Here is a 137,592-nt window from a genome sequence, read left to right as displayed (position 1 = left end):
TGCAGAGTACATCATGAGACACGCTGGGCTGGAAGAAGCACAGCTGGAATCAAGATTGCCGGGAGAAATATCAATAACCTCAGATATGCAGATGACACCACCCTTATGGCAGAAAGTGAAGAAGAACTAAAGAGACTTTTGATGAAAATAAAAGAGGAGAGTGAAAAAGTTGGCTTAAAGCTCAACATTCAGAAAACAAAGATCATGGCATCTGGTCCCATTACTTCATGGGAAATAGATGGGGAAACAGTGGAAACAGTGGCAGACTTTATTTTTCTGGACTCCAAAGTCACTGCAGATGGTGACTGCAGCCATGAAATAAAAAGACACTTGATCCTTGGAAGAAAAGCTATGACCAACCTAGACAGCATATTAAAAAGCAGAGACATTGCCAACAAAGGTCCTTCTAGTCAAGGCTATGGTTTTTCCAGTAGTCATGTATGGATGTGAGAGTTGGACTACAAAGAAAGCCAAGCGCCGAAGAATGGATGCTTTTGAACTGTGATGTTGGAGAAGACTCTTGAGAGTCCCCTGGACTGCAAGGAGATCCAACCAGTCCATCCTAAAGGAAATCAGTCCTGAATATTCACTGGAAGGACTGATGCTAAAGCTGAAACTCCAATACTCTGGCCACCTGATGTGAAGAGCTGACTCATTGGAAAAGACCCTGATGCTGGGAAAGATTGAAGGCGGAAAGAGAAGGGGATGACAGAGGATGAGATGGCTGGATGGCATCACTGACTCAGTGGACATGAGTTTGAGCACGCTTCAGGAGTTGGTGATGGACAAGGAGGCCTGGCATGCTGCAGTCCATGGGGTCCCAAAGAGTTGGACACAACTGAGCAACTGAACTGAACTGAAGGTTTCACACAGAGAGCTACTCATGCCTGGGATCACAGTGGCTATTGGGTTCACTGAGGAGGCTGTTGCATTGGTCCAGGTAAAAAAAAACTTCGCCAAAATTGGTTGAGTTCATTCATCAGCCAGTGTATCAACAAATATTTAACAAACACTGGCTGTGTCAGAGCCAGCGGCATACAATGCAGGGCATAGAATAGGCAGTTCCTGCCTTCACTGATGCCAAAAGCTCAGCTCGTCTGTACACCAGTGCCAATCAGATCTTGGACACAGAGTTTTAGGTGAAGTAGAGGAGGATAACTTTATTATTTTGCCAGGTAAAGGGGGACATAGCAGATTTGATAAGGAGTTTTATGACAATATTTCCCAAAAGTGGGGTTGCTGACAAGATTAGGGTGGGTTCAGAGTCTCAGGGTCTCCACATCTTGATGGGCTTCTTTGGTCTGGTTAATCTTGTGGTTTCCTGGCTGCTGCTCATTTGATTAACAGATTCAACTATTCGAATCTGCTCTTTGGAAGTCAGGGAAGGATGTGGAGGCTGGAGTCTTGCCTATAAGAAACAGCAGGGAAAAGGGCCTCCAGGCCTGGAAGCCCCACAGGGCCCCGCTGGGTTTCATCTCAGAGCTCTCAGTCTAGCGGGGGAGACAAATGGGCAAGCAGTTTGTGACCATCATGGTCAGTGCTGTGATGTGGGGTGCACAGAGAAGGCACCCCTCTCAGGGGACAAGTTGGGGAAGGCTCTCCTCCTCCAAGTCTCAGTCTTGACCTCAAAAATGGGTCCTGGGGCAAGCGAGGAGTGGAAGGATGAAGGTGGTCAGGCTGAATGCTTCAGGCACGGTGTGGTGCCGCACTACACATATGGCTGGTGATAAGTGAGATCCAGACACACAGGGAGCCCCAGGTTCTCAGGCAGCTGAATTGTGAAGGCAGGAGAGACTGGAATGGCAGCCAGCGGTCCAATCATCAGGACTTCTCTTTCCAGGCTTTATCCTGGGGCCAGAGGGGAGCCACAGGGGGCTTTCGGCAGTGATTGTTCAGACCACTCTGGTCTTGTATTAGGGTTGGAGGGGCCAAGACTATGGTAGAGAGACTCGGTCCAAGACCTGAGCAGTATTCCAGGAGAGAGAAGATGGTGGCTTGAACTGGTGCAGAGGCAGCAGGAGGGAGGAAAGGAATCTGAGAGTTACTCTGGACGTGGAAACGGGCAGGATGAGCCGCTGTGACTGGGGAGATGGGGGTGCTACAGAGAAGGAACAGGTTGGGGTTAGATGATGAGGACTCCATTTTTCAATGCCAACCTGCTTGTTTCTTGCAGGACATTGTGTGTATTTTGTGTTATCATTAGTCATAAACACCAGTTACTGAGCTTTTGTCAGTTCAGTTCAGTCCAGTCGCTCAGTCATGTCCGACTCTTTGCGACCCCATGAATGGCAGCACGCCAGGCCTCCCTGTCCATCACCAACTCCCGGAGTTCACTCAGACTCACGTCCATCGAGTCAGTGATGCCATCCAGCCATCTCATCCGCTGTCGTCCCCTTCTCCTCCTGCCCCCAATCCCTCCCAGCATCAGAGTCTTTTCCAATGAGTCAACTCTTCGCATGAGGTGGCCAAAGTACTGGAGTTTCAGCTTTAGCATCATTCCTTCCAAAGAAATCCCAGGGCTGATCTCCTTCAGAATGGACTGGTTGGATCTCCTTGCAGTCCAAGGGACTCTCAAGAGTCTTCTCCAACACCACAGTTCAAAAGCATCCATTCTTCGGCGCTCAGCATTCTTCACAGTCCAACTCTCGCATCCATACATGACTACTGGAAAAACCATAGCCTTGACTAGACGGACCTTTGTTGGCAAAGGAATGTCTCTGCTTTTGAATATGCTATCTAGGTTGGTCATAACTTTTCTTCCATGGAGTAAGCGTCTTTTAATTTCATGGCTGCAGTCACCAGCTGCAGTGATTTTGGAGCCCAAAAACATAAAGTCTGACACTGTTTCCACTGTTTCCCCATCTATTTCCCATGAAGTGATGGGACCAGATGCCATGATCTTAATTTTCTGAATGTTGAGCTTTAAGCCAATTTTTTCACTCTCCACTTTCACTTTCATCAAGAGGCTTTTTAGTTCCTCTTCCCTTTCTGCCATAAGGGTGGTGTCATCTGCATATCTGAGGTTATTGATATTTCTCCTGGCAATCTTGATTCCAGCTTGTGCTTCTTCCAGCCCAGCGTTTCTCATGATGTACTCTGCATAGAAGTTAAATAAGCAGGGTGACAATACACAGCCTTGACGTAATTCCAGGCAAAACTGCCATTGATTGCTTCCAGCACCATACACAGTCCTTAAAGGCCACAAATGTTTCCTTTCAAACACTGAAAGTGAACATGTTAGTCATTCAGTTGTGTCTGACTTTTTGTGACCCCATGGACTGTAGCCCGTGTGGCTCCTCTGTTTATGGAATTCTCCAGGCAAGAATACTGGAGGGGGTTGCCATCTCCTTCTTCACGGGATCTTACTGACCCAGGGATCGAATCCGGATCTCTTGCATTGGAGGCAGATTTTTACGTCTGAGTCTCCAGGGAACCATGGTCTAAAAAGTCTTTCCTGACTTGTGATTTCAGTGTTGACCATCGGGTGGTGTCCATGTGTAGAGTCTTCTCTTGTGTTGTTGGAGGAGGGCGTTTGCTATGACAGCGCGTTCTCTTAACAATCCTCTATTAGTCTTTGCCCTGCTTCATTTTGTACTCCAAGGCCAAGGCCAAATTTGCCTGTTACTCCAGGTGTTTCTTGACTTCCTACTTTTGCATTCCAGTCCCCTATAATGAAAAGGACATCTGTTTTGGGTGTTAGTTCTAAAAGGTCTTGTAGGTCTTCATAGAACTGTTCAACTTCAGCTTCTTCAGCGTTACTGGTTGGGGCATAGACTTGGATTACTGTGATACTGAATGGTTTGCCTTGGAAACGAACAGAGATCATTCTGTCGTTTTTGAGATTGCATCCAAGTACTGCATTTCGGACTCTTTTGTTGACTGTGAGGGCTACTCCATTTCTTCTAAGGGATTCTTGCCCACAGTAGTAGATATAATGGTCATCTGAGTTAAATTCACCCATTCAGCTCCATTTTAGTTCACTGACTCCTAAAATGTTGGTGTTCACTCTTGCCATCTCCTGTTTGACCACTTCTAATTTGCCTTGATTCATGAAGCTAATATTCCAGGTTCCTACGCAATATTGTTCTTTACAGCATCGGACTCTACTTCCATCACCAGTCACATCCACAATTGGTCATTGTTTTCTCTTTGGCTCCATCCCTTCGTTCTTTCTGGTGTTATTTCTCCACTCTACTCCAGTAGCATATTTGGCACCTACCGACCCAGGGAGTTCATCTTTCAGTGTCATATCTTTTTGGCTTTTCATACTATTCATGGGGGTTCTCAAGGCAAGAATACTTTAGTGGTTTGCCATTGCCTTCTCCATGCAGCCGAAGATGGAGAAGGTCTATACAGTTGGCAAAAACAAGACTGGGAGCTGACTGTGTCTCAGATCATGAACTCCATATTGCAAAATTCAGACTTAAAATGAACAAAGTATGGAAAACCACTATGACTTAAATCAAATCCCTCGTAATTATACAGTGGAAGTGACAAATAGATTCAAGGGATTAGATCTGATAGAGTGCCTGAAGAACTATGGACAGAGGTTCATGACACTGTACAGGAGGCAGGGATCAAGACCATTCCCAAGAAAAAGAAATGCAAAAAGACAAAATGGTTGTCTGAGGATGCCTTAAAAATAGTTGAGAAAAGAAGAGAAGCAAAAGGCAAAGGAGAAAAGGAGATATATACCCATTTGAATACAAAGTTCCAAAGAATAGTAAGGAGACAGAATCACTTCTTCAGTGATCAATGCAAAGAAATAGAGGAAACAACAGAATGGGAAAGACTAGAGATCTCTTCAAGAAAATTAGAGATACCATGGGAACATTTCATGCAAAGATGGGCTCGATAAAGGACAAAAATGGTATGGACCTAACAGAAGCAGAAGATATTAAGAAGATGTGGCAAGAATATACAAAAGAGTTATACAAAAAAGATCTTCATGACCCAGATAACCACGATGGTATGATCACTCACCTAGAGTCAGACACCCTGAAATGCAAAGTCAAGTGGGCCTTAGGAAACGTCACTATGAACAGAGCTAGTGGATGTGATGGAATTCCGGTTGAGCTATTTCAAATCCTGAAAGATGATGTTGTTAAAATGCTGCACTCAATATGCCAGCAAAGCCAAAGAATGAATGCTTTTGAACTGTGGTGTTGGAGAAGATGCTTGAGAGTCCCTTGGACTGCAAGGAGATCCAACCAATCCATCCTAAAGGAAATCAGTCCTGAATACTCATTGGAAGGACTGTTGTTGAAGCTGAAACTCTAATATTTTGGCCACCTGATGCAAAGAACTGACTCATTGGAAAAACCCTGATGCTGGGAAAGGTTGAAAGTCGCCACAGGACTGGAAAAGGTCAGTTTTCATTCCAATTCCAAAAAAAAGGCAATGTCAAAGAATGTTCAAACTATTGCACAATTGCACTCATCTCACATGCTAGCAAAGTAATGCTCAAAATTCTCCAAGCCAGGCTTCAACAATACGTGAACCATGAAATTCCAGATGTTCAAGCTGGATTTAGAAAAGGCAGAGGAACCAGAGATCAAATTTCCAACATTTTCTGGATCATCAAAAAAGCAAGGGAGTTCCAGAAAAACATCTACTTCTGCTTTATTGATTACACCAAAGCCTTTGACTGTATGGATCACAATAAACTGTGGAAAATTCGGAAAGAGATCGGAATACCAGACCACCTGACCTGTCTCCTGAGAAATCTGTATACAGATCAAGAAGCAACACTTAGAACTGGATGTGGAACAACAGACTGGTTCCAAATCGGGAAAGGAGTAAAGCAAGGCTGTATATTGTCACCTGCTTGTTTAACTTATATGCAGAGTACATCATGCAAAATGCGAGGCTGGATGAAGCACAAGCTGGAATCAAGGTTTCTGGGAGAAATATCAATAACCTCAGATACGCAGATGACACCACCCTTATGGCAGAAGGCAAAGAAGAACTAAACAGCCTCTTGATAAAAGTAAAAGAGGAGAGTGAAAAAGTTGGCTTAAAGCTCAACATTCAGAAAACTAAGATCATGGTATCCAGTCCCATCATGTCATGACAAATAGATATGGAAACAATAGAAACAGTGACAGACTTTTATTTTCTTGGGCTCCAAAATCAATGCAGATGGTGACAGCAGCCATGAAATTAAAAGACGCTTGCTCCTTGGAAGAAAAGCCATGACCAACCTAGATAGCATGCTAAAAAGCAGAGACATTACTTTGCCAACAAAGGTCCGTCCAGTCAAAGCTATGGTTTTTCTAGTAGTCATGTATGGATGTGAGAGTTGGACTATAAAGAAAGCTGAGTGCCGAAGAATTGATGCTTTTGAACTGTGGTGTGGGAGAAGACTCTTGAGAGTCCCTTGGACTGCAAGGAGATCCAACCAATCCATCCTAAAGGAAATCAGTCCTGAATACTCATTGGAAGGACTGATGTTGAAGCTGAAACTCCAATACTTTGGCCATCTGATGCAAAAACCCTGATGCTGGGAAAGGTTGAAAGCAGAAGGGGACGACAGAAGATGAGATGTTTTGGATGACATCACCAATTCCATGGAACTTGAGTTTGAGCAAGCTCTGGGAGATGGTGAAGGACAGAGAAGCCTGTTGTGCTGCAGTCCATGGGATTGCAAAGAGTCGGACACAACTAAGCAACTAAACTGAACTGAACTGACTTGTGAGCCTCACGGGTTTGTTGAGAGGGTCAAAAAGAGGTGACAGTCACAGCAAAAGGTCTTTCTGACCTCTTACTATCTGCAGCAGTAAGGGCTGTATCTGTATCAGCTCACTGGTACCCAGACAACTTCAAAAAGAAGGACCACTGTGATCCCCAGTTTACAGATAGGGAAACAGAGGCCCAGAGAAGGGACATCCAGTGTCCAGAGCCACTCAGCCAGGAAGAGAGGGAATGAACCAAGTTCTGTGACCTTTGGAGTCCCAACCTCCTTCTCTCTGCACGGAGGCCCCCAGAGGCCACAGAGCTGCCCCTCCATCTCTTACAGCAGCACCCCAGGGAACACACTGGACTTGGCCAGCTGCATCCCTGAGTCAGCCACTGTACTCAGAGGCAGAAGGAGAACTGATTAGACTCAACGGATAGGGTCTGGCAGCCAATCCACCTATTCATACCAGCCCACCTGTTCATACCAGCCCTGGTGGAGAAAGCTTGTCAGGGGGTCCTAGGAGAGGTGCTTTGCGCACCCACCTTTGGGGGTAGGGTGGCAGCCCTTGCTAGGCTAGCCATATTGAGCCTGGGGTATGTGAGTCCCTGGAGGAATAACAGATGACTTATCAAGGTCATGTGGGATGGATCACTGTAAGGATGCAATACACCAGAAATTCAGCCACTTTCCTTTCTTCTTCTTCTTTTTTTTAAATTAAAATATAGCTGACTTACAGGCTTCCCAGGTGGAACAGTGGTAAAGAATCCGCCTGCCAATGCAGGAGATGTGGGTCTGATCTCTGGATCAGGAAGATCCCCTGCAGGAGGAAATGGCAACTCATTCCAGTATTGTTGCCTGGAGAATTCCATAGACAGAGGGGCCTGGCAGGCTACAGTCTATGGGGTTGCATAGACTTATATTATATATAATATTTAATATATAAATATAGAATATTATATAATTATTTAATTAAATATTATATATAATCATAATAATATAATATAATTATAATATATAACATAATTATATACCCATGAGTGTATGAAAAGGCAAAATGATAGGATACTGAAAGAGGAACTCCTCAGGTCAGTAGGTGCCCAATATGCTACTGGAGATCAGTGGAGAAATAACTCCAGAAAGAATGAAGGGATGGAGCCAAAGCAAAAACAATACCCAGCTGTGGATGTGACTGGTGATAGAAGCAAGGTCTGATGCTATAAAGAGCAATGTTGCATAGGAACCTGGAACATTAGGTCCATGAATCAAGGCAAATTGGAAGTGGTCAAACAGGAGATGGCAAGAGTGAACGTCGACATTCTAGGAATCAGCGAACTAAAATGGACTGGAATGGGTGAATTTAACTCAGATGACCATTATATCTACTACTGTGGGCAGGAATTCCTTAGAAGAAATGGAGTAGCCATCATGGTCAACAAAAGAGTCCGAAATGCAGTACTTGGATGCAATCTCAAAAACGACAGAATGATCTCTGTTTGTTTCCAAGGCAAACCATTCAATATCACAGTAATCCAAGTCTATGCCCCAACCAGTAACGCTGAAGAAGCTGAAGTTGAACAGTTCTATGAAGACCTACAAGACCTTTTAGAACTAACACCCAAAACAGATGTCCTTTTCATTATAGGGGACTGGAATGCAAAAGTAGGAAGTCAAGAAACACCTGGAGTAACAGGCAAATTTGGCCTTGGAATACGGAATTAAGCAGGGCAAAGGCTAATAGAGTTTTGCCAAGAGAACACACTGGTCATAGCAAACACCATCTTCCAACAACACAAGAGAAGACTCTACACGTGGACATCACCAGATGGTCAACACCAAAATCAGACTGATTATATTCTTTGCAGCCAAAGATGGAGACGCTCTATACAGTCAGCAAAACAAGACCGGGAGCTGACTATGGCTCAGATCATGAACTCCTTAATGCCAAATTCAGTCTTAAATTGAATAAAGTAGGGAAAAATACTAGACCATTCAGATATGACCTAAATCAAATCCCTTATGATTATACAGTGGAGGTGAGAAATAGATTTAAGGGACTAGATCTGATAGATAGAGTGCCTGATGAACTATGGACTGAGGTTCGTGACACTGTACAGGAGACAGGGATCAAGACCATCCCCATGGAAAAGAAATGCAAAAAAGCAAAATGGCTGTCTGGGGAGGCCTTACAAATAGCTGTGAAAAGAAGAGAAGTGAAAAGCAAAGGAGAAAAGGAAAGATATAAGCATCTGAATGCAGAGTTCCAAAGAATAGCAAGGAGAGATAAGAAAGCCTTCCTCAGCCATCAGTGCAAAGAAATAGAGGAAAACAACAGAATGGGAAAGACTAGAGATCTCTTCAAGAAAATTAGAGATACCATGGGAACATTTCATGCAAGGATGGGCTCGATAAAGGACAGAAACGGTATGGACCTAACAGAAGCAGAAGATATTAAGAAGACATGGCAAGAATACACAGAAGAAATGTACATAAAAGATCTTCATGACCAAGATAATCACGATGGTATGATCACTCACCTAGAGCCAGACATCCTGGAATGTGAAGTCAAGTGCGTCTTAGAAAGCATCACTACAAACAAAGCTAGCAGAGGTGATGGAATTCCAGTTAAGCTATTTCAAATCCTGAAAGATGATGCTGTGAAAGTGCTGCACTCAATATGCCAACAAATTTGGAAAACTCAGCAGTGGCCACAGGACTGGAAAAGATCAGTTTTCATTCCAATCCGAAAGAAAGGCAATGCCAAAGAATGCTCTAACTACTGCACAATTGCACTCATCTCACATGTTAATAAAGTAATGCTCAAAATCCTCCAAACCAGGCTTCAGCAATACATGAACCGTGAACGTCCAGATGTTCAAGCTGGTTTTAGAAAAGGCAGAGAAACCAGAGATCAAATTGCCAACATCTGCTGGATCATGGAAAAAGCAAGAGTTCCAGAAAAACATCTACTTCTGCTTTATTGACTATGCCAAAGCCTTTGACTGTGTGGATCACAATAAACTGTGGAAAATTCTGAAAGAGATGGGAATACCAGACCACCTGACCTGCCTCTTGAGAAACCTATATGCAGGTCAGGAAGCAACAGTTAGAACTGGACATGGAACAACAGACTGGTTCCAAATAGGAAAAGGAGCACATCAAGGCTGTATATTGTCACCCTGCTTATTTAACTTCTATGCATGAGAAACGCTGGGCTGGAAGAAGCACAGCTGGAATCAAGATTGCCGGGAGAAATATCAATAACCTCAGATATGCAGATGACACCACCCTTATGGCAGAAAGTGAAGAACTCAAAAGCCTCTTGATGAAAGTGAAAGAGGAGAATGAAAAAATTGGCTTAAAGCTCAACATTCAGAAAACGAAGATCATGGCATCTGGTCCCATCACTTCATGGGAAATAGATGGGGAAACAGTGGAAACAGTGTCAGACTTTATTTTTTTGGGCTCCAAAATCACTGCAGATGGTGACTGCAGCCATGAAATTAAAAGACGCTTACTCCTTGGAAGAAAAGTTATGACCAACCTAGATAGCATATTCAAAAGCAGAGACATTACTTTGCTAACTAAGGTCCGTCTAGTCAAGGCTATGGTTTTTCCAGTAGTCAGGTATGGATGTGAGAGTTGGACTGTGAGGAAAGCTGAGTGCCGAAGAATTGGTGCTTTTGAACTGTGGTGTTGGAGGAGACTCTTGAGAGTCTCTTGGACTGCAAGGAGATGTAACCAGTCCATCCTAAAGGAGATCAGTCTTGGGTGTTCTTTGGAAGGACTGATGCTAAAGCTGAAACTCCAGTACTTTGACCACCTGATGGGAAGAGTTGACTCATTGGAAAAGACTCTGATGCTGGGAGGGATTGGGGGCAGGAAGAGAAGGGGACCACAGAGGATGAGATGGCTGGATGGCATCACCGACTCGATGGACGTGAGTTTGAGTGAATTCCGGGAGTTGGTGATGGACAGGGAGGCCTGGCGTGCTGCCATTCATGGGGTCGCAAAGAGTCAGACACCACTGAGCGACTGAACTGAACTGAATATAATTATATATAAGTTATATTGTAAATATATATAATATTATATATACAATATATACCATATATTGTATATAGTATATATATAATATTATATTAAATATAATATACAATTATATAATTGTTCATTATATTTATATAATTATATATTATATGTATATAATTATATATTATATTATACAATGTATATAATATAATGATATATAATATAATTTATATATTGTATAATATAAATGATATGAATATATTTTATATTATATATATTTATATTTTATTATAAAATAATATATAATATTTTAACAGAAACTATTGATTGAATTTATTTAATAGTTATGTAATTTATAATTATGATATGATTGTATATAATTATTATATATTATATAATATAATTTTATATATAATATATATTTGTTATATAATATAATAATAAATATACATATAATGTATATATATTCTTGTTCAGATTTTTTCCATTATACATAATTATGATATATTGAGTATAGTTCTCTTCCATACAATAGAAACTCAGCCCCTTTCCTCTTTCCTTCCTGAGCAAGACTCCAGCAGCCCAGCTTGCTGCGGACTACTTTCTCACCTCCCCTTTCCTACCTCCAGCCCTTGGAAAAAAAAATCAGTCAGTAATTTCTCCCTGTGGAAACTCAAAGTAAATGGAAAAGAAAAAGAGAGTGAGAACCCTGTCCATCTCATTAAAAGATACACCTTCCATAAATATCTTACTTTTTGGTGTAATAATTTTTATTTTAAAATTTGTAACACATTTATGTTGCTTTGATCGATCATGTACTAAACACAGTATTTCCCAGATGGCAGTAGTGGTAAAGAACTCGCCAGCCGTTGCAGGAGACATAAGAGACACAGGTTCGATCCCTGGATCGGGAAGATGCCTTGGAGAAAGAAATGGCAACCTGCTCCAGTATTCTTGCCTGGAGAATCCCACAGACAGAGGTGCCTGGCGGGTGACGTCCATGGGGTTGCAAAGAGTCGTACACAACTGAAGTGACTTAGCACGCACGCACATACTAAAACATAGTCGTCCAAAAGAAATGTTTTAACACCTAGAGCTTTGCGGTCACCAGAAAAAGTTTCATGTTAAAGTTTAACTTGTAGTATATATGTGTGTGTGTATGTAAATATATATCTCGTTGCAGATAAATTAGACAGGATGATTAATAAACTACTTCATGCAGAAAGTACACTTCATTAGGATGACATTTCATGGGGTAACAGGATAGAAATGTGAATTCAAGTACAAAAAACTGATTGTAAATATCTGACTTGTTCCTGCATTTATAACTGGAGGAAGGCAGGTGAAACTGCCATGGAGTTCAGATTCCACTGAGCATACCTGCAAGAGCAAAGTAACTAGTGGTAAACAACTAGTGGTATCATTATTATTAGCAATAATAGATAATAGGATATTGAGTCTTTTGCAACCATTTAAACTTGGAGAAGGAAATGGCAACCCACTCCAGTATTCTTGCCTGGAGAATCCCATGGACAGAGGAGCCTGGTGGGCTACAGTCCATGGGGTCGCAAAGAGTCGGACACGACTGAGCGACTTAATTCAAACTTATATGACGGACTTCCTCGTTGTCAGTTTAAGTGGTCCAGTGGTTAAGAACCGCCTTTCAATGCAGGGGATTCAGGTGCTGTCCCTGGCCAGGGAACTAAGAACCCACAAGGAGAACAGCGGCTGCCCCCCCAAAAAAGAGGGGAGGGAGGGGCAATTAGGTGTGTGGGCTATATGGAAACTGTCTGTATCAACTTTGCAAATTATCTGTAAATCTAAAACTATTCTCAAATAAAAGGTTTCTTTGGTTAAAAAAGACAGCTTTGTATGTGCTACGGTCTGACCCTTGGTGATACTGTAAAAATCATAATCATATAAGTTTTGCTTCTTCTAAACTGAAATTGGTTTATGAGAGTGTATAAATTGCACTTGATGGGCAGAAAATGCTCAAATGGTTGACTGCAATGGATGTGAAATGGATAAATTATTCTGTATCCATGAAAATGAATCTTTAAAGTGATAAAACACTCTTTTTACTGATCAACTGTCATACATAGGGGGAACAAAAGTGGAAATATATACTAAAACTGTAAAGTGTATGAAAGTTCCTATGAACCCTATGCTAAGTGACATAAGCCAGTCACAAAAGACAAGTACTGTGTGACTCCACTCAGACGCGGTCCCTAGAACAGTTGAATTTGTAGAGACTGGACTGCAGAATGCTGGTCACCAGGGCTTGAGGGAGGGGCTGTGGAGGCTAGTGTTTATTGGGTGTTGAGTTTCACTTCTGCCAGATGAAGTGTTTTGGAAGTTGGAGACACAACAATGTGAATGTGCTTAACGATACTGAACTATACACTTAAAAATGGTTAATATGGCAAGTTTCATGTCTATTTCCACAGCTAAATTATGTTTTGAATTTTAATTTTATTGGCGTATGCTTGAGCTATAATGTTGTGTTAGTTTCAGGTGTGCAGCAAAGTGATTCAGTTATATATACACATATATTCATCCCTTTTAAGATTATTTTCTCATATAGGTTATCACAGAATACTGAGTAGAGTTCCTGTACTATACAGTATGTCCTGTTGATTATCTGTTTTATATATGTGGGAGAGTCCCCTGGACTCCAAAGAGATCAAACCAGTCCATCCTAAAGGAAATCAACCCTGAATATTCATTGGAAGGACTGATGCTGAAGCTCAAACTCCAATACTTTGGCTACCTGGTGCAAAGAGCTGACTCATGAGAAAAGACCCTGATGCTGGGAAAGATTGAAGGCAGGAGGAGAAGGGGACGACAGAGGATAAGATGGTTGAATGGCATCACTGACTTAATGGAAATAAGTTTGAGTAAACTCCAGGAGACGGTGAAGGACAGGGAAGCCTGGCGTGCTGCAGTCCATGGCGTTGCAAAGAGTCAGACACGACTCAGCGACTGAACAACAGATATGTGTGCATGCGTGCTGAGTTGCTTCGGTCGTGTCCAACTCTATGTGCCCCCATGGACTGTAGCCCGCTGTGCTTCTCTGTCCATGGGATTTTCCAGGCAAGAATACTGGGTTGGGTTTTGCCATGCCCTCCTCCAGGGGAGTCTTCTTGGAGTGTGTATATATTCATCCCAAGCTCCTGAATTATCCCCCCACCGTGTTTCCCCTTTCATAACCACAAGTTTGTTTTCCATATCTCTAAGACTGTTTCTGTTTTGTTCATTTTGTTCATTTGTATCATTTTAAAAAATTAGATTCCACTCATGAGTAACATCACATGATATGTCTTTCTTGACCACACTAAATATTTTTTTAACTTAAAAAAATGTTAAGTTCCTCTGATTATAACCCTCTGAATATGCAAATTTTCTTTCTGGATTGAGTCATCCTTATAATCGTCCTTTAGCCACAACGGCCAAAATAGCATGAATATGTTTTTAACCTTTTGGTAAGTAATGAATACATCGATCGTGGGGGCCATTGTTGAAGGAGACTTCGCTGGTACCCACAGCTTCAGTTTCTCTAATGGTGTCAGGGATGGGGTGGCTGAAAGCCAGCTCTTTCTTCTGTACCGTGAGAGAAGGGCAGGTTGAGAAAAGGAGATCAATTTTAGGAAGGAGTTCAGTGGAAGCTGAGGATCTAAAGATTGATTCCTTTTCCATTATTCATGCTGAGCTCTCCTTGGAAAGTCTGCGGTACCCAGGGGTATGCTTCCTGCAGTGTGAGGCTCCAGCCCTACTTATGGCCTTTTGATGTCACATGACAGGGTCTGTGTTTGGTCCGGGCTTGCATTAATCAGCCCGCAACACTGCCTGATCCCCAGTCACCTGGCCTGCTGAGCCAGTCCCCCCGTGCAGAGTCTCCTGTCTGTCCCGAGTTCTGCCAGCCCTCCTTGGTTGGATAACCTTCAAAATCTATAGCTCTCACACCCCGCACCCCCCTCCCCCAGATGGCCTGATTATGTGAAATAGCGGATTCTTGCAGTTCCTTCAGAGGTGGAGTTTCTTTTTTCTTTTCAGTGAATTAATTGGCTGCACTGGGTCTTTGTTGCCCCACATGGGCTTTCTCGCTTTGGCGAGCGGGGGCTACTCTCGGGTTGAAGTGTCTGGCTTTCTCTTTGCAGTGGCTTCTGTTGGTGTGGTTCGCAGGCTTAGTTGCTGCGCCCATTGTGGAATCTTCCAGGATAGGGATGGAACCTCTGTCCCCTCCACTGGCAGGTGAACTCTCAACCACTGGACCACCAGGGAAGTCCTTGGGGGCATTTCTGAGGGTCTGGAGCTCCAGCTCTCCCCAGTCCTCCAGACGGCCCATGGCGAAGTCCATTATGCAATTTTCCACACCCCACTTTTTCTCTAGCAAAGACCTGGAAAAATGGAATTTTAGACCACAATGTGGTTTAGCCCCCATAGAATCCATCTCTCAACTCTCCAGAGGTCCTGGCCCTTGGGATACAGTAGAAAATTTTTCCAGACAGTTCTTCACAGAAAGGCCTGGGGGCCTCTGAGGCAAGATGTTGGCATTTGCACGTGGCGTTCAACTGCTTCTGACTTTCCAGTTCTGTTAGCGCCCAGCCCTGTCCTGGTGGTGGTGGTAGTGGAGGGTGGTCTCGGTCTCAGCTTCTCAGTCTTGGACCCCTTCTCCTCGGCTGTCACATAGCCCCAGGGGAGCTGGGGTGACACCTGCTTTGCTTTTGGTCACTTTGAGCTCTGGGTCTCCCCTCTCCTGGAAGATGGAGGGTGGGGAAGGGGGTGCCTCCTGCAGTGTCTCCACACGGGTTCAGTAATCAAGTCCGAATCCCCGCATTTCCCTGAGCTCCCTGCCTCTGTTACCACCTGCGCCATCGGTGGAAGTTCTTGGCTTCCAAACGATAGATGCTAGTACTGACTGGCTGGGGCTTCTCCAGGGCTTCTTAGAAGAATCCAGGGTGGCCCGTGGAAATGTAAAAAACACTTGAGTGGCCCCCAACTTGGGAGAGAGGATCCCAGAAGTGGGGTGTGTAGGTCTCAGTGGTGGAGGCTCCAAGGCCCCATTGGCCTGGCACTGCCCTCATGGAGAGAGAAACCAAAGGACCCAACCCCAGTACCTTGACCTTGGGTCAGCCGGCCATGGGCAAGGCTGTTGTGGTACCTGGGCAACCCTCCCCATTTGTGCTAGTGTGCATTCTCAAGTGGCGTTTTGTTCCCTTGAAAATGTGAATATTTCCTGATTTGTCATTTGGCCACTTATCTAGAAGCTGGCCACTGGAATTTATGGAGGATGGGAAGATGGCCACAGGGCAGAGAGCCTCAAAACCTTCCACAAAGAGCTTTCTGGACAATCTGGCCATATCTGAGCCTCAGGAGGACATAACTGACCCCCCACGTGCCCCTCAACTACATAATGATCTTGACAAGGCCCCATTCCTCCTCTTTTAAGAAAGCTTTTTTTTTTTAAATGTAAAACAACTTATGTATTTCCAGTATCACTGAGTATCTTAAGATAAAAATTAGTTCATTTAGAACATCTTAAGAGAAATTGTAGGGACTTCTCTGGTGGTCCAGTGACTAAGACTCTGCGCTCCCAATGCAGGGGGCTCAGGTTCAATCCCAGGTCAGGGAACTAGATCCCACATACTGCAACTAAGACCCAGCGCAGCCAAAGAAAAATAAATATTTTTAAAACAAACAAACGAATATCTTAAGAAAAATTGTCTTTGAATGGGAGCTTCTAATACTCTGAGATCTGTGCAAGGTATACCTAGAAAACTTGCTGCTGTGTAAATGAAGCAATCAGGTTGGGGGGATGGTGGTGGAGAGCCTGTGGGTTTTGTTTTTTTTTAAATTATTTCCTATAATATTGTCCTTCAGGCGACTGAAGGAGTTGCATATTTTCTTCAGACAACATTAGGCACTGAAGCTCTCTGTGGACAAGTTTGATGCTACATGAATTCTTTCATTTTGCTAGCATGGATATGGCTCCTGGTGGCCATGCCATTAGAATTGTTAACTCCATTTCATATTTTAAAAATTGGTTTAATTATTTATTTTTGATTGCACTGGCTTCTCTTGTTGGGGAGTGTGGGCTTGAGGGTGTGAGGGCTCAGTAGTTGTGGTGCATGGGTTTAGTTGCTCTGAGACATGTGGAATTTTCCCCGACCAGGGATCGAACCCGTGTCCCCTGCATTGGCAGGCGGATTCTTATTCACCATACCACCAGGGAAGTCCTCCACTTCATATTAACTTTTGTTATAAATCTTACAGAGGGGAGTGCTTCTGGGTATTTCAATCCACATTCTGTCTTCATAAATTGTCCAAGTCCATGGTAGCTGCCATCCTGCATCACTGTCCCTGGAAGCCCGACCCCTTCACCCCTACTGTCCGCGGGTCCCTACATTGTTCCTTTCCCCCTTACACTTTCTATCACTTCTCTCTTGGAGCATCACCTACAATGTTTAAATTGATAATAAGAAACATTCAAAACCACCAGCTTGACTCCTTAAGGCCGTCATAACTCTAAAGAGCAACCAGGAAAGTCTTGGAAGGGCGCTTCTGCTGGGGATGGGGCTTCGCTGATGGCTCAGTTGGTAAAGAATCCGCCTGCAACGCAGGAGACACAGGGAACTCGGGTTCAATCCCTGGGTTGGGAAGATCCCTTGGAGGAGGAAAATGGCAACCCGCTCCAGTATTCTTGTCTGAAAAAAATCCCATGGACAAAGATGCCTGGGAGGCTACAGTCTGTGGGGTCGCAAAAAGGGCACATGACTGAGCAACTGACATTCGCACGGGCACCTCTGCTGCGGGTAGGGCACGGCCCTTGGGGTCGCAGCTGGAGGAGATTTTCAGGACCAGAGACAGCGCCCCCCTGGTCCACACCTGTTTCCCAGAGCGCTTCCGAGTTGACGGTAAGGCGAGGTCTCCCCAGGCTGGTAGAACGGGAAACTGCTCCAGGCTGGCGAGACCCGCTCGCCCCGAGGGAAGCACTAGAGGGTGCTGGTGAGCTGCTGATCTGAGGACTCAAGAGACCTGGGTTCAAATCCCACTCTCACTACCTCTGTGCCCTTCAGAAAAAATGACAACAGAAAAAGTTCAAACCCCTCAGATCAGATCAGATCAGTCGCTCAGTCGTGTCCGACTCTTTGCGACCCCATGAATCGCAGCACGCCAGGGCTCCCTGTCCATCACCAACTCCCGGAGTTCACTCAGACTCACGTCCATCGAGTCAGTGATGCCATCCAGCCATCTCATCCTCTGTCGTCCCCTTCTCCTCTTGCCCCCAATCCCTCCCAGCATCAGAGTCTTTTCCAATGAGTCAACTCTTCGCATGAGGTGGCCAAAGTACTGGAGTTTCAGCTTTAGCATCATTCCTTCCAAAGAAATCCCAGGGCTGATCTCCTTTAGAATGGACTGGTTGGATCTCCTTGCAGTCCAAGGGACTCTCAAGAGCCTTCTCCAACACCACAGTTCAAAAGCATCAATTCTTCGGCACTCAGCCTTCTTTACAGTCCAACTCTCACATCCATACATGACCACAGGAAAAACCATAGCCTTGACTAGACGAAACTTTGTTGGCAAAGTAATGTCTCTGCTTTTGAATATGCTATCTAGGTTGGTCATAACTTTCCTTCCAAGGAGTAAGCGTCTTTTAATTTCATGGCTGCAGTCACCATCTGCAGTGATTTTGGAGTCCAGAAAAATAAAGTCTGACACTGTTTCCACTGTTTCCCCATCTATTTCCCATGAAGTGATGGGACTGGATGCCATGATCTTCATTTTCTGAATGTTGAGCTTTAAGCCAACTTTTTCACTCTCCACTTTCACCTTCATCAAGAGGCTTTTTAGTTCCTCTTCCCTTTCTGCCATAAGGGTGGTGTCATCTGCATATCTGAGGTTATTGATATTTCTCCCTGCACTCTTGATTCCAGCTTGTGTTTCTTCCAGTCCAGCGTTTCTCATGATGTACTCTGCATATAAGTTACCCCTAGATTATATAAAAAGCCAGCTGTCCACCCTAAACGCTGTTTTCAACTTAGTCTCATCCATATCTATTTCATACGGAGGGGCTCTCCTGGGGCACGTGGCATTTGGTGTTCTTTTCTTGTTATCTTTTACAGTGATACCCATTTTATTTCTATAAAATCTTAATGGCTATGGAGTATTAAAAACAACATTTTGTTGTTGTTTAGTTGCTCAGCCGTGTCCGACTCTTTGTGGACTTCATGGACTGAAGACTTCATGTCCGACTTCATGGACTGTAGCCTGCTGGGCTCCTCTGTCCCTGGGATTTCTCAGGCAAAGACTACTGGAGTGGGTTGCCATTTCCTTCCTTTTACAGAGGATCTTCCCAACCCAGGAATCAAACCTGAGTCTCCTGCTTTGGCAGGCAGATTCTTTACCATGGAGCCACCAGAGAAGATCCAAAGTTGACATACAACAAATCAAACCAAGTTTAGACACATTTATATGCCCATCACCCCCAGAATAGTCCCCTTGCCATTTTGTAATTCTCATCTCTCCCCTTCTGCCTCCTCCCCTGTCAATCAATCACTGATTTATTTTCAATCACTGTAGATTTAGACACTTTTATAGACTATCATATGTTTTACAAATAACATTATTTTATGTTGTTTTATTTAAGAGCTTGCTAAGGGCTAGGTTCTGGGTGCATTAGAGTCATTATCTCATTTAATTCTCAGCCTGCCCTATGAAGTGAAATCTTTACTTTACAGGTGGAATATTTATTCCAAGAGGCTGAATGACGTGCCCAAGGAACTCGTCACATGAGTAGACAGTGGTGGAGTCAGGATGGGTACTCAGACCCTGGGAGGCCCCCTGAGCCCTCCTCACCCACTGCCCTGCCTCTCTCTCTCCTCCAACCCGCAGGAAACAAACAGCCTGGGTTCAAATTCTGCCTCTGCTACGGCCACGCATAGGACCCTGGGCAGGTTAGTGTTGCTCTCTAGGCCCTGGTTCCTCCTTTGTAGAATGGCTGTAACCATCGTCCCTGCCTCACAGGTCAGCTGACAGGATGAGCGTGGGGCACCTTAGCAGAGGGCTCAGGGAAGATGAAGGGGTAGATGTGTGGTCATGGGACGTGAGTGCAGTGAGATGGACGTGTAGGACAGGGTGGGAACCTAGAAGGTAGGCAGGGAGCAGGTGGCGTGGAATGCAAGACTTCTGGAAAGTTCTTTCCTTGCACTCCTGGATGATTAAAAAAAAAAAAAATCAAGAGGGTACCCCCCCGAGGAGATTCTCTGATTTTCTCTTTTCTTGTGCATTTCTGCAATTGTGTTTCTGGTACACACTTTTACCAAAACCCTTCCTTTTTTAAAAAAAAATATGTATTTTTGGCGGTGGTGGGTCTTTGTTGCTGCACGTGGGCTTTCTCTAGTTGCAGTGAGCGAGGGCGACTCTTTGCTGTGGAGCACGGGCTCTAGAGTGCTCGGGCTTCAGTAGTTTTCGGCACACGGGCTCAGTAGTAGTGATGCACAGTTTTAGCTGCTCCAGGGCATGTGAGGTCTGCCTGGACTGGGGATCAAACCTGTGTCCCTGGCATCACCAGGGGCGTTCTTAGCCACCGCACCACCAGGGAAGTCCTTCTGGATGTCTTTTGTCCATTCTACTCCTTTACCTTCAAGCAGTCCAAGGCTTTCTCAGATCTATCCCCCTAGGGATCTGGATCTATCCCCTTAGGGATTTACAATGAATAAGAAAAACTCAGTGCTGCCCAACAGGGTGCCCTTCTGGTAGGGGTGGGGGTGGGGGTGGGGGGAGGTCCCAGCAATTACAATCCAGTGTCTTCAAGGCTGTGTGTGTTGGGGAGGGAGTATTCTTCCATCTCACTTTTATGATCCCTGCAAGTCCCACGAACATCACCGGAGACTGACCAGCTGCCCCATGGAGAATTCTTTATAAACACAATAATGCTGGAAAACACCCCAAGGCGTTGTTACTGCTGTTGTTGAAAAACTTCCGGAAGAAGTTTCTTGTTCTTTCTGCTTCTACACACCACTCAGGTCTCTCACCGTTGTTCCCTAAACAAGTGCCACCTCTGGTCCCCAAGTCAATCACAAATGCATGGCCAAGAGCCGGGTCCGGGAAAGACTGGTCTGGCTTCTCTATGGAATGTGTTTAGCTCAAAGCTGGCTTCTTCTCCCTCTGGGACCTAGTCAACCGCTTTGACCTCCCGACGGGTGTGGGCCCAGGGCTGCCCTCCCACTTAACAGGCAAAACACAAAGAGGACAGGGGATCTTCCTCCGGGTGGATACACACACCCAGGTGGCAAGTTGACACATTGATTTCATCCATAGAGACTGTGGGTTTCAACTAAAGAAAATACCAGAACTGGATTAAGTGGTAAAAGTAACTGGGTCATCAGGCCCAGAGGGGGTCTCGCAGTGCCCAAGTGCGAGTGCCCACGGGCCAAGGAAGGACTTGAGTCAGGTCCAGAGTGCCTGCCTCTCTCCTCCTCCTCTCCCATCAGCTCCCTGGTGTGGCCCCACTCCATTCTTCTCTGCATAGCGCCCTGTTTTATGTGCGCAGGTCCCAACACACACACACAAAAACCATGAATCACTCTCTTTCTCCCTGTTGACTCTCAGCCCCAGTTCCAAACTCACAGGGAAGCGATTTGATTGGCCCAGCCTGGATTAGGAGGCTCCTTGATCCAATCAGCTGTGGCCTGGGGTGGGAGCGGCATCTTCTGGTATGACCATGGCTGTCCCCAGTGTAACTGTGGAATGCGGAGAGGGCTGTTCCCACCAAAGGAACCTGGTACACATCCACCACTCCAGTGTTGGCTTTTGAGCACAGGATTCCCCTCCTGCCGCTAGTGAGGCAACTGAGCGATGGCTCCTTGCAGGGACGTCGTAAATGCTCAGAACCTGCAGATTACTTGCTTCCCACCCTCCTCCAGCACAACGTCTCCACGCCCACCACTGCCGTTCTCACTCTGCTCTGGTCCAGCGCCTACGTTTACTCATTCATTCACTCAGCCAGGATTCTCTGAGCATCGCCCATATGCCAGGCTCTCTGCAAGGGTGAAGAAGACAGACCAGGGACCTCCTTTCATGGGGTTGTGGTGGATGGAAAATAAGCAAAGGAACAAAAGCACTACTGGGATCACCTAATGGTAATAAATGCTATTAAGAAAACACAGGGTGTGGTGTGAAGTTCTTTCTTAACTGTGAGCCCCTTGTACTAGCCAGGGTTCTCCAGAGAAATGGGCCAATAGGATGCATACGTGTGGATGGATATGTGCGCTCAGTCGCGTCTGACTCTTTGTAACCCCATGGACTGTAGCCTGCCAGGCTCCTCTGCCCACGGGATTCTCCAGGCATGAATACTGGAATGGGTTACCATGCTCTTCTCCAGGGGATCTTCCCAACCCAGGGATTGAACCTGCAGCTCCTGTGTCTTCTGCATTGCAGGCAGATTCATTACCCATTGAACCACCTGGAAAGCCTATGTGTGTGTGTGCGTGTGTGCACAAGTGTAGAGGAATTTATTACAAAGAATTGGCTCATATAATTATGGAGGCTGAAACATCTGAACCCCAGAAGAACTAATGATGTAGCTCTAGCCTGAGTCTGAGTTCCAAGGCAGAAGTTCAATGTCACACCTTGAAATCATTGAGGCAGAGAGAGATTTCTTTCTTACTCAGCCTTTTATTAAACCCAGATTTCAATGAACTGTATAAAGCCTACCCATATTGGAAAGGGCGATCAGCTTCACCCATTTACCAATTTAAATGTTGATCTTGGGAATTCCCTGGTCGTCTTGTGGTTAGGACTTGGTGCTTCTACTTCTAGGGCCCAGGTTCAATTCCTGGTCACAGAACTAAGATATTGCAATCCATGAGGTGTGACCAAAAAAAAAATAATGTTGATTTCATCCAGAAACATTCTCATAGACACACCCAGACATACATTAAACCAAATACATGGGCACTCCAGGCTTCCCTGGTGGCTCAGATGGTAAAACGTCTGCCTACAATGCAGGAGACCCAGGTTCAATCCCTGGGTTGGGAAGATCCCCTGGAGGAGCACATGGCAATCCACTCTAGTACTCTTGCCTGGAGAATCCCATGAAGAGAGAAGCCTGGTGGGCTACAGTCCATAGGGTCGCAAAGAGTCGGACACGACCGGGCAACTAACACACCCACATACGTGGGCACCCCCATGACCCAATCAAGCTGATGGATAAAATTAACTATCATACCCTTCAAAACAGGCCAAGAGGGACCCTTCTGTTTGCCCCCAGCAGGCTCATGATAGTGCCTTACACGTGGTGGGGAAGGGTCTCAGATTTTGCCCTGTTGGCAAGCTCATAGGTAGTTAGCCTGCCAGCTTCACAGAGGCTGTCAAAGACACGAGCTTCTTGGGTCAGACACAGGGATGGTATGACTCATGGCACATCTGATGTCAAGAAATATCTGTGAAATGAGCAGATGGCGGCATGCACTCCAGGGCTAAGCTATATACCCAGGAAATGGCAGTCACCCAGATCTCTTGGGGGAGCAAGATCCCCCCGATGTCAGTTAAAGAGGTAGCACTGGGGATAAGACCAATTTGGCAATACCTGGTGAAGCTGAAGACGTAAGATGTACATGCTCTGTGACCCAGAAATTCCATGTGCTGGGCTCAGGGGCCTGGCTGCCTCCAGCCCTTCCCACCTGCCCACCTGTAACCCATTCCTGGCAAAGCCCAGTCCTAGGGGGACCCACACACCAACACAAGAAGACACATTCGAGGATGTTTCCTGTAGTGCTATTTGTAATATTAAAAATTGGAATCAAGGCTAATTTTCCATCACTAGAGGAATAGATAAACAAACCCTAGTTTAGTCCTACAATGGGATGTTATACAGAAGATAAAAATGGCTGCACTAGAACTATGCGGATTACTCTCTATAAGTTTCAGGAACCAGAGCTGGGTGACAAAGAAAAAGTGCCAAAAGGATATGTGCAGTACATCATTTATGAGTCTGCATTTTTCACTTTGATGAGTAACTGGTGGGATCTCAGTTCCCTGAGCAGGGATTGAACCTAAGCCCCCACTGGACCACCAGGGAATCTCTACATATTTATGAGAGACTGTAGCCCACCAGGCTCCTCTGTCCTTGGAACTCTACAGGCAAGAATACTAGAATGGGTAGCTGTTCCCTTCTCCAGGGTATCTTCCCAACCCAGGGATAGAACCTGGGTCTCCCGCCTTGCAGGCAGATTCTTTACGTCTGAGCCACCAGAGATGCCCATATAACGTGTGGTTAAAGCAAAGCCAAAAAAAAATTATGGGACTTCCCTGGTGGTCCAGTGGTTAAGACTCTGCTTTCCCAATGCACGGGCACAGATTTGATCTCTGATGGGGAAACTGAGGTATCACATGCCGCTCAGTGCAGCCAAATAAAACAAACAAACAAAATATAATTACAAGGAACTGATGCTCTCAATTTTGGCATGGAGATGACTTTTTGGGAGGAGGGCCAAAGAGATGGGGCTTAGAGGTCTGCTTTTACTGAAGATTCTGAGAGCTGCAGGAAATACAGCAAAATATTACACCTAGTAAATCTAGGATGTTCTGTTATTTCCTTTGATGAAATAGCTTATAATTAAATAATAGAGTTAAGGCGACCTCCCAAGAGATAGCTAGAACGCATCTGGAGAACCTGGCCTCTGGTGACCTGAAGACTGTGGCTAATTTTGTCCCAGAAGTGCTGGAAGGCATTCATTCTCCCAAACCTTGCCTCACCCTGCAGCTTGTCAGAGGAAGGCTGGTGTACTTCCCAACTCTCACCACTAGATGGAGAGAGCACGCAGGATTGTGTGTTCAGTCCCTCAGTCTGTCTGACTCTGTGCGACCCCATGGACAGCAGCTGGCCAGGCTTCCCTGTCCTTCACCATCTCGCAGAATTTGTGCAGACTCATGGCTATTGAGTCAATGATGCCATCCAACCATCTCATCCTCTGTCGTCCCCGTCTCCTCCTGCCTTCAATCTTTCCCAGCATCAAGGTATTTTTCTAAGGAGTCAGTTCTTCACATCAGGTGGCCCAAGTATTGGAGTTTCAGCTTCAGCATCAGTCCTTCCAATGAATATTCAGGGTTGATTTCCTTTAGGATTGACTGGCTTGATTTTGCAGTTCAAGGGACTCTCAAGAGTCTTCTCCAACTCCACAGTTTGAAAGCATCAATTCTTCGGTGCTTAGTCTTCTTTATGGTCCAACTCTCAGATCCATACATGACTACTGGAGGGCAGGAGAAGGGGACGACAGAGGATGAGATGGTTGGATGGCATCACCGACTCGATGGACATGGGTTTGAGAAAGCTCCGGGAGATGATGAAGGACAGGGAAGCCTGGCGTGCTGCAGTCCATGGGGTCGCAAATAGTCAGCCACTACTGAGCGACTGAACTGAGCTCAGGAGGCATTCGTTCCCCAAAACCTTGCCTCACCCTGCAGCTTGTCAGAGGAAGGCTGGTGTACTTCCCAACTTTAACCACTAGATGGGGCCAGCACGCAGGATTAGAAAACGGGAAATCTGGGTTCATCCCAGCGATTTCAACAAGGAAGAAATTTTGCAAAAGAAGAGCCAAGGCAGAAAATTTACTTGGAATCTTGAGAGACGGGCAGAGGTAGAAAACAGCGGCACCCAGGTAACAAACGGACCCCTAGTTGAAGTAGTCATACTATCCACTGATATTAATAAAGTATCTATTTTCTAGTTCTTAAAATTACCCAAGATGCAGTTTGTAGGCATTAAAACAGATGTCAACAGGGGTTCAGGGAAACTCCAGTTCTCAACCCCCTTTCCCTGTCCCTGTGTCTGATGGATATCATTTCATTGAATGACTCAGATGTGTGTTTAGTTTCAAGGGCCTGGACTTGGAAGGTCCTGAGTTCACATCTTGATATTGCTTCTGCCCAGCTGTGTGACCTTGGGTGACTGCTTTAACCTCTCTGGGCCTCGGTTTTCTGATTTGCAAACTAGGGGAAATAATAACACCAGGTCCACAGAACTTGCAAAGGTTGAATGAAATTATACACACAAAGCCCTTGTACATAGTAAGCCTTTGGTAAATGGTAGAAATGTTAGACCCTAAAGCCCAAATCACTCTATTTTAATTTTTTTTTCTTGCTGTGCCATGTGGCATGTGGGTTCTTAGTTCCCTGACAAGGGATCCAAGTCATGGCCCCTGCATTGAAAGTATGGAGTCTTAACCATTAAACTATCAGTGAAAGTGAAAGTGTGAGTCGCTCAGTCGTGTCTGACTCTTTGTGACCCCGTGGACTGTAGCCTGCCAGGCTCCTCTGTCCATGGGATTCTCCAGGCAAGAATACTGGAGTGGGTTGCCATTCCCTTCTCCAGGGCATCTTCCCAAGCCAGGGATTGAACCCGGGTCTCCCACGTTGCAGGCGGATTCTTTACTGTCTGAGCCACCAGTGAAGTTTCTAGACTACCAGGGAAGTCCTCAAATCACTCTAAAGTCAGCAATTCCAGGGAACAAGGACAAGGTTTCAAACTGCAACATGATGAACAGAATTGAATGCTCTCCTGAGGGGTAAAGATATTCTCAGGTACTCAGCCAAGGGGGCTTCCCAGGTGGCGCTAGTGGTAAAGAACCCACGTGCCAATGCAGGCGACCTAATAGACTTAGGTTCAATCCCTGGGTCAGGAGGAGGAAATGGCAACCCATTCCAGTATTCTTGCCTGGAGAATCCCATGGACAGAGGAGCCTGGAGGGCTACAGTCCATGGGGTCGCAAAGAGTCTGACACAACTGAAGTGACTTAGCACGCACACAGCCATGGAAAGGGATAGTGGTGAAATATTTGATGACCATGTAACAGGAGCAACTAGAAACCCTGCCATTTCCCGAAGAGGAACATGACACCATCCCTTCACTCATTAGACAAATATTTAGAAAGCAGCTTCCTTGAGCAGGCCCTGGTGTGTGGTGTGAGCAAAACACACACGGCCCCTCCTTCCCCTGAGGATGCACAGCCCAGCAGGGGCAGCACAAATATGACCGGAGAGCGAAGGAGACGACGGCGGGGGTAAGACCTCCAAGCAAGGGTGACGGGACCCTGTGCGTCCGAAACTCCAAGGTCGTAAGTCAGTGTGCTCCGGCCCAGGGACGTTTAAAAACCACATTATTGAGGCATGCTTGCATACCGTATTGTTCACACTTTTCATGTGTGCAATTGAGTAATTTTTAGTAAATTTACCAAGTTATGCAACCATCACTATAAATCAGTTCTAAAACATTTCATCAACCCAACATGATCCTTCATGTACAGTCAACGCTAGTTCCTGTCCTGGCCCCAGGAAACCACTAATCTTTCTGTCTGTAGCTTTGCCCTTTCTGGACACGTCATATAAACAGACCGTATAATACATAGTCTCTTGTGTCCAGCTTCTTTTCCGAAGCATATGTTTGAGGTTCATCCAGGTCACAGCGTGTACCTATAGATAATTCTTTTCTCTTGCTGAGTAGTATTCCATTGTAAGGATACGTCGCCTTGTGTCTCTCTGTTTGCTAGCTAATGGCCATTTGCATTGTTTTCCATTTCTGTCTAGCCCATCAAATTTCAACCTAGGGCCAGTGGGTGGACATCACAGCTTGGTGGGCATCACAGCTTGTCTGATGTCAGGATGGGGGACTTCTCTGATGGTCCGGGGGCTAAGACTCTGTGTCCCCAACGCAGGGGGGCCCAGGTTAGATCCCTGGTCAAGGATCTAGATCTCACACGCTGCAACTGAGAGTCTGCATGCCGCAAGTAAAGATCCCACATGCCGCAGCAAAGACTGAAGATCCTGTGTGCCGCATGAGGACCCAACACAGTCAGATAAAGAAATAGTTTTTAAAATTTTTATTTACTTGGTGGTGGCATGGGGTGTCTTTTAGTTGCAGCAATGGCACCCCACTCCAGTACTCTTGCCTGAAAAATCCCATGGGTGGAGGCGCCTGGTGGGCTGCAGTCCATGGGGTCGCTAAGAGTCGGACACGACTGAGCAACTTCACTTTCACTTTTCACTTTCATGCATTGGAGAAGGAAATGGCAACCCACTCCAGTGTTCTTGCCTGAAGAATCCCAGGGATGGGGGAGCCTGCCGGGCTGCCGTCTATGGGGTCGCACAGAGTCAGACACGACTGAAGTGACTTAGCAGCAAACTCTTAGCTGTGGCATGTGGGATCCAGTTCCCTGAGGAGGGAATCAAACCCGGGCCCGCTGCACTGGGAGCACAGAGTTTTAGCCACTGGACCCTCAGGGAAGTCCCCATCTGGTCTCCTCTTTCTTTTTTCCCTGACCCATCTGAAAGCAGAGATCATTAAACTCCAGCCCTAAACCCTTCATCATGTGTCTCCTAAGGTTAAGGACAGTGTCTAAAATCACCATTATCTTACTCAATTTAATTTCAACACGATGTTATCTGACATGTGGTCCACATTGAAATTTCCCCAATTATGTCAGTAACATCCTTCAGGGTTTTTTTTTTGTTTGTTGTTTTTAACTCAAGAGCTAATGAAGGATTGAGCCTTGCTTTTGGCTGTCATGAGAAGCCAGGCTTTTTTTTTTTTTACCTTTTTAATATTTTTCATTTTTTGGCAATGCTGAGTCTTCACTGCTGCAAGTGGGTTTTCTCTAGTTGCAGAGTGGGTGCCACTCTCGAGCCGAGGTCCCCAGGCTTCGCTATGCGTTGGCCTCTCCTTACAGAGCACAGGCTCTAGATGTGCTTCAGCAGCTGTGACTCGTGGACTCAGTAGTTGTGGCACATGGGCTTAGTTGCCCTGTGGCACGTGGGATCTTCCCAGACCAAAGACTGAACTGGTGTTCCCGGCATTGCAAGGTGGATTCTCAACCACTGGACCACCACACATGCCCAGAAGCCAGACTTGGAACTGAATGAAAATGAATGCAGATTGCTAATCCGTGTGAGAACTTGCATGGGGCAGGCTTCTGAGGGAAGCGTCAGACCAGTCACTCAGTCCTCAGAAGAGCCAGGCCGGGACCGCTGCCCACATTTCTGGAGGCGAGGTGGCAGGTGGTGTCGAAAGCTCAGCTGCCCTCGTCTGGGTTTGGTAAATGAGAAAAGCAGGGTTTGGGACATGGGACACCTCGTCTGTGTCCTCACACTTGAGCCTGAAGGAGTCCTAATGTGAAGCCACGTCTGACTGACTCTGAGCGCCAAAGCCTTTGACTGTGTGGATCACAAGAAACTGGAAAATTCTGAAAGAGATGGGAATACCAGACCACCTGACCTGCCTCCTGAGAAACCTGTATGCAGGTCAAGAAGCAACAGTTAGAACTGGACATGGAACAACAGACTGGTTCCAAATAGGAAAAGGAGTACGTCAAGGCTGTATATTGTCACCCTACTTATTTAACTTATATGCAGAGTACATCATGAGAAACGCTGGGCTGGAAGAAGCACGAGCTGGAATCAAGATTGCCAGGAGAAACATCAATAACCCCAGATATGCAGATGACACCACCCTTATGGCAGAAAGCAAAGAACTAAAGAGCCTCTTGATGAAAAGTGAAAGAGGAGAGTAAAAATGTTAGCTTAAAACTCAACATTCAGAAAACTAAGATCATGGCATCTGGTCCCATCATTTCAAGGCAAATAGATGTAGAAACAGTGAAAACAGTGAGAGACTTTTATTTTGGGGGACTTCCAAAATCAGTGCAGATGGTGACTGCAGGCATGAAATTAAAAGACTCTTGCTCCTTGAAAGGAAAGCCATGACCAACCTAGACAGCTTATTAAAAAGCAGAGACATTACAAAGTTCTCTCTAGTCAAAGTTATGGTTTTTCCAGTAGTCATGTATGAATGTGAGAGTTGAACTATAAAGAAAGCTGAGCACCAAAGAACTAATGATTTGAGCTGTGGTGTTGGAGAAGACTCTTGAGAGTCCCTTGGTCTGCAAGGAGATCCAACCAGTCCATCCTAAAGGAAATCAGTCCTGAATATTCATTGGAAGGACTGATGCTGAAGCTGAAACTCCAGTACTCTAGGCTCCTGATGTGAAGAGCTGACTCATTTGAAAAGACCCTGATGCTGGGAAAGATTGAAGGCAGGAGGAGAAGGGGATGACAGAGGATGAGATGGTTGGATGGCATCACCGACCTGATGGACATGAATTTGAATAAGCTCCAAGAGTTGGTGATGGACAGGGGAGCCTGGCGTGCTGCATTCCATGGGGTCACCAAGAGTTGGACACAACTGAGCGGCTGAACTGAACTGAACTGAACTGACAGTCCAGTGGTTAAGATTTCACCTTCCAAAGCAGGGGGCATCGGTTTTATTTGTTTATAAAACACAATTTTATTTTGATTTCTCCAGTCAAACTTTCCAGTTGGTTTGTGCCCGCTGATATTCAACCCAGGGCTGTGCAACAAGTGTGATTGTACATTCTTGAGATTATGAGCTAGTGCCCTCCTTTCAGAGAAGGCAATGGCACCCCACTCCAGTACTCTTGCCTGGAAAATCCCATGGACGGAGGAGCCTGGTGGGCTGCAGTCCATGGGGTCGCTAAGAGTTGGACACAACTGAGCGACTTCACTTTCACTTTTCACTTTCATGCGTTGGAGAAGGAAATGGCAACCCACTCCAGTGTTCTTGCCTGGAGAATCCTGGGGATGGGGGAGCCTGGTGGGCTGCCGTCTATGGGGTCGCACAGAGTCGGCTACGACTGAAGCGACTTAGCAGCAGCAGCAGCCCTCCTTTCGGGGACAGTGACCCTTTGGAGAGACTGGCTAGGTGTTGTACAGGAAGTCCCACCCTCTAGATTTGTCTCTTACTGCCTCTCGGTGTCAGTCCCTTTGTTCCTTCATTCCCCACAATTCCTCTAATCTGGCAGTTAAAGCAAGGCTGGGAACTTCCCTGCTGGTCCAGTGGCTAGGACTCTGTGCTCGTAACGCAGGGGGCCTGGGTTTGGTGCCTGCTCAGCGAACTTAAATATATATATTGCAAGGCTGGATGGTGTGAAATAAGAGCTTGTGATTAAAATTCCCACCAATATAGAAGCGTGTAAATTAAGGGGGATGCTCTGCCCCTCCTCTTTCCGTCTCTGGTCCTTCTCCCCAGAGATAAACACTGTTAATGACTCGATGACTGTGTGTCCTCCTTCCAGGCTTCCCAGATGGCACTGTGGTAAAAAAAAAACTCACCTACCAGTGCAGGAGACATAAGAGACGCGGGTTAGATCCCTGGGTTGGGAAGATCCCCTGGAGAAAGAAATGGGAACCCACTCCAGCATCCTTGTCTGGAGAACCCCATGGACAGAGGAGTCTGGTGGGCTACGGTCCATGGGGTTGCAGAGGCAGACACAACTGAAGGGACTTCAGTTCAGTTCAGTCGCTCAGTCGTGTCCAACTCTCTGCGACCCCATGGACCACAGCACACCAGGCCTCCCTGTCCATCACTAACTCCTGGAGTTTGCTCAGACTCATGCCCGTCGAGTCGGTGATGCCATCCAGCCATCTCATCCTGTCGTCCCCTTCTCCTCCTGCCCTCAGTCTTTCCCAGCAGCAGGGTCTTTTAGCACGCACCTTTCCTCCCGTCATAGAAACGTCTGATGTCACTATGTGTGGCTTTTTGCTTTTGTTTGTACAAGAAAGTGATTGATACAGTAGCTGTTCTGGAAATGGAAAAGTCATGTATTTGGGCCATCTCTCCACTGCTTGGTCCTGAGCTCTGTCACTCTAACCTAAGACCACATTAGCTTTTGCTGACTAAAAAACATTCCTTTTTATATCTAAGTTTCTATTAAGCCCCATGTGGAGAATTTGGGGAACATCAATGAAAAGTTCCCCAGGCAAGATAACATCTGATTTATTCAAAGGACTTGCAGCTCACCCCTTCCCTCCCCCACCGCCAACCCTTCTCCCACTGCAGTCAGTGATTTTTTTCTTTTAATATTTTATTTATTTATTTTGCTTGCGCTGGTCTTAGCTGCGGGATGTGGGATCTTTTAGTGGCGGCATGTGGAATCTAGTTCCCTGACCGGGGATTGAACCCAAGTCCCCTGCATTTGGAGCCTGGAGTCTTAATCACTAGACTACCAGGGAAGGCCCACAAATTAGTCCCACCTAATTCTTGATTTTTCTCTCAAGTCAGCATTTCTTTCAGGCTTCCCACCTCCAGAAATGACATCCCCATCTACTCAGCTATTCAAGTCCTAGATGTGAGCATTGGAATTTTATTTTAAATTTATTTATTTATTTCTCTCCCTCTCTTTTTTTTTTTTTTTTTTTGGCTGCACCACTTGGCTTGCAGGATCTTAGTTCCCTGGCCAGGGGTTGAACCTGGGGCCCAGCAGTGGAAGCGCTGAGTTCTAAGCACTGGTCCGCCAGGGGATTCCCTTTATTGTTTTATTGAGGTACAATTTATCTCAGTAAAACACACAAATCTTAAGTGAATGCTCCACAAAAAAAAAAAATTTTTTTAAACCTTTGTAGACATGCGTGTTACTACCGCCCAGATGGAGGTGGAGAAACTTCTCAGCGCCCAGGAAGTTCCCTTGCGACTCGTCCTGGTCAATTCCCCTCCTTCCCCCAGAGGGATCAGCTCTTCTGACCACTGTCTCTGACCCCTGGTGGCCAGCCTATGGCTCAGGCCTGCCAGTCTCTGCCGTATTTTTCTCAGGCCTCATCCTTTCCCACCCAGGCGACAGCACTCGCTTCTTCACTTGTCCCCTCTCCCCTGGCACCCCGTCCCCCCAGCAGCCAGAGACCTGACCGCTCGCCCCCCGGCCTGAGACCCCCAGAGGCTCCTGGGGCCCTCAGAGAGGTGCTCAGCACCTTGGCTAATCCTCACCTTGCTGACACCAGTTCCGGAGTCCTCGTGCATGCGTGCAAGTCACTCCAGTCGTGTCTGACTCTCTGCAACCCATGGACTGTAGCCCACCAAGCTCCTCTGTCCATGGGATTCTCCAGGCACGGATCCTGGAGTGGGTTGCCATGCCCTCCTCCAGGGGATCTTCCCAACCCAGGGATCGAACCCGCATCTCTTACATCTACTTCGTTGGCAGGCGGGTTGTTTACTACTCGTGCCACCTGGGAAGCCTTCCTCGGTCCTCACCACACCCCATACAAGGGGATGGAGGTACAGTGGGGATTTACGGGTCTACGATCGCAAAGATAGCAAGCAGTGAAGCTGGACACACCAACAGGTTGACTTCCAAACATATGCTCTTAATAGTTCTGTGCCACTCCATGAATGAATGAATCATCGATTCATCTATTCAGGTTTTCTTTCTCAGAAATATAGCGACCCAGGGACTACCCTTGGTGGTCCTGTGGCTAAGACTGCGCTCTCAATGCAGGGGGCCTGAGCCCTGGTCAAGGAACTAGATCCCACATGCCACAACTAAGAGTTGGCATGCCACAACCGAAGACCCCACACAATGCAGCTAAAGATGCCGTATGCTGTAGCGAAGACGGAAGATCCCTTGTGCGGCACTTGAGACCCGGTGCATGCAAATAAAGAAACAAAAATAAAAACCAAAGGAAATACAGTAAGTTTAGGAAAAATCAAATCTCTCATTGCTAAGCAGTGGAACGTGAGACCACTTTCTTGCCTGGGGAAGAGGGAAAAGAGGCAAAGGAGGAGGGGGATGAGGGGGAGGAGAGAGGGAGGAGGAGGGAGGGAGGAGGGGGAGGAGGGATGCAGCCTTGCGTCCCAGCCTTGTGGGGGCAGAGGGTGTTTCTGGACCGAGCCCTGCCTCCACAGCAGCACTTTCTTGAGGACTGGGCTTGACCCCAGCAGAGGAGAGGCTCTTTATTTACTCAGTGTCTAAATCCTGATCGTCACTGGGTTGAGAAGGGGGGTGGGGGTGCCCCTACAAGGCCTGTGGTTTGAGTAAAGAAAACAATTGCATAAAAATGGAGAACCTTACCACATCCCAGGTCCTGTCCGCGCCTGAGTCATGCTGGAGAAAAGCGAAGCCCCAAGCCCCTCAGATTTCAGGCCAGCAGTGACATCACTGAAGTCAGCGCCTATGAGCTCAGGAAAGGGTACCCGGGGACAGGGGAAGAGGCAGGATGGAGGGCCAAGACTGGCTCAGAGGAACTCCAGGCCTGGGTTAGGGAGAGGTCACCGGGTCAAGTGACGGCTTTGGAGGGAGCCCTGAACCCCTCCCAATGTCGGGAGCCTCTGATTTGACCTCTGTGACCCGGGCACGTGGCACAGTGCCTGGCACACGTAAGCGCTCAGGGTTCAGAAGTTGAATGGATGAATCAGTGAATGAATGAGGGAGCAAGGCACCTCGCTGGGCACTCCGGTCTCCCACTCAAATTCTGCAACCTGCAGAAATGGCTGTTCTCAGGAGCTCCCTGATGGGCCAGTGGCTAAGACTCAGTGCTCCCAATGCAGGGGGCCTGGGTTTGCTCCCTGGTCAGGGAACTAGATCCCACATACCGCAATTAATAAATTAAATGTTAAAGAAAAAAAATAAATGGCTGTTCTTGGGAATTCCCTGATGATCCAGGGGTTAGGACGCCGCACTCTCACTGCCGAGGGCCTGGGTTCAATCCCTGGTCAGCGATAAGATTCCACAAGCCTTGTGGCACAGCCAGAAACAAACAAACCACAAAAACTGTTCTTGGGCCTTACGGGTCCCTGGTTCCCACGGGGGCTGGGCTTGGCATTCCGATCACCCGCCTGACTTTTCACCTGCTCTGTGCAGAGCTGGGGGATGACTGACAACTGGAAGCAAATCTGACCTCCAACCAGGAGGAAGCAGCACTTTTTCCTTAGTGTGGAAACTGCGGCCAAAACTGTGCTGTCTCCCGGGTGGGAGGGGATGGTTTATGATGAGGTGGCAGGGACAGGGCTTCCAGAGGTGCGTAAAACCAAGCTGCGTGGGTCCCTGGCTGTAGCTTGCCCTGGAACAGTGAAGTTGGGGACATATCTGGTCCTTCCTCTCCTGGCTCCAAGCTCAGGAATCTTCTGGAGCATCCCACCCCCCCTCCCCCCCCCCCTCCATAGCCCAGCGTTCTGGGCTGAGCAGTCAATGAGAGCCCATGTGCTACTTGACTGCAGTTCTGAGATGGACAGTTTGAATTGGAAGCTGGAGCTTGTGGGAAAGGTCAGAGGGTCCAGCTGGCCCCGTGGGGGTCAGCTCCATCTGAGTATCAGCCCATTCTCAAGCCAAGTCCTTTCCTCCACCCTGCCCCCAGCTCTCTGAAGTCTTTTTCACATATATCAGGTATATGTATATAGATCTCACTGTGGTTTAGCATGGAAATTGATCAAGTCATTTCACTCTTCTGAACCTCAACTTCCTCACCTCTAAAATGGGAATAAGGAAGACAACTGACTAATACTGTGTATACACAGAGTCCGGCAGCTAAAGTTGACTCATTGTTGGTAATCTTGTTACATAACAATTTTTACTTTATCACCAAGTTTACTGCCCAGCTTGTGTTTCGAGCTCAAGCTGAAGCTCTGTCTCTCAGTTGGCCTGTCTGGGAGGGGAAAGCCAATTCTCTCTGCCAGGTCTCACTCTTGTCTGGGAGCCAGACTTGCCTGCTCATCCTTGGGGTCTCACCCCCTCCCCAGAGTGCTGGTCTGTCTCTTTTCTCAGTTGCTGCTGCCAACACGGTCAACAGTGATGCACCCACGGCCTTAGTGGCCTTTGATGGGTCCACATGGCCAGAATCTTCCCCAGAGAATGGACAGGTAGCAAATCCACAGTGAGGAGGGGGCTGCTGGCTGGAAGGGGCCGGTCTAGGTCAATACTGTGCTCTTATCTGGTAGGGGGAATCTGGCTCTTGGGATGAAATGGGAGCAGGGAGGCCTTCAGGGAGGAGGAGTTAGGGTCAGGTCGGGGGAAAGGAAGCAGAGAGAGGGTTGCATGGAAAATGTCATCTTATCCTATGGTACTCAGAGGACAAGCCGGATCTGAAACGCTCTTCTGTGGGGACTTGGTCTCCAGTGGACCCCGGTGCCGTGTAAAGCAGGTGGCAGACCCGCACTGACTAGCTCTGGTTGGTGGCAGGTAGCTTCCTGGTTGCTAGAGCCACACTGAGGCTTCAGGGTTCGAGGGACTTCCTGTGAGATGCCACGGTGGGTGCAAGGGGAACCTCTCCGGGGGACACGGGAACACAGGTGAGGATCCCAGGGCTGGCGAGGACCCGAAGCGGATTCATGGAGGGGCCTTTTGTCAACGTTCTTTGATCTGTTCCTGCTGCTCGCACCGACTTCTTGGACTGCTGAGCTCAGACTCCTCTTCGTGGTCCAGGCTCCATCCCCATGCCCACCTTTCCATCTCTCTTGGTATCTTCTGTTCACACCTGGGGACGTCTGTTTGGGTGGAGCTCTCTCCAGCTGTGGATTTCATTGGCTGTGGGCTAGCCTCCCATTGGCTGCCTGCGGTCAGGTATTTCTCTGTTGTCCAATCAGCTGTCGCCATGGTGGCTCTGACCAGCCTGGGGCTGCTTCCCTGCTTGAGCCATCTCTATAGAGGTGAGCCCCCTATAGAGGGCCCACATTCTGGGCTAGCTAGTACACCCCCTAGTTTCCAACCAGTCAGTCGGGTTCCTGGGCCGTCCAGCAACACCCCGACTCCTTTCTTCCTTACCTAGTACACACATCATTATGTTTTGTTATTTTTTTAAGAAACAGTTGTTTTTTTTAAGATTTTTTTTTTTTTTTTTTCTGGGTGGAGACAGACTGTGTGGATCACAATAAACTGTGGACAATTCTGAAAGAGATGGGAATACCAGACCACCTGACCTGCCTCTTGAGAAACCTATATGCAGGTCAGGAAGCAACAGTTAGAACTGGACATGGAACAACAGACTGGTTCCAAATAAGAAAAGGAGTACATCAAGGCTATATATTGTCACCCTGCTTATTTAACTTAAATGCAGAGTATATCATGAGAAACGCTGGGCTAGAAGAAGCACAAGCTGGAATCAAGACTGCCGGGAGAAATCTCAATAACCTCAGATATGCAGATGACACCATCCTTATGGCAGAAAGTGAAGAGGAACAAAAAGCCTCTTGATGAAAGTGAAAGAGGAGAGTGAAAAAGTTGGCTTAAAGTTCAACATTCAGAAAACTAAGATCACGGCATCCAGTCCCATCATTTCATGGGAAATAGATGGGGAAACAGTGGAAACAGTGTCAGACTTTATTTTTTTGGGCTCCAAAATCACTGCAGCTGGTGACTGCAGCCATGAAATTAAAAGATGCTTACTCCTTGGAAGGAAAGTTATGACCAACCTAGATAGCATATTGAAAAGCAGAGACATTACTTTGCCAACCAACAAAGGTTCATCTAGTCAAGGCTATGGTTTTTCCAGTGGTCTGTATGGATGTGAGAGTTGCACTGTGAAGAAAGCTGAGCGCCGAAGAATTGATGCTTTTGAACTGTGGTGTTGGAGAAGACTCTTGAGAGTCCCTCAGACTGCAAGGAAATCCAACCAGTCCATTCTAAAGATCAGTCCTGGGTGTTCTTTGGAAGGACTGATGCTGAAGCTGAAACTCCAATACTTTGGCCACTTCATGTGAAGAGTTGACTCATTGGAAAAGACCCTGATGCTGGGAGGGATTGGGGGCAGGAGGAGAAGGGGACGACAGAGGATGAGATGGCTGGATGGCATCACCGACTTGATGGACATGAGTTTGAGTGAACTCTGGGAGTTGGTGATGGACAGGGAGGCCTGGCATGCTGCAGTTCCTGGGGTCGCAAAGAGTCGGACATGACTGAGTGACTGAACTGAACTGAGCTGTGAACCATTTTTAAAGTCTTTATTGAGTTTGCTAAATATTATTTCTGTTGTTTATGTTGGTTTTTTTAGGCACAAGGCACATGGGATCTTAGCTCCCCTACCAGTGATCGAACCCATGCCCCCTGCTTTGGAAGGTGAAATCTTAACCACTGGACTGCCAGTTCAGTTCAGTTCAGTCGTTCAGTCGTGTCCAACTCTTCATGACCCCATGGAATGCAGCACGCCAGGCTCCCCTGTCCATCACCAACTCTTGGAGCTTATTCAAATTCATGTCCATCAGGTCGGTGATGCCATCCAACTATCTCATCCTCTGTCTTTCCCTTCTCCTCCTGCCTTCAATCTTTCCCAGCATCAGGGTCTTTTCCAATGAGTCAGCTCTTCACATCAGGAGCCTAGAGTATTGGAGTTTCAGCTTCAGCATCAGTCCTTCCAATGAATATTCAGGACTCATTTCCTTGAGGATTGACTGGTAGGATCTCCTTGCAGTCCAAGGGACTCTCAAGAGTCTTCTCCAACGCCACAGTTCAAAAGCATCAAATCTTCGGCACTCAGCTTTCTTTATAGTCCAACTCTCATATCCATACATGACTACTGGAAAAACCACAGCTTTGACTAGACAGACTTTTGTTGGCAAAGTGATGTCTCTGCTTTTTAATAAGCTGTCTAGGTTGGTCATAGCTTTTCTTTTCAAGGAGCAAGCATATTCATGGAGGGGCCTTTTATCAGTTTTCTTTGCTCTGTTGCTGCTGCTCATGCCAACTTCTCAGAGAAATTAAAAAGAGCATGCCTTTTAATTTCATGGCTGCAGTCACCATCTGCAGTGATTTTGGAACCCCCAAAAATAGTCTGTCACTATTTCCATTGTTTCCCTATTTGCCATGAAGTGATGGGACCAGATGCCATGATCTTAGTTTTCTGAATGTTGAGCTTTAAGCCAACTTTTTCACTCTCCTCTCTCACTTTCATCAAGAGGCTTTTTAGTTCCTCTTCACTTTCTGCCATAAGGGTGGTGTCATCTGCATATGTGAGGTTATTGATATTGTTCCTGGCAATCTTGATTCCAGCTTGTGCTTCATCCAGCCCGGCATTTCGCATGATGTACTCTGCATATAAGTTAAATAAACAGGTGCCAATATACAGCGTTGACGTACTCCTTTCCTGATTTGGAACCAGTCTGTTGTTCCATGTCCAGTTCTAACTGTTGCTTCTTGACCTGTATACAGATATCTCAGGAGGCAGTCAAGTGGTCTGATATTCCCATCTCTTTCAGAATTTTCCACGGTTTGTTGTGATCCACACAATCAAAGGCTTTGGCATAGTCAATAAAACAGAAATAGATGTTTTTTTTGGAACTGTCTTGCTTTTTCAATGATCCAATGGATGTTGGCAATTTGATCTCTGGTTCCTCTGCCTTTTCTAAATCCAGCTTGAACATCTGGAAGTTCACGGTTCACGTACTGCTGAAGCCTGGCTTGGAGAATTTTGAGCATTACTTTACTAGCGTGTGAGATGAGTGCAATTGTGCGGTAGTTTGAGCATTCTTTGGCATTGCCTTTCTTTGGGATTGGAATGAAAACTGACCTTTTCCAGTCCTGTGGCCACTGCTGAGTTATCCAAATGTGCTGGCATATTGAGTGCAGCACTTTCACAACATCATCTTTTGGGATTTGAAATAGCTCAACTGGAATTCCATCACTTCCACTAGCTTTATTCATAGTGATGCTTCCTAAGGCGCACTTGACTTCACATTCCAGGATGTCTGGCTCTAGGTGAGTGATCACACCATCGTGATTATCTGGGTCGTGAAGATCTTTTTGGTGCAGTTCTTCTGTGTATTCTTGCCACCTCTTCTTAATACCTTCTGCTTCTGTTAGGTCCATACCATTTCTGTCTCTTATTGTGCCCATCTTTGCATGAAATGTGCCCTCGGTATCTCTAATTTTCTTGAAGAGATATCTAGTCTTTCCCATTCTATTGTTTCCTCTATTTCTTTGCATTGATCACTGAGGAAGGCTTTCTTATCTCTTCTTGCTATTCTTTGGAACTCTGCATTCAAATGGGTATATCCAAAGGGACCTCCAGGGAAGTCCCTATGTGTGGTTCTTATCCTGTTTTCAGGTAATTAATTCAATATTGGTCTTGATCCCCACTGGATTGACCATTGAAGGGCCGGTGGCCCTTCACACACACACACACACACACACACACACACACACGTCCTAGCCCAGGGCTCTGCCTCTGGAGTTAGACTGGATCACTTAAATAAACCTATCCCAACACCAGCAGCAGCAGTCGTGTACATGTAATGCGAGTCACAATTCTATGTGCTACCTGGATTAGCTCAGTAATCCTCAGAGGAAGGTCTATTCTCATGCCCATTTTAGAGATGGGGAAAGTGAGGCTCAGGGAGGAAGCGGTGGTGCCCAGCAGCAACTGACTCAGGCCTGTGCTCCTTGCTGCTCTTTAGCCGCTTGGCCCCGAGGGCAGGTAACTGGGCATCTCCAGGTCCCAGTTTTACTTTCTTCAAAAGTGGGATAAGAAGATTTAACACATAGAGTGGTCACAGAAAGTCAGCGCCTTTCAAACTAAAACTCAACCCCTGGGTTGACATTATCGTCACAGACAGGAAGCAGAGTTCTGTTCTTTTGGTAATAAGCTGGGGTTTTCAGAGTTGAATTTTTTAAATCCAACTTGCTCGAAATCAGCCCCCTATTTGGGCCTGTACCTCACAGGCAGCTTCGACAGATTGATTCACAGGTCCTGGGAGCTGAACTGAAAGGCTTGAGTTTCGCTTGAGATTCTAATCACATCTGTGACCTTTGTATCAAGTGTCTTAAGGAAATAAAATAAAACCAGAAAGACAAGTCCCAGAATATTTTATGTAGAGTTGCACTGTCCCTATGGCAACCTCAAACCAGAAATGATCCCTGAGCTCCTGAAACGTGAAAAGCCCGAACTCAGATGTGTCACGGGTGTAAAATTCATACCTGAATATGAAAAAAAAAAGTTAAATATCTAGTTAATAATTTAAAAATATTGATTACATGTTAAAATGATATTTTGGATCTACTGGGTAAATAAAATACATTTCTGTGTGTGTGCTAAATCACTTCAGTTGCATCCAACTCTTTTCAATCACATGGACTGCAGTACTCCAGGCTTCCTTCCTTGTAAGTGGGAAGGGTGTAGCCTGCCAGGCTCCTCTGTCCAGGGGATTCTCCAGGCAAGAACACTGGAGTGGGTTGCCATGCCCTCCTTCAGGGAATCTTTCTGACTCAAGGATCAAACCTGCATTTCCTTCTTTGGTAGGCAGGTTCTTTACCACTAGCGCCAACTAGGAAGCTCAAAATATATTATGGTGGCTAAATGATATCCCGCAAAGATCAGTTCAGTTCCGTTCAGTTCAGTCGCTCAGTCGTGTCCGACTCTTTGCGACCCAATGAATTGCAGCACCCCAGGCCTCCCTGTCCATCACCAACTCCCGGAGTTCACTCAGACTCACGTCCATCGAGTCAGTGATGCCATCCAGCCATCTCATCCTCTGTCGTCCCCTTCTCCTCCTGCCCCCAATCCCTCCCAGCATCAGAGTCTTTTCCAATGAGTCAACTCTTCGCATGAGGTGGCCAAAGTACTGGGGTTTCAGCTTTAGAATCATTCCTTCCAAAGAAATCCCAGGGCTGATCTCCTTTAGAATGGACTGGTTGGATCTCCTTGCAGTCCAAGGGACTCTCAAGAGTCTTCTCCAACACCACAGTTCAAAGGCATCAATTCTTTGGCGCTCAGCCTTCTTCACAGTCCAACTCTCACATCCATACATGACCACTGGAAAAACCATAGCCTTGACTAGACGGACCTTTGTTGGCAAAGGAATGTCTCTGCTTTTGAATATATTATCTATGTTGGTCATAACTTTCCTTCCAAGGAGTAAGCGTCTTTTAATTTCATGACTGCAGTCACCATCTGCAGTGATTTTGGAGCCCCCCAAAATAAAGTCTGACACTGTTTCCACTGTTTCCCCATCTATTTCCCATGAAGTGATGGGACCGGATATTATGTCTTAACTCCTGGAATCTATAAGTGTTACTGTAATGGAGAAAGGGTCTTTATTGTGTTTCAGTTAAAGATTTATTTTGGCTATGAAATCTTACTTCCCTGACCAGGGATTGAACCCATGCCCTCGAAGTGTGGAGTCTTAACCACTGGACCACCAGGAAAGTCTTCAGTTGAAGATCTTCAAATAAGGAGATTATCATGGATTAGCCAGGTAAACCCTAAGTGAAATCACATGTTGTTGTTCAGTAGCTCAGTCGAATCCGACTCTTTGCAACCCTGTGGACAGCAGCACGCCAGGCTTCCTTCCTTGTAAGTGGGAGGGGTGCAACCACAAGCCAAGGAAGCTGGAAGAGACAAGGAACAGATTTTCTCCTAGAGGGTGGGGGGAGCTCAGCCCAGCTCACACCTGGGTTTCAGACTTGCAGCCTCCAGAACTTGAGAGAGTTAAGTTTCTGTTGTTTGAACTTCACCAAATCTCTGGTGATTTATTACAGTATTCTGGGGGAACTCAAACAGTTATTGAAATTAATTTCACTGTTTCTTTCTTTTTTTTTTTAAACATGGCTACTAGAAAATTGTTACTTATGAACATGGCTGGCCCTCATGGTGAACTTGGATCTTTCTCCAAGGAAAGGAAGCCACCTCTCCTCTCTGGCTCCTTGTTCAACAAGGTGTTGAACCAGAATCACACTTCCCATACGCAGTTCTTGGGTCTCTGAGGATCCAGGAAGGTGCCTGCAGATTTATTTTTAGGTTGGCGGTACTGGTTAAAGATCTCTTTGGTCTTTGGCTGGATTACATGAAGTAAGCACTCTCTAGAGATCCAACCAGCAGTTACAAGTGTCCTGTGGACATGCAAACCCTTTAAAAAACACAGAAAGACATTTTGTTAGTTTCTTGGGGCTGCCGTGACAAATTACCACATATAAACAACAGGATTTTTTTCTCTGGTAGTTCTGGAAGCCAGAGGTCTGAAATCCCGGTGTAGGCAGGGTTGGTAACCTCTGGGAGATTCTCTTTCATGCCTCTTTCCCAGCTTCAGGTGTCGGCTGGAAGCCCTTGGTGTTCCTTGGCTTGTGGCTGCATCACTCCAATTTCTGCCTCTATCTCTACATGGCCTTTCTTCTGAGTCTGAGTCTCCTTCTCTGTTCTCTCTCAAGGTCACCAGCCATTGTGTTGAGTCCACCTCAAATCTGAGATGACCTCATTTCAAGATCCTTAACTTAATTAAGGATCTAAGTGATAGTGAGGATAGGGGAGGTACGGCAGGACTGGTATGCTGCCGTCCCTGGGGTCACAGAGTGGGACACGGCTTAGCGGCTGAACAACCACGAGCTGAATTACGTATGCAAAGACCCTGCGGTGGTTAATTTAATGTGTCAACTTGACTGGTCACTGGGTGCCTAGATCAAGCATTATATCTGAGGGTGTCTGTGAGAATGTTTCTGGATGAGATTAGCATTTGAATCAGTGGACTCAGGAAAGTCGGACACCCTCCCCAGTGTAGGTGGGCTTCATTCAGTCACCAGGGCTGAACGATGATTCACTCTTCGTTTCCTGCCTCCCCGGCTCACTCGCTTCCCCAGCCCTCAGGCCGAGGTTTAAACCATTGACTCCCCTGGTTCTCAGGCCTTTGGACTTGGACTGAACAATGCTACCAGTTTTCCGGGTCTCCAGCTTGCAAATGGCAATTCACAGGACTTCTCAGACTCTGTAATCACATGAGCTAATTTCTCATAATAAATCCCTTTAAAGGATATATAGATAGACAAACTCTTTATGGATTATATATAGATACCCAGGTGGTGCTAGTGGTAAAGAACCTGCCTGCCAGTGCAGGAGACTCAGGAGACTCGGGTTTGATTCCTGGGTTGGAAAGATCCCCTGGAGAAGAAAATGGCAACCCACTCCAGTATGCTTGCCTGGAGAATCCCATGGACAGAGAAGCCTGGCGGGCTACAGTCCATAAAGTCACAAAGAGTCAGATACAACTGAAGCCACTTAGATTATATCTATATAGTTATATAGTCATATAATCTCTCCTCTCTCTCTGTCTATACACACACACACACACACATAAATGATTTGATTGATGATTAATTTTTTGTCGGGGAGAGGTGTCTGATCTTTACTGTAGCACCCAGACTCAGTAGTTCTGGCACTCTGGCTTAGTTGTCCTGCAGTTTGTGGGATCTTAGTTCCCTGGCCAGGGATTGAATCTGTGTCACCTGGGTTAGAAGGTGGATTCTTAACCACTGGACCACCAGGGAAGTCCCTGATTTTGTGTTTGATTTTGTTTCTCTGGAAAACCCTAATACAGACCCCGTTTCCAAATAAGGGCACATTCACAGGTGCTGTGGGTTAGGACTCAGACATATCTTTTCTGGGGACATTATTCAACACCCTACAGACATGTTACCTCTGTCTTTGTAGAGGCTGGACTGCAAAGGGGTTCACAGCATGGGTCTGCAACTCTGTGAATCAGGATCTGAATTCTCCACTTGTGATCCTGTTACTATTGCTGTTTTTCTCCCTGGAACCTCAGGAATCTTCTATGAAAATTGGAAATTTTGGTGTTATGAGTATTTGCTCCAAAAGATTGTTGTGAGACCTCTCATTAGCTCTTAGAGTTACCCTGAAGCTGCAATACTTTGGTCACCTGATGCGAAGAGCCGAATCACTAGAAAAAACCCTGATGCTAGGGAAAATTGAGGGCAAGTGGAGAAGGTGGCAACAGAGGATGAGATGGTTAGATAGCATCACCAACTCGATGGATATGAATTTGAGCAAACTCTAGGAGATAATGGAGGACAGAGGCGCCTGGCATGCTACAGTCTATGGGGTTGCAAAGAGTCATATGTGACTTAGCAACTGAACAACAAACAGCAACAATTACTGTCTGTGTTCTTATTTATAATAAGATGTTGGCCTCCAGAAAGGTCCTATCAAGGTCTGATGTTATTCCTTCTCTGGCTTTGATTAGGACATGCCTTCTCCCCTCACCCCACACTCAGTCACCCTGAGCTCAGGGCCAGTCTTGTGTGTTCACACAGGGTCCTGAGCTTGGTTAGCTGCTCTGCTGTCTTCTTAATAACTGCTGAACAAGAGACTTTGCATTTTCATTTTGCACTGGGGCCCACAAACTTGGTAACCAGACCGGCTTGGGGTCACTGTGCTTCCTGTGTCTGTAGCTGCGAGGGGTAAGAATTTTCCCCTCTGGTCTGAGTTGGTTCAGTGACACACGGGGTGATGGCCCCTCTAAGAGGAATCTTTCTGAACTGGGTCGTGGTCGCTGGAAAACATGGGCTCTAAGGATCAGCTGATGGGGTGGCAGCTGTTTCACCCGAAAGAGGAGATTTGGATGGACCCAGCGTGTCCTCCAATTTCTGAAGGGCAGTGGGGAGAAGAAGGGAATAGCAGTAGTTTTGGTGGCCCAGGAAGGCAGATCCAGCTCAGTGTAAAGGAAGAATTTTGAACAGAGAGTTGTGCAGGATGGGAATGGCTGACTTCAGTTCAAACCTTAGCTCTACCTGGAGGCTGAGAGCACGGGCTCTGTCTTGGGGTATTTCCATCTCTGCCCAAATCTGTGGTCTTAGAGAAGGTCATTCTGAGCCCTGAGTCCATTTTCCCATGTAGGAAACAGGCCTGAGAATGCTCCCTATCACAGGCCGAGGCGCTAGACATAAAACAAAAGTCAGGTTTACAGGTACAGCATGGAAAGGAAGCCTGGATCCTGGGAGGTTACCTAATGCTAACAGCTGCCATTGCTATTGCTGCTCTTGTTATTATTACTGGAAGACAGTGAGTTCCCCAAACTGGGAGGGTTCGAGTGGAGATGGCCCAACTGGGACTTGCAGAGATGACCCTTGCACCAGAGCTAAAGCAGGAAGTGACCTTTTTGCCCCCTGGACAGTTTCGGCATCTGGCATATTTGGAGGATTAGTTTAGAAGCCTACAGTCATAAAAGACTGTCTTTGTCCTGGAGGGAGAGGGGGTGGCGCTTTTTTTGGTGGAGTGGAGGAAGTTTGGGGGCCTGGAGGCTGCTGAAGAAGTGGAAGGTGGGGGTGTTCCCATCTTTCTTGCCTTAGAAAACCTCAGCCAGCTGTCCCCTGAGCCATCGCACGCTGAACATGATCTCAGGAATGTACAAGAGCCCCTCCAGGGCCTCCCATGAAATGGGCTCCCGATGTGTCTGAGAGCTGGACACAGGAAAACAGCATCGGTGGGTGGCGTGTGTGGGAGAGCAGGCTGGCATGTTCCGTTCAATGCGAGCACCCCGGGCAGGGAAGGGCCTCGACCCTGGCTGATCCCGGAGCCTCTGCCTGGATTCCACGCTTGGGCTGATTGCTGCTTCCCTGGAAAAGTCTTGGCTGTGGTTCGTGCTGAGACAGACATTTCTCCTCTCTCCTACTCACTCCGCCCGCTCCTCTAGGCTATGTCATGTCCCCAAGCTGTTTCCAGGAACTGCTGATCCTGCCTGACTGCATCAGTGCCGGGATCTGAGGCCTGGAGCCCAGGAGCAGCAGATGGGGTCCATCCAGGACACGCTGGGTCAGAGCTCGGAAGAGCCGGGAGGGCGTTTCCCTCCCCAGAGACAGACCAGGACGGGAGCCACGGCCAGCCCCAGCAACTCACCAGCCTCTCATGCACACAGGCAGGCAGTCCGTCTCTCGACAAACGCTGACCCAGCACAGCTCTATGCAGATGCTGCTCTAGGTGTGCAAATACAGCCACGAACAAGACGGCCACCTTGGCTTTTCTTTTTTGTGGAAAATTAGCCATTTTAAAGTGTACAATTCAGGGACATCAAGTGTGTTCATATTGTTGTGCACCCATCACCACCAACCCTCTCTTAAACATTTTCATCTTCCCCCAAGGACACTGTGTATGTATCAAACCGTCACTCCCATGCCCCACTCCACTGCCCCCTGGCCACCATCTGTTTTCTGTCTCTGGATTTGCCTCTCCTGGATATTGCCTATGCTGACTTAAAAAAAAAAGATGTAAAAAAAAAAAAAAAAGATGTACAACTTGACAGTTTTGAGTTAAGTTTTATTTGGGGCAAAATGAGGACTGCAGCCCAGGAGGCAGCATCTCAGATAGCTCCGAGAGACTGCCCCAAAGCGGCAGTGGGAAAAAGTCAATATATAAGATTTTGGTAATGGTATGGACCTAACAGAAGCAGTACGTGAACTGTGAACTTTCAGATGTTCAAGCTGGATTTAGAAAAGGCAGAGGAACCAGAGATCAAATTGCCAACATCCATTGGATCATCGAAAAAGCAAGCAAGTTCCAGAAAAACATCTACTTCCGCTCTATTGACTATGCCAAAGCCTTTGACTGTGTAGATCACAACAAACTGTTGAAAATTCTGAAAGAGATGGGAATACCAGACCACCTGACCTGCCTCCTGAGAAATCAGAAAGCAACCATTAGAACTGGACTTGGAACCACAGACTGGTTCCAAATAGGAAAAGGAGTACATTAAGGCTGTATACTGTCACCCTGCTTATTTAACTTCTATGCAGAGTACATCATGAGAAACGCTGGGCTGGATGAAGTACAAGTTGGAATCAAGATGGCCAGGAAAAATATTAATAACCTCAGATATGCAAATGATATCACGCTTGTGGCAGAAATTGAAGAAGAACTAAAGAGCCTCTTGATGAAAGTGAAAGAGTGAAAAAGTTGGCTTAAAAGTCAACATTCAGAAAACTAAGAACATGGCATCTGGTCCCATCACTTCATGGCAAATAGATGGGGAAACAGTGGAAACAGTGACAGACTTTATTTTTTTGGACTCCAACATCACTGCAGATGGTGGCTGCAGCCATGAAATTAAAAGGCGCTTACTCCTTGGAAGAAAAGTTATGACCAATCTAGGCAGCATATTGAAAAGCAGAGACAGTACTTTGCCAACAAATGTCCATCTAGTCAAGGCTATGGTTTTTCCAGTAGTCATGTATGAATGTGAGAGTTGGACTATAAAGAAAGCTGAGCACCGTAGAATTGATGTTTTTGAACTGTGTTGGAGAAGACTCTTGAGAGTCCCTTGGACTGCAAGGAGATCCAACCAGTCCATCCAAAAGGTAATAAATCCTGAATATTCATTGGAAGGATTGATGTTGAAGCTGAAACTCCAATACTTTGGCCACCTGATGCAAAGAGCTGACTCATTTGAAAAGACTCTGATGCTGGGAAGGATTGAAAGTGGGAGGAGAAGGGAACGACAGAGGATAAGATGGTTGGATGGCATCACTGACTCAATGGACATGAGTTTGAGTAAACTCCGAGAGTGGTGATAGATAGGGAGGCCTGCAGTGCTCCGGTCCATGGGGTTGCAGAGTCGGACACGACTGAGTGACTGAACTAAACTGAACTGAAGGGTTTGGTGAAGGGGGAGTTTAGTACCATGAAGCACTCATTTTACAAAAGGTTTTTGTTAGTCATGAGGATCTGATGTCACCATGAAGGGATTCAGTGCTTCTCTAGATATGAGGAGATGCAAGGATTGAGATCATAAAATCTGTTCCTAAAAACATCCAACTATTTAAAGATCTGTCCCACCAGATTCCCTGGAGCACAGAGTGCCTCGCTCCACCCTGAACTCCCTCAGGGACTGTTGAAGGTCAACACCTATAGCAGCATGGGGTTCAGTTTCCATAGAGGCAGATGGCAAATGCCTTTGTGGTTCAGTCATTGGCAATGCTCTTGGTAAGTGCCAATTTGTAGTTGACACCTAGCCAGAGAATCATACAGTAGGTGGATTTCTGTGTCTGGCTCCTTTCTCTCATCTTGATGTTTTTCAGGTTCATCGGAACTGTAGTCTGACAGTATGCCATTCCCTTTGGCTGAATAATATCCCATTGCGTGACTATCCAGTCTTTTCTGGATAGTCACTGGGCTTTACATCTGAGCAATCCTGCTATTTCTCATTAGGAAGAGTTTCCTGATGGGGAGAAGCTTGGAGACAGTGGAAAGGACCTTATATTACACATTAAATTATTTAAAAATTAAAAAAAATTGATTTATAAAAGAGGGCTTCCCTAGTGGTCCAGTGGTTAAGACTCCATGCTTCTATGGTAAAGGGTGAGGGTTCAATCCCTGGTTAGAGAACTAAGAATCCTCAGGCCACATGGTGGGGCCAAAAATAATTTAAAATTACACAGTAAAGGTTGCTGCCTCTTGAGTGCCTGCCACGTACCAGCTCCTGTGGGCCTGGTAGAACAGCACGGACTCTGTGACAAGAATGTCCACCTTGGACTTCCCTGGTGGGGCAGTAGATGACAATCCACCTGTCAATGCAGGGGACACGGGTTCGATCCCTGGTCCGGGAAGATGCCACATGCCGTGGAGCAGCTAAACGCATGGGCCACAACTACTGAGCCCACAGGCTGAAGCTACTGAAGTCTGCATGCCTAGAGCCTGTGCTCCACAATGAGAGAAGCCACCGCAACAAGAAGCCCACATACAGCAACGAAGAGCGGCCCCTGCTCACCGCAACTAGAGAAAGCCCGTGCAAAGCAACGAAGACCCAGTGCAGCCGTAAATAAGTAAATCAATTAAAAGAATGTCCTCCTGGGCCAAAGCCCAGCTGTAGGACCCAGGGCAAGTACAGCTTCCATCTGAGCCCCACATCTCAAAAGTGGGTCTAACAGTCATCTCTTCTCAGGAAGCTTGACTATCATGACATCTGTGATTAGCCCTGTGTCGGGTGTGAGGGCAATGCTGCAGTGACCCTGGGGCCATCATCCCATCTGACTCCTGTCCTTAGTGGGATGGCATCATCCCTGAAGGTTATCTCAAGAACAGGGTTCAGGGTCAGGCTGGACTCAGGAGCCTAGACAGACAGCTTGGCACGCATGCATGCTAAATTACTTCAGTCATGTGTGAGTCTTTATGACCCTATGGACCGTAGCCCACCAGGCTCCTCTGTCCATGGGCTTCTTCAGGCAAGAATACTGGAGTGGGTTGCCATGCCCTCCTCCAGGGGATCTTCCTGATCCAGGGATCAAACCTGAGTCTCTCTCATCTCTTGCATTGGAAGGTGGGTTCTTTATCAGCAGCGCCACCTGTTGTTGTTGTTCAATAGCTAAGTCTTGTCCAACTCTTTGCGACTCCATGGACTGCAGGATGCCGGGCTTCTCTGTCCTCCACTGTGTCCTGGAGTTTGCTAAAACTCATGTCCACTGAGTCAGTGTTGCCATCCAACCATCTCATCCTCTGTTTCCCCCTCCTCCTCCTGCCTTCAATCTTTCCCAGCATCAGGGTCTTTTCCAATGAGTTAGCTCTTTGCATCAGGTGGCTAAAGTATTGGAGCTTCAACTTCAGCATCAGTTCTTCCAGTGAATATTCAGGGTTGATTTCCTTTAGTATTGACGGGTATGATCTTTTTGCTGTCCAAGGGACTCTCAAGAGTCTTTTCCAGCACCACAGTTGGAAAGCATCAGTTCTTTGGCACTCAGCCTTCTTAATGGTCCAGCTCTCACATCTGTACATGACTACTGGAAAAACCATCAGTTCAGTTCAGTTCAGTTCAGTCGCTCAGTCCAGTTCAGTCACTCAGTCATGTCCGACTCTTTGCGACCCCATGAATCACAGCACGCCAGGCCTCCCTGTCCTTCACCAACTCCCGGAGTTCACTCAGACTCACGTCCATCGAGTCAGTGATGCCATCCAGCCATCTCATCCTCTGTCGTCCCCTTCTCCTCCTGCCCCCAATCCCTCCCAGCATCAGAGTCTTTTCCAATGAGTCAACTCTTTGCATGAGGTGGCCAAAGTACTGGAGTTTCAGCTTTAGCATCATTCCTTCCAAAGAAATCCCAGGGCTGATCTCCTTCAGAATGGACTGGTTGGATCTCCTCGCAGTCCAAGGGACTCTCAAGAGTCTTCTCCAACACCACAGTTCAAAAGCATCAATTCTTTGGCATTCAGCTTTCTTCACAGTCCAACTCTCACATCCATACATGACCACTGGAAAAACCATAGCCTTGACTAGACGGACATTTGTTGGCAAAGTAATGTCGGAGAAGGGGACGACAGAGGATGAGATGGCTGGATGGCATCACTGACCCGATGGACGTGAGTCTCAGTGAACTCCGGGAGTTGGTGATGGACAGGGAGGCCTGGCGTGCTGCGATTCATGGGATCGCAGAGTCAAACACAACTGAGCGACTGATCTGATCTGATCTGATCTGATCTAGGTTGGTCATAACTTTTCTTCCAAGGAGTAAGTGTCTTTTAATTTCATGGCTGAAATCACCATCTGCAGTGATTTTGGAGCCCAAAAAAATAAAGTCTGACACTGTTTCCACATCTATTTCCCATGAAGTGATGGGACCAGATGCCATGATCTTCGTTGTCTGAATGTTGAGTTTTAAGCCAACTTTTTCACTCTCCTCTTTCACCTTCATCAAGAGGCTTTTTAATTCCTCTTCCCTTTCTGCCATAAGGGTGGTGCCATCTGCATATTTGAGGTTATTGATAATTCTCCTGGCAATCTTGATTCCAGCTTGTGCTTCTTCCAGCCCAGCGTTTCTCATGATGTACTCTGCATTTAAGTTAAATAAGCAGGGTGACAATATACAGCCTTGACGTACTCCTTTTCCTACTTGGAACCAGTCTGTTGTTCCATGTCCAGTTCTAACTGTTGCTTCCTGACCTGCATACAAATTTCTCAAGAGGCAGATCAGGTGGTCTGGTATTCCCATCTCTTTCAGAATTTTCCACAGTTTATTGTGATCCACACAGCTTTGACTATATGGACCTTTGTTGGCAATGTGATGTCTCTGCTTTTTTAATATTCTGTCTAGGTTTGTCATAGCTTTTCAAGAAGCCCCAGATCAACCTGGTTCACTGATGGGTGGCTTCCGATCTTAACCATTTATCCTTGTCAATAAAGGTCAGCTTCTATATTTCTACACTGCTGGAAGGGTGTTTGTGCTGTCTGCATGCCAACTACCAAATTTGAAATCACATTTTCTTTTCCAGCCCTAACTTAATAGTTATCAAAGACAGGTGTCCTGGGGCAATCTTGTTCTGGTCCCAACCTGCCTGGCAGCCAGTCCCACTCAGAGACACCCAGTCCTCTTCCTGGACTCTTTGCTTGGCAGGCAGGAGAGACAGCCAGGCTCGCTGCAGGGGAATTCCAAGAAGTAAGCAGATGGGAGTTGGAATGCAGAACTAAACTCTGGGACTTTACTTATTTTGGACTAGATTCATATTCTGACATATTTATAAAGATATCCAAATCAAATTAGCTTGCATGCATGCATGCTAAGTCGCTTCAGTTGTGTCCGACTCTGTGGGACCCCATAGACGGCAGCCCACCAGGCTCCGCCATCCCTGGGATTCTCCAGGCAAGAACACTGGAGTGGGTCGCCATTTCCTTCTCTAATGCATGAAAATGAAAAGTGAAAGTGAAGTTGCTCAGTCGGGTCCGACTCTTTGGGACCCCATGGACTGCAGCCTACCAGGCTCCTCCGTCCATGGGAGTTTCCAGGCAAGAGTACTGGAGTGGGGTGCCATTGCCTTACTTCAGTTCAATTCCGTTCAACAAGTAACAGTGGTGTCTACGTGTCAGGCGTGGGACTGATGCTGGTGGTTCATTAGTAAACAAAAGATACCCCTGCCCAAGAAAGCCAGGTATTAGAGCATTTTAGTCACTAAGTGGTGTCTGACACTTTGGTGACCCCATGGACTGTAGCTTGCCAGGCTCCTCTGTCCAGGGGATTTCCCAGGCAAGAACATTGGAATGAATTGCTGGGTAAGGATACTAAATAAGTTATCTGATCTGTCTTTGAGTGATATGTGTTAAGAAAAGAAAAAGTGGAGATAGGGAAATGGCATCAGGAGAGGTGGGGGTGGAGACAGGCTTCAAAACTGATTCAAAGGGATTGGGAAGGTGAGACTTGAGCAAAGACTTGAAGGTGAGTTGTCAATGCAATGGATGCCTGGGAGGAGAGAATTCCAGGCAGAGGAATAGAGAAAGGACAGTGTCAGGTCTATGTTTGAGGACCAGCAAGGAGGGCAGTGTGACTGAACTGAATGAATGAGGAGAGGAAAGAGTAGAAAGTGAGTTCATAGAAAACCAGATGGGGACCAGATGGGCTAGGGCCATGTGCCGTTGTTCAAACTTTGGCGTTTATTCTGAGTCAGATGGGCACCACTGCAGAGTTTGGAGCAGAGGAGGGATGTGATTTGAGTGATGTTTTATTGAAGCTAAAAAGGAAACGCCTAGACTCCTAGGCTGGATGAGTCAGAGATTGGAGACTCTTTGTTTCCTTGAGAATAACAGCCTGCACCATGCAGGGACAGTGGGAAAGTGAACGGCTGCACGAAGCAGCAGGCCACCACTACCACAGCCGCCCCACCCCAACCCCAAACCTGGAGCCTAGAGGGATTTCTTTATCAGTGTGGGAATATAAACTCCCAGGGAACGTTTCTGATTGGCTCTGCTTGGACCAATCTCAGTGCCCAAATGCTAAAAACATTGTGATTGGCTGGTCTGGGTCACATGGCTACCCCATGCTGAGAAGGTGGAGTAGTCTGATTGGCTGCCACAGCAGGATGCTAGGCAATAGGGGTGCAAGGAGATGCAAGGAAGGTTGTGATTTCCTAGAGGAAGGCAGATAGGAGAGGTGAGCTGGCAGATGAAAAGCAACATCCCTTCCTTGAATTGCTCATCTCAAGGGGAGCTCAGGGTTCCCACCTGGTGGCCTCTGCCCCAGGAGGGGCTGCAGAGCCATCTGAAAGCATTCACTCATCCAGGTTTGCTTCTCCCGTTGACCACATACCAGATTTCGCAAACATTGCTTCTCTGAGAAAGCATGATGCTGAGACAGTCTAATTTTTTTTTTTTTTTAATCACTGCGTTTCCCCATCCCTGGCTGGAGAAAACCCCAGTAATAATGACCGAGGTCAGGAACTGAGGTGGGGCCACTTCCTTGTCTCTCTAAGCCTCCTCTGAAGTCACAGACAATTGAAACAGCGGGAAGAACTTGATCTCTGATCCTCGGGAAATGCCGAGGAGAGTGAGCTGGAAGAAGGCTGGCACACAGCAGCTGCTCTCTGCTCAGGGCTCTAGACTTGGGACGGGGAAACGTTTGTAGCTTTTTTTTTTTTTTCTTTTTAAACAGCAATGTAACACATTTTGACTATACCGTGGTGAATTTTTAGGTATATAGTCACCTGTGGAACTACTACCCGGACAAGACCAAACATTTACAAAGCCCAGGTGGCAGGCCTCTTCCCGGGGTGGCTCAGGGCCTTCTCTTGCCCTCATTTTTGTGCATTCACCCCTGTATTTTGGGGGGCCTTGGGGCCAGGTCCATGGTGCACACTCTCACCTCCTGCTCTCCGCCCAGCACCGCCCCCCCACCCCCTACCCCACGCCCCCTGCAAGGAGTGGAGGGCGGGGCACGGATCCCATTTTATAGGCAAAGAATGTAACTGGAGCTCAGAGAAAATTACCACCACCACCAAAAACAACAGCAGGCAGCTCCGCCGACTGAGGGAGGCTTTAGGGAAATTCTTGAAAGAAGATCAGAGAAGGGTTTGTTGTCCTTACTGGGCCCTGGCTTAGCTGGTTCATGTCAGCAGACGATGAGGAAAAGATTCCTACCGTGAAGTCACACACATGGGTCAGAAGGGCCTCCCTGACAAAGTCCCTCTTATTTTCGGCTACAGGTTACAGTAGGTAATCTTTGTCCACCCTGGTTTTCCCTGCCTCTGCTGATGAGGTTTCTACCTAGCTATTTTAGAAGACCAAGCAGGCCCCTTGGCCCAAGGAGGGATGAACATGAGGGTCCCCCTTTGGCTGTCTCCAGCCCATAGTTCAGGGGTGGTGTAGAGAAAGACCCCTACCCTATAACAGAGCTTTTGGACGAGGGAGACAGCCCCCTCCAGTGGTTTCCCTGAATTGATGGCAAGAGAGGTGGGCAGCCTCTGTTCTCAGACAAAACATCAACAAGGAGCAAGTTAGCACAGTTCCTCCCAGTCTCCCGTCAGAGATAAAACACGTTTCAGAACATCCATTGCTTTCTGTGATGGTCCTTGATTGCGTTCTACCATTTATCTCATGAGGCTAGGACAATCTGTCCGGCAGCCCCATGCTCCAGTGACATGGGTGTCAAACACATCTTTTGTCCAGATAAAGGAAGGCTTGGCACATATAAATGGACAAGAAGCTAGCCCCTCCCCTCCCCTCCCCAACCCCTCCAACCCACTGTCCCTGCAGCATGAGCGGGCATTTTCCAAGAGTCTCCCTCCCAGCAACCTTGCTAGCTGCTGCTGCTGCTGCTAAGTCGCTTCAGTCGTGTCTGATTCTGAACCTTGCTAGCTAGCCATCATTATCCCCATCTTGATGAGGAAAACAAGGCTCAGAGGCTCCAACTGATGGAGGGTCAATTATGTACCAGGTGCTTAATAATCAGACATAACTCCTCTTTGTTCCCACAACTACTGTGGGGAGTGACTGACTGTTGGCTGAATTTTACAGTTGAATAAATGGGTTCAGAGAGGGCAGCTGCTTGCCCAAAGCTACACAGCTGTCACTGAGGGCTGGCTCTGGGATTCGAGGCCAGCTGAATCTGGCTTCAGAGTCCACGGCCAGTGTCTTTGCCCTCTGCTCAAGTCTTTCCTTGGTCTCTGCTGCTTTGGAGTACAGGCTAGGCTGTAAGATAGGATAGGGGGTCCCCAGAAGAAAAGAACCGTATATGGTTTTTTGGACACAAGAGAAGCCATTTTGACCTAAGCCATTTTGTGATCTAAGCCTGGCTACAGTGCTAGTCCTTGAACAGGTCGCAGTAATAATGAGATTAAGGGAACCAAAGAACAAACTGCTATCAGGCAGGAGGAGTTGTAAAAACTCCCATGTAAAGTTTCCATGATAAAAATTAGCCTGAAGCATCTTCCTAGGGATTTTTCCGAATTTAAAGCCTCCTTACATGCTTGGCTCCCAGATCAACCGAAACCTGGGGAATGATAATAACATTTTCTGAGCCTTGGAATTTTAATCAACTACCCAGATAATCACTGTGGTGTGATCACTCACCTGGAGCCAGACATCCTGGAATGTGAATTCTAAGGCCAATATCTAAGTTGGCCTTAGAAAACATCACTATGAACAAAGCTAGTGGAGGTGATGGAATTCCAGTGGAGCTATTTCAAATCCTGAAAGATGAGGCTGTGAAAGTGCTGCACTCAATATGCCAGCACATTTGGATAACTCAGCAGTGGCCACAGGACTGGAAAAGGTCAGTTTTCATTCCAATCCCAAAGAAAGGCAATGCCAAAGAATGCTCAAACTACCGCACAATTGCACTCATCTCACATGCTAGTAAAGTAATGCTCCAAGCCAGTCTTTAGCAATACATGAACCGTGAACTTCCAGATGTTCAAGCTGGTTTTAGAAAAAACGAGGAGCCAGAGATCAAATTGCCAACATCCGCTGGATCATTGAAAAAGCAAGAGAGTTCCAGGAAAACATCTATTTCTGCTTTATTGCCTATGCCAAAGCCTTTGACTGTGTGGATCACAACAAACTGTGGAAAATTCTTCAAGAGATGGGAATACCAGACCACCTGACCTGCCTCTTGCGAAACCTATATGCAGGTCAGGAAGCACCAGTTAGAATTGGACATGGAACAACAGACTGGTTCCAAATAGGAAAAGGAGTATGTCAAGGCTATATATTTTCACCCTGCTTATTTAACATATATGCAGAGTACATCATGAGAAACGCTGGACTGGAAGAAGCACAAGCTGGAATCAAGACTGCTGGGAGAAATATCAATCACCTCAGATATGCAGATGACACCACCCTTATGGCAGAAAGGGAAGAGGAAATAAAAAGCCTCTTGATGAAAATGAAAGAGGAGAGTGAAAAAGTTGGCTTAAAGCTCAATATTCAGAAAACTAAGATCACGGCATCCGGTCCCACCACTTCACGGGAAATAGATGGGGAAACAATGGAAACAGTGTCAGGCTTTATTTTGGGGGGGCTCCAAAATCACTGCAGCTTGTGACTGCAGCCGTGAAATTAAAAGACACTTACTCCTTGGAAGGAAAGTTATGACCAACCTAGATAGCATATTCAAAAGCAGAGACATTACTTTGCCAACAAAGGTCCATCTAGTCAAGGCTATGGTTTTTCCAGTGGTCATGTATGCATGTGAGAGTTGGACTGTGAAGAAAGCTGAGCACTGAAGAATCGATGCTTTTGAACTGTGGTGTTGGAGAAGACTCTTGAGAGTCCCTTGGACAGCAAGGAGATCCAACCAGTCCATCCTAAAGGAGATCAGTCCTGGGTGTTCATTGGAAGGACTGATACTGAAGCTGAAACTCCAATACTTTGGCCACCTGATGGGAAGAGTTGACTCATTGGAAAAGACCCTGATGCTGGGAGGGATTGGGGGCAGAGGAGAAGGGGATGACAGAGGATGAGAAGGCTGGATGGCATCACTGACTCGATGGACGTGAGTCTGAGTGAACTCTGGGAGTTGGTGATGGACAGGGAGGCCTGGCATGCTGCGATTCATGGGGTCGAAAAGAGTTGGACACGACTGAGTGACTGAACTGAACTGAACTGAAAGCTTGGACTTCCCTGGTGGCTCAGACGGTAAAGTGTCAGCCTACAATGCTCAAGACCTGGGTTCAAACTCTGGGTCAGGAAGATCTCCTGGAGAAGGAAATGGCAACCCACTCCAGTATTCTTGCCTGGAGAATCCCATGGATGGAGGAGCCTGGTAGGCTACAGTCCATGGGGTCGCAAAGAGTCGGACATGACTGAGTGACTTCACTTTCACTTTCAAAGCTTGGACTCTATCAACCTTTGCCATGATTCTCTGATGAACTGTCCTCTGCTCAAGTCACTCTATGAATACTCATATACCCTCAGCTTAAAACTTCCCCAGTTATGCTGTTGGGGAGACACTGATTGCAGAAAGATACCCAGTGTTCTTACTTGCTGCAAGAAATAAATCCTTCTCCTGACCTTTGGCTTGGTATGTCTTTTGACTCAACACCCACCAAGGGGGAACCCAGTTTTAGGGTAACCAGACTGACACTGCTGTCCTTCTGGGCAGGTCCAAGGTCAGAATGGGCTCCAGAAACTAACTTTTCCATCTTCCCCACTTCCCCAGAGTCTCATGCTGGTGCTTAGGCATGTCCAACTCTTTGTGATGCAATGGACTATGTAGCCCGCCGGGCTTTTCTGTCCATGGCATTTTTCAGGCAAGAATATTGGAGTGTGTTGCCATTTCCTCCTCCAGGGATCTTCCCGATCCAGGGATCAAACCCAAGTCTGCTGTGTCTCCTGCACTGCAGGCAGATTCTTCACCTGCTGAGTCATCGAGAAGCCCCCTAGCAAAGCAAGCCACATTGGTAAAACTAAAGTGATAAGATCACTGCCTTTGCCAAGGTCCCACCGCACATCTAGGGGAGGGGGCTGTGGGGAGGGGAGGACACAGCTGGGTGAGGATTTTGAAGCAAGAAATTCAAAGGGCTCACAATCTGTTGATCATCACTGAAGAGCTGACGGATCTTTTGAGAAGTTCCTGTAATGAACAATCAAACCGTTTGCCTGGGAATTTCCTGGAAAACTAAAGTGATACTAAAAGACAGTAGAAGAGTACGCTAGTTTCCTATGGCTCCTGTGATAAATTACCTGAAATTTAGTGGCATAAAACAACACACATGTGTTATCTCCCAGTCTGGAGGCCAAAGGCCCAAAATCAATCTCTGTAGGCTACAGTTACGATATCCACAAGGCTGGTTCCTCCTAGAAGCTCCGGGGGAGAATTCTTCTCCCAGTCTTGTCCAGCTCCTAAAGGCTGCATTCTCTGGCTCATCTTCCCTTCACCTTTGAGGCTAGCAGTGGAGTATCTTCTCTCCTCTGACCTCTGCTTCTGTCTTCACAGCTTTCTCCCCTAATTCTATGGCCTCTCTTTTAGGAGGACACTTCTTTTTATTGATTTATTTTCATTTATGGCTGTGCTGAGTCTTCACTGTTGAGCAGGCTTTTCTCGAGCTGGGGCTCCTCTCTAGTTGCAGTGTGTGGGCTTCTCTTCTTGGGGAGCACAGGCTCTGGAGCACAGGCTCAGTAGTTGTGGGGGTATGGGCTTAGTTGCTCCACAGCATGTGGGATCTTCCTGAATGAGGGATCCAACCCATGTCTCTTGCATTGGCAGGTGGGTTCTTTATCACTGAGCCACCAGGGAAGCACAGGAGGACTCTTCTGATTTAACTGGATTCACGGAGAATCCAGGAAAATCTCCCCATTTTAGGACCTTATCTTAATCCCTGCAAAGCCCCTTGGCCATATTCTCTAACATACACACCCGCTCTGAGGATGGAGATTGGACATCATTGGGAGTGGGGAGAGGTGGGGAGGGGCACACTATTCAACAAAGTCATAGTAGTGTCCTTAGGGCTGTGGTTCAAGTGTCCAGGCTGAACGTGGGAGCAGAGAGTTCGGATCTCAAGCCCACTCCCTGCCGTGACCCTCAGGGAAGCCCGGGTTAGTGAATCTACCACCCCGTGGAGGTCGGGCAGGCTCCTGGCTTTGTTGCACCCCCTGGCAGGCAGGCAGGGCCACACAACCCTCCAATTCCTAGATCGAGGAAACAGACTAGAAAGCGTTTAAGGATATGCCCTGGAGGGGTGGGGCGGGGCTAGAGGCCCAGTAGGGACACCCCTCATCCACAAACCCCCTACGGTGACTCTGCTTCTTCCAAAACCCGAGAGCCGAAGTTGCTGCCTTTGGCTGGGAGTGAGCGGGTGCAGAGTACAGACAAGTCTCCCTGCGCTCTCCCCGCCCCTCCTTGCTCCCGGAGACACTCGCGCCCGAGCTCTCTGCCCGCGCTCTCTTCCCCTAGCTGCCGCCGCCGCCGCCGCCACCGAGATGCTGCCCTCCGGCCTGGAGCTGATGAACGGCCGGGTGCTCCCCGCCTTCCTGCTCTGCAGCGCGCTGCTGGTCATCAAAATGTACGTGATGGCCGTCATCACCGGCCAAGTGAGGCTGCGGAAGAAGGTAGGGGCGGCTCTCGGGGACCCCCAGTCCCGCGTGCGTGCGCTCACGTCTCCCGCAGCCGCCGGGAAGGCTGGAGTCGGGGACCTGGCCCCCGGAGTGTGCGGGAGCGGGCTGGGAGCGACCTTCCCCTCCCAGCCCTGTGGGATGGCTCCTCTGTGGCCCGCACGTCCTGGTCCCCTGGTTGTTTTGTTTTCATCCGAATTTGCACGTTCTCCTTGCGCAGGGGCCGTGCTCACCTCGGTAGCGCTCCCGTCTCAGTATTGGCGCCGCCTAAGCGAGCACTGGCCTGGTGTTTTAAGAGCGTTTTACCCGCTTGCTGTGTCCCAGGTAAGTTCTCGGTACAGCCAGATTCCCGAGTCCCACTTGAGCTTGCAGTGGGGCTCAGCCTCCCTCTGACCCTGAGGTTTCCCGCACCGGAGAGCTGATATATGGGTGGGGTGGAAACCGACCCAACAGGAGCCCCGCGAAACCTTTCAGCGGAAATTCCCGACTGGCCCCCGGCGAGGTCGCTCCCAAACCCACCGCAGCCTTCGCACGGCAGATCTCGGGCCAGGCTCCCCTGGAGTTCGAGAGGAATTTCCCCCACCGATCAGAGTCCCGGAGCCAAAACAACAATAAATATTGACGCCAAGATCTGAGCCGGTGTGGGGTGAGGCGGGGCTCGAGGAGCCACGGGGCGGGAGGGCTGGTTCCAGCCAGAGCCGGCGGAAACCTTCCGGCCAAGCTCGCCAGCCATCCTGAGCGCCACGAGGGATAGCTGATTATCCACCAGGTATTTCAGAGAGGAGATGTCCCCGGCCCTGCCCCTTTGCCCAGCTCAAAGGCAAGTCGAGGCTGGATCGGACATCATCCTGAAGGTGCACGGTGGAGAGGGGGTGGTCTTGCTCAGCCCGGAGTCTCAAGAGGTACAGACGGGACACAAAGCAGGTCAGCTTCCCAGGTGAAGAAACTCCTGGAGCAGAGAGAGACACGCTGCTCATCCTGACCTCTCCCTGCCCTGTACCCACCCCACACGCGGGGAAAGCCTCACGGAGTCTTTCTCACAGACTAACTGGGTCCTTCTTGGAGTGAGCGTTAATCCCCATCGTGGTGGGGAGGAGGGGGCAGTATTCAACTTCTGATCCACACCAGAAACCTGGGCTCCGGCAGATGATGTTACCTGTGACGGCAGGGTTTGGATCCAGGTGCCCAGCTCCGGAGCCCACACCCTGCCATGGGGGGAATGGCATTGTCCCAGGGCCATGCTGCGCCCAGAGCTTTCTTTTCACGTGGATTAGGAAAGGAAGAGTCAAACCTGTTGGGGTGCCTTTCTGTCGGGTCAGTAGGGTGCGGCAGAAGGAAACCTCCACTCTGGGCTGTCCCTGGGTTCTCCCAACCCTGTGAATTTCCCTCTCATTCCTGCTCCCTGCATTCAGGCAGCCAGGGAGGAGCTGGGGGAAACCTCCCGTGGGGAGGTGACTCGGGGATGCTCTGGCTCCTCCACCCATTAGCCTGGGGACCGTGGGCAAGTCTGAGAGCTTGATTTCCTTATTTGTAAACTTCAGGGTAGTTATGCAGGAGAGTTCAGCGCCTGGCACTGAGCAAATGCCCCCACCATTGTTAGTCTTCATTACTTATTAACAATTGGAATTAACATGACCGGACATAGGTTTCTTGGGGGGGGTGGTACATGCCAAGGCCTGCCCACCCTGCTCCCCGGTCCCTGCTGGAGGCAGTGCTTCTGCTTCCAATGCCTGCACTGCCGTGGCTCCTGGCCTGGCCAACGTGTATTCATGCTGTCTTCAGGGGTGAGCAGCCTCGTGTTCTGTGGGCACCTAGGACAGCTGCCCACTGAATGCAAAGACCCCGTGAAAGGTGTCACAGGCCCACGGACTGCGTGCAGGGCCATCAGAATCAGTGATTCTGTGACTTAAGGGCCAGCAAAGAGGAGTTCCTGTTGTGGGGGCTCCTGATCATGACAGACACTGCATTCACCTCCAGGGTGAAGAGGGCCAGACCCATCGGACAGGATGGGGAGAAAAAAAGCAAGCACTTGGGGACAAACTACGGGCTCCCCTGCTGGCTCAGATGGTAAAGAATCTGCTGGCAACGCAGGAGACCTGGGTTTGATCCCTGGGTCACGAAGATCCCCTGGAGAAGGGAATGGCAACCCACTCCAGTATTCTTGCCTGGGAAATCCCATGGACAGAGGAGCCTGGTGGGCTGCAGTCCGTGGAGCTGCAAAGTGTTGGACACGACTGAGTAACTAACATGCTGGGGACAGATACTGGAAGCAGCAGGGCCCGTCACTGGATGAGCGATGCAGAAGGCACGCTGCAGAGATTCGAGTCTGTTGAGGGGCTGGTGGGGCGGGCTGGCTGCACACGCGCAGGCAACGGTGCAGCAGGAGCGATAGGCGTGGACTTCAACGACCTGAGTGTAACTTCGGGTCCCTGCTTTGCAGTAACAATTCCTCAAGCTCCCTCCTGGTGCCAGGCATCATGCCATGGCATCTCCATTTACCTTCCTTGCTGTTCGTGTGGTAGGTGATCTCAGTGTGATCTGGAGTTCACAGACGAGGAAGCTGAGACCCAGGGAAGTTCAGATACCTGCAGTTGGTTCCCGTGGGGCTGGGTTTCTCACTGGGGCCTGTGGAGTCTCTTTCACTGGTGTCAGTTCAAAGTCTAAATTCTTAGGATGCCTCTAGGACCCCTACAACTTGATCTCGGAACTCTGTCCCTTGCTTGTCACTGCTCCAGCCATGCTGGTTTTTTACCCTTCACACATGTTCTTCCGACCCCAGGGCCTTTGCACATGCTGTTCCTGATGCCTTAAATGCTGTTTCTATAACCTCCCATTTTCTGGTTAATGTTGCTGCATCCTTCAAGTCTCAGCTTTACTGTCACTGCCTCAGAGAAGCCTTCTCTGATTCCCAAACTTGGCCGGATCTCCCATGAACATTCTCAAAGCTAACCCTGTCTTCTTTTTCCTTACTCTGACCACCTGAATCTTTTCTGGTTCATTGGCAAATCCCTCATTACACCGTGAGCTTCCCAAGAACAGGGATAAGGGAGCCTTTTTCTCACTCTTTTCACGCTGCTATATAAAAAAATACCAAGACTGGGTGGCCTAGCAACAACAAAAGTTTATTTCTCACAGTTTTAGAGACTGGAAAGTCCAAGGTCAGGGCACCAGCAGGTTCAGTGTCTGGTGAGGGCCCACTTACTGGTTCATAAATGGTGGTCTTTTCGCTGTGTCCTCATACTGCAAAGGGCTAAGGGAGCTCTCTGGAGTCTCTTTTATGAATGTTGATCTCATTCAAGAGAGCTCCACCCTCGTGACCTCATCACCTCCCAAAGGCCCCACCTCCCAACACCATCACACCGGGAGTTAGGTTTTAACACGGGAAATCTGCAGCGACACGAGCATTTAGTTCATAGCAGCCTTGTTCATGATGAGTCGCCAGCGCTCATGGACGCTGCTGAATGGACTGCATCGCCACAGACCTAGTCCACTGGGCTGTCCATCTCATGAACAGTAATTCTCAGCTGATGTATTCCAGGCTTTTGCCAACCCTGAGGACGCTCAGAGACACGGAGGCCTCCAGTATTGCCGGAACGACCCAGATGTGGAACGCTGCCTCAGGCAAGTACCCTTGGCCCTTGGCCAGATCACAGCCTGCCCTTTCAGACCCTCTTCTGAACATGGGGTGCTTGGAGGATACCCAGGGGCCAAGATCTTCTGCCTTCTGAATCCTCTTAAACAGTTTTCATTTATTCATTGATTTCATTTCTAGTTAAGTATTAGTTAAGAAAAGAAAAGTTAGGGAAAGAATTGTAGTATGTCCTCATGGCTCAGGATGACAGAGTTAGAAAAGGTTATTCAGTGCGAATTCATTCAGGCTGTCTGTAACCTCTGACCTGAAGAATCTGCTCTCCAGGGACTCATGGTGTTACCTGTGTCTTATGCATCTTCTTGGAGAAACTTCTCCTGCATTTACAACACACATGCTGTGCTTTTTCCTCTGTATCCCCAAAGGATCACCCTTTACCCATTGATTTATACGGTGGGTTTTTTTTAATGTAACAACAGAAATTGTTTCATATCAGCCTATATAGGGGCCTTGTTCATTACATCGGTGCCATAGTATTTATGCCATTTCTCTGTTGAATGGATGGTCCGTAGTCGATCCAACCTCTTCCCCTCTGATGGCATTTAGGCTAAGTCTTTCTCTGTTATGAACAGAGCGCATCCAAACTTCTTTCCTTTGCCTTCGTGTGTACATGTGAACAAACCTGCAGGATGCAATCAAATGGTAAGAAATACTCTCTAATGGTACCTAAGTCCACTCCCACCACTCGTGTGTGACATGTGTCTCTATGCTCCTGCCAACTCAGTGGATCCATCTTTGGCTGGAATCCCTGTCAACATGACGGGTGAAAATGTATGTCCCCTTTCACTTTTACGTTGCGTTTTTTTCTCCCTGCCTTTCTTTTTTGGCTGCGCTGGGTCTTTGTTGCTGCACGTGGGCTTTCTCTAGTTTTGGCTAACCACAGGACCACCAGGGAAGCCCCTTTACTTTGCATTTCCTAGTGAAGTTGAGCATCTTTTCGTAGGCTTAGCTTTCCCCAGTCAATCCAAAAGTTTTTTCTTATAGAGATCAGAACTATTCATTGTAGTTTGGGAATATTGAAAATGTGTAGAGGATAAGGGGGAAAACCACTCACAATTCCAGTCACTGTTGACATGTTCTTCTATCTCCTCTTTGCCATCTGTCTAAGTAGTTTCCATAGCATACGGTATGCACAGTACACCTAATTTGGGGTTCTGCGTTTTTTTCAGATAACGTTACTTCATGAACACTTTCCATGTCAGTAAATACTACTCAAAAAGTGATTCTTAAAAAAGAGCTGTGTAGGGAGTTCCCTGGTGGTCTAATGGTTAGGACTTAGTGGTTTCACTGCTGTGGGCTGGGTTCAATTCCTGGTCAGGGAGCTGAGATTCCACCAGCCTCATGGTGCGTCCAAGAAAAGAAAGGGGCTGTGTAAAATTCCATCAGGTGTTAATTTCACATCGCTGGTCTCAGTGGGTATTTTGGCAGTTTCCTCTGCTGTTTTACACCAACAGGCTGGAGAACCAGGAGGAGGCCCTCCCCAGGGATGGGGATTGTCAGTGGAGTGGAATGGGGATGGGAAGGATGGGCAGCTTAGACAGGAGGGAGACGGGGACAAACCCTCACATGGTTCTTATCATGTTCCCATGAGTCACAGGCAGAAATGGGTGGGACAAACCAGTAAAAATAGTAGAGATTCTTTTACTGAAAGAAAGTCAGTGGGGTTTTTCCTTACATTTTTCTTGGCCATTGAAAATGACACGTGTACTTGCTTTTTTTTAAAGTTACAGAAATGCATAATATAGAAAGTGAGATTCATTGCTATTTCACCCTTTCTAATGTAACTATGGGCTTCCCTGGTGGCTCAGTGGTAAAGAATCCACCTGCAATGCAGGAGACACGAGTTCAGTCCCTGGGCTGGGAAGATCCCCTGGAGAAGGAAATGGCAACCCACTCCAGTACTCTTGCCTGGAAAATCCCATGGACTGAGGACCCTGGAGGGGCTACAGTCCATTGGGTCGCAGAAGAGTTGGATAAAAGAGTTGGATACAACTTAGCAACAACAACAACGTAACTATAGGATACAGTCCTTCATATGAGTTCCATCCATCTGTCCGTCCATCTGTTTGTTCATTCCACATTTAATGAGCACTTCCTAAGCGTTGGGGGCTTCCCTGGTAGCTCAGCTGGTAAAGAATCTGCCCACAATTTGGGAGACGTGAGTTCGAACTCTGGGTTGGGAAGACCCCCTGGAGAAGGGAAAGGCTACCCACTCCAGTATTCTGGCCTGGAGAATTCCATGGGCTGTATAGTCCATGGGGTCACAATGAGTCAGACACGACTGAGCGACTTTCACTTCACTTCCTAAGTGTTACGTACTGTGCTAAGCACTAGTTGTACTTCGGTGAACAAAAGCCTGACCCATCACGATAATCCATATGTGACCCTCACGCCACCTGGTTATGGGGGAGGGAGTGATTAGTAGCATGGACAGCAGGCTGCCAAGACTGTGTATACCCCGAGCCAGCTCAGAACATCCACCCAGAGGAGTGTTTGTCTTCTCCCAGGGTGTGAGAGCTCTGCGTAGCCAAGCTTACTTGTGGCACAGGAGTAGTTACACAGGTTCCAGAGTGCTTTATTTCTACTGGCTGTAACCATGCCAGGGAGAGACCACACACCTGCCTGGTGCCAAGACACCGCCAACCCCCCACCCCCACACACACAATTTAATTTTTCTTTCTAAACAAAAGGACCCATTATCTACAGTTGTTGTTTAGTCACTAAGTCATGTCTGACTGTAGCCCACCAGGCTCCTCCGTCCATGGGATTTTCCAGGCAAGAATACTGGAGTAGGTTGCCATTTCCTTCTCCAGGGGATCTTCCTGGCCCAGGGAACAAACTCGTGTCTCCTGCATTGCAGGTGGATTCTTTACCACTTGAGCTACCAGAGAAGCCCCTATTGTCTACTGTACGAATGCTCAAATGGCTGAAAGTCAGCTCAGCACTTTTTGAGCACCTCTTATCTAATAATGCTTTTTATAATTCTGTGAGTGTTTATTGAGGACCTTCCATGGACTGGTATTTACTGAGACTTACTATGCCAGACCTGGGGGCTCCTGGGCCCCCAGGGCTCCTCCTCCTGACTTCACAAAACATCATGAAACCTCAAGGGTACAGAGAACCACACATCCTGCCATCTGCTACCAGAGAACTGGCTGGAACCTGATGGGAGATGCCCTGGAAGCAAACGTGAGTTAAATATTAGACCAGGGCTTTTAGTGCAGCCAGGGCCACCTTCTACACAAACAGGAAAACACTTAGGCCCTGGTTCTTAGAGCACAGATCTGCCTTGTGGATGAATGTAGGCTGGAGCCCAAACGTGAACCCCACTCTGGGGGAAGTCGGAAAACAGATTTCAAGGAAAGTTTTGAAACCCAGGCTCATCCTTTTAGTGATTCCCTATTAAGTTTCTCCAGTTTTCCTGGTAGCTGAGCTGGTAAAGAATCCACCTGCAATCCAGGAGAGTCCAGTTCGTTTCCTGGGTTGGGAAGCTCCCCCTGGAGAAGGGATAGACTACCCACTCCAGTATTCTTGAGCTTCCCTAGTGGCTCAGATAGTAGAGAATCTGCCTGCAATGCAGGAGACCGGGGTTCGATCCCTGGGTCAGGAAGATCCCCTGGAGAAGGGATAGGCTACCCACTCCAGTATTCTTGGGCTTCCCTGGTGGCTCAGATGGTAAAGAATCCACCTGCAATGTGGGAGACCTGGGTTGGATCCCTGGGTTGGGAAGATCCCCTGGAGGAGGGCATGGCAACCCACTCCAGTATTCATGCCTAGAGCATCCCATGAACAGAGGAGCCTGGCAGGCTACAGTCCATGGGGTCGAAAAAAGTTGGATATGACTGAAAGACTAACACTTTCACTTTTCATTGAAGTCTGGCAATGTGTCTTTTGACCAAATTCTGAGTTTATGTGAATGCAACTGCTGTGGGTGGGTAGGGCAGGGGGCTCTCTAAGTGGTTTCGAGAAAACAAGACAATAAGCACCTGACCCAAACTTTGGGATAGTTCTGATTATCTGGAGTGTATAGACGTCATCTGAGTGAACTGGTTTGTCAGGAGATTGGGTCCCGACATCTCTGCATTAGAAGTCCCTTAAGACACCACCCAGCACATTATTTGTGGATGGTGGACAGAGGCCCAGAGACAGAGAGACTTGGCCAAGGCCAGGTGTCTAATGAGCACCCAGCGAGCTGCAGGCCTCGCACACTTCCTCCCCCCACCCCCGTGCCATAAAAGGTTTTTTATTAATTTGGTCTGCCCGTCTGAGGGCGATTGGGAGTCTGGCAAAACCAAGAGGGGAACAGGGCTGGCGATGGTGATGATGACAAAGAGGGAGACAGCTAAATCAGGGCAAAGCTACTCCGTGCCAGGGGGCCTCCCTGGTGGCTCAGTGGTAAAGAATCCCCCTGCCAATGCAGGAGACACAGGTTGGATCTCTGGATCGGGAAGATCCCCTGGAGAAGGACATGGCAATCCATTCCAGGATTCTCTCCTGGGAAATCCCATGGACAGAGGAGCGTGGCGGGCTACAGTCCACGGGGTAACAAAAGAGTTGAACATGCCTGAGTGACTGAACAGCAACAAGCTCAGTGCCAGGCAGGGTTCTAAGCACTTAATAGGGACCAACTCAGTCCACTTCGCAGTAACCTTCCAAGGGCGGAACTAGTAGCTATAGAGGAGGAAGCTGGTCTGCCAAGGCCACATCGCTCGTGATGGATAAGCTGCCATTGAGCCCAGGCCGTCAGATATGGGCTCTGCCCTCCTTGCAAGGATGCAGTTTAACTCTATTTTATATCTCCTTTAAAACTAAGCAGTCTTTACCTTGTATCAAACCTGACTTCCAAGAAATCATCTGTGTGGATAGAGAGCGGGCCTGACATAAAAGGAGAGAGCTGGCTGGCTGGCTGCCAGCTGCCGTCCCTGCCCAGGAGGGGCGGGGCAGGGCGGAGAGGGGGATGGGCCCTCTCCCCACCCCGTCACCTGATGCAGTAAAGTGCAGCTTGTGTTTCGATGTCTGGTGAGGGGAAGGGGCCGGCCTGATGCTGCAGGAGGCCATGCAAGTCCAAAGCAGGAAACTGCTTTGAGCGACCTTCACCTTAAAAAAAGTGGTTGTTATTGGAATGACACGTTTTTGCCCAAGCATCTGTCTGGTACGTGACTCTCTCCATGTCTCTCTGCTCAGATCCTGAGGTGGGAGGAGGGCGTGAGTTACCTTGCCTCATCCAGCTGATTTCCCCACGTCTCCTCCATCCTTACCACTTGTGGCTTCGCCAGGGCCCTGCTGTGGTATTCATTGTACCAGAGGGAGGAGGATGGGAGGCTGGGGACCCCAGGGGCTGAAGGTCAGAGCTGAGGGGCTTTATCAGCTCCCAGATGCCTCTGCTCCCTCGAAGGTGACCCCCTGAATCCTCTAGTCCCAAATGCGGGGGCCAAGAGGTGGGGCCGCTCCTCCCATCCTTATGCCTCCTCCCCACCCTGTGTCCCCTGATTTTGTTTTCTCACCTGTGCTTGGGGTTTGGCCAAGGATCCTCTCAACAGCTTTCTGAGAAGTGACTCACTCTTAAAGTGTAAATACCTCTTTTAAGGAGAAGTGTCTGAATGAATGGGTATCATATGCTAGTTATGCGTTTCCTGAAACTTTCCCAGAAACGTCCAGGATGACAAAAATACTCCCGGCTGGCACCATCTCGTGAGTCACCTGTGAGAGGCAGACCATATTCTGGGACATACAGGCTTCACATGAAATAGGTTCTCCGAGGTGTGCATGGGGAGGTTGTTGCTGCACAGCTCTTTCTCCATAGCATGGGATGATTTTAGAGCCGCAGTTGCTGCCTCTTCCCAGATAACATAAGGGACTTGCTCGATTGATTAAGGAACTGGAGTGGCCCCCATCCTCAGTTTCCCTCCCACTTTGTCCCTGAAGCCAAGACCCAGCCGGCTTCTTTCACGTGGATGTCCAGCAGTATTTCCCCCAGCTGGTGAGACCGGCCCTGCTATAGACTTGTGTTCCCTGGGGCTGGGTTCCAAGGTCGGGCTCTGTGAGATAAGGAGAAGGAAGACTCTTGTTTGGTCCAGGATATGGGGACAGAGACTCCAACTGCTGTGTCCCAAGTTTGACCTAAGAAAGATCCAGGCCCTGATGGGTTTATGGGAGCTTTTGTACATCCAGATTGAATTCCAGACCCTTTACCCTGCTTCTTGAGGGCTTTCTCCCCCGCTTATCTTGATCCTGCCTCACTCCCTCTTATGACCACATTCCAGACACGTGTGGAATGCTCACTTACTAAGCCTTGAACACACTCTGACCATTCCCACCTCAGGGCCTTTGCACATGTCCATCCTTCTCCCAGGAGAGTTCATTCCTGCACAGATGGCCCCTCATTTTTCAGGCTTTACCAAAATGTCTCTTTCCCTGACCACACCCACCCTAATGGGTGCAGAGACCCCTGTAGCCCTGGGTTGCGGAGTGCTCCTCTTCCCCACCCTGCCCAATTCCGAGCATCCACATACCATGGCGCTTGGCTGAGACTCTCCTTGCAAGAGTGGGATGGAAGAGCAGGACCACAGCAGGTCCCCACTTAGGGGCTGTTGGGCTGGGCCTGGCTTGCTGGTGCAACCTTGGTGAAACCTTCCCGCTGAAAGGCTTGAAGAAGGGGCTTCGCTTCCAGCAGCATCTCCATGCCTCACACATGTGGCCTTTCCTCAGGGGGAGGTCATGGCTCGGGCACTGTGTTCCTGTTTATCTGCGCCTCCAACATGCCATCTCTGGCTTCGGTCTCTTGCTCAGTCTCTAATTTATGGGACTCGACCTCCCTCCGCAGAGGAAGCTGCCCATTAGCAGGAGTCATGGAAAATGTAAACCAACTCTTAGCAGAAGAGGATGAGTTTTCTTTGTTGGTCATTTTTTTGGCCGGGTTATACACAGCCACCCCCACGCTCACTCCCATCACCATGCATACACACACTTGATCATTTTAAAGAAAGAAGCAGGGTAGCACAGAGGAAACAGCATCACTACTGCCCAGCGATTGGCTGGCTCCGTGAGTGGAAGTTGTTACTGTTATTCCTGAATCCCTGAGAGGAGGAAGGGGTTTGCTTAGATTTAGGGGCAGAAGAAGACAGAGCCAGGCGTGGATGTCAGACGTGTGCTCTTAGCCCGTCCTACTGGGGAGGGTCCAGGAACCTGCATTCAGAAGGAAGCGGCCTCAGAAAAGCCCTGCCTTGGGGAGGTACCCAGCATGGGCTGGGGAGTTCCCTGGTAGTCTAGGGGTTAGGATTCAGCACTTTCACCACTGTGTCCTGGGTTCAATTCCTGGTCAGGGAACTGAGATCCCATAAGCCACGTGGTACAGCCAAAATTGAAAAAAAAAAAAAAAAATCAAGGGCTGGAGGCAGACCTAGGCCCTGCCCCAGCTTTCACGCAACCCCACTGAGCCCCACTTTTCCCTGCTGGTGTCCAAGGCCAGAGGGGAGGATGGGGGAGACCATGGCAGGTGCTGGGTCCTGGCGGGCCCTGGGGCTTGGTAGCAGAACCCAAGTGGCAGCCCTTCGTGGCTCCCAGGCCATTAACAGGGCTTCGCTTCCTGAGCTGCTCGCAGGCACCAGCTTGGAGTCACGGTCCCCCTCTGCCTCTGGGTTACCTCCTTGCCCGGCCGCGATGGACGTCAGTCTGGTATGCCAGAGATGAACCCCAGGGGCGCAGGGCCTTTGTGGGCAGAGGGTCCCAGCACCCAGGATATTCTCAAAGCTTACACCTGGCTGACTGCACCCCTTTGCCTTCTCAGAGCCCACCGGAACGACATGGAGACCATCTACCCCTTCCTGTTCCTGGGCTTTGTCTACTCCTTCCTCGGACCGAACCCCTTCGTCGCCCGGATGCACTTCCTGGTCTTCTTCCTGGGCCGTATGGTACACACCGTGGCATACCTGGGGAAACTGCGGGCACCCACCCGCTCCCTAGCCTATACCCTGGCCCAGCTCCCCTGCGCCTCCATGGCCCTGCAGATTGTCTGGGAGGCAGCCCGCCACCTGTGACCAGCCGTGGACGCCACCTCGGCCGCCAGACTGCTGGCCACGAGCCACCGGGGCTGAACCTGGGGAACCGATGGCCCTTTGAGATTGTGACAGGCCCTGGGGCCGGGTTTCCTGGCGACTGGCTGAGCACGTGATCTTGGGCCCAGGGGGCCTGTGTGTGTTTCTCTGTGTGTCCCCTGGATTCCTGGGTGAAGAGGCTGATTTGGAACTGTTTAGAGACAGACCGTCACGATTGATAGAAAATTCTTCCACTGTAAAAAAACTCCCTCCCTCCCTGCCTCCTCCTCCCCAATGCTGGGAAAAGCAAACAGAGACTCAGTTCAGGTTTCGGAACCTAACGACCTTGTGAATCCAGGGATGTAATAAATGAGGACTTCTCACCTCCACCGCAGAGATTCTGGTTCAGTTGGTCGAGAGGGGAGCCTGGGCATCTGCATTTTTGGAAAGCTCCCTTGAGAGTCCCAGCGATGGCGGGGTCTGGGCACCATTGCCAGTTCTCTCTCCAGGAGGGCCCAGGACAGGCAGGGTGTGAATTTCCCTCAGGATGGGAGTTGAGTGGTTGGGGGTGGGGTTGTGTGCCTTCGTGCCCCGCTGACACTTCCCTGTGTTCCGGCCACATTCCTTGGCTGTACGTTTCTCTCCTTGGCATAGGTGCTGATTGGGAGGGCCCACCAGGAAGGCTGGCCTTCTCTTCCTGAGGCTTTAGTTGCTCCAAAGCACTGTCAATCAAGAATGATCGGCTTTGAAGGACCAACCGCTAGAAGACATGTTCTGGCTCCTTCCGTATTTGTGAGGTTTGAAAACCACTGATGTGCCCCTGGACTCTTGGTCTAAGACTGTGTGGGTTCAGTCATTGATGAAGTGTCTGACCAGCTCAGCTCCTTGGCTGCTGCTTCCTGGCCATCCACTGCTGTCCGGGCTGGCCAAGGATCTGGCTCCCTGGACACTTTTGTGGGTTTGTGTCTGGGGCAAAACATAAACACGCCCAGACTAGGGCGTTACACCACGCAGAATGCAAGCAGACTCCTGGGAGACACCCTCTCCACCTCCTGCCACGGGCAAGGAGGAGGGTCACTCAGCCAGCATTTTGGCAGAGGAGGAAACCAAAGCTCAGAGTGGACTCCCTGCAGTGTGAGATCAGCTCTGAATCCAACTTGTGTCTGGCTCCCAAATCGGCTCTAACCATCGCACCCTCCAGCCTCACTTTCCACAACCACCCCCACCCCCACTCCCAGCACTGCTCCTTTCTTTTAGGATCTGGGGACGCCCCCTCTCACCACCCTGCAGCCCCTGAACTTCTGCCCCGGAGGCTTGCCTAGTAGGGTGCGGGAGGGAGGCGGGCCTCCCTGGGGATCCCAGGCCTCACAAGAATTCTGAGTTAGACCCGCTTCCGGCCGCGCAGGGAGCTGCCAGTGGGTAACACTGTCCCCTGGTGGTGAGATGAGCCTCTGTTCAGGAAAAGGGAAAAAGTGAAAGTCGCTCCGTGGAGTCCGACTCTTGCGACCCCATGGACTATACAGTCCATGGAATTCTCTAGGCCAGAATACTGGAGTGGGTAGCCTATCCCTTCTCCAGCGGATCTTCCCGACCCAGGAATCGAACCGGGGTCTCCTGCATCGCAGGCGGATTCTTTACCAACTGAGCTATCAGGGAAGCCCCCAAATATTTATATTATTATTATCATCAGCTGCGTGGAGTCTTCGTTAAAGTGCATGGGCTTAGTTGTACCACGGCATGTGGGATCTTAGGTCCCCGACCAGGGATCAAACCTGCGTCCCCTGCATTGAAAGCATGGAATCTGAATCACTGGACCGTCCCTTCAAGGGCTGCCACTGTGCACCTGGAAACAGGAAGGCACGGTCCCATATGCAGTGCCTGCTGTCTGCTAAGCAGGGGCTGGGAGTGGTGTTCACAACTTTTTTCCCACTTGAAGCTTAAATGCATCCCAGGAGGGAGGTATTTCTGCTTTTTGATGAGGAAAGCCTCTGAAAGGAACCGTGACTTGTCCAGCATCCCTGAGCTGGGCTAGAACAGAGGCGTGGACCCGGTGTGTGTGCTTGTATTGTAATATTTTCCCTTCTGGGGAAAGGGGCTGAGAAGGCAAAGTGCCCATATGAGACCCGAGGGAGGAGGGCATCCGACACTCACGAGGAACACATGACCCTGGAAATAGGTGAGGAGGGCTGCCCCTCGGAGCTGCGGGGGCTGCAGCCCCTCGTGGCCTGGCCCCTCGGTCGCTGAGCTGCGACAGTGGGGCTGAGGGGACAGCAGGACGTCAGACAGGGATAACTCCAAGCGCTCAGTGCCCTAGTGGGGGGTGGGCAGTGGGAGCCCCAGGAGGGCCTCTAATCCCTGCTGGGGAGGGGCTTCCTGGAGGAGGTGGCAACTCACCTGTGATGGGGGTAAGTCAGGCTGGGGTGTTTTTTTGGTGGGGGGGGAGGGGTTGTCCAATCAGGCTGAGGAAATTGAGATACAAAGACAAGCAGAGCTCAGCCCCCTGAGGTCAATGTCTGGGAAGTGGAGGGGAGGCGTGGGAGGGAGCGTGGGAGGGAAGGGAGGGGAGGAGCTGTGGATGAGGAGGGGAAGGAGGTTAAAGGCGTGAGCGGCAGCGGGGCTCCTTCGAAGCTTTTGAGCCTTGATGTGGGGTTCGGGGCCAAGCTGGGGACAGGCCGGCGTGGGCTTGGGGATCTGGGTTTGTGTCCTAAGAGGGTCTCGGAGAAGGCGTGTGGAGCGAGAGGGCAGTGAAGTGAGGTTGACAGCTGGGCAGTGGCCCTTGGTCCCCAGCTGGCACAAATGGTGCCCGACCGCCCCTCCAGGAGCTGGGGTGGGGTGACCAGGAGAGAGGCGCATGCAGCCCAGCAGCATGGAGGGGCCGCCCCAGGGTGCTGTCCAGGGGCAGCTGGCAGGAGCCAGGTAATTTTTCCAGAACAGACCCAACCCTCCAGGACTGTGGAAGGGCCACGGGCAACCTCCTGGCAGCAGCTGCCCCTGTGCCCGCACACCCAAGCGCACGAAAGCCTGTGTCCGTCTCCTGGGCAGCAGCGGGTGAGACAGGTGAAGCAGGTGGGGGTCTGCTGACCAGTGCTCAGCCCCACCCCGACCCGGCCCCAGGCCATCTGGGCACCAGCGCCAGTTGCCCTCAGGCCCCAGCCTGAGTTCCTCTGACTTCCCTCTCACCCTCCCGTACTCCACCACATGTGAGACCCCCACCTTCCTCCTGACCCTGGGAGGGGTGGGGGCTGGTGGAGCAAAGCAGAAGCCATGCGGAGTGTGGGGCTGTGTGGAGCCTGGGGGCTCTGGAACTGCGGCCCAGGGTGCAGGCAAGGACTTTAGGGCACAGTCCGCGCCTGGAGACACAGGGCTGCCCCTGGTTGGGGCTTGGTGTCTGGGGGGGAATCCTCTCCTCGGCTCTGAGTCAGGTGAAGGCCCCAAGCAGGGCCGGGATGTCACACAGACCCCAGGATCACAGGGCCCTTGGGCTGTGAGTTGAGGCCGTCACCTCAAAATATTGCCAATATGGTTTAATGCGGCAGAACCTTCCCCCGCCCCCCGTCCCAGGACACACCCATTCTGAGAAAGCCCACGCCAGGTGAGGGCTGGTGGGCCCCAACTGGACTCCCCAGTCTTCTAGGAGGCCCCTTGCGGGAACCGCTGGGGCTCCCTCATTTAATGGATTTCGTGGCTCTAGCCTTCAAGAGTATGTGGTATTTGATACGTGGTACTCTAGTCAAGGCTATGGTTTTTCCAGAGGTCATGTATGGATGTGAGAGTTGGACTGTGAAGAAAGCTGAGCGCCAAAGAATTGATGCTTCTGAACTGTGGTGTTGGAGAAGACTCTTGAGAGTCTCTTGGACTGCAAGGAGATCCAACCAGTCCATTCTGAAGGAGATAAGCCCTGGGTGTTCATTGGAAGGACTGATGCTAAAGGTGAAACTCCAGAACTTTGGCCACCTCGTGCGAAGAGTTGACTCATTGGAAAAGACCCTGATGCTGGGAGGGATTGGGGGCAAGAGGAGAAGGGGACGACAGAGGATGAGATGGCTGGATGGTATCACTGACTCGATGGACGTGAGTCTGAGTGAACTCCGGGAGTTGGTGATGGACAGGGAGGCCTGGGGTGCTGCGATTCATGGGGTTGCAAAGAGTTGGACATGACTGAGCGACTGAACTGAACTGAACCCTGGTATGTGAGGGACTTGGAGGAACAGGCCAGGATGAGAGGACAAAGGGGCTGGTTTTCAGCCCTGGAGGCAGGAACAGACCCTGGGGTCCCCCTTGGAAGGTGGAACCCAATCCCCACAGCATTAAGGGCTCCCGGGACTTCTGTGCGTGTCCCAGGAGGCCACTGGCTTCTGGGGCCAGAAGCTTGTGTGTGCCTCTGATGGCTTCTTCCCACTCAGAGGGGGCTGGCAAGCCCCTGCAGCATCTTCCTCCTTCCTTGTCCACCTCTCCCTCTAGAATGTGCACTTCGGGGGAACAGAAATTTGGATCTGTGTCGTTCCCTGTGCACCTGTGTCCCCAGTTCTTGTAAGAGCACCTGGCTTCTAGGGCGTGTCTATTAATGAATGATGTGTAAAATGAATGTGTGTGTGTGTGTGTGTGTGTGTGTGTGTGTGTACACATAGTATAGACATAGGGATTCAGAACTGGCTTTATCCCGGATGGAATTCCACAACAGAAACATGTGGATTGAGGGTGTTTGGCACAGGAGAGATGTCATCGATGTGCCACAGATGTGATGACATCTGTGCTCAGGGGCTCAAAACCTGACCCTTTGGTCATCGTTTGAGATTTTCCTTAATAATACATCTGTACTTCCTCCCAGGGCTTTTGATGGTCCATGCCATGAATTTTAACAGCTCCCTGGCCTTCCATCATCCCCGATACCCTCATCATTTATTTATCTGCCCTTATTGTTGGATAATTGATTTTCTAAGCTGCATCAGCATAAGCAATGCTTTCGTGGGCACCTTCAAACATAAATCTCTGGGCCAATCTATTGTTTTCAGGTATGTCACTAGAAGTAAAATTACTGGGCCAAAAGGCATGCCTGTTTTTAAGGCGTGTATATATTGCTCTCCAAAAAGATGGTTCCAATTTGAATAGGGTTCTAAAAAGAGTTTTGTCAATTTTTAGTACCCAAGTAGGGAAATGCACAAGTGTGCATAGAGACCACCCACAATCCACCTCCCTGAGAAAACAACGGTTCACGCTATGACTTTCCAGATTTTTAAACTATGCTTATTAAATAAACATACAAACTGTATGTAAAATATGTAATATGCATATATTTTATGCATATTAAACACATAATATTTATACTTTATATATTACCTCCCTTCCCCGGAGGTCGTGCTGCGGCCACCCAAGAGACAGTGGTTGCTCTTCTTGATCTCTGTGCCAAGAAGATGTTGAGTAGCTTCATTTTTTTAAAGTTTGAATTATGAAAATAATAAAGCTGTCCTTTCCATTTTCTGAATATAAAATTACAACATTGGATTATTCTGTTTCATACTACACACATCTCCCCAGACATGCGGATGGGCCTGCCGTCTAGAATTTAACTTGCTTTTTTTTAAAAAAAATTATTTATTTTTGGCTGTGCTGGGTCTTCATTGCTGGGTGGACTTTTCTCTAGTTGTGGCAAGCGAGAGTCACTCTCTAGTTGGAGTGAATGGGCTTCTCGTTGCGGTGGCTCCTCTTGTTGTGCAGCCCCGAATCTAGGGCACTCGGGCTCAGCCGTTGTGGGTCCCCCGGCTCTGGAGCACAGTCTCAGCAGTTGTGGTCCCCCGGCTCTGGAACACAGGCTCAGCAGTTGTGGTCCCCCGGCTCTGGAGCACAGGCTTGGCAGTTGTGGTCCCCCGGCTCTGGAGCACAGGCTCAGCAGTTGTGGGTCCCCCGGCTCTGGAGCACAGGCTCGGTAGTTGTGGTCCCCCCGGCTCTGGAGCACAGGCTCGGTAGTTGTGGGTCCCCCGGCTCTGGAGCACAGGCTCGGTAGTTGTGCCACATGGACTTAGTTGCTCTGCAGCATGTGGGATCTTCCCTGACCAGGGATTGAACCTGTGTCTCCTGCGTTGGCAGGTGGATTCTCCACCACTGAGCCTCCAGGGAAGTCCCTTAACTTGCTTTAAAAAAAAAAAAATTGCACTATATTGTAACCCTCCAGGGAATACATTTTCACTGGAGGAGGAGGACTGGGTGGGCAGGATGTTGCTGCAGGGGGAGTGTGGGAGGAGGGGGGCACTGTGGGGAGAAGGGCTGAGTTGTCGGGACTGTCTGAAGAATCTGGAGTAGGAACAAGAGGGGTTTAAGGCTGGACATGGAGAGCAGGGCTGGATGCCAGGACCTCAACACCTGATCTGGGTAATGGGACCTTGTTGGGAGGGTCCTGGGGGGCCCCAGGAGGCTTTAGGCAGGAGAGGGACATGCTCAAGGCTGTCTTTTAGGGCAGTTAATCTGTCAGTTTATGCAGAATGGCTCATAAGGTGCTAAGATGGCAGATAATTTGAGCAGAGGCTTCAGGTCTGTGTCCTGGGTCTGGGGTCCTTTGGGTGTGCCATGGGTAGAGAGAGAAGCTGAGCTCAAGTGGACTTCCAGACTCTGTCTCCATCTGCTTTAGCTTTTGATGTTGGGTAACGAGTTGCCACAAACACAGCAGCTGAAAACAACATCCAGAGACTTCCCTGGAGTTCTAGTGGTTAGGGTTCTGCTCCCAATGCAGGGGGCACAGGTTCAATCCCTGGTCTCCTGGTTGGTGAACTAAGATCCCACAAGCTGTGTGGCACAACATAAAGAAAAAAAAAAAAAAAGAAAGCAACAGCCATTTATGATCTTACAGTTTCTATAGGTCAGGAGCCTGGGCACAGCTTAACTGGGTCATCTGCTCAGGGTCTCACAGGCTACAGTCAAGGAGTCCCCAGCTGAGGTCTCATGTGGAGTTCAGTGTCCTCTTCTGAGCTCGTTGAGATGTCAGCAGGATTGGTTTCTTGTTTGTTTCTCAAGGCTAGAGGCAGCCTCCCTCTCTGCTCTGAATCTCTTCTTCCAGGGAAGACCTGGACTCTCTTTTAAAGGGCTTACTTGATTAGGCCAAGCCCACCCAGGACAATCTCCCTTTTGATCAAAGTCAACTGAGTAGGGACCTTAATCACATAAAGCCAGAGATTCCACCCCTACCCAAGGAGAGGGCATGACAAAAAGTGTGTCTGCCTGCGGTGGGAATCGTGGGGCCATCCTAGAATGATGCCATCTACACTACTTTTTCAAGGGCACCTTCTGAGTTCAAGGTGCCCACTCCTGACCCCTCATAAGCCAAGTTCAATCCATTGCCACTTCTAAGATGTGAGCTAAAGGTTAAGAAGCTCTCAATACACTCTTCCCAGCACTTTCAATAGAGGAGGGAATTCTTGATAATCACAAGCTTCAAGACCTGGAGGACTCCCAGTGGGCTAACAGGAGTGGTGTAGCTTCAGATGGGGGCTACTCATCAATAGTCACTGAAAAGACAAGTCCATCTCTGAACTGAAGCACCATGAAAGGGACACAAAAGGGAAGAAAGCACTTTTTCCCTCCTACTTCAAAGGGCTACTTATATACCTGGGACGATCACATTGGCCTGCTTGTTTTGTTTCCCTGTGAGGTTATTAATCTCATTACAGAAAACATGGAGATAAGTGGATTGTGAGCCATTATAAAGTATTTACATTCCGGCTTGGGTCTTCCTAGACTTTTTACATGGCATGTTCGAAAATGGATGACAAACATCTTGGCACACGTTGCTACCCCCTCTCCCTGCCCCCTCCCCCTTATTTTGGATTACTTTTTGAAGTAGGGCTTAGAGAAGGAATTACTGGGTCAAAGTATGCAAGCGTTTTTGAGGCTGTTGGTACATTTTCGAAAATGCTTGTGTTGATGTTTATACAGGGGCCCCAGCTGGTGATCTGGGACTTGCTTGTTACTTAATCTTTGGGTCAGGAGCCTGGGCCAGCTCTGGCGATCTGTGTGGGAGACAGCCCTGCTTTCTCCCAGCTCTGCGTCTGGCAGAACAGACACAGAGCTCCCCACAGCGCCCTCCAGGGGCCAGCAGCAAAAGTGCAGAAGTGGGGGTGGGGGGAGGGGGTGGGGTACCGAGTTGCTTTGGTACAGGCACCGCCCCGCCCCAGCTGTGCCCACGAAGTGTGTGCTTGGAAGGGGCAAAGGGGAGAGCCAGACTCTCTGGGCAGGGAAAGCCAATTTTACTGCAGAACGGGGAGTATGTTGACTTTCTCAAACTCCACCCCTCACTCTGTATTTTTCCACCAAAAACACCAAAGCACTTGATGGAAGGTAACTCCGTGCCAACAACCCTGTGAGGTGGCTTCTGTCGTCACCCTCATTTTACAGAGGGGGGGAAACTGAGGCCTGGAGAGGTGCCTCGCCTAAGGTAAAACTCTGGTCTTTATTTCTCAGGTTTTGGGTTTGGCAAGAAGGGACGGAGACTGCCTTTCCTTCCGTCTCTCCCTCTTTCTCTCAAGTTCCCTTCTTTCAAACAGAAACAGAAGCCCAGGCACGCCATGCCCTGTCCCAAGCCTGCTTGGCCAAATGGGCAAAGGGGAGGCGGAGGGAGGAGGATTCCAAAGTCTCCCAGCCTGGGATGGGGGCCTCGGGTACCTTATCCTCATGGAGAAATGATATCCCTGGATGGTTGCCCAGGGGGCTGCCCACGCAAGCCCTGTAATTAGGGCTACAATCGCGACAGCGATGTTGGGGTATATTTTCTTTCACAAGGAGGGCCCCAGTGCTCCCTCCCTCAGCTCCCCAGAGCTGCATGTGTAAACGATTAAGCCCGTTTGTTTTTTCTAGAGTGCTGGGGAGGAAGTGACATTGACATTCTTGCGGCCTGATGGCAGGGCCAGCACCTCTGTGGGAACCAGGCCCACGGCTCTCTCTGAACCTGGTCTCGGGACCCGCCTTTCCAGGCCCTAGCGGGAGCCCCCCACCCAGTGGGTAGAAGCCCCCCACCCAGTGGGAGCCCATCTCTGCTGCAGGCAGCCCCAAGCTGGCAATGCTTCACGGCCGCTCCCTTTGGACTGAAAATAGAAAGACCAGACGTGCCTGTCTGAACTCCGGAGCGCTGCCCGGGACCTGCGCAGGCTCATCCACTCGCTCATGACCAGTCCAGTGCTTCTGGGAGGAAAGAGACCACTTTTCCTAGCTGCCCATTAGGGCACAGCTCTGGACCCTGTGCACTGGCCCTTGGCTGGTGCAAATCCCCAGGGCGGGAGGGAGTGGGGGGGGGTGCAGTAAGCTCCTTGTGAGGGAGACCTCACTCAGACTAGGACGGCCCCAGTGCTCGTCAGATGGAAGGGCACTGACGAGCCCTTCAGTGGCCAGCAGGTGGCAGAAGAAGGCGGCTGGCTTCTTCCCGCCACCTCTACCAGGTGAGTCCTGCTTCCAGGGGCTCTTCCTCCTGGACGCATCCATGTGTTTAAACCACATCCTGGCCCCCTGGCCTCCCCCTAGTCCAACAGCTAGTCATCAACCTCTGTCTCTGCTGGGTCCAGGACGCCTCCTGGATCGCCTACTCTGTCCTCATCTGGTCCAGGCTGCTGCCCTCCTGCCTGGACAGCCTCTGCAGGGGTGTCTCTGCCTCCACACAGAGTCCAAGGTGGGGGGGGGGTCCCTCTACCAAGCAAATCCCCTCCATGACGCCTCACTGCCAGGATGACATCCGTACTTCAGATCTGGCCACACAAACCCCACGTGAACTGGTCTCTGCTTCTGTCCATCTTCATCCTGCATGAGATCCAGACCCAGGACTGTCCCCCTCTGGCCCAAAGAGACAGCTTCTGGCCTACCGCAGGGCCTTTACATATGCTGTTCCCCTAGCCAGAAACACTGTTCTCCCTCCCCTCTTCATCTTTCCAGGACACCTCCAGGAAGTCTGCCTGGATGCCTTAGACGAGACTTGGGGCTCCCTGTGATTGAGATGACCTCTGTAGCTGGGGACCCCATGTCAGTTCTCTGCTTTCTGCTCAGGGCCCTGCACACATCAAGAGTTTTACAATATTTGTTCAGTGAATGAATGGCAAATGGAGACCCAGAAATCACTTGCCTAAGGCAGAGGCCAAACTGAGCAAGAAGACACAGCTCTGACTGTGCCCCCGTCACCCCGCATCCCTGTGCCCCATTACACACACATGGTCAGGGCACTGGTCTCTTCTTGCTCTGGCCCCTGTAGTCGCTGGGCAGAGCCAGCTGCAGACATCAGCAGAATGGCCTTCCCCACGCCTTCAGCTGGAGCCAGTGCCTTCCTCCGTTCATTGGTGCCCCCCACCAACTGACCGGAGCCCCAGCCTCCCATCACAGGTACACGGCAATGGTCCCGGGGGCCATTGGCACATCTGAAGAGGGTGACACCCACCCCACAGGAACTGTGTTTTCATGATGGAATTCCCAGTGGAAGATGGGGAAGAGTCTGGGGGTGACTTGGGAGATGGGGAAGGTCTTCACCTCACTCGGGGACGGTCACACCTTGTAAAACAAAAACAGAGACCGTTGCTTATGTTAGGATTGCCACGTGGCTTTGACCTGTTCAGGGTCACCTAGAAGATGCAGCCTGTGGCGAAGATGCTGGCCCTTTGGAGGTGCTTTGATACCATATGGGCAGGGAAGACTGGAGAAGTGGGGTCCATCCGTGGAGTCCAGTGGTGTGATGAGGGGCTGAGCACCTCTGGGCCGTCTGGGGGTCGGGAAGTGTGTTCTTTGTTTTTCTATTTTTGGCCATGTCACGTGGCTTGGTAGGATCTAGTTCCCCAATCAGGGATTGAACCTGGGAGACAGCAGTGAAAGCACTTAGTTCTAACCACTGGTGGGCATGCATGCTAAGTCGCTTCAGTCGTGTCCTACTCTTAGAACAGTGGAGTGGGTTGCTATGCTCGCTTCCAGGGGACCTTCCCCACCCAGGGATCGAACCCATGTCTCTTATGTCTCTTGCATTGCCAGGTGGGAACCTACCGCTAGAGCCACCTGGGAAGCTCTAACCCCTGGACCCCCAGGGAATTCCCCTGGGAAGTGTTGTCTCACTTCCTGGGGGCTGGTTGCAGAAATGATCTCTTAACCTCGCTGGAGGCTATGCCCATCAGGAGGGGTGGCCTGGGGCCAGGTGGAAAGGGCTGGCTTCAGACCACTCCCCTCACTGCACAATTTTCTGCAGACTCCTGCGTGGCTGGTGGCACACAGGTCCTCTGTCACCCCCAGTGACCATCTGCGAAAGGGCAGGCTGGAGAACTTGGAAGAAGGGCTCTGGTGGTCTTGACTGTTAGACCACCAGAACCACTCTGTCCTGTAAGCCCACCTGGGGCCTCCTCTCTGCACCCCCACTGTCTGGGCCATTCGCCCAGGCCCCTCCACAGCCAAAGGCCCAGGGGCACCCACACCTCCTGCATGTCCAGCAGCAAGGGCTTTAATTCCAGCCCTTTCCCCCCACACCCATGCTTCCCCTGCTGTAGGGTAGGGGAGACACCCCCTGCCCAGAGAGGGCTGGGATCCTGCCCAGAGTCACACAGCAGGGTTTCTCCCAAACACCTGGGTGTCAGGGGCTCCAGGGAAGGTCTCTGTCCTCCAACCCCACTCCCTGCCCCTGGGGTCTGCAGGGTGATGAAGGACTTTTTCAGAACGAGGGACACAGACGAGGGCAGCTGGCCCCCCAGAGCGGCCCCCCATTGGTTTGCTGTCCTGTGCGCCCTCCCCGCAACCTTTGGGGGCTTAAACAATTTCTTCTTTTTTTATTTCTTACAGACAACAGCTTTTTGGCTTTCATACACCAAGTGAGGTCCTCGGCGAGCTGCTATTCCACCTTCTGGCCCAACCCCTCCAAGGATCAGGGGCCGAAGTCTCCAGCGGCCGTGGATGAGGGGCTGAGCCAGGCTCCAGGCATCTCAGCAGCCTCTTGGGCCCAGGAGTCTGGGCTGCAGAGAAGGGCCAGCCAGGAGAGCTCACCCAGCCTGTCCCGGAGACAGGGGGCAGGAGAAGGTCACTTTCCTGCGTGTCTGCCCTCTTTTCTGTTGTCGTTAGACCAGGGAGGCACTGGGATCCTGGCGGAGCCAGCTGTCAGTTCACGGTGGGCACCTGGCTGTGATGCAGGCTGAACTCCTTGGCCTTGAGACGGAGACTGGCGATACTGTTGGCCATGCTGACCCCCGGGGTCGCGGGGCCTGAGCCTCCAGGGCTGTAGGGTGGCACCGTGCTGGGGGCGACAGAAGACACAAGGACATGTCGGTGCTGCCCGGAGCTGACCACCCTGGCTGTCCATCCAAGGACCCCAGCCTCTGGTCCTCCTGCCTCCCCTCCTCAGCTCGCAGGCAGCCTTCCCCTGGGGCTGGAGGTGACCTACGGCTGCAAGATTTAGGGCGGAGGCAGAAGGGCCCACGGTCGGCACTGGGACCTGGAGCTGCCCCTGCAGGTTTGGGGTCATTCCTTGCTGGACCAGGAGCTTCCTGCATCCTGTTCACCCCCCAGCGCCCACCGGGTGCCTAACACACAGCAGGGTGGGGGTGGGATGAACGCACACCTGTATGGAAGGACACCTCTTGATGGTTCTCCTGCCCCAGGTAAGGAGAGGGCAGGGAGGGGTTGGGAGGGCTGTGGGTCTAGCGTGGACATTTCCAGGACTCAGATCCCACAAGCTGACCCACTGGATCTCCTGAGACCAGGGCTCCCGCAGAGCTGCTCACACAGCCTAAGGGGTGGACAGCACCCCTGGGAGCTGTGGGGTGCAAAACCCCAACTCCCCAGCACCCCCTCCCTCTCCCGCCCTGCCCTGCCCCCTTTTCCCGGCTTTGACCAGGACAAAACTGCCCCAGCCCTCGCCTCCGGGTCCCAGCCAGGTCCCCGGGACTGGGAACCATCCTTGGGGGACCTCCCGGCTTCCCTCCAGGATGACCGACAAGAGGTGCGGAGGTGCTCGCGCCAGCCTAGAAAGCTGCAGGTTTTCTTTCTTTTTTATTGAAAAAAATTTTTGTTTAGTAATTTATTTGGCTGCGCTGGGTCTTTGTTGTGCCATGTGGGCTCTTTTAGTTGTGGCTGTTAAAGTTCCGCTGAAGATCTAGTTCCCTGATCTAGATCCCTGTGGGATCCAGTTCCCTGACCAGGGATGGAACCCAGGCCCCCGGGATTGAGAGTGCAGAGACTTAGCCACTGGACCACCAGGGACGTCCCAGAAATTGGCAGCTGTTCAGCTCCCTCAGGGTGGCAGGGGTTCTCCACTCCCTCCTCTCATCGTCTTGCCAGTCCACACATTTACAAATATACGTGCGTGCGCACACACAAACCCACACACACACACATTCTTACAACCTCCCCCATGCACACAGTCACACGCCTGCCCACACACCCCCAGTCCACGGAGGGCCTGGGCCCCTTTCACAGTTCTCTCCAGAGCCTCGAAGGAATCTGGATCCTAAAACACCCCATGGGGGTCTCCAGGCTCCTGCCCGCCCGCCAACCCTGACCGGAAGCAGTTCCCACTCTCACCTGTAGGGGGACGAGGCTGTCCAGGAGAGATAGTCCGGGCTCAGGGTGGTGGGCCGGGGAGCCACCGGCTGCTCGATGGCGGCCTCCTGACTGTAGGACTTGAGCAACGAGGCCGAGCGGTTGGCCAGCATGGCCCGCTCGTTTCTGCGGAACTTGGCCCGGCGGTTCTGAAACCAGACCTGGGAGTGGGAAGGAGCCATGAGTGGGCTGCCAGGGGGACCCAAGTCCTTTTGGACCCACTGTGTACCTGCTCTGTCACCCACCCTACACTGGCAGCTTCATCTCCCTGAGCCTCAGTTTTCCCGTCTGTAAAATGGGGGTGATATAGTGCCTGCCGCTGGGTCAGGGTGTGTTGGACGCTGTGCCAGTGGAGGAATGAAGCATGAACCGATGAACATTTAGCTGCTGGGGGGTTGTAACGAAGAGAGCTGTACGCTGGGCACTCTGCTCAAAGCTGGCACGGAGAAAGCCCTGGACACTTTAAAACTTTTATTTATCAAAACCCTCTGTGCCAGACACTGAGCTAAGCCACAAAAATAATTCTTTTCTCATAAGAAGGCTATAAAATAGACCCACGCGATCCTCATTTTACAGGGAAGCCACCCTGAGGGCTTCCCTTATAGCTCATCTGCCTGCAGTGCAGGAGACCCCGGTTGGTTTTGATTCCTGGGTCGGGAAAATCCCCTGGAGAAGGAAATGGAAACCCACTCCAGTACTCTTGCCTGGAGAATCCCATGGACAGAGGAGCCTGGCGGGCTGCAGTCCATGTAGTCGCAAGAGTCAGACACGAGTTAGCGACTACACCACCACCACCTATAGCACAGAGGGGTTAAGTAACTTGCTCAAGCTCACACAGCTGGCCAGTGGCAGGGCTTGGATCGGACCCTCAGCCCTCCTGGCCTCGGACGCCCCCGCACACCTTGGCAATTCCTTAACCCTGTATGGTGGCTGTACACGCTCCTGCGAGGAGCCCACGGACTCGCAGCGCTCACCTGGACGCGCGCCTCGCTGAGGTTGACCCGCCGGGCCAGCTCCTCCCGTACGAAGGCGTCGGGGTAGTGCGTGCGCTCGAACACGCGCTCCAGAGCCTGCAGCTGGCTGCTGTTGAACGTGGTGCGGTTTCGCCGCTGCTTCTTCTTCCGCTTGGCGGCGCTGCTGCGTCCGGGGCTGGGACACTCACCTGCGGAGGGACCCAAGGGTCAGCTCAAGGCCAGGGCGGGCCGCCCCTGCCCCCGCAGGCGCCAACATGGTCACGACTCAGGCACCAGCTCAGCAACGTGCGCTGAGCGCTTTAACGTGTGTCTTCCCACTGCGGGTGGATGGTCCAGCCCTGAGAGCAGGACCCTTTAATTCATTCCTTTGTTAATTTCTTCATCCATCCATCCATTTATTCTACAACACACTCACTGAGCACACGACGTGGCAGGCACAGGGCTAGGGCCCTGGGGATATAAAGGTGAACCAGAGCAGCCAGGTCCCCCTCCTGGGGAGCCAGGGGACAGGCACCTGCTGCCATGAGGGACAACCGACCTGATCAGGGAGGGCCAGAGGCATCTACGTGTCCTCAGAAGCTGGCTCAAACTCTGGGGTATGGTCAACCGCCATCGGTATTTGTTGTTGAATTATATTAATATATAAAAAGGCACAGTGAAAGTCACAGTTCTGAGGGTCCACTACACGCAGGTAGGCTTTTTAACACCCACAGACCATTGGATGTTCACAAAAACCGAGGCAGGTGCTATTCACTTCCTCATGCCCCATCTACGGAGGAGGGGGGAGTTCAGTTACTGTTTCCGCATTTCAATTTTACCCAGGGGTTAAACTGCTGACCCTTCATCCTGAAGGGCCCAGCTCATTGCTCACTCCTCCAGGAAGCCCTCCCTGATCTCCTGAGTGCACACGGAATGCTCTCTCCTCCATTGCATTCACTGGACACTTAGAACCAACCCTGTCTGGTTCAGTACTTGCTTATGTATCTTCTTTTCTTATTAAAAATGTGTATTTTATGGATAAGCAACAAGGTTCTACTATATAGCACAGGGAACAATATTCAATATCCTATAATGAAGCATAATGGGAAAAGAATATGAAGAAGAATGTGTATAGGTATAACTGAATCACCTTGCTGTACACCAGAAATTAACACATTGTAAATCAACTATACTTGAAAAAAAAAAAAGGATACTTCATCAATTTAAAGAATCTGGAGATTTCATGTTAAAAAAAAGTATATTCTAATAACCAAGTAACATCACTGTCACAGTAAAAGATTCAGACAACACAGAAAAGGACAAAGTAAAAGTAATGACTCCCTTCTCTTGCTCTACTCCCCAAGCTTTACAAAATTACAGATGTGCATTTAAAATAATTTACAAGCAAGACTCTACAAATGACCCTATTTCATTCCTTTTCGTGACTGAGTAACATCCCATTGTGTTCATGTGCGTCTTCTTTCTCCATTCGTCATTGAGCATTTAGGTTCTTTCCATGTCCTGGCCATTGTAAATAGTGCTGCAATGAATATTAGGGTACACATGTCACACAACGAAATAGGGTCATTTGTAGAGACGTGGGTGGACCTAGAGTCGGTCAGATAGGCTGTATAAGTCAGAAAGAGAAAAACAAATATATATTAATGCATATATGTGGAATCTAGAAAAGTGTTACAGATGAACCTGTTTCCAGGGTAGGAATAGAGACGTAGAAAACGTGGACACAGGGCAGGAAGGAAGGGTGGCAGGAACTGGGAGATTAGGACGGACATATGTAGACTGTGCTGTGCTGTGTTTAGTTGCCCAGTCGTGTCCGACCCTTTGCGACCCCGTGGACTGTAGCTCACCAGGCTCCTCTGTTCCTGGGGATTCTCCAGGCAAGAATACTGGAGTGGGTTGCCACGCTCTCCTCCAGGGGCCATATATACACTGCTGCTGCTGCTGCTAAGTCACTTCAGTCACGTCCGACTCTGTGCGACCCCATAGATGGCAGCCCACCAGGCTCCCCCATCCCTGGGATTCTCCAGGCAAGAACACTGGAGTGGGTTGCCATTTCCTTCTCCAATGCATGAAAGGGAAAAGTCAAAGTGAAGTCGCTCAGTCATGTCTCACTCTTAGCGACCCCAGGGACTGCAGCCTGCCAAGCTCCTCCTTCCATGGGATTTTCCAAGCGAGAGTACTGGAGTGGGGTGCCATTGCCTTCTCTGCATATATACACTACCATGCATAAAATAGATATCTAGTGGGAACCTGCTATAAAGCACAGGAAACTCAGCTCGGTGCTCTGTGATGACCTAGAGGGGTGGAATAGGGGGTGGCTGGGGAGGAGGAGGTCCAAGAGGGAGGGGGTATATGTATACTTATAGCTGATTCACTTCATTGTACAGCAGAAACTAATACAATTTTGCAAAGCAATTATACTCCAACAAAGTAAAATTTAAAAAGCTTACAAGTATGAGATCACGCTGAACACACTGGTGCTGCAATGTTCCTCTTCCTATTTACTATACTCCTGAGACCGCTCCAACCCGGGCCAGCAAACCAGCCTTCTTTATTTGCATCATATGCACTGATCTGTATTTTCCCTTTTGTTCCCTCCTTCCCTGGTGGCTCAGCTGGTAAAGAATCTGCCTGCAATGCAGGAGACCTGGGGTCCATCCCTGGGTTGGGAAGATCCGCTGGAGAAGAGAACAGCTACCCACTCCAGTATTCTGGCCTGCAGAATCCCATGGACTATTTCATGGGATCGCAAAGAACCAAAACAGTTGCCATAGTAACAGTAACCATCACCTGTTGTCGCAGTAACAGATTCAAACAACACAGAAAGGGACAAAGCAAAAGTTAACGACTCCCTGTTCCCGACTCTGCTCCCCAAGCTTTACAAAATTACGTGTGATTTAAAAATAATTTATAAGCATGAGTCTACAAATGACCCTATTTCATTCCTTTTCGTGGTTGACTTTGAGTGACTTTACCACATTCCCTGTCCCACCTTCCACCTGTCAGAACCATTGTAAAATTCGTCTTTGCTGTATCCTTTCCACACTGCTTTTTGCAGTTTTTTTTTTTTTTACTCGTATTTTCTCCTGCTCTTCTATTGGAAGCTAGAAGACTGTGGATTGCTGTGCCCCTCTCTTTGATCCCACTGAGCAACACATCCCAGGGATTTTGCCACCCAATACAGAAAGCCCTGCATGTGGCTCTGTGCCACTCAGCTGTGCAAACGTACTAGGTTTTTAAAAATATTTATTTACTTATTTGGCTGTGCGGAATATTTCCATTGTGGCACGTGGGATCTAGTTTCCTGACTCAGAATCGAACCCAGGCCCCCTCTGCATCGGGAGCGCAGAGTCTTCACCACTGGACCACCAGGGAAACTCCTAAAATGTGGTTTATTTAACTAGAACCAGAGCCCTATCAATTGGCAGGTGGTTGTGTTTCCAATCTTTTGCAACTCAGAAGAATACCACAGTGAATAACCTCATGCTAACATGATATTCTATTTTTGCCAGTGAATATTTGGGACAGATTCCTAGAATTGGGATTGTTGGGCCAATGAGTAAAAAGCTAGCTAGAGCCAAGGACCCCCGCCAGGGTTCCCAGCAGCAGTGGACGGGAAGGCCAGTTCTGCTCCCAGCTGGGTCAGCAGAGGATGTGGATAACCTTTTGGATTTGGGGACACACCCTGTATTTTTGCTTCCCCAGTTACACATTCCCTTTATGTTGCTGCTCAGTCGCTCATTCATGTCTGATTCTGCGACCCCATGGACTGCAGCATGCCAGGCTTCACCATCTCCAGGAGCTTGCTCAAATTCACGTCCATCAAGTCCATGATGCCATCCAACCATCTGGCCCTCTGTCGTCCCCTTCTCCTCCTGCCCTCAATCTTTCCCACCATCAGGGTCTTTTCCAATGAGTCAACTTTTCGCATCAGGTGGCCAAGGTACTGGAACTTCAGCTTCAGTATCTGTCCCTCCAGTGAATATTCAGGATTGATTGCCTTTAGGATTGACTGGTTTGATCACATCCTACATTCTTCACACGATGCTGAGTTGTTCAGCTGAGCATCTAGAACATTCCAGGCCTGGCCACGGATACCATTCAATCCTAGCTTTTGAACGCTCCCACATTCGCAGAGTTTACAGACTCTTGAGCAACCAGCTGATTGGATTGGAGGGCAAACTGTTCCATGAGTCCAGTAATGGTTGCATGGGGCGGAGGTGGGGGCAGGGGAGTCGTCAAGCAGGAATCAGGCAGGGTTTCCCAGGAAAAGATGGCCTTACTGGGTTTAGACCGGTGGTTCTCAATTGAGGGCAATTTAGCCTCCAGGGGACATCTGGCAATGTCTGGAGACAATTTTGAAGGTCAGGACTGAGAGGCGGATGGTACTCCTAGGACGGAGGTAGAGACCGGGGCTGCTGCTAAGTACGCTTCAGTGCCCAGAACAGACCCTGGCCCAGGGAATTCTTCGGCTCACCATGTGCATAGCGCTGAGGGAGAGAGGCCCTGGTTTGGAGGGAGGACCAGGAATTGAAGTCCAGTACTTTTCCCCTTTGGGAAGTACTAAAAACACAGGACACATGTGGGAATGGGGTAGGCGGTGGCAGGGAACACGGAGCGAGCTGGCCTCGACTCCTGGACCCGCTTCAATCTTCACTCCTCACCCCTTTCCTCCAAGAAAAGGTGAAGATGGATGAGAATGTCTGGTGGCTGTGAATGTCTCTCCACCCCCGCCCCTCACCCCCTCGAGCAGGAAGAAACCTTACACCGAAATATCAAGGGTCGAGCGCTGAAAACCTGTGTGATCAAGACCCCAGAGAGTGGACGGAAGCTTCTGGAACACCAGCCATCGTGAGCCTATTTCCGCCCCCTCCTTTAGGCAATGCTGCTTGGGCACAAACCCAATGCAGGAGGCCTTTCAGCCAAAAAAGGAGACTTTTTCGGGAAATTTCTGAGCAATTCAAAACGGAGGGTGTTGAAATGAAAACCATTTTGCAGCCTTGGCCCCTGCCAAGGGGGTGCCGGAAGAAACAACTGCTCTTTGGCTAAACTGCTGGAGCCTTGGAGCCGAAACTCTCAGGCAAGGGATTTACACCCCCAGCTCCAGAAACCCGACTCTCACACCCCTCACCCCAGCTGGGCTGGAGTCAGTTCTCTCCGTCAGGGCAGCTGTGATGGAATGCGCTCAACCAAAGTGGGTCTGGGCACAAACAGCGTCCAGTGTTACACACACTCCCATCCACTGGATCCCAGCATCTGCCCTACGAGGTGTTATCCCATTTCACACAATGGGGAACTGAGGCTCTGAAAGGTTGACCCAAGATCACGCAGCTGGGACTTGCCTGTGGGGAGACTCAGGCAGCCTGGAGTATGAGTTTGTCTGCTGGGTCGTCTTCCCTCATTCTCCTGGTTCCCAGGGAAGGTGATGCCAGGTGTGGGGCGGGGCAGGGGGGGATCACACTCTCAGTCCCAGCTCTGGGAGACCACATGGATCGTGTCATCTCACTGCTGTGTAAATGTCCCCAAGACTCCATCCTTGGGGGGACATCCTTGAGGGGGGAAGACCTCACCTCTGGGAGTCCTGCAGGACTGTGGCTTGCCCAGGGTCACACAAAGTTCCTGGAGGAGCTGAGTTTAACTGAATGCCAAGAGCACAGTCATTGCTCCATAAATGCTCGCTGCATTTAACATTTTTTTTGGCTGTGCTGCACAACATGTGGGATCTTCATTCTCAGACCGGGGATCGAACCTGCGCCCCCTGCATTGGAAGCACAGAGTCTTAATCACTGGGCCTCCAGGGAAGTTCCTGCCCTTAACATTCTTGATTGTATGCAACCCGCTTCCACCCCCCACCCCCCCAAAAAAAACAAGGATCTTTCTTCTTCAGCCCAGCCCCTAGCAGAAAGCTGCTTCCAGTCCCAACTGCGGGCAGAGGCTGAGAAGAGGCCATTGAGGATGCGGAAGATTTAGGAGGTGTCTTGGAGGTGACCCAGGACTTGAACCCACAGCTTTGGCCTCAGCCAGGGCTCACTCTCGGGCTGCACTTTGCTTCCCAGCGGATGTGCCGGATGTTCATTACCACGAGTTCCTGAATCGCCCCCTGAGAAGTGGATGTGGTGGGTGTGTGTCCTCTGGGGGTTCCACGCTTGAGTTTCAAGCATTTGGAAAATAAATAAATACTCTTGAAGCCTCGGGCCAGCGAGCACTGGGGCCAGGTCCGTCCCAACCAGGGCTGTGCCCAAAGTTTCCTTTTGTTCAGTCAAAGTTCTGGGATTGAAAATAAAGCCTGAAACCACCTCCATTTACCTGGGCTCTTTAGGGGCTACTGTGAGGGGCTGAGTCCGGGGAAAGATAAACGGACTCAGATAGCAGAGGCAGCCACGCTCTCTCTCTCATTACATTACAGAGAGAAAAAGTGGCTGCCGCACCGTTCTCTGCCATTAAATTATTTCACACATACCATTTACTTGGCTGACTTCAGGCCAAAGACATTTAAAAACTCTGCTCTCGGCCAAATGATCAAGTGTTCCTGGCTCCTTCCCCTGCACCCATGGTTTTTCTTATTCCATTTAATTTAAGGGTCTAAATAGTCTGGAGGGAATTAACTGCAAATTCTTCCTAAGACAAATAAACCCGGCCTCTTCGTTTCTGCCTTTCTCAAGCTGTTGAGAGACACTCTCTGTTTGTTTTTGCTTCAAATAGTCAGTTTGTGCCTGACCCTGGGGCCACGGCGAGCTCCAACCCAAATAAATAACTTTTATTAATTAGCATTTATTCCGACCGAATAAGCGGTCTCCCCCACCCCAAATGTGATCTCTGCCAACACGTTCACAAAAATAAACAACGGGTCCCCAGGACCTCGATGTGGATTTAACAAATTAACACTGGGCCTTGGTCAAAGGAGTTTTGAGGCTGCAGAAATACTTACAGCCAGAAGAGTCTGGGGAAGGAAGTGGAGGGGGGGCGGTGCATGGAGGCTGTGCCCCCAAACACCCAGGTTTCTTGGTAGAGAGCTGGGTTCCTTTGAAAGACCCCCTAGGAGTGGGGCTCAGACAGGAATTCTGGAATCTGTATCCTTACATGCCTTCCAGGCAGCATCCCTGACTCCAGGGTCACCAGGAGAGCCTTGGGAGAGAATCTTGCCTCATCAGATAAGAAGTAACAGGGAGCAGAGGTGGTTAAGGAGGCCCAGGTCCTGGTTTAGGGCCGCAGGTTGGCGCTGGCTCACCAGCAGAGTGGCCACGGGTGAAGCCTTTATTCCACCCCAGCCTCAGGAATCCCCCTGAGAAATGGAGGTAACGGGAACCACTTCACTGAACCCTCATGAGTATCCGACCTGGGTGCTCTTAGCCTGATTTTTACAGAAGGGGAAACTGAGGCACGGGGTTAAACAACCTGTCAAAGCCACATGGCCAGTAAAGGCTGGGGCAGGGACTTAAATCTGCAGGTTGGTCCAGAGCCCAGGCTTCTTACCACCTTGGAATGGGCAGCCGGCCCAATGAGTACCCCCAGGTCCTCTTGTAGAGGGATCCTGGGAGGGGGGGAGTCTCTCCAGGGGCTTAGCGTAAATGGTCAGCCAAGAAGAGGGGGCTGAAGGCAACCGGAGCATCTCTAAAGCTGGGGTCTGTGCTGGAGTCCCCGGCACACAGGCCAGGGGTAGCTGGGAGCGGCATGTAGGGCAGGGTAGCTTTGAGAAGGGGCAGGGGGGTGCCAGCCTGTGATGCCTGAGAGGACAGAGCCAGGGTCGGGCCTGGCACTGTATGCAGCACTCGTATTGGAAGGAAGAAAGGAAGGATGGGCAGGAGGGAAGAGAAGAAGCGTGGACCCTGGAGCCCTCTGGAGAAGGGCACCTGGGCTTCCGGGGGCTTCCCCAGGAGGCCAGCCCCACCCCACCCCCAGAATCTCAAGCAAGGAGCCAAGAGCCACTTTCACGTTTGGACCGGTCGGCCTCTGTCCAGGACACGCAGGGTCCAAGGCTAAGGCACAAATGGGAGCAGGTGGTGAGATCACTGAGGCGAACTTTTCAGCATCACTCCCTGGAGGCCCCCAGCAACCTCGAGAGTTGGCGGGGGGATGTCACTGCCTCAAAGAGAAGACGGAAGGGGGGCCCAGAGAAAGGCTGGGACCTACCCAGGGTCACATAGCAAGTGAGGGCTTTCCCTCTGCAAACCCCAGACCCATTCTTTTTCTTACTACACCCCTGGTAGCTGTTTGGCAGAGAGAAGGGAGGGAGGAGGTAGCCCCAGTTCCCAGCCCAGCCCTGGGCAAACTGACCGTGAACTTGACAGAGGTATGGGGCCTTCCTCTTGAGGGCTTTCTGGTTCTATCTACTGGATGGGACCCCCCAGGTCCCCCAAGTGGGCAGCGCCAGGACAGGGCGCCTCCGTGGTTTCAGAGATGTTGTCCCAGGTTAGTGGTCTCCCGGAGGCCAGCATTTACATTGGACAGGCACATCCTCTCCCTTGTGGACTCCTGCCCATTCCGTTCCTGGACTTGCCACTTCTCTCTGCCTCCCTGCTCACCTTCAGTTCTCAGCAGAATGCCGCCTCCTCCAGGAAGCCATCCCACACACACACACAGCCCCCCATCACAGCTCTGTCATGCTGTAGGGTAAATGTAGGGTCATTTGTCTGGCAGGGACTGGAACTTCACTGTTTTCTGACTCCCTGGGACCCATCACAGGGCCTGGTCCAAGGTAGGAAGTGTTAATCGCTCAGTTGTGTGACTTTTTGTGACCCCCGTCGACTGTAGCCCACCAGGCTACTCTGTCCACGGAATTCTCCAGTCAAGAATACTGGAGTGGGTAGCCATTTCCTTCTCCAGAGGATCTTGCTGACCCAGGGATTGAACCTGGGTCTCCCGCATTGCAGATTTTTTACCGTCTGAGCCAGCAGGGAAGTCCAAGGCAAACTCTGCACAAATATTTGTTGAGTGTTAAGTGAATGAATGAATGAATGAAGAGATAAACGAATGAATGAGGAGGCACTGAAAATGTGTGGGAAGACTTCAGAGTCTGCTCCTGTCCTGGGCTGTCTCCAGGGTCCAGGGTCTTCCTTGCGGAGCTACAGAGGCCTGGCCAGGGCTGAGTCCTGACAGCACGTGTCACAGGGCAGGGGGCAGGGGCTTGGGGCGGTGGGCTGGGGAGTCAGCCACCAACAACCACTGCCCAGCCACCCCTCCGAGGATGTTTCATCTCAATAATTCTGAACAAAAACCCAAGCTGCTGATCCACTTTTATACCTACCAGTCTGGAGAAGGAGAAAGTATCGCAGGAAGGAGGGTGAGGAAGGAAGACACACTGGCACTCAAGAGGGCAGAGAGGTGCCCTGGAGACCTATCCATGTCCCCATGGCCTCACAGGCCTCAGACAGCATATAAGAAGCCAGGGGTCATGGGCCACCCCCGTCCGGGACTGCTGCACCCCTAGGCCTTCCCAGCCTGCACAGTAACCAGTGTGTCTACGAGGAGGGCTCAGCCAGGCTTGGGCTGACCCTGGAGGAGGCTGGGGAGGCCCACATGTCCTCCTGAAACATCAGCAGAGTTCTGGAGGCAACTGCAATGCATCTGGGTCTCCCTAGAGTCAGAACCTCTTCTGTACAGGCACTGAGGACATGGCATGCTGCACACACTCCCATCAGGCCACTGGATGCCCCAAGAAGCCCTAGTGGAGGGGCCAGTGTGCCAGGGGAACTTGCCTTACTGGACAGCATGAACTCCTGTCACCTCAGGGCCTTTGCACATGCTGTTCCCTCTGCCTGGAGCCCTGCACCCCTTTTGCCTGGTGAATGCATCCCTGCCTTTAATCTCAGACTAGATGCCCTGTCATTGGGGTCTTTTTCAGCCCCCAGACCAGACACATCTCCTTGGTACAGGCTTCTGGGCCCTCTCTCTCTCCTGCACATCTGTAATTAAGTCATTCTTCCTTTGGTTACCTGCTTCATGCCTGTCTCTTTCATTTCATTCTAAGCTCTAGGAAGACAGGGGATGGCTTGCCTTGTCACTGCTGTATCTCCAGCACCAGGCAAGTAGTTTGGTTTCAGAAATATTTCTGAATGATTATATAAATGAGGGAAGGACTCGTTTCAAAAAAGGATAAGAAGTGTCAAGTTCCAAAGCCATTTCCCTTCACCCTCAAAAGGGTCAGACAATGGTTTCTTAGATATGACACCAAGAGCACAAGGAATTAAAGGACAAGAGAGAAATCAGACCTCTTCAAATCAAAAATTTTGTGAACACCATCAAGAGTTAAAAGGCAACTCACAGGATAGGAAAACTACTTACAAATCATATATTTGGTAAGAGACCTATATTTAGAAGATGTTAAAAAGTCTTGTAACTCAACAACAAAAAGACAAACAATTCAATTTAAAAATGAGCAAATAGGGACTTCCCTGGTGGTCCAGTGGCTAAGACTTCACGCTCCCAATTCAGGGGGCCCAGGCTCCATCCCCGGCCAAGGAACTAGATCCCACACGCTGCAACCACACCTAAGACCTGGTGCAGCCAAAAAAATACAGAAATATTTTACAAAAATAAATAAAAATGAACTAATGATCTGAATAGACATTTCTTCAAGTAAGATATACAAATGACCAATAAGCACATGAAAACCTGCTCAACATCATTAACCATCAGGGAAACAGATGGTGAAGCAAAGCAAAATTCACAATGAGATAGCACTTCATGCCCACTAGGATGGCTAGAATCAAAAGACACAGTAACAAGTGGTGGCAAGAAGGCAGTGAAATCAGAACTTCCAGCCACTGCTGATAGGAATGCAAAGTGATGCAGCCGCTGTGGAAGACAGCCTGGCAGTTCCTCAAAATGTTAAAAATAGAGTTAGCATATGACCCAGTGATTCCACTCTGTTATATATGCAAGAGAAATGAAAACATATGTCCACACAAAAACTTGGATATGAATGAATGTTCATAGCAGTATTACTCATTATAGCCCCCAAAGTGGGAACAATCCCAAATGCCCATCAACTGATGTGTACAGCAATATCCGTACAATGGAATATTATTCAACTGTCAAAAGGGATGAAGCACTGACCCATGCCACAAACGAATAACCGTTGAAAATAGTCTCTGTGTGATCTCAGTAGCTCATCATGTCCCACTCTTTGCAAACCCATGGACTGTAGCCTGCCAGGCTCCTCTCTCCATGGGATTTTCCAGGCAAGAATACTGGAGCAGGTTGCCATTTCCTACTCCAGGGGATCTTCCTGACCCAGGGATCGAACTTGTATCTCTTGCATCTCCTGTATTGGCAGGTGGATTCTTTACCACTGGCCCCATTATGTTGAATGGAAGAAGATGGTGACATTGAGAGAAAGGCATATAATGTAAGATTCCACTCATGAACTGCTCCAAATAGGCAGATCTATAGAGACAGGAAGTATATTAGTGTTTGCCAGGGTGTTGGGGGAGGCTGGTGGAGGTGGGGATTGGGGTGGGGTGAGAACTAAAGTATGCAGGGTTGCTTTCTGGGTGATGAAAATATTCTCAAATCGATTGTGGTGATGGCCGCACAACTGAATAGATTAAAAATCACTGGATTGTATGCTTTACATGGGTGAGGTGTATGGTATGTGAATTATGTTTCAAAAAGTTGTTATACAAGAACGCAGAAAAAGGGAAGGAGGCAGAGAGAAATACTGGGATTGGCTGAGGATATCAAGGAAAGAAGACCCCTGTATGCTTGTGGGGGGAGCCAGGGAAGAAAGTGATAGCAAGTGGGGCGAGGGCTCAATCCTGCCTGGGAAGCCCCAAAGCCACTGGGTCAGAAATGCTTAGAAAGACGGCAGCCACAAGGTGGGGTTCTCCGGATAGAATATCTTTGTGTGGGGGCTGCTGGAGGCAGACGGGTGGGACCAAAACATCTTCAGAGTCCCAGGGGACTTTGACAAATGGGATCACTGGACCCAAGTGGGGAGAAGGGATGAAGCTACCAGACAGAGAGCATTTGCATCCTATTCTCGGGCACAGAGAAGGGTGGGAGGTCAGAAGCCAGACATAGCTGGCAATCTCAAAGGCTCTGGGGTCCCCGGAGCTTCCCCTGGTGTCCCCAAAACCCCTGGGTCTGGGGCCTGATCACCTCCCATCGCAGGGCCCCAGGAACCAGAAATTCACATCCGTGGTCAGCCCAGCCTTCTCTGCTTTCGAGATCCCCAAACAGAGCTCCATAAATTGGGGGCACATGGTTGGAATAGGGGTGCATAGAGGATTGAGGGTTAGGGAGTCCATTGGGAGGAAGAGCAGCCCTATGCTCAAAATTTGATCTGAGAAGGAGGTTAGCGTCTGTTCCGTCTGGTTTTAATCTAAGGTTGGTGGCCAAATGCCAGATTTATTGTAAAACCTACATTTTAATAAGGGGCTGGTATCTGGAGGAAAGCTCATTAACCATTTCCAGACCAGGGTGAAGTTGCTGCTCGGGGCTCAGTGTGGGGTTTCCTCTCCCAGCTCTACTTCCCGGGCCTCTTGAAGCCCAGGGCCAGCACCTGCTGGGAGTCAGGGCGAAGGCTGGGGGCCAGGCGCAGAGGCAGTCGGGCTCTGTGTAACTTGGTTCTGAAACAAAGCTGCAAACAGTTCTGGGATCTCAAGTCTGTAACGTCTGTCTTCTCAGGACTCAGACTTGAAGGAACCTTACAGATTATCTGTCAAAGTCCCTCACGTTGCCAATGGGGAAACTGAGGCACGTGGTGGGGGGCACGGTGACTTAGCCAAAGGGCTTTCAGCAAGGCGGTAACACCCCAAGTCCTGTCCACTGATGTCCACCCCTGAGGACACGCATTTTCCTCCTTCTTGCTCCTCTCTGTTTCTGGGTTCCCTGGGGAGCGGGTGCAGATGAGCATCCTTGACCCAGCAACAGGGCTTGGTTGGCAGTGGGCGGGGCAAACCAGCAGCCCCGCCAGAGAGCCAATGGCTGCCTCCGCTGAGCATCGGAGACGGAGGAAAACATCACCCTGTTGGAAAAGGCAAAGGCACCCCACTCCAGTACTCCTGCCTGGAAAATCCCATGGACGGAGGAGCCTGGTGGGCTGCGGTCCATGGGGTCGCTGAGGGTCGGACGTGACTGAGCGACTTCACTTTGACTTTTCCCTTTCATGCATTGGAGAAGGAAATGGCAACCCACTCCAGTGTTCTTGCCTGGAGAATCCCAGCGATGGGGGAGCCTGGTGGGCTGCCATCTATGGGGTCGCACAGAGTCGGACACGACTGAAGTGACTTAGCAGTAGCAGTGGGTCCTTAGTCAAGAGAGCTCTCCTCTTGGGTGCTCGCTCCGTCTCTAGGACAAGAAGAGATATATCTCCCTCTCAAGGCGGCACAGAGAACGTGGAATAGTCCAGGGCTTTCCTGAGAACATGCTCAACGCAGTGGGCTACACACATGCCCACTACCTTCACTAGTACTTTTTCAAAATGAAACCGAGGCCCTGACTCACTGGTTCTTCCCCTATGTCAATCATGAACCCTTGGAGGAATCTAAGGAATTCTATGGACCTTTCCCTGCTGGCTCAGATGGTAAAGAATCTGCCTGCAATGCAGATTCAATCCCTGGGTTGGGAAGATCCTCTGGAGAAGGGAATAGCTACCCACTCCAGTATTCGTGCCTGGAGGACTTCATGGACAGATGAGCCTGGCGGGGTACAGTCCATGGGGTCGCAAAGAGTCAGACACGATTGAGCGACTAACACTTCCACTTTTCCCGGAAAAACACAGGTGCACACAGAAGTTTTGCACATACCTTTGGGGAGGGGGCATGGTTCATAGACTTCCTGAATTGTGTTCACAGGCCCTATGCTAAAAAGTCAGCTTAAGGACTTTGCTGGTGGTGCACTGGGTAAGATTCTGCCTGCCAATGCAGGGGACACGAGTTTGATCCCTGGTCTAGGAAGATCCCACATGCCTCAGGGCAACTAGGTCACAACTGCTGAGCCCACATGCTCTAGAGCCTGTGCTCCAGAACGAGAGAAGCCACCGCAACAAGCAAGCCAAGAGCAACAATGAGGAGTAGCCCCTTCTTGCCTCAACTAGTTGCATGTTGTGTGTTCATCACCCAGTCGTGTCTGACTCTTTGTGACCCTATGGACTGTAGCCCACCAGACTCCTCTGTCCGTGGAATTCTCCAGGCAAGCATACTGGAGTGGATAGCCATTTCTGTCTCCAGGAGATCTTCCCCACCCAGGGATGGAACCTGGGTCTCCCACATTGCGGGCAGATTACCGTCTGAGCCACCGGGAAGTCCAACTAGAGAAAGCCCGCATAGCAATGCAGACCCAGGGCAACCAAAAATAATTAATTAATTAATTTAAAACATTAAAAAAAAAAAAAAAGTCAGCTTAATGGAAAATCAGCTTTTGTGCTCTAGAAGGGAGAAGGCAATGGCAACCCACTCCAGTCCTCTTGCCTGGAAAATCCCATGGGCGGAGGAGCCTGGTAGGCTGCAGTCCATGGGGTCGCTAAGAGTCGGACACAACTGAGCGACTTCACTTTGACTTTTCACTTTCCTGCATTGGAGAAGGCAATGGCAGCCCACTCCAGTGGTCTTGCCTGGAGAATCCCAGGGACGGGGGAGCCTGGTGGGCTGCCTTCTATGGGGTCCCACAGAGTCGGACACGACTGAAGTGACTTAGCAGCAGCAGCAGCAGTGCTCTAGAAGAACCTGACCCTTTGTCCCTGTTTCACCTTGGGGTCCCCTGCACAGACCACCCCCCCGTACAGAGATAGCAGTTGAGACAAAGGCAGTGCCCATCTGCCCCTCTTCCAAGGCTGGCGGGACCTCCTCTGACCCCAGCTCTGGGGCAATGTTGTTCTCCCAGAGAGGCTGACCTTTAAAGCATCGCTGCAGGTTTTTATGACCCATCTGTGAGTTCCAGGCATGCTGGAAAATGTGAGTTTGAGGCTCAGCTCGGAGAAGCTCCAGGCTGTCTCGAGTGTTTCTGCTGGTGGCGAGGACAGGGCCGCCCCTCCCCTCCGCTTTCTTGTTTGGCTTCCACTTACTAAACTCTTATTGTGTGCCTGGCACTGTGTTACAAAGCCCTGCCTTTGCCAGTGCAGATGGCGCTGTTAGTAAGCCTTGTTCTCCATCACAGACGTGAGGGTCAGGCGGGTGAGGCAGCCGACCCAAGTCACACAGCCAAGCAGTGATGAAGCAGAGGCTTACGTCTGGTCTGTCTGTCCCCAGAGTGGCTGGCACCTGGCAGTGGAAGCTGCCCTCATAGCCATTTCCAGACCAGGCTGAAGTTGCTGCCAAGGACCCAGTGTGGGTTTCTTCTCCCACTTAAGAGCTCCCAGCCTCTTGAAGCTTGCAACCTGCTGGGAGTCAGGGCAAGGGGGCCGGGTGCAGAGACCACTCCAATTTCCTGTGGCTTAGCTCTACTCGAGCAAATCTGTGTGTTCTGCCCACACCCACACACCAGGCTCATGGGCCCCGGTGCCCTCAGAGCTGATGACCCTGCTATGCGTCTGGCTCCCACCAGCCTCATCGGCAAGGTGGACTCAGAGCCTGGGCACAGGGCCATCTGTGACATCTTTTTCTCTCTCTCTCTTTTTTTTTTTTTTAAATATTTATTTGGCTACGCTGAGTCTTAGCTGCAGCATGTGGGATCTGGTTCTCCAACCAGGGATTGAACCCAGGCCCCCTGCATTGGGATTGCGGGGTCTTAGCCACTGGACCACCAGGGAAGTCCCTGTGACATCTCTAACTGGTCCTAGTCACACCCTGGGATGACAGTCAACACCGACTCTGGAAATTTCTCTATGGTAGTGAGCCATAGTCCCTCTCTCTGTGGGTCCCCGAGCTTACGCTTCGAGCGAGGGACAGTGCAGCTGACCCTTCCTCAGGGCCACCTTGTTAACATTTGAAGGCAGCTTTTCCAAAGCCTCCGCCATGATGCTTGTAGGCTGCCCTGCCCCCTCTCCACCCTGGTGGCCCCCAGGGGAGGGGCTGATACCAGATCTTCCAGATTTCTCATGAAGTGTCCACTGACGTTCTGCTTCGAGATGCCCTGGGAAGCTCATTAAAAAGGGACATTCCCATCCATCCCCAGGGAAGTCCCAAGTTACCCCTTTCCTGTTGCTTCTGTTTTCCCATCTAGAAAATGGAGATAATGTATTCCAATAAGGCTTCCTGGCACTAGGGGTAAAGAATCCGCCTGCCAATACAGATGCAAGAGATGCGGGTTCAACCCTTGGGTCAGGAAAATCCCCTGGAGTGAGGAAATACCCTACTCGTATTCTGGCCTGGAAAATTCTACCGGCAGAGGAGTCTGGCAGGCTATGGTCCATGGGCCTGCAAAGAATTGGACACAACTGAACACATATCCCTAACAAGAGTTTTTGTGGGGATTAAAAGAGTTACCATATGTAAAGTTCTTAAGACAGTGTCTGGGACATAGTAAGTGCTGAATCACATTAACCATTGGTGTATTTATTTGGAGTCAGCTGGGTCTAGGTTTGATTCCCAGACTTGCCATATGTTAGCCATGCCACCTGCTGGCAAATTCCTTAATCTCTCCAAATCTCATGTTTGCATCTGTCAAGTGGAGACTTTCAGAGGATTAGGGGTGGGAGCCCTAAATCTTGCTCCTAAACAACAGCATGTCGGACGCTTACTTTCCTCCCAAGAGCTAGTGCCCTCCCACAGGGAGGCTGCCCTGAATGCGCCTGAGAAGCCTTTATCATCAGCACCTGGCACATAGTAGGTGTTCAATAAATATGGAGCAAACACATGTCTGACCTAATGAACGGAACTTGGGTCCCAATGGGGAGGTAGTCCCAGTTCTCTGTCCATCCAAACACGAGACGACTGCTGTGCACTGTAGAGCGGGTAAGCCGTGCCAGGCTTCCCGACTCCCCCGACCCTCCTATGTGTGTGCACGCCCAGTCGTGTCCAACTCTTTTTCGACCCCATGGACTGTAGCCCCCCAGGCTCCTCTGTCCACGGGATTTTTCAGGCAACAATACTGGAGTGGGTTGCCATTTCCTTCTCCAGGGGATCCTCTTGACCCCAGGGATTGAGCCCCCATCTCCCGTGTCTCCTGCATTGGCAGGTGGATTTTTTTTTTTTTAAACCACTGAGACCCTCCTATCTGCAGAAACAAATTTACTGGGTTTTATTTACTTTTATTTTTTTTACGTTTTGGCCACACTGCACAGCATGCAGGATCTTCGTTCCCCAACCAGGGATTGAACCTGTTCCCCCTTTGCAGTGGAAGCACAGTATCTTAACCACCAAAGAAGTCCCACTTATTTTTTTTTTTTTAATTAAGGGCCAGAATATGTGCCAGAGAAATCCCCTCCCAAAGAGAAAGCTTCAGTATGGCGCTCAAGGCCAGAGGACCATGGGCATCGTCTTCCTGTAGGAGAGGCAGTAAAGAGGTGCTTGGGTTGGACCCCATCTGCTGAGCCTGCTTGGACGGGAAGGGGCAGCTGGACTGGACTGAAGGGGCTGGGGGCTGGCGATCCCAATCCCCTCTCTAACTGGGGCCACCACCCTCCCTCTCCCTTGGGCCCCCAAATGCAGAGGAGACTGGATCTCAGTCCCAAAGTCTCCAGAGCCCAGCAGCCTGGATTGGGATCCCACCTCCTTCACTTCACAGCCCTGTGACCTTGAGCTTGTCGCTGCGCATCTCTGGGCCTGTTTCCTCCTGAAGAGGGCACGTGCTGGTCCCCACAGCAATATGACAAATGGCCAGAGAGCTCTGACTGCCCAGGGCTCTGCCTGCTCCACCCTGAGCCCCTGGGGACCACGCAGGCAAGTCCTCTTTCAGTGTTTTAATGTTAAGGGGACTGACACCCCCTTCCCCCCACTCAGCATCCTAGCTCCTCACTTCCAGAACAAGGAAGCCTGGCATGGCTGGGAAAACCCAGTCTTTCCACATATCTTCAAAGGTTTTCTATGAGACACTCTTCTAGGAAGCACAGGGGTGGGGGTGCAAACCGAGGGGACCGCCACCCCCCGCCCCCAGCCAAAGGCCCTGCGTGAGGCCCCCTCCTCTGCGGCAAGGCTGGGCTGGCCCAGCCTGACAGCACCGCCCTGCCCTTTTGCCTTCTCTCTGCTCTCCATTCCGCCTCCATCTAGCGGTACCAAACCATCTCCCCCCTACCCCCATCTTCCTAATCTCCCCTGCTGGGAACGGTCGCTGCGGGTGGGTGGGGGGCCTGGGAGCCCAAGCACCGACAACTGGGAGCTCTGATGGCTCAGCTCTGTGGCTCACTTCACAGGACCCCCGAGAAGGCCCAGAGGGCACAGCAGAGCACCCCGAGGCTGCCGCGGCCTGGGGGTGGGGCAAGCGGCTGACCCGCCACCGGGCCTGAGGACTATCTTGCGGTTGACGCTGATCTGATGCCAAACTGGGAGAGGCCTCAGTGAAATCCTTGTATTTCACAACCCTCGCCCGCCCCGTGGGTTAAGAGCCCCCGTCCGAATCCATGCGTCAAAAAGCCTCCAATCCCTATATTTCCTTTGCCCTATTTCCTGGCCGCCTCCCCCTATTTTGGCATTTCTCGGCACGGCCCAAACTCCTCGTCTTAGGGGAAGCTCTGACTCAGAACTTTAAAAAAATCTTACGCACAAACTTAAGAAAACAAACTTGGGGCGGGGGGGGGGGGGCGAGGCGGGAAGAGTCCCCTGGCCCTCGTAGGGAGCGTGGAAGGGCTAGGCCTTCCGAGTGGGAGCCTTCCCTCGGGGGACCCCACCCGCGGGAGCCCAGCATCCCGGGGCCACTGGCCCATCCGGGCGGGGCGCTGGCCGGCAGGCGGGGACCGGGGTGGGGCATTGTGGGGAGGGAAGGTCGCTTTTCCGCCCCCGCGAGTCTGGGGTCGGCCCCGGAACCCAGGGGGTGCCCGCCCGGGCGCGCCCGCCGCCGCCCGTCCCTCCCCGCCATGTGCGCGCCAGCCCGTGCGTGCGAGCCCGCCGCGCCGGTGGCGGCCAGAGCGGCGCCGGGGCACATCTGGTTCCAGGCGAGCCCCTGGCGCCTGCCTCGCCGCAGACCCGCGGCCCAGACACACAGACGTTAATAGATCGGCGCGCCCAGCCCCGCGCGGCCCGCGCCCGCCGCCGCCAAGCCGCTTAGCGCGAGAGCGAGGCGGCCGCCCGCGCGGGAGGGTGGGCGCGGTCGGAGGGGTGGGCGCGCGGCGGGCGCGGCCGGGGGCGGGGGGCGCAGCGCCCACCTTCCCTTCCCCCTTCCGGCAGCCTGTCTTCCCCCCTGCTCCGACGCCTCCGTCCCCACCCACCCTTCCCCCAGCCTCCGCTGGGTCCCGCGTCGGAGCTAGCATTGGCCTTCCCCATCCTGGGAAAACAAATTCAGTTAGCAACAGAGGTAGTTTCTGCTTGTCCGGGGGCGTGTCGCGGGCTCTGGGGTGGACCGGGCGGCATATCTCCTCATAATAACCTTATGCGACAGGTACGCTGCTACCAACGTGGCTTCCCATTTCACAGGCCGGGAAACTGAGGCTCAGAGGTCACTGGCCCAAGATCACGCAGGGAGAAGGCAACCGCAGAGCTGGACTGTTGGACTCCAGCCCCCAGGCAGATCCACATCCCTGGGACCGGAGGTCTCCCGAAGTTGGCAGCAACACGTGCCTTCATCTGGGGCGCCCCTCCCCTGCCTTTCTCGGGTGAGAACCTCTTCTCACCCGCATCCCTGGTCCCTTATCTGACAGGTCCTCTGACCCAAGCACCTGGGTGCAGTGAGGCTCCCAGGGGACTCCCAGGAATTCGGGTGGCTGCTTATTCCCCATTGCACCCCACATCAAACCCTGCACTTGGAGGGAACACTCCAAGGCCTCACTTGCTAAGAGAACTGCTCAGTTGTAGAAGCTCCTTTGAAAAAAAAAAAAAAAATCATTCATGGCTATAAGAGGTGTTCTGCTTCTAAAGGGGGCTATGATCTTTACAAACAGTCCCCCTAACAGTCCCCTCAGGGTTATAGGTCTGAGTGGGCTAAAGTGGGTGGGTGAGTGGAGGTGGGATTTTGTCTTTCTCTTGTTTTCTTTCTTTCTTTGCTTATTTTAACCATGGCCTTTAGCCCTAAGGGCTAAGCATGTGTGCTTGCAAATTGCATTGGCAAGGACTGTGTTGTGTCCAGGTTAAGTTTAATATCCCCCTTCTCCAAGAAGACTTTATAAGAAAAGGAGGCCATGGCAAAGTGCCACACTCAGCCTTAAACTGGAAGAAGAGCCTTTTTCTGAGATGCTTATACAACAGCAAAAGGGTTATGCTCAAAACTTTCCCATTCATACCCTCTGAATTCACTCGGGGTGGGGGTGGGGGGGTGCTTTGTTAACTCCGGCTGTCAGAAATTCTAGGGTTTCGAACAAAACCACACTTTAAAAGTTCCCAGGCTGAGGGAGGGTAATCAGCTCTGTAATGGTCTCTGTGGACATGCCCGGGCACTGAAAACCAACGGGGAAAGGAGTCTTTTTTTATTTTTCAGCCAAGTCCCACAGTAGAGGTTCCTGGCTCGTGGGACACCCCCTTGCCCTCCCCCTCAAAAGAGGTGGGGGTCTGGGGAAGACCAGCATGGTGCAGGAAGGGGAAGGTCAAGCAAACTAGGGGCCCTGAATGGGCTCTCAGCTCTGATTCCCTCCCCTCCATCATGGTGAGACGGGCCCCTTCCCTGGCAGGCTTGGGGGACAGGGGGTAAATGCCAGGCATTGGCCAGGACTAATGGACTCTGGCTCTGATGTGTGAAAAGCAAACCAATGAAGCACACTGCTCAAGTGGGACCTGGGGCAAGTGACTGAATCCGGAGGAAGCGGATTCTACAAGGCCTCCGTTGCTTCTGCATCCTTTCTCCCTGCAAAGGCAGCTTCTTTTGCTCCTCGAGAGGGCTTGTGGCGATTCCTGGTCACAGAACTCAGTCTCCTAGCCTTCCTTTACCCCTCACTCCCCCGGAGTCAGAAACTTCTGGAACGGGTGCTGACTGCAGGCACTCCGTCCACACTCCAGGGCTGGCGGTGAGGGAGGGAGTCCTGGGAACTTGCAGAGCAGCCCTAATCTCCACGAGGGCTTCCCTGGTGGCTCAGATGGCCAAGAACCAGCCTGTAATGCAGGAGACCTAGGTTCGATCCCTGGGTTGGGAAGATTCCCCTGGAGAAGGGAAAGGCTACCCACTCCAGTATTCCGGCCTGGAGAATTCCAGGGACTGTATAGTCCATGGGGTCACAAAAAGTCAGACGCACCTGAGTGATTTTCACTCATCATCTCCACGAGGCCCACGAGACGCTGAACTTCCAGGCCAAAGGCTTGACCCGGCCACGAGGCCTTTGCTGATGCTGAACTTTCAGGCAAAGGCTTGACCCGGCCACAAGGCCTTTGCTCGGCCACGTGCTGACACCATATGATCTAAAAGGGGCTGCCCTCCGTGGAGCCCTCTGGGCACTTTCTTTATATGGTGACTTTGTGGGACCCTCACACCTGCAACCTTAGGAAGCAGGTAGCATCAACCCATCTTACAGAGGAAGACACAGGATCTGAGAGGTCTAGTAACTTCTCTAAGGTCACACAGCCTATTAGCGGAAGAACTGGGACTCACTCACACCCTGATGTACCAGACTCCAGCTCATGTGCTCCTAACCACTGAGACATACTGCCTCCTGTTGGGAAGGTTTTAGCTGAGCACAGGTGAGTCTGTGCTCACCTCCTCCCAGGAAGCATCCGGTACAGAGAGTCAGAATTGCAAAGGGCCTCAGGGAGCACTCAGACCAGGGCTGGATCTCCGTGTCATCCTCCCCTGTCCACCCCCACCCCGATCACTCAGAGTAACAGTCTGGTAACAGCTGGTTGGAACTCTCTGTTAAGGAGGATTCTGAGGAGCAATGATTGATTAGTTTTGTTCGCCACGTGCTCAGGAAGGGGATTCTGTTTTTTTCCTGATATTTATTTATTTATTTGGCTGCACTGGGTCTTAGTTGTGGTTTTCAGAATCTTTAATTGAGACATATACACTCTTAGTTGTGGCATGTGGGACCTAGTTCCCTGACCAGGGCTCGAACCCAAGCCCACTGCATTGGGAGCATGGAGTCTTATCCAGTGGATCACCAGCGAAGTCCTGGGAAGGGGATTCTGACAAGGAGGCAAATAATTGCCAGTCCTGACCCTGGGTTTGAAGAGAGAGTTCTGGACAGGGCCAGGGAGGGGATATGGGTTTCGCTCCCTGCTCAGGGCTCTTTCCACCTCAAGGGATACAGCGAACATGATCACATGTGCCACCATCTCACCACCCCTTGCCCCTGACATGTTCATCCTGGGAAGTTCCACACAGGTCACGAAAGTCCATTTGAAGAGAGCTATGTTAGTTCTGGGGCTTCTCCGGTGGCTCAGCAGTAAAGAATCCACCTGCAATGCAGGAGACACAGGTTTGATCCCTGGGTCGGGAAGATCTCCTGGAAAAGGAAATGGCAACCCGCTCCAGTATTCTTGCCTGGAAAATCCCATAGATAGAGCAGCCTGGCGGGCTGCAGTCCATGGGGTCGCAAAGAGTTGACTATGACAGATTAACTAACACACACTTGAAGCGACTGAGCACACACATTAGTTCTGCCTCTTTAAGGAAATTAATGCATAGCACTCCAGTGTTGCCAGGAGACAAACCCTCATCCAGGGCCCTGGTGGTGCAGGAAGAATTATCTAAACTTCTAAACACTTAAAAAGTAGGAGCAAGAGGGGATGTAATGTACAACAGGATAAACATACTTAACAATCTGCCTGCAACGCAGAAGTCCCCTGTTCAATTCCTGGGTCAGGAAGATCTGCTTGAGAAGGGATAGGCTACCCTCTACACTATTCTTGGGCTTCCCTTGTGGCTCAGCTGGTAAAGAATCCACCTACAATGCGGAAGACCTGGATTCCTGGGTCAGGAAGCTCCCCTGGAGAAGGGAAAGGCTACCCACTCCAGTGTTCTGGCCTGGAGAATTCCATGGACTGTATAGTCCATGGGGTCACAAAGAGTCAGACACAACTGAGCGACTTTCACTCACTCATTCTCTCACTCACTGTGTGTTATATACGAAAACTGAGAGAGTAAGTTCTGAGTTCTCATCCCCCCAAAGATATTTTTTCGTTTCTCTAATTTTTCATCTATATGAGATGATGAGTGTTCATTAAACTTATTGCATTAACCATTTCATGATGTAGGTAAGTCAAATCATTATGCTGTACACCTTAAACTTATACAGGGCCGTATGTCAACTATATCTCAATAAAAACAGAAGAAAAAAATTAGGGACAATATCCTACCTCCTACATAGAAATACTACTAGATTTTGCCCCAAGAACAGGTGTTTGTTTGTTTGTTTAAGATTATCTACTGTGAGAAATTTTTTAATAAAATTAAATTATAAACAGCCCAATTAAAAAAATGGCCAGAGATCTTAATGGACACCTCACCAAAGTAGATACACAAATGGCAAATAAGCATATGAAAAGATGTTCTACATCATGTCATTAGGGAAAATGCAAGTGAGACCAGCAGTGAGACACCATCACACATCCACTAACATAGCCCAGATCGAGAACACTGGCAATATTCAGCGCTGCTGAGGATGCAGACAAATGGGAGCTCTTGTTCATTGCTGGTGGGAATGCAAAATGATATGTTCACTGGAGAAAAGAGTTTGGCGGTTTCTTACAAAACGAAACCAACTGTTCCCATACAACCCAGAAAGCATACTTCTTGGTATTTACCTAAAGGAGCCGAAAACTTATATCCACACAACAAGCTACACATAGGTGTTTACAGCGGCTTCATTCATAATTGCCCAAACTTGGAAGCAGCTATTTGGCCTCAATATGTGAATGGATAAGTAAGCAGTGGTCCATCCAGATGACTGAATAATATCCAACAATAAAAAAAAATGAACTATAAAGCAAAGAGAAGACATGAGAGAAGTTTAAATGCATGAATGAAAGTGTTAGTCACTCAGTCCTGTTTGCAACCCCATGGACTGTAGCCTGCCAGGCTCCTCTGTCCATGGAATTCTCCAGGCAAGAAATTCTTCAGGTAAGAATACTGGAGTGGGTTACCACTCCCTTCTCCAGGGGATCTTCCCAACCCAGGGATCAAACCCGGGTCTCCTGCATTGTAGGCAGACGCTTTTACCCTCTGAGCCACCAGGGAAGCCAATTTCTCTGAGTCACCAGGAAGTTTAAATGTATATTACTAAGTAAAAGAAGCCAGTCTCCAAAGGCTCTATATTGTATGATTCTGGAAACTACATGGCATTCTGGAAAACGCAAAACTATGCAGAGAGTGAAATGATAAGAGGTTGCCAGGAGTTGGGGGCAGGGGAAAGGGGAGGGATGAATAGGCAGAGCATAGCGGATTTTTAGGGCAATGAAACTATTTTGCGTGATACTATAATGGTGACTACCTGTCATTATATATTTGTCCAAGACCAATGGACTTCCTTGGCCCCTATACGTGTCAATTTAGGCTCATGGACTATAACAAACATACCACTCTGGCTGGGGGCAGGGGAGGGGGAGTGGAGGGCTTCCCTGATAGCTCGGTTGGTAAAGAATCCACTTGCAATGCAGGAGACCCTGGTTTGATTCCTGGATGGGGAAGATCTTGGGCTTTCCTTGTGGCTCAGCTGGTAAAGAATCTGCCTGCAATGTGGGAGACCTGGGTTCGATCCCTGTGTTGGGAAGATCCCCTGGAGAAGAGAAAGGCTACCCACCAGTATTCTGGCCTAGGGAACTGCAGGCCATGGGGTGACAAAGAGTCGGACACAACTGAGCAACTTTCACTTTCTGGTGGGGGATGTTGATAGTGGGGAGGGTGTGTACATATGATGGGGGCAAAGGCTATGTGGGGACTCTCTGTACTTCCTGCTCAATTTTTCTGTGAACTTGAAATTCCTCTTAAAAATTAAAATCTACTTAAAAGGGAAAAAAAGGAAAATAAAAAATTAAAATATAGCCTATGGTATGCTGGTAAATATTTTAACAACTGGCTCTCTGGGAAAGGGGACCCTTAATTTATAGTGTTTGCCAATTTCTGGAGGATAGATACTTCTACCACAGCCAATTTCTAGCTATAATGTGACATCGATTAGGGTAAAATTGTGTGGAGGAACACCAGTATATAGTATTTCCACTAACTAGATATAAATAATCCCAAGCACATACCTAGATAACCGTAAAATGTAGTAAAATTACTAGAGAGAGGTAAGTTTTGAGTATATATTGCCTTTGTTTTAAATATGTGCTGTGCTGTGCTTAGTCGCTCAGTCGTGTCTGACCCTTTGTGACCCCATGGACTGTAGCCCATCAGGCTCCTCTGTCCATGGGGATTCTCCAGGCAGGAACACTGGAGTGGGTGGCCATGCCCTCCTCCAGGGGAGCTTCCCAACCCAGGGATCGAACCCAGGTCTCCCGCATTGCAGGCGGATTCTCTACCATCTGAGTCACCAGGAAAGCCCAGTTTTAAAAGTAACGTGTATAATTGTAAGTTTATATAATGTGACTTTTGCGAGCATCTGTATTTGACAACCAGCTTCCAAAATTCTGGAAATTTAACAGTTGGTTCTCGTGAGCCAGCACTAGCTACACCACTGCGACTTCCAGCCCATCTAAGGCAGGTGGTCTCGGCTTTGCCTGTTTCCTCCCATCTTTATCCAAGTGCAGGCGTCTTTTCTCAGAGCTGGCAGCATGCTGCACAACCTGTTTTTGATCTGCAAACCAGGCGTCGTAGTGACTAGCAGCCCCCCCCCGAAAATGGGGAGTAATTATGGAGGCAGAAAGGTGGAACTGGGGTCCTTAGTCCAAGCTGGGTTGGGGGGGTGGCATAGGTGGAGTGTTTTGAAAAAAGAATGGGACTTCCCTGGTGGTCCAGTGGCTAAGACTCGTACTCCCAATGCAGGGAGCCCTGGTCAGGAAACTAGATTCTGCATGCTGCACCTAAAATAATCCTGAAGACTGCAATGAGACTAAAGATCTTGCATGCTGCAACTAAGACCTGGGGCAGTCAAATAAATAAGTAAATATTTAAAAAAAAATACTAAAGGAAATCAGTCCTGAATATTCATTGAAAGAACTGATGCTGAAGCGGAAGCTCCAGTACTCTGGCCACCTGATACAAGGGACTGACTCATTGGGAAAGATCCTGATGCTGTAAAAGATTAAGGGCAGGAGGAGAAGGGGATGACAGAGGATGAGATGGTTGGATGGCATCACCAACTCGATGGACATGAGTTTGAGCAAGTTCTGGGAGTTGGTGATGGACAGGGAAGCCTGGCGTGCTACAGTCCATGGGGTCACAAAGAGCAACTGAACTGAACTGAACTGAACTGGAAAAAAAAAAAAAAAAAAAGGATGCCAAGCCCCACCCCTCCAGACTGGAGAGTCTGACTCAACAGGTTTTGGGTGGGGTCTGGACATCGAACTCACTGACAGCTCTCCAGGTCATGCAGCTGTGTAGTCAGGGTTGAGAACCACTGACAATGCCAAGTGCATGATCACTGGCTATTAGACTGGCCTAGAGTCAAGTCCCAGCTGCAAGCCACTTACCCAAAATGAGTTTCTTCATGTGCCAAATGGAGATCTCCCTCCAGGATTGTCATAGGTGATATCTCAGGTAACCAAGCACAGTACAGGTACAGGGAGGGAGAACGGGAAATAACGATGGATCCTGTGCACATGCGAGGAGAGATTCCTGTGTGCAGGGCACCGTGCCAAATGCACCACCCTGGGAGATAAGCATTTACTCCTCTTTTACAGATGAGGACCCAAGGCTCAGGGAAAAAGAGGACTTGCCTAAGGTCGTCCAGTGAGCTGGAGCAGTGTCAGGATTCAGACCAGCGCCGGCAGCTTATGACTTAGGAAGTGAGTGCTCTGGGAGCTCAGAGAAGAGCTGGGGGTGGAGATGGCAGGAAAGCTTCAAAGAGGAGGTCTTTGGAGAGGAGAAGGGAGTGTGCAAAGGGGTACAGGAGTGTCTCCTTGTGCCATGGGACCAGTACCACTAAGCCAGGGGCCTCTTAAAAACCAACAGTATGGAGCATTCCTGGCCTCATGTATACTTCAGCTCTTTTCTCTGAGACCCTCCTTATTCATAATTTATGGGAAGTCTCAGCAGAGTGGGGGCTTGCCATTTCATTCTATAAATGATAGGGATGCTAGGCTCAAAGTCACACAGGTGGTATGGCAAGAACTGGTTAACAGTGGGCTCCTACTCATCCTACAAGACCCCACTTGAAAAACCCTGCTCCACAGAACCCCTTGTGCACATGTCTGCTTCAGCCTCCTCATACTAGCTTCTGTATTTGGTCCTCTGTCTCACCCCCTAATAGGCTATGAGCTCCAGGTGCCTCTTTGGATGTAGTATAACTGAAGGGTTAGTTGCTCAGTCCTGTCTGACTCTTTGTGATCCCATGGACTGTGCCCGCCAGGCTCCTCTGTCCATGGAATTCTCCTGGCAAGAATACTGGAGTAGGTTGCCATTCCCTTCTCCAGAGCATCTTCCTGACTGAGGGGTCGAACCCGGGTCTCCTGCATTGCAGGCTGATTCTTAACCATCTTCAGCCACCAGGGACTGAAGAGAAGTAGAAAGAGCAGAAGAAATGTAAGCCTAGGGAGCCTTCCTGGCCTTTCTCCTTCAGCATCAAACAGACCTTGTCCTGACATTGATGTGCTTCTTGGAGGAAAGGTGAGATGGATGTGTATTGCACATGTTTAGGGAGTGGGGAGGAAGCTCCAGACAGAGGGACAGATGCTGAGATGGACAGCTCATGCTCAGTGACCACACCACGGAGCCTGGGTCAGACAACCTCCTTTCACACCATGAGACCCTTCCAGTCCTCAACTGTTAGTTGCTCAGTCGTGTTGGACTCTTTGCGACCCCATGGACTGTAGCCCACCAGGCTCCTCTCTCCATGGGATTCTACAGGCAAGAATATGGAGTGGGTTGCCATGCCCTCCTACGGGGGATCTTCCTGACCCAGGGATAGAACTTGCATCTCTTACGTCTCCTGCATTGGCAGGCAGGTTCTTTACCACTAGTGCCACCTGGGAAGCCCTCAAAGCCTTTTTCATCCACACTCAGTAACAGTGCGCAGCAGGTGCTGGCATTACCTTGCTTTACAGGAGAAACAGGCACAGAGGGTTGGTGTTCCTGCCTGAGCTTGCCCAACTGGGATCTGAGCTAGAGTGTGCCTACTTGCTCTTACTCCCTGGGCCTGCTACCTTTCTGCTCCCCACATCTCAGGTGGATAAATAGGAGTAGCCATCCCCTGCGGGGTCTTATCATGACTGCATGGACTCAGGTACAGTGAGCAAAGTGGGCTGCAAGGGACTTTCTCAGTGGTCAAGTGGTTAAGACACCATGTTTCCACTGCAGAGGGCGGGGGCTCGATCCCTGCTTGGGGAAATAAGATCCCGCATACCACAAGGCTATGGTTTTTCCAGTAGTCATGTACGGATGTGAGAGTTGGACTATAAAGAAAGCTGAGCATGGAAGAATTGATCCTTTTGAACTGCCGTGTTGGAGAAGACTCTTGAGAGTCCCTTGGACTGCAAGGAGATCCAACCAGTCCATCCTAAAGGAGATCAGTCCTGAATGTTCATTGGAAGGACTGATGTTGAAGCTGAAACTCCAATACTTTGGCCACCTGATGCGAAGAGCTGACTCATGTGAAAAGACCCTGATGCTGGGAAAGACTGAGGGCAGGAGGAGAAGGGCATGACAGAGGGTGAGATGGTTGGATGGCATCACCGACTCAATGGACATGAGTCTGAGTAAACTCCGGGAGTTGGTGATGGACAGGGAGGCCTGACATGCTGCAGTCCATGAGGTTGCAAAGAGTCAGACACGACTGAGCGACTGAACTAAACTGATGCCACAAGGTGTGGCCAAAAACTAGGAAAAAAGAAAGGGTAGGGGAGCGAGTCAGGCTGCTGGTTCTGTGACCCTAGCAGGTCATGGCACTGCTCTGTGCTGTTTCCCTGTCTGTATAGCATGTCACTGGGCTTCCCCAGTGGCTCAGTGGTAAAGAATTCACCTGCATTGCAGGAGCCACAGGAGACACAGGTTCGATCCCTGGATTGGGAAGATCCCCTGGAGGAGGGCATGGCAACCCACTCCAGTATTCTTGCCTGGAGAATCCCCATGGGCAGAGGAGCCTGGCAGGCTACAGTCCATGGGGTCACAGAGTAGGACACAACTGAAGCAACTTGGCATAGCATGCCACTCGTGATTGTGGTGAGGATTCCATGGGATGATGCCTGGAAAGTGGTCAAGACACAGGACCCACAAGTGTCTCTGTGGCTGACAAGCACTTGGTCAGCCCTCTGTATGGGTCACCTATCCAGAGGGGTGGGTTGTATAGGCCAAGCTCCCAGCCAAGCCAGGGGCCCCTCTTTGCCCCTTCCCTTCCATGAAGCATCTCTGAAGGCTGAATGCAGCCCACGTCTCAGGCTCCAGGACTGAAGAAGCAACCTGCCCCCGTCATTCTACCCCCCCTCTATCCCCCTCTGCAGGGGGCTGCACGGCAGGGGGCTGTCCCTCAGTCAGCACCAATCAAATATGGAAAAGAGCCTGCAGCAGGCTGGGTGTATGTGTTTAATTCTTCCCTAACCAGGGCCTGGGCCCCACCTGGGCACCTCTGATTTCATTAGCATTCTGCCCAGCTTCCCCCCTCCTCCCACCAGACCCACCAAGGCCCCCTACTCAAAAAATCAGTATGGTGGAGTTTTTTTTTTTTTTTTTTCCAGAGAGGAGGGGAGGGAGCCCCAGGTGGAGGAAGGGTAGCTGATGGTGAAGATGAATTCCAAACCTCCTGATGAGCAGGGACCTCTTTCTGAGCTGGCCCTACCAGGGAGGGAACCAAAGGGAAGGAGGTGCCATCTCAGATACATCCTACCCCCAACCCCTTGGAACTTACACGAGCCCAATAGCACCTCCTTACAGTTTGCACCCTCTGTACCTCACTCCCCTCACCCTAGTCCTGACCTGGAGAAGAGCCAACGCACAGGACCAGAGTCTAGAATCCATACTTAGGAGCCCCTGTCCTACCACAAACATCCCACCAGCCTCACTCTATCACTTACCGTCTTCGCGTATGCTGTTCTCTCTGGCTGGAATACTTTCCCCACGAAGCCCCATCTAGTATTCACCTCTCAGCTTAGGCACCACTTCCTGTAGGAATTCTCCTCTCACTACTCAGAAAGGCTCGTCTGCCTCCCCAGATGCTTCAGTAGCACGGCCTAAACTCGCTTGGACTACACCAGTGTTTCCATCTGTCCCTCTCCAGGGTTCTCTGTGTTGATAGCGGTGCCCACAAGGTAGGTGCTCAGGAAACACTGGACGGATAAATGAATGAATGGGTCACAGCCCATCTCAGTTTAGCCTTTAGGCTCACAATGCCTGAGGTCCAGGTGCTTTTCAAAATCTGATCTTTGGGACACCTGAAATACAGTTTCTTATTGCCTCCAAAATACGAGCAGAAGGGCAAGTAACAAATGGTTAATGACACGTGGACCGCGCATGACTGCATGTCAGGTGGACACCCAAAGTCCACCTCACCCTTGGCTGTGTGTGGATGAAGTCTATTTGACCCGGAGTGATTGATGGTATCGGAGGGGGACACTGATACGTAAGGGGGCCCAGCAAGACTCTCGTGGGTAATACATGTGAAGCCCATGAAGCAGGGCTAGCGCTGTTTCGTGAACTCTACCTTGTGAATGTGCGCTCTGTTGTGTCCAGAAGCATCGCTTTGGAGGCAAGGTCCCTGCATTCCCGGTCCAAGGGGTTCGGTTGAAGCCCCACCCCCACAGTCCAGCTTTGGCCAATCAGCACGCAGCTCCTCTGCGGCCGCTGTGATTGGCTCAGAGTTGGGCAGGGACCCGATGTGGCAGCAAGATTCAGACAGACTCTGGCTGCTCCACTGTTTAAGCCCAGGATCGAGTCGTGCCTTAAGTTCCACCCTGGATGTTTCAGTTTTGCACATTATCTTAGCTTTTCAAAGCCACTTGGGGCCAGTTTTCTATCCGTTGTAGGTGCCAATCCCGACTAGCATGCTGCTCAAACCCCACCTGGACACTGGCAGAATTAGTAGAGTGCCCCCCACACACATACTAGGGGAACCCCCACCCCCAAGTCTGCAGTGAGTACCGCACCAGAGGGACTTGTGGACCTGCGTTTAGAATACTCTCTCCTCTGTTCCCAACCCCTCTCCTGCCTTGTTGGCTGTTCGTGGTTCCCTCTCCCGATTAATTTGGGATGTGTTCAGAGGGGCTCCCGTTAGCCACAGCCTTGGGCAGTGGGGATGCGAGGATGAGAGGGCTCTGGGCTGGCTGTGCAGTCTTGGGGTGGTGACTTCTGTCTCTGAGCCCCAGATGCTCTGTGCTTCTCAACTTAGTCGCATTACCGACCTAGCAATTAATGATCTGTAGAATCCATCCGCCTGCCAACGCAGGAGACTTAGGTTCGATCCCTGGGTCAAAAAGATCCCCTGGAAAAGGGAATGGCAACCCTCTCCAGTATTCTTGATGGAAAAGCCCACGGATAGAGAAGCTTGGCGGGCTAGAGTCCATGGGGTCACAAAATCGGACACGATTGAAGCGACTGAGCGCGCGCGCGCGCACACACACACACACACACACACACACTGTGCAATTACTAGTTAATTGACTGTCTCCTGTTACCTAGAAGCTCCTAGGGGCGATGGGCGATCCCTACGGTGCCCACACAAAATACAGGCTCAAGAAATACATGCTGAGTAGAGGAGCCTCTGATAGCTTCTCTAAAGATGAGGGGTGAGCTTGTACACTCTGGGGTTAGTGCGGGCCCCTTTAGGGAGATGATGCGTTAACTGATATGAAGGGGGTCCGGGCAAAGGCTTCCGGTGGAGTGACTTCGGCCAAAGAAGGGACATTAAAGATGGTGCGGCAGGCATGGGCCCAGCTGGAGGAGAAGGGGAACAATGCAGGCCATACTCAGAGGTCTCCATGCCAGAGATGGAAGCCCCTCCCCAGAGCTGCTCCTGCCCCGGCCCCTGTGTGCCCAAGATGGGGGAGGGAGGAGAGTGCTGAGTTCCCCAGGATGGACACAGCCGCTGCTGAGAGAAGGGTGGTCACACTGCCTGCATGCTCCCTACTCCATCTCACCCCAAACTTGCCAGAAGATGAGGGGAATAAACAAGCCCCACCCACACTGTCCACCCCAGGGTGGGGCTGGGGGTGGAGCAGCAAGGGAGCCATTGCCTTATATGGAGCTAGTTTGAGTTAGACAATTCCCATGCTCATGCTGGGGAGACGAGGGACCCTGGGGACCAGCAGCTGCCCGGGGTGTGGCTGGGTCCCCACACCCACGCTGTCTCCGGACCGCCTGTGAGTTGCTAATAATAGCAATGGCGGCAAAGGTGACAGCAGCAGCTGGCCACGTGCCAGGACTACGTGCAAGGCTTCCTGTCTCTGGATCCTCACCATTCACTCACCCTTATTCCCACTTGACAGATGAAGAAACTGAGGCTAGGAAAGGGTAAGCCCCGGGCCCAGGAAGTCAACTGGGGTCAGTCTGACTCGCTGGCCCCACTCTGGCCCTCCTCTCCCTAGGGCCCTTGGGTGCATGAGGAGGCCTCTGGCATACTGCTGACCCCCTAGAGCGCTGCCCTCCTGCCAGAACCCAGGAGAAGGTGGGAAGAAGAAAGTGTGCATTGCAGAGGGCAGCCCCCTTTCCCAAGCTCTGCTGTTCCATTTGGAAGTAAGCAGCAAAAACATTCGCCACAATCCCCACAGTCCCCAAGAAGTTTCCTTGAACCGAACTCTCCAGAGGCCCACATTCTTCCGCGGGGGGCTCCGATCTGGCCCCTGGGTGCCACAGGGGACACGTCCCACCCGTGGCCTCAATGGAATGGGGCTCTTCCGGCTTGTCTCCCTCCCCTCTGATCAGGGCTCCATCCCACGCTGTCTGCCCTGTCCGCAGACCCACTGTTCACTTAGATTTCCATCTGGTTTTGGTTTTAGGGGGTGGAGGAAGGGGAGGGTTTAGGGAAAAGCTAAGAGCTGGCACCCGATGGAGGTTAACCCGCTACATTTGCTTCTCTTCTTGGCGCCCCAAGCTCTGTGCGTTTCCCCCCTGCCATCCGCCTCCGCAAATCTCAGGGCTGCTTGATTATCACATAACCTGCTTCTGATGGACAGTTAGACGTCAGAGCCCTGGGCAGAAAAAGAAGCCAGCATCAAGATCAGCTTTCTCAGCATTCCAAACACCACGTCTAAACCAGCTTAGCTCAAGCCAGAGATCAGCTGAGTGCAACTGTGTGTGTGGGTGGGTGTGGGTGTGTGCACGCACACATGCATGTTCTAGATGTGTGGTGAGAACCCTCTGTAATTCCCGAAGGAGCGTATCTGAATATCTCAGTTTTCCTCCCCAAGCCATCTTATCCAGCGACCCTCGAGAAGTTGCAATTAATCTCTAATTTGCATTTTTAACCTCAAATGCCACATTATAAAAATAGTTGTGTTGTGTTTTATAGACGGTATTTGTCATGAAATTATACATGGTTACAATTTATACCATGGAAAAGAAAGCAAGCTGCTCTTTCTACATGGGGGAATGCCAGCCTGGGTCTGCAGCAAAGCCCCATCCTCCTAGAGAGGGGACCCCAGGTCACCGGGCAGGGCTGGGCAGAGGCAGAGGGCTCGTGGTCCTGGGTATGCATTGGATAACTTGACTCCTTTTTAGAAAGCATCTTTAAAGAGCCAGCAGCTCCTGGGACCCAGAACTTGATTCCTGATCTTGACTCCTCTTCCTGCGGGATCTTGGGAAACTTCTCCCACCTTGGTTTTTCCATCTTTAAAAGGGGGGTTGACAAGTCCTAAACTGGGCATCTGCTTCTTCCCAACTGTCAGGGAGCATGAGAAAGAAAAGATAGATGTTTACTGCACGCCTCCTGGAGACCAGAGGTGAACCCCTGCCTGCTTGACTTCATCAACTCCACTGAACAGCCCAGGCCCCAGGTACCGGCATTGTGCCCATTTTGCAGATGAGGAATTTGAGGCTCAGAGAAATGAGGCCCTTTCCCAAGATCATCCGGGAAACGGGGGTGAGGTTGGAGCTGGAGTCCCACAGCTAAGCCAGGCAGCATGTCCTGCCCTTGAGAAGGTGGGGGACTCCCTGGGACATCGGGGCCAGCTCTCTGCTTCTATGCCTGGGTCATTGTCAAGCTGCATGGGAACAACAGGAGCAGGCAGTCCCTGTCCCAGGATCCTGGCCGCCTGCCTGCCTGGGTCAAGGAGCAGTTCTGATTTCTGTCTGGCAATGCTCTGCCTGGCGCTCTCACCACTCTCATCCATCCCTTTTTAAACAAGCCAAGAAAGGCTGGGTGAGGTCGGAGTGAGCACAGCCCAGGGGCTCCGGGCCAGCAGGAGTGGGGAACACCATGAAGACAAGGGTCCAAGGCCTGGAGCCCCCATGGCCTCCATACACAGCCCATCTTTCTGGGCCTCCGCTTCCTCATCTGGGAAATGGGGCCATAAGACTGCCTACCTCCTGGAGGATCTGGGAGAAATTAGTGAGATTTACACAGAGGGCTGAGCACAGAGCAGGTGCACAATAAATGGTCCTGACTGTCAGGGTCTCGGTGACGATGAAGGTGAACACACTCCAAGGCCACTCAGCGCACCCCAGTCATCCAGCCCCCGACTCAGCCACAAGCACCCCATACTCCCTCCACTCCCTCTGGGAGGCAGGGTTTGCAGTCAGACAGCCTGGGCCTACCTTCCTCATCTTGTCAAGGAAACTGCCATCCCTGAAGCCCTGGTGTTGGGTCTGTGACAGGTGCAGCTGCCCCACTGATGGAGTGGCGAGCCCCACACCCTGCCTCGGGTTCTGCATGGCTCCTGGACCCACCCTTTCCTGACACGGGTTCTTGGATCTCAGAGAGAAGGTGCGCTGGGACAGACAGCGCTTGTGATCTGCTCCTTTGGAGATGGGGTGCTCACAAGGCTCTGGGCAGCCAGGACACAAGAGGCGTTCCCAAGTTAGCCATTCACTTCCCAGATGACAGGAGATGCACCGGGGTGCTCTGCGCACCCCCAGTACCCACAAGGGGCACAGAAAGCATTCCCACCCCTCCTAACACAAAAACTGCCAATCTTGAAGCAGGCCTTGCTCATTGGTCCTCTCAGTGGGACTCCCTCCCACTTCCTCTGCTCCTGGAAAAGCCCCTCTCTCTCTCTTCTGGTGTGTTGAACAACATGTGGAATCTTGGTTCCCCGACCAGGGATCGAACTTGTGAACCCTGCATTGGAAACATGGAGTCCTCCGTATCTGCTGTTCCTTCCATCTGGAGCACCCTTCCCAACTTCTTCTGGTTAACTTCACTCATCCTGTAGAGCCCTTCTGAGAATCCACTTCCTCCAGAACGCCTTCCCTGAACCTCCAGACCAGGTAGGTGACCCCACTATCTGTTCTCATCTCCTTTATAGCAGAGATCACACCCCTTTGTTTCTTGATGGGACCCCAAGATCCAACCCTCAGACTAGCACGGAGTAGTAGATGCTCAAGAAATATTTCTGGAAGGGAGGCTGGAGGGAAGTCTTCCCCATTTCCTCCCCTTGGAGCTCTGATCTGCCCCCAACTTGAATCCACTGCAACGGCAAGAGATTCCTTTAAACGACGACTCCACTTTCAGCCGCATTAGATCTTGGCCTTTTCTTTTTTCCCTCCCCATGAAACCAGAGTAGTTCGTTTTTACTTCTTGTCTCCAGCAATTTCCCACTTTGAGCTCTGACACTCTCCTCGCTTGGGGGTTTGGTGGCAGGGCAGCCGGCTCGGCAGGAGAGGCTGGCCTTCCAATTAGAACATGATGTCTCTCAGAAACTCGAGATTCCCAAAGGCTGGGGGCCCTCCCAAGCCGCCCCCAACTCCCACATCACAGCACAGCCCAGAAGCCCTCTGTCCTGGCAGTATGGGTCAGACTCTGCACAGGGATGTGTCCCCGGAAAAGCAGTATCTCAGCCACTGCGGAGCTTTGGGGTAAGAACCGAGGGAACCAGAGGGACAGTCCCTCCCTGGCAGGGGCTGTGCTGATTCTAGCAAGAGGACACTACGGGGCTTCCCTGGGGGCTCAGCAGTAAAGAATTCGCCTGCTAAGAAAAGAGACAGGGGTTCGATCCTTGATCCGGGCAGATCCCACATGCTGCAAGGCAATGAAGACCTGAACACCGCAACTATGGAGACTGTGCTCTAGAGCCCGCAAAACTCAACTACTGAGCCCATGTGCTGCAACCACTGAAACCTAGGAGCCCTAGAGCCTGTGCTCTGCACCGAGAGAAGTCACCGCAACGAGAAGCCCAAGCACCGCAACTCGAGAAAAGCCCAAGCAGCAACGAAGACCCAGTGCAGCCAAAAACAAATATTTAAAAAGAGGACACTGTGGCTCTTGGGCCATCTGAGGGCTCAGCACAGAGTGGTCAGCGTTGAACCTGGGCTCTGGGGACCACAGTGTATTTCCTGGGTGACCTTGGGCAAGTCACTTGGCCCTTCTGAGCCTCAGTTTCCTCATCTATAGTGAAAGTCGCTCAGACCCTTTGTGACGCCATGGACTGTAGCCCACCAGGCTCCTGTGTTCACGGGATTCTCCAGGCAAGAATACTGGAGTAGGTGGCTGTTCCCATCTCCAGGGGATCTTCCCAACTCAGGGATTGAACCTAGGCCTCCCGCATGGCAGGCAGATTCTTTAAGGTCTGAGCCACCAGGGATAATACCGCACCTGCCTCATAAGGCTGCTGAGAGAACTCAGCATGAGGCAGCTTGTGAAGTCCTGAGCTCAGGCCCAGACAGAGTAAAGAACTGGGCATCAGGGTGCTCCTGCCTCTGCTCCACTCGCTGGTTAGGGACAAGCATGACCAACCTAGACAGTGAGTTAAAAAGCAGAGACAGCACTTTGCTGACAAAGGTCCTCATAGTCAAAGCTATGGTTCTCCCAGTACGGATGTGAGAGCTGGACCATAAAGAAGGCTGAGCGTCAAAGAATTGATGCTTTTGAACTGTGGTGTTGGAGAAGGCTCTTGAGTCCCTTGGACTGCAAGGAGATCCAACCAGTCCATCTTAAAGGAGATCATTCCTGAATATTCATTGGAAGGACTGATGCTGAAGCTGAAATTCCAATACTTTGGCCTCCTGATGTGAAGAGCTGACTCACTGGAAAAGATCCTGATGCTGGGGAAAGATTGAGGGCAGGAGGAGAAGGGGACGTCAGAGGATGAGATGGTTGGATGGCATCACTGACTCGATGGACATGAGTTTGAGCAAGTTCTGGGAGTTGGTGATGGACAGGGAGGCCTGGTGTGCTGAGGTACATGGGGTTGCAAAGAATCGGACACGACTGAGTGACTGAACGACTCATCTGTCCAGTGATGCCTCAAACAACAGGTGTGTGCGCACAATGAATGAATGAATCAGTTCAGTTCAGTCGAATGAGTAAGTGAGTTAATGAATTACATCCAGTGTTCTGGGAACCAAATAGCAAGGCATCACTTGGAAGGGGACTGGGAGAGATGGAGTTTCATATATAGTCTTTTAGGGGAAGGTTGGAGAAGGCAATGGCACCCCACTCCAGTACTCTTGCCTGGAAAACTCCATGGATGGAGGAGCCTGGTGGGCTGCAGTCCATGGGGTCGCTCAGAGTCGGACACGACTGAGGGACTTCACTTTCACTTTTCACTTTCATGCATTGGAGAAGGAAATGGCAACCCACTCCAGTGTTCTTGCCTGGAGAATCCCAGGGACAGGGGAGCCTGGTGGGCTGCCATCTCTGGGGTCGCACAGAGTCGGACACGACTGAAGTGACTTAGCAGCAGCAGCAGCAGCAGCAGCAGGGGAAGGTGGAAAGACCTGTTTTCTGTAGCCTCATCATGAGGGAAATAGGGAACAAAGGGCCAATTTTTCTTTTCTCCTATTTCTGGGAGGTTTTCCTGGCCTTTCTTCCCTCATCTGGGATGCACACCCCCGCCACCTGATTTGAGTTGTGAGAACCGTGCTTCAGGTCCTGGGGAGGCAGCCACATGTCCAGCCACGCGGGGAGGACCTTGCATCTTGAGGCATTTCTTGCTTCCAAGCCCACGGGGTTAGAGGTGGGGGGCATGGAGGGGTGCTGGCCTCAGGGAGGGCAGGGCTGGGCTGTACTCTCTCAAAGGTGAGTCCGTCTTCTGCCATCCGCACAGACCAGGCATTCCCTGAGGGCAAGGGGCGCGGCAGATCCAGGTCTGAACATCCCCCTCACTTACTACATCCTCAGTTCATGCTTCATGGGGTCGTGAAAAAGATGCAGACTCTGAGGCTCCAAACCTTGGCTCCTCCGCCCAGTGTGGGCCCTTGGGCGAGTCATGCAACCGCTCAGAGCCTCAATTTCCCCAGCCATCTTGAGAATGGCAGACCCCCCCATATGACCTTCTCACGTGATCAGCTACTCTACTTCCATCACTTCCCTAAACCCTTAAAACCACCCCACAAGGGGCACGATTCTCCTCCCCTTGACAAACACGCTCAGAGAGAAGATGACACTTGCCAAGGTCACACAGCTGGCCAAGCCCCAGCCCCGGCCCTTGAGTGGACGGCTGAGATGCCCTGTCCAGCAACTATCCCCTTGCAAAGAGACCCCTGGATTACTGGTTCTCTTCTGCAAGAGGAGAGGCCTGAAGACTGGGTTGGAGGAGGATGGGAAGGCAGAGAAGGAGGACCCCAGGTCCACAGGGTCCTGGAGGGGAGGCCCAGGAGGGAAGGGGAGGGGTGCCAGGGACTCCCAAGGGCCCTTGCCCACCTGGGGTGGGGGGCGGCCAGGGCCTGAGCCCTGGACGATGCCGGCTGCCCGCTGGCTGGACCGGCCGCCCGAGGCACCATCTTGAGAGCATTAGGGGCTGCTGTTCACAGATGTTTTCTGTTACGTGTTATTTGTTAGTCTAATGAAAGGAGGTGCACGGGCTTTCAAGACCTCGGAGTTCTGCGGGGGTTTTATATGGGAGGCCCGCGCAGAGCTCTGGCGGCAAGAGGAGGCCGCGAGGCCCCTGCCAGGCGCGCCCGGCGGCTCCTGCTTTGATTCCGAGGTTTGCAGCCATCCGCGTGGTAATTCTAGCTCTGGTTAAATGTCATTTTTAATAACGCCATCTCTGGCATGTAAACGGCTGCGCCCGCGGCAACAGGGACAGCTCGGAGGGGGAGGCTGGTGGCGGGGGGTGGGGGGGTGGTGGAAGGATAGGCAGGGAGGGAGGCGGGATTGGGGACCAATGGACAAAACCCCCAGGGGTGGTGGTCACCATCCTGGGGGCATGGATGCCCTACCCTGCGGACCCCTGCTGAGGAAAGCCTGCAGCGTTGTGAGGGGCAGAGAGGGTGGGGGGACAGGGAGGAGCAGGCCAGACAATGGGAGGGGGCTTTTCCAGTGACAAGTGATAGAGACCCCCAGCTCAGGCTTCTGACCCCCACCCCCGACCCCGTCACCCTGGCAGCGAGAGGGAGTCAGGATGCTCGAGGGGAAGAGACAAGATCTTCCACGTGGGAACACCCCCTTCAGTCCAGCTCTTTGGGAGCCTTGGGCTGGTACCCAGTGGGTGCCCGCTGAGTGCTGGGAGGTGCTCAACAGTGATTGTGCTTCCCTAGACCCAGCTGTGTGGCTTCCAGTGCAGTCAGGTCTCTGGGGAGGTGGAGGCTGGGCCGGGCCTTGGAGCAGCAAACACTGCCCCCCCCACACACACATACTGGCCCTTTCTAGATGCTTCCAAACGATGCCAGTCTTCCCTGGCGGCTCCAGTGGGCCTCTCCATCCTCTCACGAGAGGACCATTATCCCCGCAGGCAAACAGGAGGACGACAGAGGGGCAGAGTTAACCCTGGAAGGAGCTTCCGAAAGCACAGCGGTGCACACGCTTTGATGCCTATAAAAATGACTAGCTGTTGTTTAGTTGCTCAGTCATGTCCGAATCTTTGCGACTCCATGGACTATAGCCCCGCCAGGCTCCTCTGTCCGTGGGATTCCCGAGGCAAGAATCCTGCAGTGGGTTGCCATGCCCTCCTCCAGGGGCTCTTCTTGACCCAGGAACAGAACCCGAGTCTCCTGCATTGGCAGGCAGATTCTTTATCACCGAGCCACCTGGGTAGCCCCCAAAATGACTGGGACTGTGCCAAACGCAGAGGCCCAGGTCCGGGCTCCAGAGGGTTTCCTTCCGTGGGCCGGGACATGGGAACATGCATTTCACCCGCTCCCAGGGTGATTCGAATGCAGTGATACCTGGGCCCAGATGCTGACAAACAGAAGGTCCGACTCCCTCACCAGGGGACACTGAGGCACAGAGAGTCAGGGAGTGTCCCGAGCTGTAGGGCTGGGCAGGTCCCGGTTCCTGACTCTTAGTCCTTCTCCTCCTCCCGCCTCCAGGGCAGCCGCAGCACAGGTGACACGCCCTCGCCTTGTCATCTCAGCTCTGGGTGGAAAAGCCTTTGGGGAAGCTTCCAGGTCTTGTAGCCCCTGGGCATCCCGCTCTCACTGCCCTGACCTCCCCCCAACCTGGAACCTTCTCCAAAGACCACAATGCCCCCAGCAGCCCCCGCCACCCATCCTCAGGCCGCCAGGTCCCAGCTTCTCGACTCCTCTGCAACTCATCGCCCCAGCATCCTTCCAAGGTCCCCACTGCCCATGCCCCAGGGGCACCTCCCAAGCACAAGAAAGCGGAAAGGATCACAAAGAGGGACACAAACTAATGTCTTCCAGAGCCGGCTTCACTTTTAGGACGCAATAAAAAATATCATGAGCCGTAAAGGGCCCCAGGTGGACGGCGTCCTGTCACCACGGGGCCCCTCGGAGCCGGGCTGGGAGCAAGCGGCTTCCCACACATGGAAGGGACACGGGGCGAGGGGCCTGGCTGGCGGGGTGGGGGGCCCAGCCCGAGCATCAGGGTCACATATTCAGTGACCTTCATTCCCAGGACACCTGGAGATTCCCTGGCTCCCGGGGAGGCATGGCCTCTCACTAGCAGCAGCTCGGCTCCCTCTGGGCGGGGAGCACCCTGCCCCCTTGCCCATGGGGGCTGCCGAGCACCCCATCTCCCTGCGTCTGCTCGGCATGGGCGCCTGCCGAGACCACTTTCCCCAACTCTGTCTAAACAGGAAGCTCCCACGGTGCCTTTCTACTCACCACCTCGCAAAAGGCACTTAACCCCTGGCCCTGTCCAGGCGCGATCTGGCTGCAATCTGGCTGCTGGTCTGTCCACCAGCAGCCTGCGGCCACCCTGGCCGTCAAGAGCCTGGACCGGATCATCTGGGCCAGGCTGAAGCCTTCGGGACAGGGGTGTGAGGGTGGGTGTGGGTGCAAGTGTGTGTGTGTGTGTGTGTGTGTGTGTGTGTGTGAGAGAGAGAGAGAGAGAGAGCGTATGTGTGTGGGAGTGAGTGAGCAGGTGTGTGTGTGGTGGTCGTGTGTGTTGGGGCGGATGGTGTGTGTCCCTGTGTCCGTGTCTGGGAAAGCCACCATGTGGCTCCCAAATGCCAGCCAGAGTTATCACCGACCCACCGCAAAATGAGGAAAACAGGGGCAACTTGCAAGCTTTCTGGTTAAGTAAGTCTGTTTTACGGACCATTCTCGACTCTGAGATGAAGATGCTGAGAGGTGCTCGCTTGGATAAAAGGATGGGGGCAACAAGATGACAGTTGTTGTCAGTAAATGGCTTTTCTTGGCCACTTAAAAATGTGTTTCAGTTTATCTTTAATTTTTTGGCCATGCCACCTGGCATCCCATCTGGGGACTGAACTCGCGCTCCCTGCCATGGAAGCATGGAGTCGTAACCCCTGGATGGCCAGGGAAGCCCCTCTTGGCAACTTCTAAAACTGCCCCACTCTATGCCAGTTCTTCGAAGTGCCTGGAAATTCTCACCGGGGCTTGAGATCTGAAAGTCTAAGCAGCTGGTAGGAGCTCAAGGTGAGACACATAGTGGGTGATCGGAAAATAATTGCTGAATGCAGTGAGTGAGTGAATGAATGAGTGAATATGGGAGCAGGGGGTAGACTAGAGAAGAAGTCCTATTGATGGTCCTCAGTCAGGGACCCTCCACAGCTCTCCCCTGTCCATGAGGCCATTCTGGATGTTTCCGGGCAGGACTTCCACTCACTCTTATATCTTCCAAGCCACCCCCACCCCCCACCCCACAAGCCAGACAGTGCCATGCTGCCAGGCCTGACCCGCCTCACCCCCACCTCCAACCCCGGGACCCAGGCTACACTGCTAAGAATGTGGAGAAGACCCCTCCCCTGGCTGCCTCGTGGTCCCCTGAACACAGCCTACGCCAGCCTGGGAGTGGACATCCCTGGTCAGAACACCCAGCATTCTGGGGACTCCAGGGGTGGCTCTGGCCAGCAGTGGAGGGCAGGGGTTTGGGGACAGGCCTGGGCTGGAATCCCATATTCATTTGTGTGACCTTGCCAACCACTCAGCTTTTCTGAGCCTGTTCCTCTCTCCATAAATGGATATAATAAAAGGACCCACTTCTGGTCGGTGCGAAGACAATGAAGGGTGAAGCACGGGGGTGCCCTGGCCAGCAAACAGTAACTGGTCACCCTCACCACGTGCCATCAAAGGCACCTGCCTTCCCCTCCACTCCCACGGCCTCTGGCCCCAGGGTGCCACCCTGGTCAGGTTCCAACGCCGAAGCTCTGTTTGTAGGATGTGTTCAGGGCAGCACTGCCTCCTTAAATCACTCCCAAGGTTCACTCCCACCTGAGATTAGCCCCTGCCCTTTGGGTCTGGCACACCAGGAAGGCCTCCCAAGTTTTGCCTTGTCCAGGCCGACCTCACATCCCTGCCCAGGACAAGACACTGGGAACCCTTCCTCCCTGCCTCTATCCACTTAGAAACCTAACACGGCTGAGGGTCATCCCAGCACCCCACTCCATGCCAGACCTCAGGACCTCCCTGACCGCTTTGATCCCCAAAACAAACCTCAGTCTCCCCAGCAACCAGGTAGGGCTTCCCCTGCCCCACCCCTCCAGCCCAAACACTGCGCTGTGCAGGACAGAGAGGCCTGGACAAAACAAAGCCCACCCCACCCTCCCCAGCCAGGAGACCTCAGGCAGGTTACTTTGCCTCTCTGGGTTGCCCCCATAATAGGAATGGCAACCACTAGCCCGGCCTGACTCACAGTGAGCATCGCCATGAGCTGTAAAGGAGGCCCTTTATTGAGCACCTACTATGTTCCGGGCATGGTCTCCCACACCCTATAAGGGACATCACTGTCCATCATCCCCATTTCACAGATAGCAACACTGAGCCTCAGGGAGCTTCCCGGGCCTCAAGGGGGCCAGCAGGCATTATCACTACTGCTGCAAAGTCACTTCTCTGGAGTCTTCTGGAAGGGAACAGTGGAAGCTCCTGCCCTGTTGAGCTTCTGTTCACAGGGAAGGACCCTTGTGGGAGTGTCCGGAGGTCCCAGGCCCCCATGCCAGGCTTGCAAGCTCCACTCAGATGATCTATTAAATAGAGCAGCAAGACCACCCTGGAACCATGGGCAGTGCACGAACTAGCCAGAGTCCTCCCTGCTGACAAAAAGCCCGAGATGCAGATCACCGGCCCCTCCTACCAGGTGTCCAGCCATTCTCAGACTGAATGCCCTGGGCTCTCAGCTCTACGCCTGGTTCCTGCACCTGGTTCCTCAGCTCTCATCACTCCTGTCTCCCTGCTCCTGGGCATGTGCTAAGGGAGGATCTCACCTGTTGGGGGCGGGAGGCGGGGGGGGGGGGCACTCAGCCAGCACCCAGGCCTCAGAGACGCCACCTCCCTGGGGAGATGGGCCCACCCCAGGGCAATTTCTCAGCCCAGATTGAATCATGGAGGAGAGACAGGAGGTGCCCCACAGACACCTGCGTGCTGCCTCCCGTCCTTCAGGTTGGGGCCTGGAGGTCACACACGGAGAGGCGAGCCAAAGCCAGGAGCTGGACCTGGGTGTCCTGACCGCCCTCTTCCCGGGCTCATTCACAGTGGATTGCTGTCTCCCCACCCGTGCCCCCCAGAGGAAATGGATGGAGGGAAAGGAAGGAAGGGGAGGAAGAAAAGCAGGCTTGTCTTTAAAAGGTCGGTTCTGAAGAAACACTTTTGTCTTTATCACCTACCAGCCCTGCTCCTGTCTCGCAGGCTGGCACCTGGTACCACCCCCATCTCCCTTCTCCACGGCCCCAGAGGCTGCTGCTGCCACCTTTCAGAGCCAGTTAGAGGGAGGCTGGCTAAAAAGTCAGATGTGGCAAACAGTACGGCGGTTCTCAAAAAACTCAACATAGAATTCCACTCCTGGCCCCTCAAAGAACTGAAAGCAGGGGCCACACTCGCGTTCCCAGCAGGTCATTCACAATCGCCCGACGGCAGAAGCAACCCGAGTGTCCACCAACGGGGGTACGGGGAAATCAAATGTGAACTATCTGCAGCACGGTGGGATACTGCTCAACCTTAAAAAGGAAGGAAATTCTAACACCTGCTACGTCACGTACACATTGTGAGAACGTTATGCTAAGTGAAATAAGCTAGGCAACAGAAGGGCAGGCACTGTACGATTCCACGTCTATGAGGTCCCGAGGGTTGTCTAACTCATAGAGACAGAACATAGTGGTTGCCAAGGGCTGGGGGAGGAGGGATGAGGAGTTAGTGCTCAATGGGGGGCAAAGTTTCAGCTGGGGAAGACGGAAAACGTTTAGGAGCTAGACGGTGGGGATGATGGTACAAGGATGAGAATGAACTTCACGCCGTCGAACTTGACGCTTCAAAACGACTGAAACGGTAAACCATGGTAGATGATTTACAAGAAAAATCCAAAAATGAAAGGCCAGTTGGCCCATCTCTCAAACTCAGTGGTCCCTTCAGGCCTCCCACTCAGATACTTGGCCTTGCCCGCCACCACTGGCAAGGGGGAGAGGGACGTGCCCACCCAAGCCGGGCGTGTCCGTGGCTTCCTTTTGCCCATCAACAGAGGTGACTCAGAGAACAGCTCCATGGGGGTAGCCCAAACCCCCAGCCCACCCCAGCTCAGCCTGTGCCCTCAGGCTCCAAGGGCCCCATTTGAATCTCTGAGAAGGGAACCCACTGGGTTTGGGCATTTTTCCTAAACAGGTCGCGGCCCCAGTGGGGCCAGGCAGCCTCGCTGGGTTGCGGGCTTCATCCCTGCCTGGCTCGAGGGGTTTCGTTTATTTTCAATGCATCCGCATTCCTGATTCCGCCCTGTCCACAGGAGGGAATGTTTTAAGGAAAATCTCAGTTATTAATGTGGCTTCTTTTGTTGTAAGTCACTGCGAAGGCAGCAAACGAGAGTTTATTTTCCTAACGTGCTTGGCATAGCTTGGCGCCCCGGCCCAGACCTCAGCGTTTGACTTGGGAGGAACCCGAGACCCTGGTTTGCTCTGAGTCAGTGGCGAAGCCACAACCTTCCTGGTCAGTTCCAGGGGGGAGCCTGGTCCAGGGAAATCATTGGCAAGAATAGGCTAGATGTACTGATGACTTTGTGAAAACGAAAGATTGAAAAATCTATTCAAAAATTTTTGAGACTGCTAACCCGACAGGTTGAAAATACATCAATTTTCTAACTCATTGGTTTCCCCATTAACCTTTATTTTTCTAATAAGGGTCACCCCATCTCTTTACGGGCTTCCCAGGCGGCACAGTAGTGAAGAAATCGCCTGACAATGTAGGAGATGCAGGTTCGATCCCTGGGTGGGGAAGATCCCCTGGAAGAGGAAATGGCAACCCGCTCCAGTATCATTGCCTGGAGAATCCTGTGGACAGAGGAGCCTGGCGGGCTACAGTCCATGGGTCTGAAGAGAGTTGGACCCAACTAAGCAACTGAGCATGCACGCACCTCTATTCGGTTTCAGTCGCTGCCTTTGGATCTGGAAACAGCTCCAGAAGCCACAAGAAAAACCTACTTCCAAGCGTGTCCAAATCCTCAGTGAAGGGCCAGAATTGGAGGATGAAACCTCAGCCTAGGGCCCACAGATGCTGGCCTGGGGACCAGAGTCCCAGGACCCTGAGGTTTGGCTGCCTGCTTATTAAAGGGGCCCAGTGACGCGGGCTGGGCTCACGAGGATGGGGACGAAAGGTCCCTTCTCCTCCACCTTTGGAGACTTCATGAGCTGGGAATCCAGCCGCAGTAGGAGGGGGCACCTGCTAGAAAGAGGAAGTAGGGGAGCAGGGCAGGATGCCAGTCTCTCCTCCATCCACCTTCCTGCCCCGGGGGCCCGGACCCATGAGCAAGCCAAGGGATTCTCTCTCCCAGGCCTGGGGGCTGCCCCAGAACACCCCCAGCTCTGCCCGCCTTCCTCCTGGCAGCGGGCACCACTGGAATGCACTCAACTGGCCTTGGGGAGCTGCTTGACTCGACATAAAACATTTGGGTTTCATGGCCTAGAGATTTGTTTTCAGTCTAAGGAATGAGTATAGGGTTACCTCCTTTTAATTTTGCCAAGTAAGGACATTAAAATAAACCCATCTCCAGACATTATCCCTGTTTCATAAAAGAAAGTGCCTTTTAACACCAAAAGTGAGCTAGGAAAGATGCAATCTCAAACAGAGAATTCTTTAAGCTAGGTTTTTGAGCTTCAGGAACTCTCTGTAGTGTCCACATTGGGCTTCCGTTTGTCTGTTGAGGCCTGGAGAAAATGTCCCCAAGGGCCGAGGGCCGGGAGGATGGAGCTGAGGTCTAGGGGGTGGGGGCTTCTTGAGCCTGGCCCTGACTCTGCCTGCGGCCCCTAGTCCCTCACAGTGACGGAAGGAGATGCCCACCTCTGGGGGGCAGACTGGCCACTGCCCTCAGCCCTGTCCCACCCGAGCCCACACGCAGGGGGTCCTCTGTCCCCAGTGCCTGGGAATTCCCCATGTGCAGAAGAGAGAGAGCTCCCAGGCCCTCAGTGGGAGAGACGCGATCCCGGGGGGTTGCTGGGAAGGCCTGGGGGCTTGGGGGCTGCCAGAGGCCCTGGCTGAGCACTTGTGACCCTAGCTATTCTGGGACTCCCCCAGAAAAGCCCCCCACTTGGAGCCCTTTTAGGCTGTGAGCAGGAGAAGCAGGGCCATCTCCTGTCCATCCCCACGGCCGCGGCCAGGACTTGAGGACAAAGCCCGCCCGGCCTCCTTCCTTCTCTCTCCACCCCACCTGTACTCCTTCCTTCTCCTTTCCTGCCTTTCTTCAATTTGCTCCTCTTTCTGTCCCCAGCGCCAGGGGTCCCCCATGCCTCAGGGGAAACTTAGAGACCTCCCCTCTGCCCTGCGGGGAAGCCGGCTCAGAGCCAGCAGGAGACCCGACTACCACAAACAACCGGCTGGCAGGAACCGGCTGGCAGGATCCACCCGACACCAGAAAAGGGCACTCCACTTTTCTCTTGGCCCAAACCAGACACCATCCGTCCTTCCACCAGGGAAACCCCAGCTCCCAGGAGGGGGTCAGCCTATTTCCTGATCCCCTGGGTAGGTGAACAGAGGCCAGAGGGGCTGGCGAGAGGCGGATGGACGCCACTGGGAAGGACTTGGAGGCCATGGCATGCGGCTGGCGCCAGGCGGGCACCCTCTGAGACGCACCATGAGAGTCAGGTATGTGTCGGCCATACCTCTCGGGTACACCCAGGCTCCTGGACAAGGCTTCCAACAAGGCTGATGACACCTCACCTTTTCCTGCACCTTCTCTCATCTGAAAAGTGGGGTACGCAGCCGCCCTGGGCTCCTTGCAGACCCCGGAGGCTGGTGCAGGAAGTTGGGGACCCCAGGGACAGGTGGGAATGCTTCTGGAGTCAAGTGGGTGACTCTTAATGGGCCTAGAGTCTCCAGCAGGTCTGCCGGCTCCCCAGAGCTAGGAGAGCCAGGAGTGGTCTCAGAGGACCCCCACACTCCTTTCCAGGGCCGGGGGTTAGCTGTGTGGACTCCAGCCCTCCCCCTCTCTCCAGCAAACTCTCCCCCGCCAGGATCTTTGCTTTATCTTCATCTTCTCCTCTTCCAGCCACTCCCCCCTTCTTACCAAGGGCTCAAGACCCTGCAGTCCTCTGTGACTTTTTGACAAAAAAAAAAAAAAAAAGCCACTTGGGTGGGTTGTTTGTTTTTAAAGCCCCTTCCTGATGACCTTTAACCTCGGCAGGGTAAGAGAGGCCTAGCTGGCTTTTCAGGGCTGGGCCGCTCCCCCTAGGGAGCTGCTAGCAGCGGGGGCAAACTGGAGGGGGAGGGCAGCATCGATACCCCAGCCAGGGCACCCTTCTTTGAAAAGCCTAGCAGGGTGTCCTGGAGGAGAGCGGGGCAGAGTTGGAGACCCAGCGGTGCGACTAGGTCTCTTCGCCCCACTCGGAAGCCTCAGTTTCCCCAGCAATAATCGCACCCACTTCTCCCAGGCTGTTTGGGAGTGGGGGGCTCAAGGGGTGCCACCCGGGGCAGGGCACAAGGCAGCACAGAGCCCTGTTCTGCCAACGACTGGAGGTGGATCTGGCCTCCCCCAGCCGACAGCTCCCGTCCAGTCCATCGCGGACATACAACCTCAGCGAGGGCGGCGGCGGCGGCGGCGGCAGGGGCCACGCCAGCCGCTCGGGAGGCGGCGCCCAGCGCCCGCACCCCCGGAGGTCCCGCCGCGACTTCTCCTTCCCAGGCCGGGCTCCGGCAGAGCTAGAGTCCCCGCTTCCGTCGCCGGTCCCGCGCTCGCCCCTTCGGGCCCACGAGCCTCTGGCCCCGATCCCCGGCCCCGGCCCCGCGCACTCACCGTCCTGCGGCGCCGCCTCGCTGCCGCTGCTGCCCCCGGACGGCTCGCGCGCCGCGCCCTCCCGCGCCTCGGCCCTGGGCGCGGGGCGCGCCGCCAGCCGCCCGGCCGCCGCCACCTCCTCCAGGTCCAGGAGGTGGCTGACCGTGAAGTTCTTGCGCGCCTGGGCGCAGTCGCCCGGCCCCAGCGCTGGCGGCGGCGGCGGCGGCCCCGGGCCTAGCGCCGGCTTGTCCGGGGCGAAGGCGGGGCCGGCCGCGCTGTCCATGCCCGCGGGCCGCCCCGGGGTCGCCGGCGGCGGTGGTGGGCGCGGGTCCGAGGAGCGGGTGGCAGGCGCGGGTCGGAGCGAGCGCGCCCCGGCCGCCCCGCGCTCGGCCCCGCTCCCGGCCGCCTCTTGGCTCCGCGGCCCGCCCGGCGCTGACGTCGGGGGAAACCAACTTTCTTCCCTCCCCTTCTCTGCCGCCTCGCTCGCTCCCAAGTTGCTCCGACGCGAGCTCCTCCGGCCACACGCCCCTTCTTGAAGCAGACCTCGCCCCCTGCCTCTCCTCCTCCCCCTTCTCCTCGCCTCGCCCGCCCCCACCGCTCCGACTGCGGGAGGGAGGGGGTCCCGCGCCAGGCCGGCTGGAGGCTGGGGGCGGGGAGGGGGGAGAAGATAGGGGTGTCCTTCTTTCAGCGTCCCCACCCGCATTTGGAGGAATGGGAAAGTTCAGTGTTTGGGTATGTGTCTGTCTTTCTTTTTTTTTTTTTAATCCCCCAACAAGTGTCTGGAGAGGTGACACTGGAGGGATTAGCAGCCCCGCTTCCATTACAAATTCCTCCGCAGGGGACTGGGGGAGCGACTCTGGGGGAGACAGATTCCACGGAAGATCTGAAACCTCCCAACCCACCTTTACCCCCATGCACCCTAATGCTGCCGTCCCTGCCCAGACGGAGGAGAGTCCTGGGTCCGCCTGGTTCATACCACCTCGCGCCAGGGTCTCTGCCCCAGAAGGCAGTACATCATCAAGCCTCTGGGGGTGTAGCATCCCCCTAGCCCACCTCGGGGATAGTCCAGGCCCTTCCCAAGGAAAACCAAAGCAAGAGGAAGGAGGTTCCTCCCCCGCCCCCTTCCCCAGAATTCCTAGTTTACACACGGAAGATGGATAGATAGCCAGACGACAGCCAGACTGACAGATGGGTGACAGAGAGTGAGAGAGAGGCCTGCCTGGGTCTCTGCTCTTGTTTTTGTTTTGCAAGGAAAGCACAGAGAAGATGCCCCCGGTGGTGAAGCGAGACTGTAAGCCATCCAGATGCTGCTGGTCTTTCACCAAAACTGCTCTTGGAGGCCTGGCCTTCCATTGTCCCCTCCACCACTGCAGAGCCATAACGTTTGAGCAAGAAAAATAAGCCCCCAGGAGAAGACCTTCAGAAACTCCTTTCTGGGCTGCTGCAAAGGAAACCCAGCCTGCACACACCCCTGAAAACCTGTAGACAGGCAGCCAGGTTCTGCATGAGCCAGGATTTTTCCCAGAAAGGCATCACCCCCAAGATGAGGCCAAGTGTCCCCCACATTAGCCACAGCCACCCATAAGAGCACATGCGAGGGTAGGTTGAGGACCTGGAAATGATGAGAGATGAGGTTCTTCTTTTTTTTAATTTATTTTATTGGTCATGCCGCAAAGCACATGGGATCTTGGTTCCCTTCCCAGGGGTAGAACCCCCACCCCCGGCACTGAAAGTACAGAGTCTTAACCATTGGACAGCAAATTCTTCTTCTTTGGAAAGTTGCCCAACGAGTGTCCAATGAGAAAGAAATCCAGGGGCTCCAGGGGTCCCCAGCGCTGCCCACATGTGAGTGGTTGAACGACTTTCTGAGGGACTGAGCAGGGTGGGGCAGTGACTGGATTCTAGGAACTGCCTGGAAGAACCTCACCCCCACCTCCCCCGGCCCCTGCTGGAGCACCCAGCAAGCGAAGGGTAAGGAGCGCTTATCCCGGGAAAAGCACAGCATTCAGAGCAGCATTGGTGTCGGAGATCAGGTGCCAGGCCCAGTCCACCATGCACTGCTGTGTGACCTCAGACATGTCCCTCCCCTCTCTGAGCCCCACCCTCCTCCCTTGCAAAGTGAAGTCACTCAGTCGTTTCTGACTCTTTGTGATCCTGTGGACTGTAGCCTACCAGGCTCCTCCGTCCATGGGATTTTCCAAGCAAGAGTACTGGAGTGGGTTGCCATTTCCTTCTCCAGGGGATCTTCCTGACCCAGGGATCGAACCCAGGTCTCCCACATTGTAGGCAGACGCTTTACCTGTCAGAGCCACTAGGGAAGTCCTCCCTTGTAGAAGGGGTTTCATGCTGCACCAACTGCTTGGGCTCTATGGGCATTCCATCAGAGTGCAATCCTGGGCGTGTGGCCTAGAACACAGGACCCTGTCAGCATCAGCCTGCAGAGCTGGAAAGGGCCTGAACATCATCCGGGTTCAAATGCAGACCTTGCATTTCCCCACTGTGAGCCTTGGCAGTCTATTAATACTTGCCTCTCAGTTGCCGCCTCTGTAAAATGGACTCTTAGGAGGATTCAGCAGGTTGATATATGTGGGGCACCTGATACCTGGGGAGCAATCAATTAGTGTTAACAGTTACCATTTTTAGGGGACAACCCTGGAAGTCCACTGGTTAAGATCCCACTTGCCAATACAAGGGACACAGGTTCCATCCCTGGTCCTGGAAGATTCCACCTGCCCCGTGGCAACTAAGCTCACGTACCACCACTGCTGAGCCCACATGCCCTAGAGCCTGTGTCCACAGCAAGAGAAGCCACTGCACGGAGAGGCCAGCGCACTCAATGAAGAGTGGCCCCTGCTCGCCGCAAGTAGAGAAAAAGTGCAGCAAAAAAGACCCAGCGCAGCCAAAAAGATAAATAAATAATACTTTTTTAAAAGATAAAAAAATAAAAACATTTATTCCAAGAAGTCGTGGAAGGCAGCGATGGCAAACTCAAACTTTAGGGCCAAGGGGACACCCGTTTGAATCTGTGCCGTTTACTAGCTGTGTGGCCTTGAAGAGGTCACTTGCTGGTCCTCCCTGAATGTGATCTGTCATCTGTTTGACAAAGGGACCGATTTGAAAGGATTCTTGTGAATTTGGCATTCTTCATGTTGTTGCTAATTCCCCTGGCCAGTCCTAGGGCTGGTGG

The 137,592-nt window shown here is 50.9% G+C and overlaps 2 protein-coding genes across 3 annotated transcripts; one reads left to right on the top strand and one right to left on the bottom strand.

The window, feature by feature from the left end:
* Positions 1–58,913: 58,913 nt before the first annotated feature.
* On the top strand, positions 58,914–71,617 carry PTGES (prostaglandin E synthase). 2 transcript variants are annotated; one of them, XM_055541380.1, is made up of 4 exons: positions 58,914–59,030; positions 59,389–59,543; positions 63,085–63,167; positions 70,982–71,617. In XM_055541380.1, the coding sequence occupies exons 2-4, from the start codon at positions 59,415–59,417 to the stop codon at positions 71,229–71,231; spliced, it is 462 nt and encodes a 153-aa protein (XP_055397355.1). In that variant the 5' UTR covers positions 58,914–59,030; positions 59,389–59,414; the 3' UTR covers positions 71,232–71,617. The 2 variants fall into 2 exon arrangements, with proteins under 2 accessions (XP_055397355.1, XP_055397354.1); XM_055541379.1 differs by lacking the exons at positions 58,914–59,030; positions 59,389–59,543 and adding an exon at positions 59,673–59,870.
* Positions 71,618–82,903: 11,286 nt separating this feature from the next.
* Positions 82,904–134,908, bottom strand: PRRX2 (paired related homeobox 2). The gene is made up of 4 exons (XM_055541378.1): positions 134,427–134,908; positions 85,733–85,920; positions 84,741–84,919; positions 82,904–83,454 (listed from the first exon to the last, which is right to left on the bottom strand). The coding sequence occupies exons 1-4, from the start codon at positions 134,686–134,688 to the stop codon at positions 83,319–83,321; spliced, it is 765 nt and encodes a 254-aa protein (XP_055397353.1). The 5' UTR covers positions 134,689–134,908; the 3' UTR covers positions 82,904–83,318.
* Between the last annotated feature and the right edge of the window lie 2,684 nt (positions 134,909–137,592).

This window comes from Bubalus kerabau, chromosome 11, assembly GCF_029407905.1.
Source record: "Bubalus kerabau isolate K-KA32 ecotype Philippines breed swamp buffalo chromosome 11, PCC_UOA_SB_1v2, whole genome shotgun sequence".
Classification (NCBI taxonomy): domain Eukaryota; kingdom Metazoa; phylum Chordata; class Mammalia; order Artiodactyla; family Bovidae; genus Bubalus; species Bubalus kerabau.
This window is presented reverse-complemented; position numbering and strand designations above follow the sequence as displayed.

Bases quoted from the DNA above. Each gene is read 5' to 3' on its own strand.
- PTGES (XM_055541379.1), top strand. From the start codon at position 59,688: ATGGCTCCTCTGTGGCCCGCACGTCCTGGTCCCCTGGTTGTTTTGTTT. The intron at 59,871-63,084 runs GTAAGTTCTCGG...GATGTATTCCAG, and splicing joins ACCCGCTTGCTGTGTCCCAG to GCTTTTGCCAACCCTGAGGA. The intron at 63,168-70,981 runs GCAAGTACCCTT...TTGCCTTCTCAG, and splicing joins GATGTGGAACGCTGCCTCAG to AGCCCACCGGAACGACATGG.
- PRRX2 (XM_055541378.1), bottom strand. From the start codon at position 134,688: ATGGACAGCGCGGCCGGCCCCGCCTTCGCCCCGGACAAGCCGGCGCTA. The intron at 85,921-134,426 runs GTGAGTGCGCGG...GTCCCTCCGCAG, and splicing joins CGAGGCGGCGCCGCAGGACG to GTGAGTGTCCCAGCCCCGGA. The intron at 84,920-85,732 runs GTGAGCGCTGCG...TCCCACTCCCAG, and splicing joins TCAGCGAGGCGCGCGTCCAG to GTCTGGTTTCAGAACCGCCG.